Source organism: Alexandromys fortis, unplaced genomic scaffold (genome assembly GCF_014885135.2).
Source record: "Alexandromys fortis isolate MF-2015 unplaced genomic scaffold, M_Fortis_MF-2015_v1.1 scaffold_92, whole genome shotgun sequence".
Classification (NCBI taxonomy): domain Eukaryota; kingdom Metazoa; phylum Chordata; class Mammalia; order Rodentia; family Cricetidae; genus Alexandromys; species Alexandromys fortis.
The window spans coordinates 880,069-1,023,127 of NW_026067972.1; the positions used below are offsets into that span (position 1 = coordinate 880,069).

General features: G+C 41.5%; 6 protein-coding genes and 2 long non-coding RNA genes across 15 annotated transcripts in view; 4 read left to right on the plus strand and 4 right to left on the minus strand.

Moving 5' to 3' along the window:
- Positions 1 to 17,025: 17,025 nt before the first annotated feature.
- LOC126509807 (uncharacterized) lies at positions 17,026 to 24,051 on the minus strand. The gene is made up of 3 exons (XR_007594258.1): positions 23,997 to 24,051; positions 22,501 to 22,568; positions 17,026 to 18,388 (listed from the first exon to the last, which is right to left on the minus strand). It is a non-coding gene; the product is annotated as an uncharacterized lncRNA (long non-coding RNA).
- Positions 24,052 to 24,179: 128 nt separating this feature from the next.
- Aldob (aldolase, fructose-bisphosphate B) lies at positions 24,180 to 36,054 on the plus strand. The gene is made up of 9 exons (XM_050155925.1): positions 24,180 to 24,311; positions 28,040 to 28,161; positions 29,037 to 29,248; positions 30,003 to 30,057; positions 31,586 to 31,746; positions 32,834 to 32,917; positions 33,566 to 33,740; positions 34,122 to 34,321; positions 35,566 to 36,054. The coding sequence occupies exons 2-9, from the start codon at positions 28,050 to 28,052 to the stop codon at positions 35,659 to 35,661; spliced, it is 1,095 nt and encodes a 364-aa protein (XP_050011882.1). The 5' UTR covers positions 24,180 to 24,311; positions 28,040 to 28,049; the 3' UTR covers positions 35,662 to 36,054.
- A 7,004-nt stretch (positions 36,055 to 43,058) lies between these two features.
- On the minus strand, positions 43,059 to 53,716 carry Znf189 (zinc finger protein 189). 6 transcript variants are annotated; one of them, XM_050155995.1, is made up of 4 exons: positions 53,377 to 53,716; positions 52,347 to 52,522; positions 48,162 to 48,223; positions 43,059 to 45,706 (listed from the first exon to the last, which is right to left on the minus strand). In XM_050155995.1, exons 3-4 carry the CDS (start codon positions 48,211 to 48,213, stop codon positions 43,998 to 44,000), a joined length of 1,761 nt encoding a protein of 586 aa, XP_050011952.1. In that variant the 5' UTR covers positions 48,214 to 48,223; positions 52,347 to 52,522; positions 53,377 to 53,716; the 3' UTR covers positions 43,059 to 43,997. The 6 variants fall into 6 exon arrangements, with proteins under 6 accessions (XP_050011952.1, XP_050011951.1, XP_050011950.1 ...); XM_050155994.1 differs by lacking the exon at positions 48,162 to 48,223 and having other exon boundaries at positions 52,347 to 52,428; XM_050155993.1 differs by lacking the exon at positions 48,162 to 48,223 and having other exon boundaries at positions 52,347 to 52,431.
- A 116-nt stretch (positions 53,717 to 53,832) lies between these two features.
- On the plus strand, positions 53,833 to 58,558 carry Mrpl50 (mitochondrial ribosomal protein L50). Its single transcript, XM_050156000.1, has 2 exons — positions 53,833 to 53,993; positions 57,625 to 58,558. Exons 1-2 carry the CDS (start codon positions 53,902 to 53,904, stop codon positions 58,013 to 58,015), a joined length of 483 nt encoding a protein of 160 aa, XP_050011957.1. The 5' UTR covers positions 53,833 to 53,901; the 3' UTR covers positions 58,016 to 58,558.
- Positions 58,559 to 64,393: 5,835 nt separating this feature from the next.
- On the plus strand, positions 64,394 to 72,766 carry LOC126509848 (bile acid-CoA:amino acid N-acyltransferase). The gene is made up of 4 exons (XM_050156012.1): positions 64,394 to 64,566; positions 67,148 to 67,661; positions 69,284 to 69,486; positions 71,373 to 72,766. Exons 2-4 carry the CDS (start codon positions 67,199 to 67,201, stop codon positions 71,964 to 71,966), a joined length of 1,260 nt encoding a protein of 419 aa, XP_050011969.1. The 5' UTR covers positions 64,394 to 64,566; positions 67,148 to 67,198; the 3' UTR covers positions 71,967 to 72,766.
- A 4,729-nt stretch (positions 72,767 to 77,495) lies between these two features.
- On the minus strand, positions 77,496 to 89,986 carry LOC126509816 (uncharacterized). Of its 3 annotated transcripts, XR_007594259.1 has the most exons (4): positions 89,804 to 89,986; positions 88,955 to 89,192; positions 82,284 to 82,326; positions 77,496 to 78,467 (listed from the first exon to the last, which is right to left on the minus strand). It is a non-coding gene; the product is annotated as an uncharacterized lncRNA (long non-coding RNA). The 3 variants fall into 3 exon arrangements; XR_007594260.1 differs by lacking the exon at positions 82,284 to 82,326; XR_007594261.1 differs by lacking the exons at positions 77,496 to 78,467; positions 82,284 to 82,326 and adding an exon at positions 88,728 to 88,780.
- A 139-nt stretch (positions 89,987 to 90,125) lies between these two features.
- LOC126509815 (acyl-coenzyme A amino acid N-acyltransferase 2-like) lies at positions 90,126 to 101,783 on the plus strand. Its single transcript, XM_050155957.1, has 4 exons — positions 90,126 to 90,260; positions 91,567 to 92,069; positions 93,449 to 93,651; positions 97,873 to 101,783. The coding sequence occupies exons 1-4, from the start codon at positions 90,256 to 90,258 to the stop codon at positions 98,464 to 98,466; spliced, it is 1,305 nt and encodes a 434-aa protein (XP_050011914.1). The 5' UTR covers positions 90,126 to 90,255; the 3' UTR covers positions 98,467 to 101,783.
- A 5,825-nt stretch (positions 101,784 to 107,608) lies between these two features.
- Positions 107,609 to 143,059, minus strand: part of Plppr1 (phospholipid phosphatase related 1) — a 214,300-nt gene continuing 178,849 nt past the window's right edge. Inside the window, exons 4-8 of the mRNA XM_050156146.1 lie at positions 133,687 to 133,819; positions 119,918 to 120,168; positions 115,945 to 116,121; positions 112,523 to 112,654; positions 107,609 to 108,726 (exon numbers count right to left, since the gene is read on the minus strand). Of these exons, the coding sequence (XP_050012103.1) occupies positions 108,694 to 108,726; positions 112,523 to 112,654; positions 115,945 to 116,121; positions 119,918 to 120,168; positions 133,687 to 133,819 (726 nt within the window). The 3' untranslated portion in view covers positions 107,609 to 108,693. The remainder of the gene's footprint in view (positions 108,727 to 112,522; positions 112,655 to 115,944; positions 116,122 to 119,917; positions 120,169 to 133,686; positions 133,820 to 143,059) is intronic.

The following is a 143,059-nucleotide window of genomic DNA, read 5'->3' on the forward strand; positions in this document are numbered from 1 at the left end:
CCAGAGGACCCAGGTTCAATTCCCAACACCCACATGATTGCTCACAACTGTCAGTAACTCCAACATCTGACACCCTCACACAGACATACATGCGGGAATAATGCCAATGCACATAAAAAAACCTAACAATACTCAAAGGTTTCATAACTTCTACCCATTGTCTGCTTTCTCATCCTGGGTCACCTTTGTGCGTTTTCCTTCTTCATGAACTTGGTGGGATCAGCTCAAGCTGTTTGGTTTAGTTGATGCCAAGAGAGATGGCTGTACCTGTAGGCCTAGCTGTACCCCATCCAGGGTCTGGTAGACTCTTGGCCTGAAGCATGGCTGAGCTACTCCTCTTCTCTCTCCCCTAGTCATACCTGGTTTCTGTGATACCCCTAATATAGTACTTTGCAGGAATGTATAAAATGTACATGATTTACTCCGAGGGTATTGTATCCTACCCATAGGACAATCCTGATTCTTTCTACAGTCACTATTTTATCTCTGTATCCATCCATTGTTGCCCACTGTCTCCAGTGCCTTTGGAGTTTGCCATGAGAATTTTTCTTTGGGAGACAGATCACACAGAACACCTACTCAGCCCAGGAAGAGGAAAGCAATTGTGAGCCAATGACTTTTTCTCAGGGCTGCTAACAGAAGTAGGGGTGATGAGTTGCTCTCAGGAGCGAGGATGACTCAAAAGTGTCTACGTCACAAAAAGGCCTGACCCAACACCAGTGATGAAATCTGCCTCCCTGGAGCACTCTGTACTAACTCCAGGCAGCTCAACAAGCTGGGCTGACCAGAGTCCCCTCTGCCAGCAGCTGTTTACTGTCCCCCTAAAGCTGGGAAGGGATGATCCGAAATCTCATGCAGTTCACCTTTCCCAGACATGTGTAATTTGTTTACCTCCTGAGATTCATGAGTCTTCTCTTTCCCCTTCTGTATGGAATGCTCCAGTTCTGATGACATTGCTGTACCACAGCCTACAAACCACAGTACATCGTCACCACTGTGTTCTTATCTCTTAAGAACCTTTACCCTCTAGTTATATCACACTTCCAATTATCGTTGACACCACTTGAAAGGTTTTACGACTTGAAAATTATTCCCTTTAATAAGAAGTTCTCAGCAAATTTTGTGATATTGGGGATAGAGACGCCTAAATGGTTCATACAGCTTAAAATTGCCCAACTTTACAGCGTGAGGTGCTCGCTGTAATTCACAGTGCAGTCTAGTGAATAGAAAAAACAGTTATCAAATTCAATTAAAATGCCTCTCAATAAGATTATGCTACCGACTAAATAAACCTTTCTGAAGGAGGAGAACATCTAAGGTAAGTTAGATAGGCCCTGCAGAATCTGTTTCTCTGCTGCACTGTACTACTGCTCCATTGTTCAGGCAACAGTGGAGGGTTTCGAAGAGTTCTAAGAAACAGAAAAGTCAGTTATCAGTTTTTGAAGTAGACAGATGATGTACAGTTGGAGTGTGTGTGTGTGTGTGTGTGTGTAGTGTTCTGTAAGATTCAGCTTCAATTCTAATGCTCCTGGGGGCAAAATACACAAAATCAAGATTTTCCTGGTAGCACACTATTTACAGAGATGGGACCCTCTTATTCTAGTTCTACTCCAATCTGGGGAAGGAATTACTGCTAAAAAAAAAAATAGCAAGTCAGCCAGTATATGTAGATTTCTCTGTAGCTATAATTAATTCCTCTCATCTTTTCCCTTGAAATATGTCTGTGGTCCAAATATGTTGAAAATGCACAGCCATCAGACTTTGCAAAATCTTGGCTTCTTCTAGGCTTCCTCTCCTATGACCGGGTTTGATGAAAGAGCCTGACTTCTGGATCCTCCTTGCAACAAACGTGTCCTCCCTCTTTTGAACAAGAAAAGGAAAAAGCAGCATTCCATCACTGGGACAAGATACTTGACATGATAAACTTTAGAAGCCAAAATGTTTATTTGTGCTCATGGTTTCAGAGTGTCGAGTTTTTGGATGGTCGGCTGCATTGCCTTCTGCCTGTGGTATTATAGCATAAAATAGTCTGCTTACCAGATAGTAACTAGAAGAAGAGTAATAGCACCCTGGGTCCCACTACCTTTTAAAGAGCACACGCTCAGTTGCCTAAAATTTCCCCAAGGCCAGTTTCCTAAAAGTACCATAGCGCAAAAGATCTGAGCCCACTTCCAGGTTTGAAAACTCTCAGGTTTGAAAACTCACCAAAACCCACCTATCCTTGAGCTTGAAACACTACCAGTCCTTGGGCCTGGCTTGAAATCCCACCAATCCCCATCCTGGAAATCCGCCACACCTGGAAAACTCTTCCTCCTAAGAAACCCTATGTAAAGCCTGCCTCCTGCTCAGTTCTTTGCTGCTTCTCACCTGAGCAGAGGCAGCCACCCTCCTGTGTCTTCTCCAATAAATCCCTTGAGTGGTTCGTTGTGTGGTGTGACTTTGTGGCATTCCTTGGCTTCCGTCATCCAGGATACCTTTCTCGTCGGAGACGAAACACTTCCAATGGAGAAGCCTTTCCCCTCAGAACTGTAACGCTTACAGTAGCCCCAGCCCTCATGCCACAGGCTGGCAGCCAAGCTTCTAATACTTAGACTTGGGTAGACATTTAAGATCCTAACCATATCAACATTTAAAATTTTTAAAGTTATATAAAGAAAAAGAATATCATCTACACATTATATTGAAGATTATAGACTACATATTATTTTTCAAAGAAATACAGAAAACAACCACAGGTGAATTTTGGTTTAGTAGTTTATTTTCATCTTAATGAATTCTTACATAGTTTAGAACATTCATTCAGATGATTCAAGCGTCCTTGCTTCTTCTTTCCTTCTTTCCTCCTTTTCTTTCTTTCTTTCTTCCTTTCTTCCTTTCTTCCTTTCTTCCTTTCTTCCTTTCTTCCTTTCTTCCTTTATTTTATCTTGTTAAACTGTAAACCAGAATGTTCCAGTCTACAGGAATTCTTTGAAACAGAAAGGCCTTGGAAAAATTAAATGATATTAATTGTTCATTTTACCAAATAACACCACAGGAAGAGCTGTTTCAACCAAATTTCTATTACCACATTAAAAACATTTATCTTCGTACTAATGCAGCCACACATTAAAATTCAGAATTGCGTATCCTTAGCCCTTTAGGGCAGGTTTATTTCTAACCTGTGAAAGGCACTTGGTTGGTCTGGCCTCACATACATTTATGTTTACTGAATATTTATGTGGTAACAGATGCTGACGAAGACACACGTGAGTGAGTAAAGGACATGTGCTTTTCTTTCCCCCAGAGCCCTGGTGTCTGAAGAGGCCAGTTAATACAGTGAGGTACATTTTGAGACATCAGGATCTCAAGGTACAACTATAAATTGCCCCAGATTTCCAAAATATTAGGTAATTTCAAGTCTCTCAACTCTGCTACTCTTTTTTTTTAATTTGTTTGTATGCTCTGTAGATCAGGCTGGCTTTGAACTCATAGAGATCCGCCTGCCTCTGCCATCAAAGTGCTGGGATTAAAGGTGTGTGCCACCACCGTCTAGCTCTTCATTTATTTTTGAGGTTCTATTTTAATTAATCTTTTTCTTCCCTGTCCTTCCTCCAAACTTTTCCATATTCTTGGTCTATTTTTCCTCAATTGTTAATCATGCATATATTTATATTCCACATAACCTGTTGAATCCTTATAATGTTATTTGTATGTATGCTTTCAGGGCTGTTTGGCATTGGACAACCAATTGGTGTGGTCTTCTTGGGAAGGAACACCATCTGCAATTCTTTGTGTTAGGCTGAGGTCTCCTGGGCTTTTCTGGTGCAGTGTGACATGTTCATTGGCATCCTTGTTCAACTCACATTTGGGCAGTCATGTTGGTGAGCTTTACAGGTGCAACCTATGACATTACTAGGACACACAATCTAATAGAAGACTCCCTGATCCTTTGTCTCATACAGTCTTTCTGGCCCACCTTCCATAATGTTCCCTGAGCCTTAGGTGTGGGAGTGTTTTGTAGATGCATCCACTGCTACTGATTTCCACAATTCTGGGTATTAATCAGGGCTTTCTGTAGTAGTCTCCATCTATTGCGAAGAGAAGTTTCCTTGAGGAAGAGGAAAGACTACACTTACCTGTGGGTATGAGGACAAATGTCTGTGAATTGTTGTTAGGGATTATGCTGGTTTAGGAGATTAGTGGTTGTAGACTTTCCTCCCCAAACCATGGTTTCGCCAACACTAAGTAGTTAGCTTGGTTTCCAGTACCAGTCATGGTACCTCTCTTGTTGAGTGACTCTTAAAGTCCAATTAGAGAGCTGTTGGTTACCATCAAAGCATGTATGCTACTACTGCAGCTTTAAGTTGTTGCATCATGCATCGTTCTGCAACTCTTTCATTGCTAAGGGTAACATGGCTCACTGAACTCTTCCATTAACAGGGGAAAGGTTTGGCATATTTTATTTTCTAAGAAAGCCGACCACCAAAGAACTTTATTGTTTTCAAGATAACTTACTTTAGGCAGAATCCAAAGCTCCCAAAACTTAACTCAAATATTTTTAGGAGTCCAAAGGAACAAAAACACTGCATCTTTAGACTCGCAAAGAAGCTTCCTAGCTGTAATCATTACACAACAGCTAGCTTCTATATCCATATCTTGCTCTGGCTCCACTCTGCATGCCAAGCAATCCTGCAGGGCCCCTTTCTTGCTTCAGTTTATGGTTGCCACATCTTAGTACGTATATCAAGGTGATAATCCTTTCAGTTGCTCCTCAGCAACCAGATCTACGGGCCAACATAAACTACAGTGTGCCGTAGCCAGATGCCAACATCTCAGTGGTACCAGAGCAAAGCTTGTTTCTAACTTCCCTGCAAATCTAATATGAATCTGGGAGATTTTATGGCAGACATTTTCTTGTACCAGCCATTGCTTTAGGCTGAGGGATGTTGCTTCTGCTATGTTCCAACTGTCTTATTAGGAACATGAAGACGTCATGGTCAACTAATTAGGTCTAAAAGAGATAAAACAGATCTTTGTTTCAGACTGTACATGGCCAGAACTAAACACCTAGCCTTGCTTGACTGCCAGAGGGCCAGTTGCCAGAGGTTTTCTATGGTGAAGGGAACAAGCATTTCTTTTTCACAGAAGGACAGATTTAGGGTGTGGGGAGAAAGAAGAAAGGCTTTAAAACTCAATAGAGTGGTTGATCTCTGATGCACACTGGTTATCACATTTTATGGCTGCAGGATTTATTTGTTCGTATACAATCGCTTACCTGAAGTTGCTTTTTTTTCTCTTCTTCTTCTTCTTCTTCTTCTTCTTCTTCTTCTTCTTCTTCTTCTTCTTCTTCTTCTTCTTCTTCTTCTTCTTCTTTTTCTTCTTCTTCTTTTGAGATAGGTTTTCTCCATGTAGCCCTGGCTGTCCTATAACTCAGTCTGTAAATCAGGCTAGCCTCAAACTTAGAGATCTGCCTGTCTCTGCCTCCGTAGCACTGGGATTAAAGACATGTGCTACCACTGCAGAGTTTTGATGTTGTTTTCAATTATCAAAGTCTTACTATGGTCCTGGCTTTTCTTGACAGCTTTAGATGGGGACAAAAGAAACAGAAATGTGTTAAAAATACATCCATTGCAGGACACATTCCAATTAAAAATATGTTCAAAAGTTATTTTCTAGGTCATTTTCTTCTGATTCATCTATATTGGGATATTCAAATCTTGCTGTTGTAGAGCTATTAGTTTTTCTTGGTGTCGTGTTGTTCTTTGTGGCGTTGAGTGTTTTCTTACCTTGTCTACCCATCTTTTCCTCTGTTTGGTGTATTGGGACTGCCGCGCACAGTGGCCCCGTCTGCGCTCTATGCGCTAGAACCCAGTTCGTGAGCTTCGGGCAAGGGACTGGAGGTTGAGGAAACACACGCAGAGACAAACCGACATACAGACTTTCCAACACTGCTACCAAAAAGCCCCTCTTTAATAGCACCGTGGAGGCTTAAATACACTGCAGTCAATAGCCAACAGGTGAAAATCCCGTCCTCTGATCCTCTAGGCTAGGCACAGCTTCTAATAACTTCAATTAGAAGGCTCTAGACAGGGAAGAGCAGCTGAAAGCCAGGACTCAATTAGTCCCAACAGGGACTATATCTCTGGTGATCAAACTTCCAGGTGCCAGTGGATCCAAGGCTCAGATAGTTGCTCCTCATGTTGCTGTCAGGGCCATGGTTCCAGTCACCCCAGAGGTGACTACGTGTTCCCAGAGGTTGTTCTGCACTCCTGGGTGTCACTCTGTTAAACATGGAAGTCGTTCAGACCTGTTCCCATGGAGGTCACTTGCTTTGGCTGCTCCTGCTGAGGTTGCTGACTTGGACCTGCTCTGACAGAGGTCACTGGCTTGGGCCTGCTCTGGCAGAAGTTGCTGGCTGGCTCAGGCCTGCTTCAGTGGAGGTCACTGACACAAGCCTGCTCCAGTAGAGGTCGCTGGCTTGGGCCTGTTTTTGTGGAGGCCCTTGGCTCAGACCTGGTCCCACAGAGGTCTCTGACTCAGGCCTTATCCCTTGGCAGTAGCTCCCTTGTACCTGCTCCTATGAAGGTCACTTCCTGGGGCTTCTTCTGGTGAAGGGCACTGGCTCAGGCCTTCTCTGGCAGAAGTTGCTGGCTCCAGCCTGTTCCTGCAGATGTTCTTGGCTCAGGACTGTACCCACAGAGATCCCTATCTTGGACCCGGTCCCACAGACAACTCTGGCTCAGGCCTGCTCCCTCAGCAGTTGCGCCCTTGTACCTGCTCTTGTGAAGGTCACTGCCCTGGGCCTGCTTTGGCAAAGTTCACTGGCTCAGGCTTGTTTTCACAAATGTCCCTGGCTTGGGGCTGGTCCTACAGCCGTCTCTGGTTCAGACCTGTTCCCTTGGTGGTTGCTCCCTTGTCTCCCTTCCCCCCTTTATAAGAGAGAGATTGGCTTGCCATTTAACCATTTGTAATCAATTCCTTTTAAATGAAAACAAACATTTATAAGCAATCACTTTGGGAATTTGGGTGTAGTTTTCTCCAAACTGCTTCCTGCTATTTGTTGGGGGAAGTATTTTTAGGGTTTGGGGGCAGTCTTTTTTTCATCAAATTACATTAGCCTGGAAGTAGTCCACAGGTTCTCATCTTCTGTGGAAATAAAAGAAGAACTTCTTTTCCAAAGCAACATATCCTTAGACCCAAATTTTGAAGTCAAGATACCTTTATGTTGGTCTAACTTAGCAGTCCCTAGAAAAAAGTCTCTCTGCAGTCAGAAAATTCAAAGAAAACATGATAATTTATATAATACAGACTCTCTGTGTATATTACATCTACTTGGCTTATTTTCTTTACTCCTTTAATCTATGACTATCTGTACTCTTTTAAATTAGTTTGCTGTCTCTTTCAAGACTTTACTTCTTTTTATAACTGTCTATATTCTTTTTCCTCTATCTCCCAAGCCTACATACATTTTTTTCAACATACCATGTCTCATTTAGAGGTCTTTCATGTCTGAATCTGAATCTGAAATTCTTTTCTGATAGGGAACATTTTAAAATGGTAAGCAGTGTGGTTGTAGCAGCTCTGGATGCTGGCTCCATCTCTCTTGGCCTTTCAGTATGGCAGAGGTACATTTACTGCCAGCTCTGGGACTGCTGGGTGATTGATCAGCAAGCATGTTCTCAACCGCTTTCCTCCTAACCCTGAGTGGGCATACAAACACCTAGACCCAAAGTGTGTGCTTGGTCATGCAGGTTAGCCCCAAACGTATGGGATGCCATTTTGTCAGCGGAGACTGCTCATTCATTCCCAGTTGCCCAGAAACTATATTATTTAAAATGCAGTCGTGGTTTGTTACTCTTGCTTCTTGGGCAGCTGCATGGGGTCTTTCTTCTTTGGCAGTTACATGGCTTCTCCTTGACTCTCTGCCTACTCTCTGTCTATATCTCTTCCAGTCTTTCTATATTCTTACTTGCCATAGGTCAAAGCAGTTTTAGTCATTAACCAATAAAAGCTACATACATACAGAAGGACACCCACATCAAAGAAGATTAAGGTCAGGGAGACTAGAGTACAACAAAAACAGAAAGTAATCAGACAGGGTAGGTGGTGTAAGTGCTTTTAGGCCCTTTATGGAGTTGGTATTAGATTCTAAGTGTGATGGAAGGTTTTTAGGAAGGTGGAAATGTTCTGAGACCTGAGTGAGCCTTGGGAGGAAATATCCGCTGAAGTTGATACCAACATTCTCATCTAGCCCTTTCTATGCAAACATCCAGATTTTCTCAGTCACAAGCATAGAATATAGAAGTAGAGAGAAAACCACATTTCTACTAGAAATCTAGGTAAGAGGTCAATTGCTTGCTTTGGGCTCATGGAATTTCTGCAAGATATAATGTTAATTGCAAAAGCAATTAAGAAGAGACCTGAACTTCAGCATGGCCAAGCCACTTACTTAGGGGCTTGGGTGAGAATGGAGAAAGAGACGGTCTAGGAGTATATGAGATCACTATCAATTGCTCTGGGACAGTTTGTCTCATACAGCAATTCATATAAGGAAGTATTTTTTTTATCCCCATCAGTCTGATTGTCGAATATACAAGACACTAACTACCTTGTCTAGTTGTATGAATTCAGCTTGACATGACTGGAGCCATTTTAAATCATAACACTGCCCTTGCTTATGTAACCATAGTCAGTTTTTCCTACATAGTTTCCCAGAAAACTATTGTCTGTCTGTCTATCTGTCTATCTATTAGCTATCTATTTGTCATCTATCTATCTGTCTATCTATCTATCCTATTCTGACAGCATTATATATGGCCTTGCACCAGGAATGTTCCTGTCTCGTTGATATTAGCTAAGATAAAGCGGGAACATCAGGACTAGGATGAAGTTACCTCTGTACCTAACCAGTAAATAAATCTTCCTTACCCAAATTGTAGAGGTCCACCTGATCATTCTGCTTCCTCGAACTACGCCCCTGATAGTAAAACCACACTTCTCGTTCTTACTTTTTCTAAGGGGGACAGCAGCTTTGTCAAGGAGAGGGGAGTAACCAGAGTATCAGGGGCATGTACCAGTAGCAGGTGCCAGCTGCATGTACCAACCACGTGTGCCAGCTACGTGTACCGGTTGCATGTACCAGCTACATGGGAACAGAGTGGAGAGCAAGAGCAAACATCTGAAAGAAGAGATTCCCCCAAAACCAGGAGTCTCAGAGTGTCACTGAAACTACAAATTCCTTCCAGATGTTCAAAGTTGAGAAAGCCTTGAGCTCCCCCTAGAGGACAGAGCGCATCACAACCTTTGTGTGATGCTGTGCCTGTCCTTCAGAGGAGGTTCTGGATGCAGTCTCTTTACAGCCTCTGGCACACCCGGCTCACACCATTTACCACATCATGTCAGGTGTTACAACCCGTCACTCTGTTACATGTGTGAGTCCCTTGAAGTCAACAAGACTGTCTCTATGTGTCGTCACCCATTACAATGACATCGGTTACTTGAAGGGCCTTGTTTCTTGTTTTGTCTTCCAATGCTCTTGTTTCTGCTCCTATTCTTCCTCCTCATCTATATTATGGACAACAACTTATAACGTCTTAATACGCTAGTCCTAACAATTCTATAGGGTCAGATGTCTGTGCCTGCATTTCCTAGAGGAAGAACTGATGCTTAAAGAGATGAGTTTAGCTAGTTGCTCAAAGGCACGCATCCTGGAGCTAAGAGACAGCAGAAGTAAACCCAGGTTTCCCTGATCTAGACTTTCATGATCAGTTAGGCCACCTCCATCTTTCCCTTTGGATGTTTTCTTAGCGCCACCTTCAGTTTGTTTGCACCAACCTGTGTAAACTCCTGGTGCACATTGCACCATGAATTAACAAAATCAAAATTATTTTCCCTCCCTTAAATACATGAAAAAAAAACAGTGCATGTAAAATCAAGCGAAGCAACACTGATTTTCAAATTAGATGGCATATTATAAGCATCTGGGGAATTTTAAGAAGTTTTAGTATCTGAACCTCACCCAAAACAGCTCTGATTAATGATTTAAAGTGTGTGTGTGTGTGTGTGTGTGTGGTGTGTGTGCTTGTGCATGTAAGATGTCTGTGGAGATCAAAGGAATCAGTTACCCGTTTCGATGTAGAATTACTGGCAGTGGGAACTGAACTTGGGTCCTTCGCAAGAGAAGTATGTATGTATTCTTAGCCACCGGGCCATTTCTCCCACCTCAGTGCTTCATATTTTTAGTAGATTTTACACTCACCCTCTAAAGTGAGAGCCATTGCAGTATAGAAACGGTCAAGAAAAGCTTTTAAAGTCTCCAACAGCACCCCGCAGAAACAGGTATCATGGTTAAAGCTTCGGAGAACTTCTGTTTACCCACATCCAGGACAACAACATATCTCACAAATTGTCTGATCATTTAATTTTACTACCTGACACCTCCAGGCTTGTAGTTTGAAGATTTGGCTGTAAGTTGAGACCTTGGGGGAAGTGGTTGGAGCCTCAGGACTCTAACCACATCATACTAATACATCTAAATACATGCATATTGTTACAAAAGTATTTATAAGTATGTAACAATAATAACTAAAGATAGAATCCAGGAATTTAGGAGGGAGGGGTGTAGGATGAGTTTGAAGAGAAGGAAATGATATAATTATATCTTAATTAAAAATAAAATAAATAGGAGCTGGAAAGAGGCCTCAGAGGACCTGTACCCACATGATAGTTCACAACTGTCTGTAATTGACATGCACGGTATTTATAGTGCCCTCTTCTGGGCTCTGTGAGCATCAGGCACATAAGTGATAGAGAAACATACATGCGGGGGAAAACCCATGCATACAAAATAAAAATAGAATTAGCTTTCTTTCTTTTGCTCTTCTTCTTTTTTGCCGTGTGGATGACCATTAGGTGCTCGTTCCTGCAACGCCCATGTGATGCCCAGAAGACGCCGTTTCATAGCGTTCTTCCACACACCCCGGCTCGTCACAGTCTTTCCACTCCCTGCTCCGCAATGGTCACGAGCGGAGGATGCAGATGTTTCACTTAGGGCTGAACACGCAGCAGTCCTGCGTTCTCAGCACTTTGAGCAGTTACATTGATGGTCACTCACTCCCCAAAGAGCATCCTCTAAGGCTTAGAGCTGTACCAGTCTGAGTTCAAACACACATCCTCAGAAGGAGGTTTAACTGTGGGTCCACTTAGCAAAACATCACAGGAGTTTGACCAGGTATACTGTACCGGCACGAATTCTCTCCCTGAACTTGAATCCGAACCTCAGATTCAGTCAGGAAACAGTTGCTTACCCGTGTTTTTTTTTTTTTTTTTTTTTTTTTTTTTTTTTTTTTTTTTTTTTTTTTTTTTTTTTTTTTTTTGCTGTTGTTTGTCTGTTTGTTTAAGCTGGTATATGTAGTAAGCAGTACTTTCTAGTCAGGATCACCAGCTCACAAATAATAAGAGACTTATTAAATATGACAGTTCAGCCTTAGCTTAGGCTTGCTCTTAACTAGTTCTTATAACTTAAAATAACCCATATATTTATTTTATTTATTCTTTTAATTTTTAAATTTATCTTACATTACCAACCACAATTCCCTCTCTCTCCACTTCTCCCTTTCTAGCCTACCCACTACCCAGAGGGGGTAGCACCTTCCATGGGGAGTCAACAAGTCTGGCAAATCTGTTGTGGCAGGACCAAGCCCCTCACCTCCTCAAGGCTGAGCATGGTATCCCACCATATTTTTCATCTATACTCACATGTGGTTCATTACCTCATCTACACACAGTCTATCCTGATTCTTCTCCGTATGGCTTGCAACTCCACCTTTCTTCTGCCCAGTGTTCTCTCTCTGCCCAAAAGTCCCGCCTATACCTCCTGGCTTGCTTTTTATTACACCTGTGACAGCAATATGTCTTCACACCAGGTACAAATATCCTACAACAGGTGTAATCACCCTACGCAGAAAGGTTCAGTGTTTGGCCGAATGCTCTACTGTTGGCATCTTGAAAATCTAAACATTTTATATTTGAATTTGTGTTGAGAAAGGAGTAGACAGCAAGAAATAATCAAACTGAGAGCTGAACTCAACAAAACAGAAATAGATAATAATAAGATGAATCAATAAAACTAAGAGTTGGTTCTTCAAAAAAAAAAACCTAACAAAACAGACAAATCCTTATCCAAACTAACTAAAAAGCAGAGACAGAATATCCAAATTAACAAAATCAGAAATGAAAAAATAGCATAAAAACAGACACTGAGGACGTCCAAACAATCATTAGTTCATACTTAAAAAATGGAAAATCTAGCTAGGTGGAGGTAGTGCACATCTTTAATCTTAGCAATCGGGAGGCAGAGGCAGGTAAATCTCTGTGAGCCTGAGGTCAGCATGGTCTACAAAGCAAGTTCCTGGGAATCCAGGGCTGTTACACAGATAAACCCTGTCTTGAAAGATCAAAGGAGAAAAAATTGGAAAATTCAAAAATAATGAACAAATTTTTGATAGATACCATATACCAAAATTATATCAAGATTAGATAAGCAATGTAAATAGACCTATAACCCCTAAGGAAATAGAAGCAGTCATTGAAAGTCTCCCAGTCAAAACCAGCCCAGAGCCAGATGGTTTCGCCTCAGAATTCTACCACACTTTCAAAGAAGAGTTAATACCAGTACTCCTCAAGTTATTCCATGAAATAGAAACAGAAAGAACAATGTGAAATTTTTTTTTATGAAGCCACAGTTACCCAGTTACCCAGACCACACAAAGACTCAACAAAGAAGAGAATTACAGACAAACTTCCTTCATAAACATTGATGCATAAATACTCAGTACAATTCTGGCAAACTGAATTCAAGAATATACCAAGAAGAGAATCCACCAATTAAAACAATCCTGGACAATAAAAGGTCATCCAGAGGTATCACCATGCCTGATTTCAGCTTGACTGCAGAGCTATAGTAATAAAAACCTCATGGTATTCACAGAAAATAGACAGGTGGGTCAATGGAATTGAATCAAAGACCCAGATGTAAATCTACACACCTATGGACCCCTGATTTTTGACAAAAAAGCCAAAATTATACAATGGAAAAATATCTGGTTCCAGAGACTTTCTGTGTGCTGAGAGGCCCAAAGCACCTGTCTCTCTTGACAAACTGGGGCGGGATGGGGGAGGGGGGGTCGTGATAAAGGAGATCTCACCAAAGCCTCTAGAAATGTTGTGGAAATCTTTTTGGAATAAAAATCAGTAGCATGGAAGAGAGAAGTCACCCATGGACCAAAGCCCACCTAGATTCCAGCAGTCCTGAGTCCAGTTTGTATCTTCATTTTATACAGTAAAACAATGAGTCGTCGAGGTGGGCAAGCAAGCAAGATTTTATAAAAATGTTAGCAGCAGCAGAATGTTAGCGGCAACAATCCGTTGTTTCATCTGTTTCTCCAGGTCACTCTGTTTCAGGTAGCAAGCGAAGTCATGTTTGGCAAACAGACACCCCAAGCAGTACTTTAAGTAGATCACTAAATAAATCAACATCTAACAATCGGTCTTTTATACCTGCACTTCCTCCAGCAGGGTTACACTTCTGGAACTTCCCTAAGTAGCCACCAACTGTTCAAATGCAGGAGCCAATGAGGAAGATTCTCATTCAGCCCACCACGTTCCGCTCTTGAACTTACTTCTGCTTTCCAGGAAGAAAGAAACGGCACCAAGGAAGATGAACAGCAAGAAGCCCTACCACATCCTGTCTCTTTGTGCCACTTTCCGGAGTTGGCCAGCCAATCAACTTGACAACGATAGTGGGGGGAAAAGGGAGGAGGATGAAGCATCCCATAATTCCTTTTCCTCCTAGTTCTTCCTTACCCTGCAGTGAATCAGAGAGTGTAAACAGACTGTGTGCTGTCGAGAGGTGACGTGACAAGACCAAGTTCAGGTTCGAAAGTGTTTCTAACTCTTCTTAGGAGAAGGAAAAAATCACATTTATGAACTATGAAGTCAACTGCATAACTTTTATGACTCTATGCAGAAGTTAAATGTCCTTACATTTATGGTATGAAGTCAGAGTGAGCGGCGAGATTCATGCTAATAATTTAAAATTTAAGCTTTCTCTACTTAGAATAACAGTATATAACAATTTAAACACTTTGAGAAACCAATGGTATTTTATAGAAAGATTGAACTTTATATTTTAGTACATGGTATGTGCATGGGTGAGTATTTCTGTGGGTATGGAAGCACATGGAAGGTTAGAGGTCAACCCTGGGTGTCATTATTTAGACACTATCCTGCTTCATTTGTGATTGGCCTAGAGATCGTCAAGTAGGCTGGGCTGGCCGGCCAGCCTCAGGGACCTATTTGTCTCTGCTTCTCAGTGCTGCAGTTGGTTATGAGCCATGCCAACCACACCCAGCTTGTTGTTAGATTGTTTGTTTTCATTCCAAATTTGCCTTTTTTTCCATTTTTAATTGAAAATGGATTTCTTCATATAATATATTCTTATAGCAAATTTATTTCCCTCAACTGCTCCCAAATCCTTTCCTCCTACCCAAACCCATACCCTTTCTTTCTCTCTATCATTAGAAAACAAACGGGCATCTAAGAGACAATAATACACCCAACCTTTTAGATGAGTTCTGGGGACTGCGCTCAGGTTCTCATGTAGGGTAGTAGGCACTTTACAACGGAGTCATCTCCCTAGCCTTGCTTTATCGTCCTTAATGTCGCCCTTTTATTCTGTTTTGAATGAGCCCCAACTATTTTTTACAAGCCCCCACCACCACCACAATGTAGTCTCTCAGCTTCAGTTACCATTACTCTATGACGTTGGCCATGTTTAGCTCAAGAGAATGAATTTATACCATCAGAGTGCAAAGATGCTGGTCCCTTGTTGATCTGCTCTCCAGTGCTCTAACCCCGCTCCATGCCCATAGTCACAGGGGAGAGAGGGGAGCAGAGCGAGAGAAAGACTGTTCTTCATCTTATCTCAACATGTGCCCCCCTCTTCCTTCCATCACACACACACTTGCACGCATGCACGCACATTCACGCTTTACGCTTTCAACTCTGCTCACAGCACCCACGTTCTTATTCTTCCCCACTATCTCAGAAACTGATCACCTTTTACTGAGCTCACTGTCAAAGCTCTCCTTGTCTCTCTTGGGGCTCTCCTCCTGCAACTGCCGTGCAGACTAAAGCGAGAAACTAATATTTCTCTGTGCCTATGAAGGAGGCCACCCTACTGGCCACGGGAAATCCCTAGGCTTCTGAGAATGGCGTGTTGCTGGCAGAGCAGGTGGCCCTGGCCTGCAGCTCAGTAACTTGACTTGTTTGAAAGGGCAAAGTTTGTTTGAAGGTGCAAAGTGTGTGTGTGCATCACACACAGAGAGACACTCACGTGCGTGCACACTGGCAACCTCCCCAAACCTGAGGGAATGCCCTGCTCTTTCTGGAGGTTCATAGAATGGAAGTCTGAACCAGTTCTCTCTGGATCTAAACTGGACAGGAGTGCCCTGCTGAGTTTTGAGCTCCGACCTCCATCTGCATCTCTGACCTGGCTTTCCCTCCCTAGTAGACCCATGTATGAGGGACTTTTGCTGAAGCCCCGCAGGCAGCGGTCCTAGCTTCCCGAGGTGGGGTGGATGTTCACCTTGGTATCTCAGAGACAGGGCCTTTGCGGTTTGGAGGAGAGGCTGAGGGCACTGGGGAATGACTGGCATGTTTGCCTTCACACGGAATTAGCAAGAGCTCCGAGATAGCTGCTTGCTTCCTCTGACTGGGATACTCCAGAACATAATGATCTTGTCGTCTAAGTGTCTGAGTTTTTTAGTTTTCACACTTTCTAAAATGACAGCTTTAACATTCCTCCACGGGATCCAACAGACTAGATTCTCTCCTGGCGAGCGACTCCAAAACGAGCTACCTAGGAGTAGCAAAGTGGGCAGACGGGTTCCGCTCGAAGACGGAGGTGGAAAACAGATTGATTAAAAAAGGCTGACTTCGCCCCTCTCTCCCACACCAGGTGCTCCTGGAGCAAGGGCGAGGCCTCCAGTCCCACACTCACGGAGCAAGGGCATGGCTTCCAGGTCACGGTCATTCCACGTGCTTCTCCAGCTGGGTGCCGTGTGGGAAGCAAAAGCTTCCTGGCTCCCTGCCAGAGACAACTTGTTCCAACTTCCTTCGTATTACACCCCATCAGGCAGGGCAGCAGGGACACTGAGCCGGCCCGCAATAATCTGTGTCCACGCAGTCTGGCTGCGCTCTCCTGGTGACGTGGTGCAGGGCTGCGGCGGAAGTCAGTCTGCCTGCCTGGCAGGGTGGCAGGGTTCTGGGGTGGCCCTTCTGTTCCTCAGTCATCTTGTGACTCAGAAGCACACTCGAAAGGCCTTAATTCATGGTCACCTCTCCTCCCCCATTCCCTTTACACTGTCGACAGTTAGTTAATATGGCCATTTCTTCATTCACCTCAAACCTGCTTCTGCCTCTTCTGCCGCCTTCGGTTGGTTCATGTTCGTGTGTGGAGAAGAGAGGGCTACCTTTTGTTACGGTTCCTCACTACCCTTGAAGGTACATCTTTGGGGGTGTGGCTATGCAACTTTGAACTGGATTCAGACCCAGCTTAATTTTTGTACAAGGCACATGGAAAAGATCGTGGGAAGGTTGTAGTCAGATGGAGGGATTCTGAAGAAAAAGCACCAGACACAATGATGCTGGGCCCCAGAAAAAGCTCTTAGAAGTAACTCTTTCTTGGAGAGGGGACGTTGGAGTCTGTGGAAAAGGCAAAGGAGCTGTGCTGAGTGCGAGGGCCACACCTGGCGTTCTGATGCCGCTGGCTACTGTGACCTGGAATTCAAAAAAAGCTCTACCTGATGTTACTATTCAAATTCTTCTTAAAATGGGGGAAATTTGTGGTTTTAATTCTTTTTAATGATTTTTCTCCTTCCTTCTCCTCCCTCCAATCACTCCTGTGTCCCGCTGCCCCTCTCAAATTCATGGCCTCTTTTTCTTTTTTATTGTTTTATAGATATGAATAAATATATCAATGCCACCTGTCAGTCCATTTAGTACTGCATATATACACATTGGCTTGGCAAGAGAATTTGTGGCTGATTCTTAAAACGCCAGAGAAATGATTTGGTAGATAACTGGAAAAGTTATCAGAGATGGGTGGCCGTGTTCTTCACTCTGTGGGTGTGAAGGTGGCCTTGTGGTGAGCGAGTGACTGTGGGTCACCTGCCCCTGAACAGTCTGAGACTTTGGCCTTCAGGGAAGTGTATCCTGGGTCAGGTTGGAGTAACATTCATTGTTCCGAAGAGCACTGAGACAGGGCGAGGTAATCATAAAGTGAGAGGGGGAGGGGGAGAGAGAGAGGTAGAACCACCCTGCTTCTCCCACCTATGCCAGCTCTTTGAAGAGTCCCAGAAGGAGTCAATGCAGAATCCATGTCAGCAGTATTTTCTAGTCTAAGACGGCCTAAGTGGCTTATGTCATGCAGTGGTTCTCAACCTGTGGCTCACCATCCCTTTGGGGGTCACATATCAGATATCCTGAATATCAGATAGTTACATTTTGAGTCATAACAGTAGAAAATTACAGTTATGAAATAGCAACTAAAGTAATTTTATAGTTGGGGAGAGGTCAGCACAACATGAGCAATTGTATTAAAGGGTTACAGCATTAGGAAGGTTGAGAACCATTGTGTTATTGTCCTAAACCATTTCTTATGTCCTAGGACAACTGTGTATTTCAAAAACATGCAATTTGGAGTAGCATACTATAGAATACCACAGAACAAGGGAACCTTGTCCTCAAGGAGCTTTAGCATCTTGGACTTGCATTTCAGGCTTTGCTTACTACTGGATAAGCTTCCTACCCCAGTACTGATGGGTGGAACTGAATGCTGCTTTCTGTGCCGTGTTGAGAGAAGTTCTTGTAAGGAGTGTGTGCCCAACAAGGGCTCATACTCTCCTGTGGATAATGTCATCTAGCTACCAGAAACAGAGTTAAGGAGGAAGGGATGTTTTCTGATTCTTAAGCTTGTGGGTGTGTGTGTGTATGTGTGTGTGTGTGTGTGTCTGTGTGTGTGTGTGTGTGTGTGTGTCTGTGTGCGTGAGTGCCTGTGGACACCACAATGCCTGCTCTGGTGAGGGAGATTAAGGACTTGATCATTTTCAGAGTTTGCATTTAAATGACATCATTTGAGCAAGGCAACAGCCCAGTAAAGTGGATAGGGTGTGATTTCCAGGTCCATTTCACACACTGGGGAGATGGCAGCTGGGATACAGTGACCCTGCTCAGTCCTGTGGCTAGTCAGTGGCAGAGCTGGCCCCCCGCACCCCGGCTTCATGCTTCTTCATCTGGATGCCTTGCTTCTGGCACGCAGTGTCCTTCCATCTGAAGGCCAAAAGTTTTACTAAGAGATAAAGTCAGAGAAAGGAGTGTTAGGTTGGAATTCATAAATGACATCAATAGCCAACTGCCAGATTAGATAGTGAGGGAAGTGTTGGACTTTGAGATGATTGAGCAAAAGGCAAAGAGAAAACACAGGCACAGTGGTAAATAACACAGCATGAGGGGGCATGGCGACGGAGCTTGGTGGGCTCTGAGAACCAGTCTCTAATTCTCCCTCGATTTGGTTCCTTAGTAACTCTGAAGTTCTTTCCTAGCTGGTCTGTCTCTGCCACAACTTGACTGATGGGACACGTTTCCTCAGATAAGAAAAACCTCAAATTGTCAACGAACAATTACTGCTTATTTCAGTCTTAAAAACTCACCAGCACAGATTTCAATAAGAAAATCCATCTAATGAAGACTAGAGGAGGTATATTTCAATTCCAGCCACGATCCTTCCAGCTGAACCGTGTAGATGTGGCCACTTGTAGGGAAATTTCTTCGTCCCTTCAGGGCTCAGTTTTAGTCTTCAGCGTCTAGGGAAGTGGGGGTTTTGATTCCTAGACTAGACACTCTTGAACTCACTGGCCCCAGATGGTTCAGCCCACACAGGCACTCTGGTTTTCACAGAACGAACAGTTCTGATTGCTTAGCAATGGAGAATGTCAAAACATTGCCATGAAGACATGGAAGGTAAAACCCTTTTGCTCTAATGCTGGTCCCTGAGCCTCCTTATGGTACTGCAAAGCTCTTACACCTTCCCATTCTGAGCTTTTAAAAACAATCACCTGAGGGGACAGAGAAATGGCTTAGTGATTAAGACCATTAGCTGCCCTTATATAGGACCCAGATTTTGTTTCCAGCACCCCTAAGGTGGCTCATAGTTTTCTGTAACTCCAATTCCAAGAGATCTGACACTTTCTTCTGATCTCCACGAGCACTGCACATTTGGTGCACCTACATATATGCAAGCAAAACACACATATACACAAAATAAAAATAAGTAAACTATAACCTCCAGTTCCAGGGTCTCTGATGTGTGCTGGGAAACAGGCAGCACACAGTTCAGATATATACATGCCGGCAAATACTCACACATATAAAATAAAATAAACCTGTTTGATATGGTAAACTGAATAATCTATGATCTTAAGTCAATAAAGATGAAACATTAAGAAGAGAACAGAAAGGAATTGAAATTAATATGTTTAAAATTTTCAGCAATTATTAGTTGCAAAAAATAACAGTTTTTTTCTGTGACATTTTCCTCCTGGGTGTTTGTTATATACTTTGATCATATTCATCCCCATAACGTCCTCTTTTTACCCCTCCTCCAAGTCCCTTCCTCATCATTCATAGTCTGCCTTCTATTTTTATGTAGCTTATATATTTGCCTCTCCCTAGATTTCACATAGCAGAGCAAGTGTGCAAACGTATCCTTCAAAGTCTGGCTCATTTCAGAAAGCAGGTCGTATCCTAGGTCCAGGAGATCAAGCCTGGGATTTTTCCACCTATTAGCCACACAAGACATTTAAAGATTATTTCTCTAATTTTATGTGCCTTTTATGTCTGTCTACCATTTGCGTTGGTGCCCTTGGATACCAGAAGTCGTTATCAAGTTCACTAGAGCTGGAATTACAGATGGTAGTGAGCCACCCTGCTTATATACTGAGCTCCAAACCCGAATTTTCTGGAATAATAAAAAAATAATTAAATAAAATGCTCTTGCCTGCTGAGTCATCTCTCCACACACTCTGTACACTTGGGTTGATGGTAACATTATCTACAATAGCCAAAGGTCAAAAAAAAAAAACCCTCCAAGGATTCATTTACTGGTAAACGGAGGAATAAAATATGACATACTAATGCAGCAGAATATTACGCAGCCTCGAGAGGAGAGGCAATGCGTGCCAGAAGCAAAGTATCTCATGAGGCAGGATGGAGTGGGAGCTACGGTAGGAATGAAACTTCAGTATGTTGTACTGAGTGAAACACAAGCAGCTATGACAACTGTAGGATCCCATTATATGAAATAGCTGCAAAAGTCTAACTTGTAACGGAGAAAACAGAACGGCGGTTGCCAGATTCTGGGGAGAGGGTGAAACGAAGAGTCATTTAGGAGATAGAGTTTCAGTTTTGTGCAAGTTATGAAATTTGTTGCCTAACAATGATACTTAATGATACGGAACTGGGCACTTAAAAAGATTAAGACGGCAAACTTTATGTCATAGGTAGTTAATCAGCATATTGTTTTAGAAGTAAGGGGACCATGGATTCTTATATGACCTGACAGGAGAGTTGCAGCCCAGCTTCCTGTGATTCTACAAATAAATCATAAAAAAGAACTTTCAAAACCTACAGTGGTAAAGGCTATATTCTACTTGTCAGGTATTTCAGAGATCATAAGGATTAAAATGTTAAGCTGGTTGTTCTAGACATTTTGAGATTTGTCTGAGTGATTCATGCTCATATTAACATTTTATTCAACAAATATGCATTGGGTACCTCGTGTATTCCAGACACGGCGCTAGATGCTGGAGACAGTGGTGAAGCATCCCTGTCCCATGCCTTGTGGGTCTAACAAGCAGGCTGAAACTATTGGCATCAAGTACTAATTGGCCATGCATAAAATCGCAGCATTCATACCGTTCTTAGATCTCTTTCTTCATGTTACTTCACGGAGTCATTCATGGGCACTGCCGTGACAACCCTTTCTGCACCGCGATCATCCCAACTGCCATCATTACTATCACCACCATCACCACCACCCCCACCACATCACCATCACAATGTGTTAGTACATTTTTGTACTCAGTTTGATTTGATTTGTGACCTCAAACCTTTCCTACCTTTGAGGCTATGAGCTCCTTAAGATTAGATCGATGTTTCTCTTCCTGTGCTCACATAATATCCTGTCTCCAAACTGTCCACACAGCTAACAAAAGGCCAGATACAGAATCTTAGGAAAGACGGTGTAAACTGTGCTGGTAATGCTATCTCCAACTCCTCGGCTAAAACAATGACAGTCTTAAGCCATCCTAGCCTCAAAAGCAGACAGCGAAACAATAAGAAAATACCTCTGTCAATGTTCGAAATGACATTTTTAAAAGTCCATTCCTGATTCTTCCAGTCACCCCATGTGGGCGACTTCCCTTTCCCTTGAGTCCTTTCCCCTCAGCATCCCTAAGGCCGCAGTGGCCCATGCTTACAGCTGTTAGTTTCTGTGTGACTCATACCTCGTGATGTATATGAACACATCTGACTTGTTTAGCATATTCAAACCATGAGTATTCCGCGTGGGGCAGCGAGTGGATCATAAAGGGAGCATTGTTGAAGGCATTGCCGGAAAGGCACATGAGTGATATTATATTGCCTCTTGAAATAATCTGCAATTGGACACCTCTCATTCAGAGTTCGGCACATACATCAGAACGTTAGTGAGAATCCAGCTCTCTGCTAGACTTCTGCTCGTGTCATTTAATTCACGCTTGACAATCAGTTCCTGGTGTTTTGTTGTTTGGTTCATGGGTTTGTTTTTTTGTGGTAATGGAGACTGAATCTCGGGCCTTACAGCGGCCAGGCAAGCCCTTTCCCACCAAATCGCACCCTCGGTCCTCATAACTAATTTCTGCTGGAAGCCTTGCCATCTCATTGCACATGTGGTGAAAATATGCATTCGTAAGATCGGGACAGTCTCCCAGTGTTCTGCAGCCCCCACGTCCATTCGTCTTCCTACACATCCTAGCTTAACTTTGAACAGTTTACAGTTAGGAGATTTTTATAGGCAACAGCAGTTCTCCCAGCTAAAAGGGAACCAAAGGAAAAAAAGCCCTCAAAGACAACACAAAAGATAAACAAAAACCAAGCAACCAATCAGCAATAAAATAACCCTGCAGCTAATCTCTTGAGTCAGCAGCTGGGTTTTTCCTAAGGTTCGGAGAGTGGTAGCTTTGCTCTCATGAACTCTGAGTTTCAGCCACACTGCACTGCAAGCCCCAGAGGTGGGCATGCTGACGACACAGGGGCAGCATCCAGCGGTACTGCTCAGGGGCCAGGGCACTCCTGCTCCTCTGACATGCCCGGCCAGGCAGCTGTTCACGTGAAACCATGCCCAGCTTGAGCAGGAATGCCTACCTAGGTCTGCCGACGCAAGTCATTTCTCTCTGATTAATGCAGGTTTAATGTCCAAGGTCGTAAACCGCCTAGAAGGGAACAAGAATGAGCTAATCCATGCTGTCTCTGGGCCACCAAAATGTGGTTGGGTCTGCTTCAGACCATGGCTTGGAGGAACTGATTCTCCCTGTGTCTGCCTTGTGAGTCTGGACCAATTCCTTACTCTCGGAACCAGAGTTTCTTTGTGCATAAAATAGGGATAATAAACCTTTGGTCAGAAGGTGCAGCAATTACAGATCATGTAAGAAAAGATCATAGTGTATCAGAAAGTCTTGAAAAATAAATGACAGGTGATATTACTGTTATAATAACACTCATAATACTTTTGTCAGTTCTTCCTTGAGTTTCTCTTTTTGCTTGCTTGTGCATGTTGGGTATGTGCTCTACCACTGAGCTACACCTCCAGCTCCCTCCGTTCTATTTTAACAGCATCATGTATGTTGACCCGCACAGGTCATCTTGCGCTAATGAATTAAGAACCTAGTACTTAGATGAGTTCCTGGTAGAGACGTGGGAACCAGAACATGTGACATCAAAGCAACATGTTTCAAAGAACGTTTGTTTTCCTAAATCATGACAATTCCACCATGTATAGATTTATGCCTCCTCCATCATTTGCCCCAGGAAGGATGTTTATTTTTATTTATTTTTATAACATTAGATTTGGATCTAATACTCAGTAGGGAAAGCTATAAAATGAACCCACAAAGTTCCATATTTGGGATGTTCTGATGGCTCAGGTCAACAACATTAAGCTCGATGCAAATTTTTATTTTATTTTATTTTTTGGTTTTTCGACACAGAGTTTTTGTTTTGTTTTGTTTTTTAACCTGTCCTGGAACTTGCTCTAAAGACCAGGCTGGCCTTGAACTCACAGAGATCTGCCTGCCTCTGCCTCCAGAGTGCTGGAATTAAAGGCGTGCACCACCATGCCTGGCTTCAATTCAAACTTTACTGACTTTGAAGACAAAAAGTAGAAGGGTTGATATGGGCGACCTGTCCACAGCTGTCTATACTCCCCACTTTAACCACTCTTTGTTAACTACTTCCCACCACAAGATAGAAGGTCCTCTGACCAAAGTTGAGAGCCACACTAATCTATGGGCAAAGATATAAATATCTCAAAGGCAATCTGATGATAGGAAAATAATAGTAGGTTGCCCCTAGAGCCTGTGATCTTCGCAGTCATAAGCTTTTACTTGGGTTTACAGTTCCAGCATGAAATCTCTCCTGTGGATTCAACTCAGATTGGGATTCAACTCTTCTAACATCCACACCATTATATATCAATGGACGCATCTTGCCAGCAGCTCAGTGAAATGCTGAGTAAGACCTCTGCCATCTTTTCTCCCCCAGCATCCTACTAACACCCTTCTCGACCGGCCCAGCACTCGGTCTACCACTCCTTGTGTGGTCTGGGACAAGTTCCACAATCCACAGAGTTTCAATCTCCTCACCTGTATAGTGTCAGGCCTGGAGTGGGACCTGTGAGATCTAAAGACTCCCTCGTAGCTCTGACATTCTATGAGCTTGAGGTGAGGAGTGTGGGAGCCTGGTTACAAAGATTGGCTGTTCGTGCGCCAATCAGTGTTATTGAATAAACACCTCCCTACTGGGGCGCGGTAGGAGGGGGAGGGCAAAAGTTAAAAACAATCCAATAGGCTTTGCTGAGAGGGCTATAAAAACCAGCGCTCCCCGAGCTGATCCGTCCGATCGGGCAGCTGCCACCTCACAAGCTTCTGCTGTCTCAGAGGACTCTTCTGTTTCACTGTGTAAGTAAAAGGACTTCCTCTCAATACCTGGGTTTTTAAGCAGAGCACTGTGTTTGCCTGGGGGCGTCTAAAACCTTGATGGATCTGCTGTGTTTACTATTTCTCTCTCACTCTGAGCATGAATACTCATTCATATCTTTCCTGAAGGTGACAAAAATGTTCCAGACGAATGGCCAGTAACTGCTTGCCCTTACTTAGAGTGACACACCTCTAAGTCTTTTGTCTTGAAAAAAATACTGTAAACAGTTTTATTTGTAGGATTCTAATCAGGTTAGATTCCTCTGATTCTCTTCTCTTTTCCTAACAACTACTTGTTGTGACATTCTGTGTCTGTGTCTACTGCCTCGTGTCATTTTCTGGGTTCTTCTCTCATACCTACTGGTACGAGTGCTGGGGTTTTTCATCCCACAAATGGACTCTTGGGGCCTTTGCCCTTTGCTTTCTCCTGGGCTAGACACTTCAGAGTGATCATCTTCAGTCATGAATCCCACTGCCTTCCAACACACGATGTTTTCCGTATCATTTTCTACTTGAACTAGACCCTGTGAGAGCAACTTCAGACATTCGGAATGAAATCCTACTGACTTACCCTGGTATACTTTCTCTACTATCTTAGAAACAGTCGCACTGTGAGAATATGTTACCTTTTTTTTATAAACCCCTCTTCAAGCAATTACGTCAGACTCCAGAGGTCAGCTTGACTCTGCTGCTGTGGTATCGCGACTTTAGGTGACGTGTATGTGGGGAGCACACAGGTCCAGGCTAGAATTTGAGGGGATAGGATAGGAAACGGGTGTGGCTGCTGAGAACCTAACAGTCCCTGTGGTTTAGGTCTCAGATTGGGGAAAAGAGCACCAGGACTCAGGCTAAGGTAGCCCTAAGCCATCTTATCATGTGTGTCTCTATGGCAGCAGGGTGCGTAACAAAGCTACACACATCTTCATGCTCCCATACATGTGTGTGCTCTGGACGCAGCTTGGTAATCACAGACTTCCCATGAAGTACAGCCTCCCCGCTGTGTTTGCCCTGAGCATAGAGAAACCAATGGACTCTGCTCTTACGTTTCTCCACGAGTTAAATATAAAGACTATAAATAGGGTTCTAAGTCAGAAGCCGTTAAGATGTAACTCACAGCCACAGAACCTAACTTAGGTCTTTAGGGCCTCAGGTTCCTCATCTTTAAGGTGGTAGGTTTGATAGAAATATCTCTGAGGCCAATTGAGCTCTGCCTCAATTCTGACTGTCTCCTCATGTATGTTAATATATACCACCTTCTCCATGCTTTATATATGCAGCTGTTTAACATACACACATATGCGCTCACACACACACACACACACACACACACACACGCACTCAAACAAACATTGTAAGGAATGAATGCAACAAAATACAAGGTCTCCCCACCCTTTTCCACTCTGCAGAATGAATGCAACAAAATACAAGGTCTCCCCATTCTTTTCCACTCTGCAGAGGTAACGTAGAGTTACTCTGTTTAGAAAGACTAACATAGTATATTGCTATCATTTCTTTTGTTGTTTTTAACATAGTACAGTAGTATGCATTGCATATTTTTCTGGAATTTTTAACTTAATAATTAAGGTAAATTATTTGCTATTATTACACTTTTAAAAATAAAACAATTTGGGATCTCAGAAATCAGAAGTCAGGGGTATAAAATTCTTTATCTGTCTTTATCAACTCTGGGCTGGCATTCTGTCTCCCAGTTGTGAACATTGACCAGTGACCGTTTTATGATTAACTGGGGGGCAAAATTTGTGCTGATGTGGTACAGACCTTTAGTCTCTTTGTAGAAGTTTAACTTGCTGTAAACAGGATGAGGTGTACTTGACTTTCCCCCATAATATTTGTTGAGTAAGCAGACTCTGAACGGAGACAATAGCCTGATAGCAACAGAAACAGGAGTGCCCTTTGGATGAGTACTTTTCTTTCAAACATTAAAAAAAAAATTCTTGTGTTTTCCTATTATCTATAAATATCTTCATATCACAACACACACATATACCAAGCACACACACACACGCATGCACACCACACACAAACACACACATACACACACCACAAAAGAGAAAAAAGTGTTTTCATACTTATTATACAGTTAGCAACTTACATTTTGAGCAACCACAGTTGTCAGAGGTTGCATGAGTCACCTGTGGTCAGATAACCAGAGCGGGTGTTAGTGTCAATTAATTAATATTAAAATAAAACCCAGAGACTTTTGATAACCTGTCCACAGTTCTAACTAGGGAGGCAGAGCTGGTCCTTGAGAAAGCTCTCAGCAAATCTCCATGTGACTCAGATGTTTGTGAACTGGCAATGTCATGGTGGACTAACTCTTAGCCCAAGCTATACTAGGCTGTCATTAGGGCTTTAGGAATCATCTCTGATCAGTTCCTTCCACCAAACCTACACTCCCCTTTGAATAAAGGGGAGCACCAAACTTCCCCCTAAATGTGTACATTATTGTGTAATAACAAATAATTTAGATTACCATCTACTCCTTCCTAATCTAATGATAGGAGGGTGTTTTAGCAACTTATCTATGGTCATGACAAAGCTTCATAACCAAGGAAATTTATAAAAGGAAACATTGAATCTGGGGCTCACAGTTCCAGAGAGTTTAGAGTCCATGACCATCACAGCAAGGAGTATGGCAGCTGGCAGGCAAACGTGATTCTCCCCATCAGTACTTGAGAGCTTACATCTTGAGACACAACCGTGAGGCAGAGAGAACTAACTGGGAATGACAAGGGCTTCTGAAGCCCCTAAGCCAGTCCCCAGTGAGACGTCTCCAACAAGGCCACACCTCCTAATCTTTCCTAAATAGTTCCAACAACTGAGGCCTGAGTACTCAAATATATGAGCCTACGGGGGCCATTCTCATTCAAAGCACCATAGAGAGAAACAGACTTGAGCTGCTTTCCAGCATTATTGCAAGGAATAAATTGCATGGTCAATGCATGTCAAGCCATTGGCAGCAGGCTTGACAATAGACAATAATGTGTTGTTATTACTGGGTCAGTTTTCCCTTTTGTTTTATTAAGGGCATGTGTTTTTGGTAACTGTCGTCTTATTTGTGCCAATACCTAAACTGAGAAAGGTATTTTTGTACCTTTTGTTCCACTCTGGTTGGCCTTTGCCAATCTGAAGACAGCAACAGCGAGACTGGCAGTTACGCCTTCTTATGAATTAGTTCAGCAAGCATTGATTCCTTATACCAAGGGACAGAGTACCAAGAGCTTCCCTTAAAGGTTTCAGGGAAAGGACTGGGAAGAATGGCTAAAAGATAAAGCTGGGTTATAAGTTAGGCTTTTTGCAGTTTGGAGCTTGGACTACTCCTGAGAAGGCTACTTGGTGTGTAGAGATATCTCTCTGTGCTTAGCAGTGAAGCTAGGATCGGCTGTAGCAAGGACCACCATGGGACTTCAGCAAAAGCCAGAACCTCTAGTCCAGAGGCTCTTGGGAAGTTTTCTCAGTGGTGTAACCCAAGTTATCTACCGTCATCCTGAACATCTGACATCTTATCCTCATCCATTGTGAATGACTACACCTACTCAGGCAAAGGGGACCCATCAGGGCTCATTGGAAATGGACCAGAAGTGTCAATGGAACCCACATAGGATATCTGCACATCTTAACCATTCTGATCACTAATCCATTGGAATCACCCACAGTTCTGTGAACAGTTGTCCTATCTTCTTTCCTAGACCTGTCACCATGGCCCACCGATTTCCAGCCCTCACCATGGAGCAGAAGAAGGAGCTCTCAGACATTGCCCAGCGGATTGTTGCCAATGGGAAGGGCATCCTGGCTGCGGATGAATCTGTAGGTGAGTGTAAGAAGTCATACCACGTGACAGCATACCCGTGCTTCTGCACCCAGAACAGGCAACATGATAATCACTGTACTTCCTCTCAGAGAAAGTAAAGGTTTATGTACTCATAGTCAGTGAGTATAGATCTTTAGAGCCCTAAAGTCTTAATAAGAAGATTCTAGATTACCAACAGAAGAAACTCGAGCCCTCCATATTAGGAATTAGTCTGTAGGAAGTCAGAAATTCAATAGTCAAGGAGAAGTCAGTAGCCATCAATTCTTTATAACTGTACATCATGGAGAAGGTGTTGAGAACTGCCCAGAAGGGAAACAGAAAATAAGATAGATTTGGCTTGCAAAACAGAACTGGGTAGTGATATCTGCCTTACCCCAGCTTGAACTTGCTACTAATGGGAAGTCTGTTTCAACTAAGCCAGCCTAGTCAGGGAGTAACCTGGACTAGAGCAAGGTTTGTGACTGAAGAAATCACAGGATGGCACAGGGCAGAGCTAGAACAGTCTTGCATAGTCTCCCCTAAAATAATAAAAAGCTAAAGTTAAGAGCTTGTCCCATCCCTCCTTCCATTGCATAGCTATCCAATGAGATGTAGAACTGGAAAGGAGAGGGTTAAAGGGCCTTCCATGTCCCAAAGATCTTGCATATCCACCGGACCCTGAGTGGTAGCCTGTGAATTTCTCGTCAGTCTTAGAGCAACTAATGTGTCCTTCTTTGAAGATCAAAACCCAGGCAGGAACTTTGAAGATCTGGGTTTAAAGGGAAGGAGAAGGGATCCTTGCTGCTTTTCAGCCTGAGGAGGAATATTGAGCATGGGAAAGACAACCGGACAGCACTGGCTTCTTTCTCCTCATGCTGCCTTTGGTCCATCTCTAGGCACCATGGGAAACCGCCTCCAGAGGATAAAGGTGGAAAACACCGAAGAGAACCGCAGGCAGTTCCGAGAAATCCTCTTTTCTGTTGACAATTCCATCAACCAGAGCATCGGGGGAGTGATCCTTTTCCACGAGACGCTCTACCAGAAGGACAGCCAGGGCAAGCTGTTCAGAAACATCCTCAAGGAGAAGGGGATTGTGGTGGGCATCAAGGTGAATATTCTCATCCCTGTTTCGCCCTGCTTTCTCCTATGCACAGCTCCAGCATGCTGTGCAGCACACGGCCTTAACTCAACCCTTTCCCATTCTCCTTCCCTGAGGGAGACTATATCCTCTCCCAGACTGCTATTCCAGGGTTCTCTTCAGGAATTTGGTGTCTCTGCATCCCTATTTCCACATTTCTTGAGACTATCAGTACCCACTTCGTGCCTGATATAAGGATGAAACGAAGTTTTTTTTTTTTTTAAAGCAGATCTTGTCCTGTAGCTTTTCAGTCAAGAGCAGTTATTGGTATTAAAGTGCCTGTTCTCCAGTGAGAAGCAGCATTCATTGAGTGCACACAAATGCAAGCACTACTTAATCCTCCAGACAAAATTCCAAGGAATTTAGTTCCTCTCCTTATTTTACAGAGCAGGAATGAAACCGACGCCCCTGAGGTGCTGTAACTTGTTTGCACACAGGCTACCTGCCTCTCTGTTACTTTGAGCGGAGTAGCATCCTTAATCTCTTTACCTCCTATCTGAACACAGTGCCTAGAGGAGCAGATGCTCAGTAAATGTCAGGACTGACACTGTGTTCCCAGCAGGTTAGAGCCCTTCTGTGAGCTGAACTATGCCCCCTGGCGACTCATATGCCTTCCTGATTTGCTTGCTTGTGAAAGATGAGAAGGGCACCAGGAGCTTTGCTGTCTCAGTCCTGTTTGATATTTGCCAACCTGTGCCAACCTGTTCACTGTTCTTATCCACAGCTGGACCAAGGAGGTGCTCCCCTGGCAGGAACAAACAAAGAAACCACCATTCAAGGTAAGACGCTTGCCTACTGGTGAGACAAAGAATGTCACGTGGGCTAGAACTGAAGACAAGGGAAGGAAGAAAAGGGAAGACATGTGACTATTAGACCTAACGCCAGTGAATACCCTGCATGACTGCTTTCTTGTTTGTTTGTTTTTTTTTTTTCCTTACCCCAACACTCCCTGCTGCTGGAGATGGAACCCAGGGGTTTTCAAACATCACTAGGCCAAAGCTCTGCCACTGAGCTATATAACCAGTCCAAGCTGCCTTCTTTCTTCCCTCCCTTCCTTCTTCCCTTTCTTTTTCTCTCCCTCACTTCCTCCTCTCCTTCCTCCTTCCCTCCCTTCCTCCTTTCTATCCTTCCTTCTTTTCTTTCTTTCTTGCCTTCTCCCCTGCACCCACTACAGTTTGAAACTGGGACCGTAAGTATACTAGGCAATCACTCCACAACTAAATTATAACCCTATAACCCAAATAACTTTTTTTATTGTGTGTGTGAGTGTGTGCATGTGCACACAAGTACCTGTACCTACTGTATGTGTGGAGGTCAGAAGAAAACGTAGGGGAATCAGTTCTTCTCTTCCAGTATATAAGTTCTGGAGCTCAAACGCAGGTCACCATTGGCAGCAAGCACCTTTATTTAACTGAACCATGTGGTCAATCTTGTTTTGGGGTTTTGAGATAAGGATCTCACTCTATAGTCCAGACTGACCTGGAACTCATATCACCACCACCACCACCACTACCCCTGTCTCGCTCTACAGAGGGCTGCATTATGGGAATAAGCTAGAATGCCCAGCTTTGTGCAGTGCGGGATATTGAACCCAAGACTTCACACTTGCAGGGCAAGCACCCAACCCCTGAGCTGCATCTCCAACACATCAGTCCCACTTCTACTTAATAACTATGTGGCCTTGGGCCAGTCTTTAGTTCTGGCCCAATTAAATGGGTGGCAGCACCCACTTTGCAGAATAGTTAGAGGGACTATGTTAGACAATGGACGCATAGTGTTCACCTCAGTATGTTGCCTAGAGCTGACACACTGCACCTGGAACCATGATTTTTGCAGAAAATTCCAGAAGCAGTAGAAAGGAAAGGCCTCTAGTTTGGGGGCCAGTTTGGATTCTTGTTCCATAACATGCTATACAGATCTTTGTGAAAGTCATTCACTATCGAAGAAGTTAGCCGCACCATCAGGTTAGCTCAGCAGAATTTGAATCTCAGCCGTCACTTTTCACATGTTCAAAATTTATGGTCAAGACATTTAAACACCACCAGCATCAATTTCTACATTTATGAGGATTGTTTCTGACTATGACTGTCCTAGCTTTTTCTTAGAGTATATCAAATATGTATATCAAAACTGAGGTTATTAAATCTAGGCCTTCTGACTCCATACTCTGGGCAATGTTTATTTGCTTGGGTAGTCTTAGTTCTCAAAGATAAACCCCTGGGAAATTCCTTCACTTTTTCAGGAGCCTCGAAAACCAGGTACAGGGTACAAAGCCTTTTTTTTGTTGTTCCCTATTGTGACTTGCAGGGCTTGATGGCCTCTCTGAACGCTGTGCTCAGTACAAGAAAGATGGTGTTGACTTTGGGAAGTGGCGTGCTGTGCTGAGGATTGCTGACCAGTGTCCATCCAGCCTTGCTATCCAAGAAAATGCCAATGCTCTGGCTCGCTATGCCAGCATCTGCCAGCAGGTGCCCTCCTCTCACCTGAGCTGAAAAGCGGGCTGATACTTCCTTTCCTCAGAGCCGCGCTTCCTATTTCATTATAATCAACCCAAATCGCTCTTCTTCCCTTCCTAAGATATAAATATATTAGTATATTGTACATGTTATATTTTATTACTTTAACCATAGTCACATGTATAGGAGGAACTCTGGTTCCACAAGCCAGGAGGAGTCCTATTAAACTATGACTTCAGGAACAATGCCTTCTATGGTTGCCCTCTGCTATTGGTCCAGAAGCTAAATCTTAAAAATAATCAGGCTCTAGAGCAGTGGCTCTTGGCCTTCTTAGTGCTGTGACCCTTTAATCACCTCAGGTCGTTGTGATCCCCAACCATAAAATTATTTCACCGATACTTCCTAATTGTCATTTTGCTACTGTTACAAGTTGTAATGTAAATATAGGATATGAATCCCCACAGGTTGACCCACTGTTCTAGAGGCAGGGACTCTGCCTGTTTATACTCCCATAATGCCCAAGCAATGATCATCTTAAATCCCTAGCTAGAAAGTAGTAGCTTGGACAGAGTCTCAATTCAACTTGTCTCTTATATGCTGATGACTGGCTGCTAACATTTCCAACCACATGTGCTGAAGGATCTCTGCTTAGAGACCCATCTGATTTGTAACTGTGGGTATTTTGTTAAGATTACTGGAGCTGTGTGTACCTGGAAATTCCCAGTAAGGACTGGAAACTCTCCTTGAATTCCTTAAATAGTACTAGAGGGTATCTCTTACTATTAAACTTAAAAGGATGGCCTCTGGTTTCTTAGTCAGCTAAAATGGTCTGTAGTTGAAATAACATAGAAATGAAAGGTTTACATTTTAAAAACCCATGCCAGAAAAGCTTCTCTTTGCCTTCACTGTTGTGTGGCTGTGCCTAAGCCATAAGTGCTTGCTAGAACTCCATGTTCCTTTCAACTGCCTTCAACTAAATTGCATAGCATTTCTCCCTGATACCTTCCTTCTCTTTCAGCCACGTCTGCTGGCTGCTTCCTAGCAGAGGGCCACAGTGAGCATCACGTCATCTTTGTGCCCCTTCCATTTTCTATTTCAGAACGGGCTGGTACCCATTGTTGAGCCAGAAGTGATCCCCGATGGAGACCATGACTTGGAACACTGCCAGTATGTCTCGGAGAAGGTAGGTTTGAAACAGAAAGTTCTTTATTCCAGTTGAAAGTTTTTTTTTACTTTAAGATAAAGCTTTTACTGAAACGCAGCTGAATTTCAGAAACAGCCTTTAGTTTAGTATCATTTTATAGCATGGGAAAGGCAAAGAGGTGCTTGTATCAGCCCCTCACATTCTAGTGTATAGATCTTGTGGTAACATAATTTGAAATCTACAATCCTTTTGCCTGAATTTCTCCACTTAGAAAAATAATTATGTAGTCTGAAAGAACATGTGAGAGAACTGTTTCTAAAATATAATGATAATATAATTATCATTAGGATTCCACAGAAAAGTGGGGGAATAGTTTAGGTATCCCAAACTACGGAATCGAGGCAGTCTCAGATGGCGTTGACCAAGGAGAGGGGAAGAGAACAATGAGGATTCTCTAGGAAACAGAGCCATGACGGTAGTTCATGCAGAGGAACAGCTAGTGGTAGAGGTGGTCCACTGTGGTTAGGTTCAATGACACAGTATGGAAATCCATGACCCAGAGGAGACCTGCAGGCGACCAAGAGACACACGGAGATAACTTTCTCTTGCACCCTTGTAGAAGTGCCAGGCTCATGTGGTTCTAGAACTTATTCTAAAGTTCACCTATTTGGTCTCCTTGCTTTTCAGGTCCTGGCTGCTGTCTACAAGGCCCTCAATGATCATCATGTTTACCTAGAGGGCACCCTGCTAAAACCAAACATGGTGACTGCTGGCCATGCCTGCACCAAGAAGTATACACCAGAGCAAGTGGCCCTGGCCACCGTCACCGCTCTCCACCGCACTGTTCCTGCGGCTGTTCCTGGTAATGCCTTCTTTCTCCTCAGACTGACGGTCTTAGCTCTTGTTCTTTGCAAGGGAGCCACAAACGTGTATTTGTGTGGTACCTGTTTGTATCCTTGGAACAAGAGATCATCTTCCTCGCAGGCATCCGATACTTCATCTCCTACTGTGTGATGATGGATGACAAGTATCTTCAGTCTATCTAAAGGCTCACACGTGTATTTCCTCAACATTTCTCTGCCCTCCTTATTTGAAGCCCTTCCCCCCTTGTCTAACTAGCCTCGCCCCAGTCCCATGCAAATCCAGTAGAAGATGAAGACATTATATTTCTTTTTGGTCTATTGCTTCTTTTTTTTTTCTTCCAGCTGGAACTAATATAGTAGAATGATTTCTCTCGTTCCAGGTATCTGCTTTTTGTCCGGAGGCATGAGTGAGGAGGATGCTACACTCAACCTGAATGCTATCAACCGTTGCCCTCTGCCAAAGCCCTGGAAACTAAGTTTCTCATATGGAAGAGCCCTGCAGGCTAGTGCACTGGCCGCCTGGGGTGGCAAGGCTGAAAACAAGAAGGCAACCCAGGAAGCTTTCATGAAGCGGGCCCTGGTAAGAAGCCGCTCACTTTTATCTTCTTCATGGAGCTGACATGGGGGGCCCAATAGTCTTGTTTGGAGAAGCATTATTCCCTACAGTCCATGGACACCCCTACAGCTAATGTATTAGGTATTCAAAATATGATATAACAGCTAAGTAGGAAGATTAGGGTTAGAAAGGGTTTTGAATTTTCTATCCTAGCCAGACAGTTGATTATAGAAGATAGAAAGGCATTCTCAATCAAGGCACTTCGGAGGGAAGATTAGAGGATCGAGACCTGAACTTGAGATGTCTTTCATTTGGAAACAAGAACAAGAAAGGATATGGTGAAACCAGTAATGATATAGTAGGATGAGTTAAGGATTCTAGGAACAAGTAGAAGAGTTCCGAGGAGTCGATCTCACATACTACTGAGAAATTAAAAGCAAAGGCCCTGAGATTAGCACTGAGGAGCATACCCATGATCCTCAGCAAAGTTCCAACAAAGAAAGGTATCCATTTAAGAATTTTGTTAGGAATTTTAACATGCAGCACTAATTGGACTCAGTGGGTCACTAACAAAAACTAAAAGGGACAGGACATGAAGTACAGAGGCGAACTGTTGGGGATTCCTGGAGGAAATGGGAAAGAGGAGTTGAGATGTTACATATATGTGTTACATATATATGCATTGTTTATGTGTATGAAATTATCAAAACATAAATAAAATATATTCTATTTAAAAAAAGAATATTGTTGGGGAAAGAACCAAGAAGGGTGTTCAGGAGAAACAAGAACCAAATACAATTTTAGTCTACTAGTAAATATTAGGTTTTATTTATGCTCGATGATAAGTGCTGGGGTGATCAAAGCAGACACAGGCACTGTCCTCAGGGAGTTTGGAGTTTAAAGAACTAGGGGACAGGATGGATGGAATAAATATAAAGTAAGAGGAGCTTGAGACAACAGTGAGATTAGGGAATGAGGGTCACTGAAGGTAGAAGGACAAAGAGAGAACACCGATTGTGAGAGACTGTTAATGGTCTTGGAAAAACACAAAGGAGGGAAGCGATGGGCAATAAGTGATAAGAACCTCAAAGGATAACAAGGAATAAAACATAGAATGAGGTGGTACCAACGGCAATATTCAGCAGCATTATTATAAAGAGTTAAAATAATCAAGTGGAAGTGTGGGTGGTTTCAAATGAGCAGTAGAGAGTATCAAGTCAAAGCCTGGGTTCCTTAATTCAGTATCTTCTCTTCTGTTTGTTTTTTAGGCCAACTGCCAGGCAGCCCAAGGACAGTACGTTCACTCGGGCTCTTCCGGAGCTGCTGCCACCCAGTCGCTCTTCACCGCCGCCTACACCTACTAGATCCTCTCACTCACCAGCCAGGCCCCAGTTCTCCTAAATATTAGGCTGGAGAACTGAAAGGCTTCAGTCAACCCTGGGGACTAGATAAAATTTGATTGAACTGCTTAAAACACAATAGATGTGAATCACAGACATAGGCGAAAGCTCAATCAGCTGTTGAAACACGTGTGAGCATGCCACACTAGAGTCTCTGAATACCGCCAGTCCTGGCGTTCCAGAACACACACCCAAGAAAGAACAGGCATTCAAGGAAAGCCAGTCTTCCAAATGCTGAGGAAAGCTCCTCAGAGCTTGGGGGATGGAGAAGGGCATTTTAATAAACATACTTACCCAGGGTTGCTTATGAAGGATGCACAGCAACAGAAAAAGAAATAAAGTGTGTATAAACCTTCAGTTGGTACTGTTCGCCTTCTACTCTTGTTGATACACTCTGCGTTTTACCATCTTTGACTATGCTACACATGCTCGGGATTGACAGTTCGGATCCTCAGCTCTGGATAGTCACTGAAGACAAACGGCTCACGTTTCCTGTTTGCTGAATGACACTAGAAACTCTAAGCGGTCAAATAGAAATTCTTTTAGTGGTCCCAGTGTGCAGCCATGGGTGAGAACAGCCAGTCCAGACTTCTGGTTTGAGGATATTTGAAAGGACTAAGCTGCCGCAGAGAATCATCTCTGTGGTGTGCAAGACACGACTCAACGCACCTTCTGGCTTGGTGCGTTCCTCTTCAAGGACCTAGGCTTCGTGGACACAGAACTGTATTTTCCTCTCCAAGTCACGCTTGTTCGCTGGGTGCACAATAAACAATAGTCACACAATTTTAGCTTTTGGCTGCCAATGTTCAGACCTAATTTTCAAAAAAAAAAAGTTTAAAGAAATCACAATCACAAGATAATTTGAATACTGAAACTTTAAAAGATACAGAAAGAAGGGTTCTCCTGATGGGAGTTGGGATATGATGAGTGAGGAAGGGAAAAAGCAGAGGGAATTAGAAATACTGCCTACCACAAACGTGTTGAGAAGTAATGTCTTAGATGGTGAAGAAACTAGACACAGTATACCTATAAATTATAGGAGGTGGCTAACTAAATTCCTTGAATAATATAAAGACAAATGGTGTTACCATAAGTGAATTAAGAAACAAAGACATAAATATATGATTCTGAGGATTAAGAGAATTCATCCCAGAGGAGTTCTGAGAAGTCCTGGAAATGAGGCATAGGAAAGTGACCTTTACTTATTATGTGTCATCCACATTTGAATATTTGCTCCCATGTACTTGTTAGTACCTCCCTAGAAACTACTCTATTCATCAAAGTAATTCAAAACTTACCTTAATTATAAATCTAGATCATTTAGCAAAGGACTTCTGTTTTGCAGATAAAGCCTAGAGCATTTATATTACTTGCCAACGGTTGACCAGGTGATACAATGCTGAGAAGTTAGGCATCAGATCTGTATGAATATAGAGCCAGGAAGGGAGGTCACTGGAAAATTGCTGTCAGTGTTCAATAACTCTTCCATCAGTGTAGACTCTTCCATTGGTGTAGATCAGCTTTTCTTATTGCATTCATTTTAGGCAGCAAGCAAAGCCTTATGCTCTGTATCATGAAGATTTGAGACAAAGACTACAGTTTCTTCAGCCCTGGCCTTGAATAAACTTCTCTTTCAGTTTATCTCAGTAGAGCAGGTGAGGAGCACAGACCTCAGGGTCTAGACTTTATTCCAATCTGGGAAAACACAGTAGGTTCCTAGTGTCATTCTTGGCGTGCAGAGGTATGGCTCACTGGAGGATATCAGGACGTCACACTGACAAACGACACTACAGTGGTATCCAGATAAAGATCCAGAGAATAAAGAGGCAGGAAGAAAATTCAAACAAGTAGCTGAGGTGTTATAAATCTGTGACAAAGCATGACAAAGAGGGATTAAATGGTAGAGGAGGGGGTGGAAGTCACATTGGTAGACGGTTTGAATTTGGATTTACATTCCAGGAACTAGGTATTTTTTTTTTTTTTTTAGAAGGGACTGCTTTCCATTCAACTTCTTTGCATTAGAATTTTCAAATATTTCCGTTGTTCTTCTCAAGTTAGAAATTGCCACTTGGAACATTACAATAGTGCTGGTTTTAATGAAATAAGAAGGAACTTTAGTACTCCCATATGCCACTGCCCTCAAAGCTTGTAAGTAGCACCTTGTGCGGACAGATCTCTTCTTGCCTAAAAACTGCCTGGATCCATGCTAGAAACAAACCTTTTAGATGCTGTTAATGGCTAAGGATGGACTTATTATAATCAGGCTTTTATCTTTGGTCAAGATCAGTTTACATTTTCCTGGGAGAGAGGATTTTTTATACAGTACTTTCCCTAGCTGCTGTCTGATACACCTTTGTATTAAAGGGCTATACTTCTCATTGAAATCTTATTTGCATTCATTTCCTGAATTCTGAAGGGAACTATTTATTACATGACTTTCACTTCAGTTCCTACTGTCTTCCTGATCACCAAATATTAGTAGATACTGAAATAAAATCTGACAATAAACAGAAAGAAACTAAAAGAAAGTATGTGTTAAAGGAAAATGATACCCTCAGGTCAAACAAGCCTATGCAGTAAAGAAAGCTCAGAAGCTACTTACTGGGGCATAGTCAGTGGGGAGGAGAGGCCAGCTAGGTGCTTGGTATAATACAGGAGGTGGTAGCATTTAAGTGAGGTACAGAAGCTGTAATTATGGGAAAGAAACTGAAAGACCTTCAACCATTAGCAATCTAAGGACCCTTTTCTTCTTGTGAGAGAAAACTGTTTCAAATATGAGCCTACAGTATGCTTTTCAAAAACAAGATACTGAGACTATTTCTAACAAGCATACTGTGTGTGACAAAGAGAATAAGTTTTCAAAACTTACAGATATCAAGGGGGAAGGCATTAAGCCAGGCCAAAAATGGACTGCAGGTTCACCTGATTTAGCCTTGAGGGGTCTCACAGCAAGAGGAGCAAGCTGAGTTCCAGTGCCCTAATAAACCATCCAAGGTCTCAAATCCAGCTAGGGAGACTTAGGCTACTATAGTTTGAAAACTCCTCTTTGAAGGGAGCACAGATTTTGAATTTAGTGCACAGGCTATTTTATGTCAACTTGGCCTGAACTAGAATCATTTGAGAAGAGGGAACCTCAATTGAGAAAAACGACTCCATTAGATTGGCCTGTAGGCAAGCCTGTGGGGCATTTTCTTAATTAGTGATTGATGTGGGAGGCCCCAACTCACTATGGGCGGTACCACCCCCTGGGCAGGTGGTCCTAGGTGCTAAAAACAGGCTGAGCAAGCTATGGGGGAGCAAATCCACATGCTGGATTCCTCCATGGTGCCTGTTTCAGTTCCTGCTTCCAGGTCCCTGCTTGAGTTCTTGTCCTGACTTCCTGTCATGATGGTGTGTAAGTTGTAAGATGAAAGGAACCTTTTCCTCCCCAAGTTGTTTATGGTCACTCTGTTTTAGCACAGCAACAGACACCCTCACATTCAAAGGCTGGCTTTACCACTAACTATGGGCCCATGGACATGGCTTGTTTTCGTGTGTGTGTGTGTGTGTGTGTGTGTGTGTGTGCGTGTGTGTATGTGATGTTTTCATCTATGATATGTGTGTGTATTGTTGAGAGAATAAACATGTCAACAGGTCTGAGGCTGTCTGTGATGATTGGTGCAATAAAGATATTAATGTGTCTGAGCATGGTCAAGGCCCTGAGCAGTTATGTAATAAATGGTGCTAACATTACATTTTCTCCATAAAATCTGAAAAGATCTGACTTTGTAAACACATGGTCTCAAGGAATTAGGATAAAGAATTGTTGTCCCCAGAACAGATTATCTTATCTAAGCTTTAGTGAAACCATACTTGGTTAAGAGCTAGTTCCAGGACAGGCTCCAAAGTTACAGAGAAACCCCCGTCTCAAAATAAATAAATAAATAAGTATTAAAAAATTAAGGTGTTCTAAGGAGCCTCATCATTAGTTGAGATCTTGCCCTAGGAACCATTGGTATAAAATAGACTGAAAAGATGTAGGGCAGGTGTAGCTTTGTAGAACTTTAAGCTGAGGCCTTTCAGCAGTAGTGTCCCCCCTCCCCTGGGAACCAAGGACCTAACAACTACACATGCACATACTAAAAATGTTGGGAACTTTCCATCTCCCTGAGTCCTTGTGAGTGTTCTCCAAACAGAGCTCTGTTCCTGAAATTGGGACAAGATAACTCACAGATGTCCACAGATGTTTTGACTCAGTCCCTGGGAAAGGGGCAAGTGACCCTCAAATGTTTCCTCTTACATCATCTGACAATCACTCTCCAGCCAATTATTGGTAATAGTCCTTTGAATAAGCCAATCATAATAGTTGAAGAACTCCCCAGACTCCCCCCATTGTTTCTGTGGCTTTTTACTTTAAAAGCAGCCTGTACCAGCCATTCGGGGTCTTTCTGGATTCTCAAATGCTGAAAGACCTTGTCATGACAGAATTAATAAAATCTTCATGCTTTTACATTAACTGTGGTGTGAGAGATGGTCTCTTGGGGCGACTCCTCCTGGTAGTTGGACTTCAGGGTTCACAGCTTAATGAGTAGGGTGGTTTTAAAAATTACTTTGTGTTTGAGATTGTGTGGCTGCCATGTGGAAATGTGGAAGTCAGAGGACAAAACGCAGTCATTCTTTCTGTACATCAGGAAAATCGTGTCTTGGGAGCAAAGACCTTTATCTGCTAAAGCATCTGACATGCTGAATTAGTTTTACAAAAATAGTTTCAAAATTTATAACTGTATCATCACTGAAGAAAGTCAGGACAAAAAAAAATTTATAACTGTAGAGTGACAATATAACAACAGAATGTACAGAAAATATAACAGAATGTACAGACATATTACCACATATATACAGTCTCAACACTTATGTAAACACAATATTTGTATATATAAGTCTCAACATGAACATACACAGAGTTTGAGGCTAGAAGGATGCTTGAGAATAAATTTTTGAACGTGTGGTTTTGATGGCTATTTTTGGTTGTCAATTTGACAATATCTGTAATAAACTGCAATCCAGAAATGGAGGGCACAGTTGTTATCTGGCTCTTAAAGCAGCAAGACAACAAGCCTTTGACTCAATCTTGAGGCTGGAAGACATGGGCCTTTGATCCTGATATCGAGGTGGAAGGCACATGTCTTTAATCTGGTTCTTGAGGTGGGGAGGCACACCTTTAATCTGGGCCATACCTTCTGCAGGAAGCCTATCTAAAGACGATGGCAGGAAGCCTTTGTGCGTTCTTCACCTGCTTGTTCTCACCTTGTCGGCCTATCCATTCCTTCACTGGCATTGGAGCCTCTTTCCTTGGGATTCCAGCATTTACAGAGAACCAGCTGAGACACCCAACCTCATGGGACTGAGAAAGTACTAGATTGTAGAACTTTCCAGGCACAGCTAGCCATTGGACTGCAGCCTGTAAGTCATATATATACTCTCCATGTAGAGAGAATTCTTCCATAATTTCTGTGACTCCAGAGAATCCTAATAGAGATTTTGGTACCAAATGTGGGGTTATTTATCTGTGAGAGACCTGACCACTTTAGGGAGTAATGTGGAAAGATTTTAGAACGTTAGGCTAGAAGAACCATTGAGTGTGAAGTGGGATGTTCTTTAGGAGCTTGGAAGATAAAGAATGTTGAGAGCAGTGTAGAGGATGGAGGCCTGGCTTGCAAAGTTTCAGTGGGAAGTTTAAAGACTCTATCAGGGCCATTTGCTATTTTGAATTAAAATTCTATGGTTCTGGTTAGCTGGGGCTGAAGAATCAGCTGTGATACCAGAACTACTGAAGCAAAACTTGGCTTTGCTGGAATACTCGATGTTGGCCAGCTGGAGCGGAGAAATTAGCAGTAATTAGGAAGAGACAAACATCAAGGTGGAATCTTCTGGGAAGTGTTTCCTGAGAATGCAGAGAAGCCGTGTTCCAGAAGCAGCCAAGCTTGTACCTTGTGTTGGCAGCAGCACTTGGTAATGTACAAGCATCACCCAGGTGGTGCTGGTTTTGAAGGCATGAAGGGGTCATGAGGAGCAGCTGAGGCTTGGCACTGTGAGAGGACAGGAAAGGTCACTGGTGAAGGTGCAGCTTCAGTAGCAGTTGAAGGCCCAGGACTGAAGGGCTCAGGCAAAAGAAATTGAGGGCTGGCCCCACGAAAAGAGCATATGAGAGGCTACTGGTGAAAGTGCAGCCCAGCTGCAGCAAGGAACCCCAGTATTTGGGAGAGCCAGTACCAAGGAAAGACCAGTAAGAACAGCAGCAGTGTGTGGGGGGTCAGCAGGAGCCTAGAAGACAAGCTGTGTGTGCTGCAAAGGGCAGAGCCCGAGAAGTGACCCAAGACCTGTGAAGGAGTCTAGATCAGGAGTGAATCCCAGATAACTGGACATTGAACTATTTATACCACTGGAGCTTGGTTTTGCTTAGTTCAGATTGTGACTGTGCCCTGATTTTTCCCTCTTGCATGAACATATTTTACTGGAGCCCACAGTTGAGAGACTTTGAATTTTAAAAGACTCTGAAGTTTTAAAAAAGATTGGATATTTTAAAGGGATGAAATTTTAATGTATTTGAATTTGTAAAGACTGTGGGACTTTGAAAGTTATTTGTCTTGTTTATGTGAGACCTTGGGGGTGAATAAGAAAGGAAGGGTTGTTGCTTAATAGTGATGTGCTTGTGTGTCAAGTCTGACAAGGGATCAGTTGTACTGGCTGGCTTTGTGTGTCAACTCCACACAAGCTTGAGTCATCAAAGAGGAAGAAGCTTCAATTCAAGAAGTGCCGTCAATGAGTAAGGCACGTCTCACTTAGTGATCAGTGGGGGAGGGCCCAGCCCCTGTGGGTGGTGCTATCCCTGGGCTGGTGGCCCTGGGTTCTATATAAAAGCAGGCTGAGCAAGCCATAGGCAGCAAGTCAGTATGGAGGACACTTCCATGGCCTCTGCATCCAGCTCCTGCCTGCAGGATCCTGCTCTGTTTGAGTTCTTGTCCTGACTTCCTTCAGTGATAAACAGCAATGTGGAAATGCAGACCAAATAAACCCTTTCTTCCCCATCTTGCTTTCTGGTCATGGTGTTTTATGGCAGCAATAGAAACCCTAATTAAGACAATGGTATGTAGAAAAACATTTGCTTAAATTACCAGCGTTAGGGTCAGGGTTCTGATGATTTAGAACTCTATACTCAGGTATTGAAGTACCCAGATTTAATCTTATGTTAAAGTACTCCAGAAAAATGCTAATGCGTCACAGAGAGAATAGGAATTTCCTTCAAACCTTCCACTCTGATTTTCAAAACATGGAAATCTATTAGGGCTGATATTACCCTAAAGCAACTGAAAACACAAAGCTAAAACCCAAATAGGTTTTAATGATTAAGATACATAAATTAATAAGCATATAAGTTTTAACTAAAAAAAGACCTAGAATCAAGAATGAAGATTTAAAACTTGGATGCAAATCTACCATAAAACCTAAAAAACTACCAAAATATCTAAATTTTTTAGCATATACTTTAGGTCTTTTTTATGTCCAATTCTTGGTAATCAAAATATGTACACTTTCACATGTTCCCGATTATGCAGGAATAAATTTATATTGATATAGTATTACAAACAGGTTTCACAGATGGCACAGCACAAAATAAACCAGTGATCTATCTTTTGGGGCCCTTTTTGGGGATCAGGGGAAGACTCCCAAAGACTCCTTGGTAACAACTTTATTGGTTTAATTGCCTACAAAGACCTTCATAACTTGATTCACTCACTCATTTTATCACCCAGGGAAGCAAGGGAGTTTCCACTTTTCACAACTAATTTTCCACACAACTTTTTTAGACAACGATAAAGAGTGTATAGTGACTTTGAACATACCTGGACTTTCCCAAATTACATTTGCTTACTCACTGAGGTTTGACTTGTAGAACTGAAGGGTAACTCTAGGAGATGGGGACACAAGACTTTCTGAATTATTTAAAGCTTTCTATCAGTTGTTCCTAGTTCCCTTGCATTAATTCACTTGGTCCTTCAGAACATTTATGATTTGTCCAGTCAACTCACCTAAAAGGTTAGGTTTAGACAGACCAACAAATCTCTGAGGGTACAAAACCAAGAGTAATTGTTAAGTCAGTTTTCCACAGGCACTGTCCACTATTCATAGGATCTTTAGAAACTATTTGCACAAGGCCAAGGAAAAATTGTTTTCTCACTATATCTGACCCACACTGGAGCCATACTAAAACTGCACTTCGGTAGCTAGTCTCAGGTTTGGGCATCCAAGTGTCTCTAATTTTACTGCATCCACAGAATATGCAACTTTTGATGCTGAATTAGAGACAGCTGACAATGAAAGGCTTCACCACAAGCATCACACTCGTAGACTTCCTGGGCTCTCACCTCTCTGTGGATCTTCTGGTGGTTGGCGAGGCTGCGCTGTTGACTAAAGCTTTTGTCACACTGCTCACACCTGTAAGGTTTCTCTCCTGTGTGGATTCTCTGGTGCTGAATGAGACCCGAGTTCCTGCTGAAGGCTTTCCCACATTCCTCACATTTGTGGGGTTTATTACCGGTGTGAACACCCTGATGTCGGATAAGATTACAAAGCTGACTGAAACTTTTGCCACACTGCCTGCACAAGTAAGGCCTCTCACCAGTGTGGATTCTCTGATGCTCGATGAGGAACGAGCTCCGGCTAAAGCTTTTCCCACAGACAGTGCACAGGTAGGGCTTCTCACCCGTGTGGATCCTCTGATGCTGTACCAGATGTGCGCTGACACTGAAGGTTTTCCCACACTCCTCACATTTGTAAGACTTTTCCTTGGGGTAGGCGTCCTGCTGTGCATCAAGACTGCCGGTTGGATCAAAACTTTCCTTAGCCTCACTGTATGGAGAAGTCTTTTCCCTGATATGTATTCTCTGATGCTGAATTAGTCCTGAGCTTCTGCTGAAGGCTTTTCCACATTCCGCACACTTGTGGGGTTTATCTCCTGTGTGGATTCTCTGATGACGAGTAAGGTTGCAAAGCTGACTGAAGCTCTTCCCGCACTCTTTGCATTGGTAAGGACGCTCACCAGTATGGATTCTCTGATGTTCAATAAGAAATGAGCTCCGACTGAAACTTTTCCCACATTCAATACAAAGAAAAGGCTTCTCCCCAGTGTGTATTTTTTGGTGTTGTATAAGGTATGTACTTAATCTAAAAGCTTTCCCGCAGTCAGCACACTTATGAGGCCGTTCTCCAGTATGGATTCTCTGGTGTTCCACGAGCAGTGAGTTCCGGCTGAAACTTTTTTTGCATTTGGTACAGTGATAGGGTTTCTCACCAGTGTGTGTTCGCTGGTGCTCAATAAGGTGTGATTTCCAACTGAAAGCTTTTCCACAGTCATTGCATTTATGGGGTTTCTCGCCTGTGTGGATCCTCTGATGTTTAACAAGGCTCCTTCTCTGGCTGAAGCTCTGTTTACACTGACTACACTGGTAAGGCCTCTCTCCGGTGTGGATTCTCTGGTGTCTGATAAGAGTGGAGCTGACGCTAAAGGTTTTCCCACAGTAACTGCATTCATAGGGCCTTTCCCCCGTGTGGATTCTCTGGTGTTCGATAACAAAGGAACTCCGGCTGAAGCTCTTCCCACACTCGGTGCACTGGAAAGGCTTCTCACCAGTATGGACCCTCTGATGCTGAATGAAATGCGCCTTGCGGACAAAACCCTTTCCACACTCTTCACATTTATGACACTTCTCTTCCGAGTTTGGTCTCTTTCGAACATTAGCGTGTCCTCTGCACTTTTTCTGTTCCTGGGTCAGAGATTCACGTGGTATTTCCCATAAGAAGATCCCTCTTTGTTTATCTAGCTTACCAACAAGTTCAAACGTTTCTCTACCTATAGGATCCTGGTCAATTTCACTTTTGATTCTTGTTACTATTACACCTGGTGGTTCTATGCCTTCCTCAATTTCTTCTTTCACAGTTGGCTCTTCACCTTTATTTCTGTTTAAAACATCTGAAATATTTATAAATAAAAAATATAATTATCAGGCAAGCTCTTTCATGGCAAAGAGAAATTATTAGAAAAACAAGGTCACAAAGATAAACCAACCTACTAATTAGTAAACATACTAATTAATGTGTGTTTTCTTTTATCTTTTACTATTTCCATTTTTGTTTTTTTGTTTGTTTGTTTTTCATCTGTTTGTTTTTTGAAACAGGTTTCTCTGTGTAACAGCCCTAGCTGTCCTAGAACTAGCTCTGTATACCAGGCTGACCTCAAACTCACAGAAATCCACCTGCCTTTGTTTCCCACTTGATTAAAGGCTTGCCACTACCCAGTCCACTACTTCAGTTTTAAAATTAATTCATAATACATATTTATCAGATAATCTTACAAAGAGGCAAGATATATTGTCTAGACTGGCCTTGAAATCCTGGGCACATGAGATTCTATTTCAGCATTCTTTGTAGATGGGAGTAGAGATGTGTGTCACTATTCTTGGTTTAGTATTAGTTAACATTAGTTATCTGATTTATTTACTGTTGTTTAGTTTTTAAAGCAGTGTGACTATCAAAGAAAGAATACCATGGCAAGAAAATAGTAAGTTCAGGAAACTTAGGATGGGAAAGCATTATTGGGATATGAGTAGACAAATAGTTGAGAGAAAAGAACACATAAGAGGAACCTAGGAGGATGAAAGACAAAGAGCCTGAGATTCTACAGTTTATTAACCAGAATTTCCCGACTATCTAAAGCACACTAAATATTAAGTTCTGAGCTAGGATTCAAAGGTCAGACACAAAATACTGCCAAATGAAATGACGTTAAGTGAAACTGGAGAGAAAATACTAATAATGATTACAAGTTAAGTAAATAGCAGCACCTAGAATAAAGAATTGGGATATCTATTCATAAGAATGAAATAAACTATATTCATAGTTGGTGGAAAAAAATGAAAAATGTAGTCTATTTACTAGGTGCTAGTAAATACTATAGAAAAGTGAAAGATGGATCTTTAGAGTAGTAGCAAAAAATAAACTTAGGAAAAAATGTAATTAAAAAGGTACAAGATTAGAAAAAGGGATAGCAGCATACTCCTATAATCCTAACACCCAAAGACACTGAAGCAGGAAAACTACTGTAGTTTGAGGCTACCTGTACTGATGAGATTATATGTCATGCCTCTATGTCTTCCCATCCTGTGCTCACAATTAAATTATCTCCCACAGGCAAGCTGACTCAAAGTGGGCCTCTCTAGAAACCCAGAAACGGAAAAGCTAGTTAAAATGAATGCAACTAGAATTGCAACCTGCGAAAACAGCGGTTAAAAAGAACAGAAACACGTGGACAGAGGAAGAAAGACTAGTTGGCCAAGGAAAAGATACAGAAAAAAGTTATATGGACTGAATGTTGTACCCTCTCTGTTGCAATCCTAAACCCCACTGTGTTAATGTGTTAAGATTGGGAAGAGGGGGGCTGGAGAGATGGCTCAGTGGTTAAGAGCACTGTCTGCTCTTCCAGAGGTCCTGAGTTCAATTCCCAGCAACCACATGGTGGCTCCAAACCATCTGTAAAGAGATCTGGCGCCCTCCTCTGGTGTGTGGGTATAAATGGAGGCAGAAAGTTGTATACATAATAAATAAATCTTAAAAAAAAAAGATTTGGAAGAGGGTTTTCTCTCTCTCTCATATGAAAATATAATCTTTATTTATAGAAATAAAAGTGAATGTAATCTTAGTACCAAGGTACACACACAAAGACAAAAAAATTACTGTGATGATTTTGGAATCTGCCCACAATGTAAACACCAAAACCATTATTAGAACATATACTAATGTAAATGTGGCCTATAAACAATATTATGCACTTTGAAGTCTTAAATTTTTATGTATTTATTTTTTAATTTCATTTATATTCCACCACAGTTCTCCTTCCCATCTCCACCACTCCTGCCCCCTACACATCCCTGCCAGCTCACCTCCTGTCCACTCCTCCCAGAGGGTAAGGCCTCTCATGGGGAGGCAACAAAGCCTGGCAGATTAAGTTGAGGTAGAACCAAACCCCTCTCCCTGCATTAAGGCAGAGTATGGCATCCTACCATAGGGAATTGGCTCTGAAAAGCTAGTTCATGCACCAGGGATAGATCTTGGTCCCACTGCCAGCGACCAGAAGGGGGTTCTCGTAAAAAAGACAGGTTTAGATGAGATCAGGGAGTGGGGTCTTCAGAACAGAATACAGGGTCCTTGTGAGAACAAAGACACACATCCTCCTCCCCATGTCACATGAGGACAAAGAAGGCAGTCATTTTCGCTGAAGAGGATCTCTATAAAGAATTCAGTTTATCAGCACCTTGAGCTTGGATTTCCTAGTCTATAGAACTAGATAAATAGAGGCTGGAGAGATGGCTCAGTGGTTAAGAGCACTGACATCTCTTCCAGAGGACCCAGGTTCAAATCCCATCACTCACATGGTAGCTCACAACTGTCTGTAGCTCTAGTTCCAGGGAATCTGACACTCATGGCAAAACACCTATACACATGAAAATAAAAAACAAAAATTAAGAAGAGAAAAATTGCTTAGGTTGTGTGTGATGAAGGGCATACAGATTAGCATGAAACAGCTCTCATTAAAAAGAGAGAAACCCTGTCTCGAAAACAAAAAACAAAAAACAAAAAAGAGAAAAGAAAGAAAAAAGATAGATAAATAACAGTGTTTATACTATCCAGGCTACAATTCCTTAACTTTTTGAGACTGAGTCAACTTCTCTTTTCAGTATTATTCTGATCAGCTATAATGATGCCTATATATTCTATCATAGATGTGGCCCTGTTGAAAGAAGTTTCTTCCTGGATTGGACTAGCATTAAATAAGGCTAATGATATGATAGCTGCGAAGATATCTGCTGAGCGTAACATGAAAGTACATCAACTTTAGACCTGTAGTTGTGACAGTATTTTAGTAAAGGACCAGACACTCCAGCTAAATGGTTCCTGCCACTGCAGCTCAGAAGTATTATAGATATTACATCAAGGAATGGTTCGTCTCTTTAAATAAAAATTGCTTTATGAAAACAGGCTGTGGGACAGATTTGATCTGTTGGCCACAGTTGATAACTTTACTATCTAAAGAAATTATAAAATGGTCAGTTTTCTCGGTTAACAAAATGGGAGAATGGGGAAGGACTGGAATTCGTAGGCGTAGTGCAGCATTTAGTAACTGTTAACTGAATGAATACATTAACTGGGGAGAGAACAGGGCCAGAGGGGGAAAACACGGTCAGAGTTCAAGGTTTTGTAGGCTCAATGCTTCTCAGTTCTGACAAGATCCACTGAGTCAATAGCTATCAGCTGTATCATCAATGTAGTTACTAAGATTTTAAAGAAAAACCAACGTGAAAAAGTTGATGTAAAAGGGGGAAAGCGCTGTTTGGGAAGACAGATGGGACGGAGGAGAACACTGCATTGGACCAGCAGCATCACAGCGGTCTCTGGGTAAGGGAGCACTGGTCAAGGGAACGGAAGTGGGGTCTGTTGAAGAGCATGAACAGACAGTGGCAGGAGAAACTATGAACAGTGAAATATTTAAGATTAAATAAAGAAGAAAGCCTGCAAGCATAAGATCACCAAAGGACTCGCTGCTCTACCTTTGCCAGTGTGTGTATTTCCATATATGAGAACAGAGCACTGCCCTGTTCTGTCAGCCAGGTACCCTTCTGATACCCTCCATGGAGCTCAGCTAGCAGTGAGCCAGGCACACCATGGCATACGGCGGCGGGTGCCATCTAGAGGCTGAATTTGTGAAGCTCTAGTGTGGCAGAACCATTAGCAGTTTTAAACATACAAAATCACCTTGGCGGTCAGCACCTACTTTAGCACGAGGCAATAATTACCTAAGAGAGAGAGTTTTTAAATTAACATGTAACTTACTCAGAAACATGACCATTCACGCTCGGCTTTATAGTAGGCACTGAAGGCATCCATTGAGAAAGAGAGTGCTGTCCTCAATGCTGGCCAGTGTAATGAGAACTGACATAGAGAAAGATTTGCAGATGGACAGAGGTGGAAGGCAAGGCAGTAAAGAGGGGTACTAAACTGGGCAGAGAAGATCCCCCAGATCTCAACGGATTGTCTGAAACATGTCAGACATAACCTACATTGTTTCCAAAAGAAGAAAACTGTCGATCTGGAGTTCAACAGAGGTGACAAAAAAAAAAAAAAAAAAAAAAAAAATCAATCAATACTTTCACTATTTTTATTAGCTGCTAGTCAGCATTTGAAGTACTTTACCAATATACTAGCCCAGTAATAGAAACATGTCATTACCATTTCTGTTTTGTGAAGAAAAATAAAATGATTTCCCCCACAGTCAAATCTGGCAATGGAAGAGCTAGGATTTCCATACGAGGTAGTCAGATGCCACACAACATTTCTTAGGTGAGATTTAGCATCCCATATCAGCAGCTAATGGCCTAGCACAGGTTAGGTCCTCCGAGCAAAGGGCGGAGTTAGGAAGGAACACAAGCAAACAAGGAGAAGCACTAAAGAGTTTCAAGCAAACCATGTGTAGTGTGGTAAGCCTGAAATCCCAGCAATTTGGGTGGTCGAAGCAGGAAGATTGAGAATTTGAAGCCAGCCTGCGCTATGAAGCAAAACCTGTCTCAAAACAAAACAATAAAGAAGTCATAAAGACTCAAAAAGGGCTAAAATAAGGTACAAAGAATCTCCTGTATCTGGCAATGAGGTTGTTAATAAATCCCTGGAGAACAACTTAAGGGGACTGAGGAGCCAAGACAAAATTCAGATATCAAAAGATAAAAATGTGCAATATATACATGAATTTATAAAACCCTGGTGGGAAAAGACACATTAAATCACTGGGAACAACAAGAAGAAACCACTGGTTCACTTAAACTTCTTTTTCCCCAAACTGGGCAGACCATGATGTAAGCCTATCATAAGAACAGAGGTTACGAAGGGCAACATGCTGGGGATGCACCTCACTGGCAGAAAGGCTGCTTAGCATAATCAAGGCCCTAGGCTTGACCCCCAGAAACATCCTCCCAATTTCTTTAAGTAGCAACGAACCAAGAACTGAGACTACCGCTCAGTTTCTAGTGAAAAGATGGAAGCTGTTTTAAGGGTGTGTAGACGAGGGGCACAGGAGCTAAGAATTCATGTCACTGAACTCTATTTTGCCTGTGAAATAGAAGGTGAAGCCCACAGAGTGATGGGGAAATTTTAGGTTTTGAAATTGCAACTAAAATTAATAGGAAAAGAAGCTTATCACATACAAAAAAAGTTGTTGCGATATAAACCCAATGTAAATTAGGAGACACACATACACACTATGGTGGGTGTGATGTTGCATGCCTTTAATCCCTTAGAAATTCCCAGCACATAGGAAGCAGAGGTGGGTGGAGCTCCGTGACCTCCAGGCCAGCCTTGTCTATAAAGTGAGTTCCAGATCAACAGAGCTACACAGTGAGGTCCTGTCTCAAAACAAACACGCCCCCTCACTAGATACTTATAGGACACGGATTCTTTAGTGAGAGAAATTTTCCTGCGGTGCTTGGGTATTAGGTAGAAGGGGGCGAAAGGGACAGATCTTCTAATATATATAAGATTTGAAATTTGCATAATAAATATAGCATAATATCAAAGTGGCCAGACAACATGCTGCTGATTAGAAGAGACCTTCCCAAGTCAGGAAGGGGCCAAAACCACAGGGAAGATACAAACACACCCAGAGGCAGGAAGGACATCAAGAATGAATAGGTGTAGGTGGAAAGGGGAAGGAGAGATGGCAAGACAAGCTACCGTTAAGCTCCACCGGGGCAGGAAGCAAGCCTGCTTCACCTCTTTATTTAGTTATCGTCCACAACTGTTACTGATATAAGGAGTCAGAGAACAGAAAAGTGTGTTTTCAGACACACTATTACATAATTGTTATAACAGTTATGACCAGGATCAATGCTGTGAACACTTCCTAAGCATGAAAAGCAGGATGCCTGGACTCTATGTGACTGAGATCCACGGGGGCTCACTTACTGACTGGGTTAAGCAAAGACTAAAAGCCTCCTCTCCCCACCAACCCCGCCAAGAAACACAAGTTAACAGATGATGATAGTAAGGAACAGAATGGGCAGCGCAAGACTGGTGACACAGGGGACGTGACTGGGAGGCCGAAGACGCTTCGGGAGCGAGCGGCACTGAAGAGCTGGGAGAACAATTAACTTTGGTCTTCCAGCCTTGAGACAAAGCAACAGGGAGGAGGAACGAGCAGCCCCCACTCGAGGCCTGCCGGAGAAGTGGTGTCCTTGGGGCTGTGCCAGGTTTCAGTGTAGGCCAGGAGGGGTAAGGAACACTATGTGAAGAAACCCAGGCTCCAGAAGGCGGTGAAAAGGGGCGGGAGGAGACAGACCAGGAAGAAATGCACACAGCAACACCGGAGTGAGATCAGGAAGCTAGGAAACCTTGCATTTGGGTTACAAAGAAGCTAGGGATAAGAGAGTCATGGAAATCATTAAGGGCTGAGAAAGCTGAATCAGAATTCTGGAAGGAAACAGTATTGACATTAGTAATACCGGCTGAAGCGTTCTGACCATGAGTGTTAGCGACTTGTTAGATGTGTTAGAGAAACAACACAGTCTTACCGAGCGAGAGCAGGTTTCCATAACTGTCCATCACGACATCTCTATACAGGTTCCTCCGTGCTGGATCCCGATAATCCCACTCCTCCTGGGTGAAGAAACATAGCCACGCCCTCAAATGTCAGCAACTGCCGAAACAGTGATTTCGGTGGTCAGTTCCGGTTGTCTCAAGGCCAATTCTACCAATGCAAGTGGGAGAAGCTATCACTTACCATGGTCCCATTCACTAGGAAGACAAAGCAAGCAAGAGCATCAAAAGGTGACAATTCTTAGAACTGACAGGTACAGCCAGGCACCCTCAGACTGGAAAGGAACTGATCTGAACCCGAGCCTTCCAAACTGAAGGCCCTTCCGGGTTTAGATCTTACACAGTAATGGCACTACTATTTTAATTTTAGTTAACAGCCTCCAGACCTCTCCAAACTTCTCTCACCTCACTGTCCCTCTCTAATGGTCTACCCACACCAGCTTGTGACCCAATTCAACTCAAGTCCATTAGGTCCCTAAGCATCCACCTTGAGTTCGGACATCATGCCAGCTGCACAAGACAGAGGAGAGGGAAAAAAAAAAAAAAAAAGGGCCTCGCCTGGGAAATTCACAAATGAGAACTAACTTGGGGCAGTCTTAATTTTCTCCAGCCGACTTATCACATTGCTCTTGGAAGAAAAATAAAAAAGAGCCCGTGGGGCCGGGCGGTGGTGGCGCACGCCTTTAATCCCAGCACTTGGGAGGCGGAGGCAGGCGGATCTCTGTGAGTTCGAGACCAGCCTGGTCTACAAGAGCTAGTACCAGGACAGGCTCCAAAACCACAGGGAAACCCTGTCTCGGAAAAAAAAAAAAAAAAAAAAAAGAGCCCGTGGACAGTTTGCAAGTGAACTAACTGCACCCTGAAGGAAGGGGTACACGGGCGGTTGGCTGGGGTCCTCCCTTAGAGCTGGCTGCCAGCAGATGGGGACTGGGGACGAGGTGATGCGCGGCCTGGTCATCTTCGGGAGCGGCGAAATAACGGAGAGCTCTGGAAGGCGCAGCTCACCTTTGGCTCCAGCAGTGGGCTCGGGGTCGCCATCTCCTCGTTCCAGAATAGCAGCCACAGCAATGGGGCTCCGGTGAGGCCTAGCCGACCGCTGGAAATTAGGCCCCGCCAAGACGAGGCTCACTCGATGTGTCCGGTGAGGTCCTGCATCGGTCTCGGAGCGGTCACGTTCCTAGTGGCTTATCAGACATTGCGCCTGGCTGCAACTCCGAGCCACGTCTCCTGCCCGACTGTACAGTCTTTCAGGCCTCGCTGTAGTCTCCTTGTTGCCAATTTCTCCACCTCACAGTCTACAGTGCTACAACAGACCACCCCCTGAACCAGAAGGCGTCACCCGGAACGGTCACGGAACCTCTCCAACTACAACTCCCAATATGCACCGACAGCGCGCCACCGCCTTCTTCCGCAAATGGCAACTGGACTACGTTTCCCGGTGTGCACCGGAATAGGTCACCACGGGGACCGCTGCAGTAAGCTCGCATCTGATTGGCTGATCGGGTGTGTCAGGGAGGACGCCTGTCGAAGATGGCGGCGCTGTGTGTGTATCGGTTTGCTAGCAGAGGCTGGCTGTGGAACGGTGCCTTGGCTGCACGTAGGGACTTTTGGTCTCGATCCAGGTAAAGCTGAGGGTTTCTCAATGGGTTCCGTCCCACGAAAGTCGCCAGAAGCTGAGGGACGAGCTCAGAGGGTTAAGATGGGACGCTGGTCCTTAGCCTGCAGAAGTCAGCGTGGAGGAGGGGTCCGAGCGCAAAGCTTCGGCCCGCGTTTCCGCGACAGGCAGAGCCTCTCCTAATGGGAACACTTTTTCCTCGCTCCTTCCTTTCCTTAGTAAGCAGCAGCAGCAGCAACCACGTGTCAAAGGCACACTGGACGGATCAACCTAACATGTGAACCTAGGTCCTCAGTAAGCCACGCTCCTTGGCGGGGGTGTATGTGTTTAGCAAAATCAGAAATAAAGGCTCCCGCACAACGTTGTGCGTCTCTCCCCCACCACCGTGCTCGCTAGCGGTCCCTCCCCCTGCGCTCTTCCGCCCGCCTCTCCTATTTCATCGATACATACAACAAATAGTTTGTAAACGCCTTCCATTTCTCCAAGTCTCTTTTCCACGCCGCAGCACTGTGACTCGCGAGGGACCTGAGGACCACCGAAGAGGTGCACGCGCACGGTGGCTGTAGACTCCCTGCTTACCTATAGTTTTCCCCCACTGCATCATGTAGGGTCCATCTCTGATCTAGGTAACATTTAGGGCATGGAAACTTAACCGCTGGGACCTCAGGGACAACAAATATCGTAGGTTCGGATTTTGAGTCATCACCTCGTGGCTTTAATAGCTCTCATTTGGTTCGTGTCAAATGTCCCCAGTTCATGTTTCTGTTATTCACTCAGCAAATATTTTAGTGTCTGCTATATGGTAGATATTAAAGGTACAGTGGTTAATTAGATCAAATCTTTGATCTTGTAAGAGGGGAGCCGTTGATGTTCATTTTCAGTTACCTGTTCTGTAAGGTGTAAATAGATGTACTGATGTAAATATACATAGAGAAGAGATTTCTGCAGTCAGGCTAATTCCATCAAATGAAAACACAAAGATCACTGCTGTTTATTTATTGTCAAGCACCATAGTTCTGGGTAGAATTTTAAACCGTAAGGTATGATTTCTTCCAGGTTATTCATACTCAAGATTGCTACAGCTATTCATGATTTAAGGTTGCTCAATATAGCTTTGAAAAATGTCATTTGATTCTTTTTTTTTTTTTTTAGAAATTGGGTTAAATATGTTAAGTAGTGCAGACATATTAACAATATTGATAAAATAGTATAAAAAAACTGATTCTTCAGTCCACAAACATGGGATGTCTTTTCATTTATGTGTGTTTTCTGTTTCTTTCATCAGTGTTTTACAGTTTCCGGTGTGCAGATGATCTTTAACCAATTTGGTTATTTTTTTTCCTGAATATTTTCTTTTATTCCCTGCTATTGTAAACGAACTTGATTTCTTGATTTTCTTTTGAAATAATTTATTATTTCTCTAAAGAAACTATTGATTTTATTGAGGGTTTATTTTATTTATGTACATATGTGTATGTATGAATCATTCCCTTTGAGGCCAGAAGAGGGCATCAGATCCCCTGGGATTGGAGTTACAGGTAGCTGTGAGCTAGCAAGCTGGTGTGGATGCTGGGCTGCAGCAGCAAGTTCTCATAACACTGAGTCATCTCTCCAGCCCCAAAGTACTAACTTTTTTTTAAATGTTAATTTTGTATCCTGCAACTTTACTGGGTTGGTTTATTAGTTTTAGCAATTTCTTGTATGTGTTGCACAATCTGAGGTTTTCTTCTAAGAGACTTTTGTCGTCTGCAGAGACAAATTTATTTCTTTGTAACTTGGTTGCTTTATATTTCTTTTTCTTTTCTCGAGGCTCTTAGGTCTTCTAGTATGATGTTATAGTGTTTGCAGAGGTTGAGGCAGGAGAATGATGAGTTCATGGCCAGTGTACATAGGAAGGACTCCCCCCAAAAATGTCTGAGACTGAGCACCCTTGCTTGTGCCTCAGAAAACTGTATTGTTAATAGTTCTCCCTCTCCCCATTATGATTTTATCTATGGGCTTCTAAATTATATTTATCAGCTTGTGGTAGATTCTACCTATTTTGTTTAGAGCTTTGATCGTGGATGGAGGTTAGGCTTTGTGTCAGACACCTTTTCTGCTTTGGAGATGATTATTTGATTTTGTTACTGTGGCATATATTATTGATTTGTGTATATTGAACAGACTTTGCAGTACAAGCAAGTGTCCTATTTAGTCGGTATAGTCTTCTTTTAGGTGTTACTGAATATGGTTTGCTTCTATTTTATTGAAGATTATTACATCTCTGTTCATCAGAGAGATTGACTTGTAGTTTTCTTGTGCTGTCTTTGTCTGGCTTTACTATCCTGGTTTTATAAAATGAATTTGAAAGTATTTCTTCTTCCCATTTTAGGGAGACCTAATGTCAGAGGGCTGACATGAGTTCTTTTTTGAATGTTTTATCACATGGAGATACTGGATTCCAATCTTTATTTGGGATTTTTTGCTGTTTTGTTTTTCTTCAGTCCCTTATTTGCTGTTGACTGGCTTTAGCTTTCTACTCTTACTTGATTAGAGCTACATGTCCCTAGGATTGTAACTGCTTAGTAGAATGGCCCCCTCACACACGGCAAGGAACTGTCCAATAAAAAAATGAGAAGATATTTGGGACTGAGAAGTTCAGATCTTGTAAGTGAGGTAGTGTATAATCAAAATTGAAACTTGTATAGGATGGGATACAGTGGGCAGTGTAGACTGCTGTGAAGATCAAGGGGACTTAACATTTGATTAGGGTGTCAGGTTAAAGTTCTTAGGACTTACAGGGTAAGCATAATTTCCATAAGTAAAGATATATCAAAAGGATATATAACCTGAGCTAACAAGTGTCAGGAAAGTGGAAGTGTGTTTGGAAAACAGAATATAGTTTAGTTTGTATAGGCCTGTAATGTATATAAGAAATTGGTGGGAGGTAAATTTAGGGATAGCTCTTGGAGGCTATGTTGACTAGTTTTATGTCAGATTGATACAAGTTTTAGAGTCATTTGAAAGAAGGAGCCTCAAGTGAGAAAATGTCCCTACCAGATTAGCCTCTGGTACATTTTCTTGATGGAAAATTGTGGGAGGATCCATCTCACAGTGGGTGGTGCCACCCGTGGGCAGGTAGTTCTGGGTGAACCATGGAAGCAATGCAGTGAGCAGCAGCCCTTCGGGGCCTCTGTATCAGTTCTTGCCTCCAGGTTCCTACTTCCTACTTTGAGTTCCTGCTCTGACATCCCTCAGTGATGAACTGTGATACGGAACTATAAGATAAAATAGACCCTTCCCTCTGCAAGTTGCTTTTCGTCATGGTGTTTTATCACAGCAATAGAAACCAAACTGAGACAGAAGATTAAGGCTCCTAGATAGAACAGTTTGCTTTATCTTTGTTCTTTACTTATTTTTAGAATTCTTACAAGTATGTAAAATATATGCTAAACTTTCGTTTTCTTTTCTAAAAATTGATTCAACTGTATGTGTCTGATGGTAGGTGACCATTCTATCTTTTCTGCTCTCCACTTGCTCAGAAAGTCTCAAGTACAGAATATTTGATTTTGATTGCAAGGCAAGATTCAGTCCAATGTTTATTAGCTTCATTAAGATCACCAGCCAAAGATTCACATGTTTGCTTTTGATCATTCCAGAAAGGAGAAGGAGCCAGTGGTGGCTGAGGCGGTGGAAGAAGTGAAGACAGAACCTGTTTTGGTGTGTCCGCCCTTACGAAGCCGAGTGTATACACCTCCCGATGATCTCCAGAGTCGCTTGGAATCCTGTCTTAAAGAAGTTCTTGGTTCATCTCTTCCTAGTAATTGGCAAGACATCTCCCTGGATGATGGTCATGTGAAGTTCAGACTCTTGGCACGTTTAGCTGATGACTTGGGCCATGCAGTGCCTAACTCCAGGCTTCACCAGATGTGCAGGGTCGGAGACGTTCTTGACTTCTATAATGTTCCATCAGTTCAAGACAGATCTAAATTTGATGAACTCGTTGCTGGTAATTTGCCTCCCAATTTGAAAATCAGTTGGGGTTACTGAGCAGGTCAGCAGTTGACTGCATTGAGATGTTGTACTCTCCTCACTGAGGTGGCCGACAAACCTTGTGAAGTGTTACCCTTCAGAACTCTTCTCAAACCTCCCTTTACTTTTTTGTTTTTTCCTATAGAAGAATACATCTTTTTTCTTCATGGAGAATCAACAAAGAAAACATTTTCACATTTGCTAAGGCTATTCCCCCAGCCCCCAATAAAATCAAGTTTTGGTAATTTATGTAATGTTTCTATTCTGATGTTTAAGATAGGAGGGCATCTCAAGTTCAGATGTTTCTTTGTCCGCTATATGGATAAAGTAGTAGTTGCAATAAAATATTCTAATCTTACTAAAGCTCATAGGTGTGGGATTGTTATGGATATGCAAATGAGGAAGTGTGTTAGATAGTTAACGGAACGTCTGCTATATATAGGATGTTTCACTGTGCTTAGTCCATGATTAAAGATGAAAGAAAGTACACTGTATTCTGGGTTCACCTCTTGGATTAAAGCAGATTCATTAAAGTCTGTTGTCTTTACTTCTTGAAATTTACTTCATTGTATCTATTATTTTCTTAAAATGAGTAATAGAACTGAAAAAAAAGACCATCTCACAACTATTAAGTTTTAAAGTTATTACCAGATTCTATATTGCATATTCTCAAAATGAAGCATATCTCAAACCATCTTTTCTATAACCTTAAAGGTGGCCTTAGGGTATCTATAACTAGTTATTAGATTGGCAGATCTTTGTACTTTGATGTACTTAGTTTGTAGAGATTGTTTAAATAGATTGCCAGATAGATCTGAATGTAAATATTATATAAAATATTGTTATAGGAAGATTTTAAGCATAGGAAATTGCTTGTTCTCTTTTATTTGGGAACTTCCTTGAAGAAGAAATAATCATCATCATTAATTGCAAATATAAATTTCAGCAGATTCACTGGGAAAAAATAGTTGAGGTGGAGGAGATGGCTTGACCTGTAAGCCTGAAGAGCTAGGTTTAAATCCTGGTACCTATACAAAAGCTGAACATGGTTACATGTGCCTGTACTTCCCGATTAGAGAGTGGAGACAGGTGAATACCTAGAGCTGGGTGGCCCACTAGTCAAAAAAGTGAGGTTCCCATTCAGTAAGACACCTTACCTCAAGGCAATTAGGTGGAGAACAGTAGAGAGAGGCAGGTCCTGCTCTGGCCTGCTCTGTGCACACGGGTGCATACCCTGCCACAGGACAGTGTCTAAAAATGTCACAGCCTTTAATAATTACTAAGTACACAGCAAGGGCATTATGTTGTGAATTGCTTTCAAAGTATTGGTGACTGGAGCCCTGAAGTTTAGACATAACAGCTCCTGTTTTCTGAGAATGAGATTCAGCATGGAAACATTTGGGTTTGACGTACAGAATTTGATTATCATGGTTCCCATACAGTAATCCTGGAAGAGGTGTGAAGTCAGTATGGAAACCCTCATGGCTACGACTGCAACATACACTTCATGTTACTGTTAAGAAAGAAGCTGCTCCTCCACACCCCAGAGCACTGCTGGTCATAGTACCTAAGTGAATGGGTCACTTGGGGATCATGTTGCTGTCTGGAGTGATTGAAAGCTTCCTCATCTCTGCAGTGCTTAGAAGTAGCATGGTCTCAGGGTCATGAAATGACATTAAGCTGGCAGTGATGCACCTTTCTGGAGAACAGTTCTGCATATCTGTCAGTAGCTCTGGAGGGTGTCATTGGTTTACACGTACCTCATTACAGGGTTTCAAGAATAGTGACCTTAAGGTTCCAAAGGGAACAGGTTGGTTTGTTTACTGAGATAGCCAGACATACACGAAAGCTTTCTATTTTAAAAAACTTAGGATATGCAAAGGGTATAAGGTAACCAGTTTTACTTAGTTGAATGTATGGGCTCAGTGTGTTTGCATAAAACCTAATAAAATCATTAGCAATTCAACGTAAGTGGTCTTACATAAACTACATGTTTAAAGTTTCAAGTGACATGAGACTCCTCTTGCTGAGTTTTGTTTTAACATGGAAACTGCTTTCTGCAGTAATCACACTTTAGAAAATAAAAAATACATCAAAAACGAGAAGAAAAAAAACTCACCAGTATACAGATAATGTAATATTCTAATATACTACCAATAGAAAAATTGTATTTTCTGTATTTTTGTGTTATTCTATGGGTATGTGTTTGTGTGTGTGGGTGTACTTACACACATATATATATCTAGGAATCCAAACCACAGTCTTCCTGGTTGCACAGCAAACACTCTATCCCATAATTGACTTACTACTTTAGTTTTGTAGTATTGAACTCAGGCCTGGAAAGAAATGTTTCACGAGATCACAGTTCTGCAGTAGCTGCATTGACTTTTTGTTTTTAAAGTAGTGGTCAGATAAGATCAAATAGTGGCAGAGGAGTTTTAAACAAACAAGAGGTCAGGAAGATGGTTCAGCAGGTAACAGCACTTGTCACCAAGCCTGAGAACCTTAGGTCATTGTCCTCTGAACTTTTACAAACCCTGGTGCATGTGCAGCTGTCGTGTACAACCATATATGTATAGACATAAATATATTGTGTATAATATGTTTTACACGAAACATACCATCTAAAAACAAAACAAAACTCCCAAACAAAGCAGAAAGGAAGGAGGGAAAGGGGGCTAGGTTCCCTACAACTGCATTAATAGGTAACCAGATCAGGACCGGGAGCAGCGGTTAAGCTGATGCCCTTTGCTCTCTCTGACCCAATGTAAACTGTAATGTCAAAAACATTTGGGGCTCTGGTCTTGGGCAACTGGGATTGTGCCCTTTTCTTTACTCCTAGAAGTGAGAAAAGGAACATTGGTTGATTTGTAATCAAAGCTGTTTTGAGTTGTTTGTAAATATGTTAAAAATCTCAACTCAGATTTTTTTTCCCCTCCAGTGTTTGGCATTTAGTGGTTTCTAAGATCAAATCCTCATTTTGCTCCTTCCATAATCTTGAAGAGCTCCGAAGTTCCCAGAGATGCTGGTAGTGCAGTGCTTTTTCAGATTTGCTTAGAAAGGTGTCATCTGGGACCCGTGATCTCTGGATATTTTTGAGGGACATGAAAGACTATCAGCAGACATTTCTCTCCCCTTTATGCTATCTGAATCTCCACGAGTAATTCTCCCTCTTTTTAACACTTTTCTAGTGTGTGTGTGTGTGTGTGTGTATAATTTTTTTCTAGAAAAAATTCCAGTCTGGAACACTAAACTATGCTATTAATGTTTTATTTAATCTCTGTGAGTTCAGAACCAGACTGGTTTACAAAACAAGTCCCAGGACAGCTAGGGCTACACAGAGAAAACCTGTCTCAAGAAACCGAGAAGAGAGGGTGGAGGAGGAGGGATTTTTTCTTTTAAGATTAAGATGATAATGTGTTAGAATTATAATGAAAATACTTGAAGTGGAAACCTCATGAATGACTATGCAACTTGGGAACGCTTCCTGGTAGTGGATTATAGTCAGCCATCATTAGAATAAGAATAAATATTAAAAAAAAAACAAGTAAAAACTGAATTAAAATGAACCAGTTTCTCCTGCTTGGATACGATGGCCAACAAGTGAAATCTAAGAGAAGAATAGTGGATGGTGCTCATGCAGAGAAGTAATTCCACATTAGGACTGTACCTAATATTCCAGCCACTCACTGGGAAATGTCTTATTGATCAGTCTGGCAGGGTTGGAGGTATGGATTCTCTTCCTGACAACATTCTTCATTCCTGCATGATCTTATGTATTTAAATTCTGGGATACTGTAAGGAGACATTTATTCACACCTCTCTGCCTCACTGCTGTGCATGAGTAAAGGAATCACCCTTAGTGAACCTTTCATTGTAGACAGACATTTCTCTCCCACCAGCCAGTTCCCTGATAGTCACTACTATTAACTAGCTCTTAAATTAGCCCACATTTCTTATTTACACTCTGCCACATGGCAGTAGCTTTATTAGCATGGCACGTTCATCTCCTGCTCCCTCTGCTCCCTCTCCATCTGGCTCACACCTCTCTGACCCCACCCTTATTCCTCCCAGAATTCTGTGTCAGGATGTCTCGCTCAATCTCTTCTTGACCAGCTACCAGCTGATCAACTTTTTATTAGCAATGAAAGCAATGCATATTTATAGTGTACAAAGATCCTTCCACAGCAGTTCATCCCTGAAGCCCTCAAAATAAATGAATTACTCTTGAGTTGTGTTGTTAAATCAAAATGAGCTTTTGGAGAATGCCCAGGTAAGGCACAAATCAAACTCCCCTCCAATTTTAGGCAGAGTAATATGGAATTCATTGGAATGACTTACAGCTGCAGTCCAGCTAATTCAACAATGAATGGCTGTGAATGGAAAGTCTGTGAATCCTGTAGTTTCTTAGTCCACAGGCTGGAACGTCTCAGCTGGTCTTCAATATGAGCTGGGATCCTGAAGAAGTGAGCTCTAACGCCAGTGAAGGAACGGATGTTTTATCAAGGTTAAGAGCTAGCAGGCAAAGAGCAAAAACTTCCTTCTATGTCGTTACATAGACTTCCAGTAGAAGTATGACCCAGAGTAAAGGTGTGTCTTCCCACCTCAAAATTTGAATTATAGGTGTGTATCTTTCTGCCTCAAGATCCCAATTAAAGGTATGTGACTCCTATCTCAAAGGTCCTGAGTAGAAGTGGATTTAACCACTTCAAACCAAGCCAAAAAAATATTTCACAGGTGTACCCTCTATTTCTGGATTATAGTTTATTCCAGATGTAGTCAAGATGACAACCAAGAAGAGCCATCACACATACCCTCAACCACCCTATTTTTCTCATTTTGTTTTTATTTTATGTGTATGGGTGTTTGCCTGCATGTGCGCCTGTGCACCACCTGTGTACCTGGTGCTGCAGATGCCAGAAAGGGCATCAGATTCTCTGGAACTGGAACTACAGATAGTTGGGAGTCATCACGTGAGTACTTAGACTCTTTCCCTGGAAGAACAGCCAATGTTCCTGACCATGGACCCATCTCTTCAGCCCCATAATGCAATTTTAAATATGATTGTGTTGAAATTTCCCATCTTGGTCACTGTTTTCCATTCGTCTGATTTATCATTTGCTCCCTTGCTCCTCTGTTCCTGCTGTGGCAAATTTTATTCCCAAAGGATTGCAGAAGTGTTATGGAATCTTACTTTAACTATGTAAAAGTGTGCTGCGTTTGTTTGTCCTGCATTTGTTTACCTCTGCAAAGATTGTTGCTATTTCATCTTGCTTGCCGAAGGCACCTGATTGCTCTAATTATAAGCTGAACAGCCAATAGCTAAGGAGAGGAGGGATAGGCGGGGCTGGCAGCCAGAGAGAAGAAGAAGGAGGAGGAATCTAGGCTTGAGAGAAGAGAATGAGAGAGAAAGAGAGGGAGATGCCCAGGGCCAGCTAGCCAGGCACCTGCTAGCCAGACAAGGAGGAAGCAGGAAAGTAGGGCATATAGAATGAAAGAAAGGTAAAAAGCTCTGAGGCAAAACAGGTGAAGAGCCGGGCAGTGGCGGCACACGCTTTTAATCTCAGCACTCGGGAGGCAGAGGCAGGTGGATCTCTGTGAGTTCGAGGCCAGCCTGGTCTACAAGAGTTAGTTCTAGGACAGGCTCCAAAGCTACAGAGAAACCCTGTCTCGAAAAACAAAACAGGCGAAGAGGAACAGGCTAAAATGAGTTACAAGAGCTAGTAGGAGAAGCCTAAACTAAGGCCGAGCATTACCGACAGTCTAAGAAAGCTCGCTACACAAAAGTGCATACGCATATTCCATCCCTTCCTCCTTTCTCCCATTGATATTTACTTTACTCTCAAAAAAGTCTCTCTCCTCCCCACTTGAATTCTAATGGAGGCGTATGCCTTCTCTGACACATATGAAACGACTGAAATAATAGCTTCCAGCTGCTTCTGTCTCTTGCCCTTCCAACTGTGATTTGAGGAAACACAAACAGGCTCCGGAAGCGGTGTCTCCAGCTCTGTATTGACTCCAGGACACATGCACGAGTGAATCTCAGATGATTATATTCCCTTGCCTTCGAGACTTCCATTTGAAATAACACACCGTCCTACACAGACCATCTCCTTTTGTTGTTGTTTTTCTGAGACAGGATCTCCCTATGTAGCCCAGGCTGCCTTTAACTTCACTCCTGCCTCAGTCTCCCTAGTGCTTGCTGCCCGCGAGCTCACCACCACATCCCAGCAAAGGAGATGGTTTCAGAGGACAGGTGCTGTGCAAGACAAGCTTGGGGCCTTTCCACAGTAGCGGCCCCGCCGCTTTTATTTTTAGGCGTCTTTATCTCAGGCATCTATCCAAAGTTCAAGTTCCAAGGTCTTCTTAGGCACCTCTCTCTTTTCAGCCAACTTAGGCCAGGTTGAGGAGTGAGCTATAAAGACACATTCCCCAGCTCTGACTGGATGGGCTGCATTAGTTAAACTCCTAAGTTGTTGGAGCTTTGGATTGAGAGCCGGCGGGAAGGCCTGTGCATCTGTGCTGACCCTGAACGCCTCTCCCTTTCAGCTCATTGCTGCTCCACCACTGTAAGTGATTTACTGCCTGTACCTTTTCTATGTCACTGTTCTTTAAGGAAATCCCTCTGGTGTCTGGCAGCTCTCATATCTATTCTCTTCTAGCTCCTGGGCTCTTGATAGATACTATAAATTATCATTATCTTTCTGCAGAAAACCCTATATTATTTGAAGCCCAGTGATATAAGAAACATACTTATCATATTTCTACCTATTTGCCATATTTTTATATAAACTTCATAAAACAGTTACTTTTATTTTTGAACAGTTAATAAACTTTAAACTACTTTAAGCTCTCTTTCTCTCTCTCTCTTTCTCTCTCCCTCTCTCTCTCTCTCACACACACACACACAGATAAAATTAAGGGATGACATTTTGAAAAGGGCTTTTATAATTACCCAGATAATAAAGCATTCTTGCTCCTCATTTCTCAGAGGCATTAAGTTGTCTGTGTGGAATAACATCCCTTACATAGTGTATTTCTTGAAATATAATTTACTACAGGTACATTTTCTCCTTTTCACTCTGGAAATGTCTGTCTTTTGCCTTTTGATGTGTATATTTGTTAGGTGAGGGGTTTCAGACATTTCGCTTTATTTATTTATTTATTTATTTATTTCTCTTTCCTTTTGAGCACCGAGGGTGTGTTGTCTCCTGATTGTTAGTCTGTGTTTGTTCCTTTCCTCTGTAACATTGCCACTTTTCTCTGGCTATATTAACACTTGCTGTGTGTGTTACCAGTTTGACTACAATGACAGCTGGGCTTTTGCTGGTTTCATCCCTGTGTTTATTACATTTCTTGTGACTGCGGCACGGTGCTTTTCAATGAACTGAGGGAATTTCAGCCCTAGTCGTTGTGAGCATTCCTCCCTGTGCCTATCTCTAATATGTCTTTCTAAGGTGCCAATTGTTAGAGAATTTATACTGTATAGTAAGCCATATATATTAAAACGTATCCATGTCTCAAGTGCTCTAATCTTTCATCTTGATTTTTCTCTGCATAGTTTAGTTTGAGCTGTTCTTATGTCTGTGGGCTCCTTTCTATTTGCTGTCTGATGAGTCCAACATCTGACTACTTCTCTTTCTATAATAGTGGTTCTTACCTCTTGTAATCATGAGTTTTTAAACTTTTATGTATAATAATAAAAAAGGGTCCTGGATGTATTGTATAAAAATAATATCTAAAAAAAAAAGAGAGAGGGCCAGTGATATTGCTCAGTGGGGAAAATCACTTGCTGCCAAAACTGACAAGCTGAGCTTTGTCTCTGAAAGAAGAAAGTTGACTCCCGTCAGTTCTCTCTCTCTCTCTCTCTCTCTCTCTCTCTCTCTCTCTCTCTCTCTCTCACACACACACACACACACACACACACTCACACTCACACACACAATAAATATAATAAAAGAGCTTGGCCGTGTTCTGTTGGGATTTGGGACTGATCACTCTGATCTGAGCCAAGTGTGTGTTGGCTCTGGGACCTGTGGCACACTTACTGAGTCAAGCGCACACACTGACTTCACCAATTTTCGATGGTGGGTTGAAGCCTTTTCTCATCAGAAGAGCCTGGATTCTCAGTGCTCATGAACTCCTTGCGAGGATCTTTGACTTTAACAGTCATTTGGTCGCCTTTTAAAACGAAACCTTCTGATTAGAGGTCTGGGAAAAGGGTCACTAGGACTTGCTTGGCTCTGCGGTAATACTCCTGGCTTCCTCGGCATAGGGACCTTTGCTTCTCTGTAGACATGGATGAGTGGAGGCATGCTCTGAAAGGGGAGTTCCTCAGAGTTCCATCATCAAAAGGACACCCCCTTTTCTCTTATTCTCATTTCTCTCTGCGGGGTTCCTCTTTGTCATTTTATCCTAAATGAATAGCAGAGTAGGAGGGACATTTTCTCGCCTCCTAAGAGTAGCTATTTTTGTCACATGCTGGATTTGATTCATTCAGATCGGTGGCATTCTCAGCAAAATGAGTTCAAATGAAGACAGCAGAACAACCAAGGGAATAGATAAAAATCTGATGAGAGTTTCGGTTCTTGGGAGGAGTGGTCACTCTTGTGTCAACACTTAAGGGCAAGCAGATACACATTTCAGCAAGACTTCTGGACACTTGAAGGTCTTATATGCTTCTAATTTTGTTTTAGGACTGTCTAAGTCCCCAAATCAAAGTGACAGTTGTTATCTTTTTTTCTCTTAGACAGAACACACATGTTCCCATGGAAGAGATTAGGAATAGATTACCTATTCTACACAGGAAGCTGTTCAGTCAATCAGTGTGTTTTCGACCTCACTTCTCAATCCTGGTTTTCCCAGACTTGTGTACAATGAGATTGAGTTATCCTCCTTCATGTCCCGATATTCATACAAAGTTGGAGTGCCGCTTGAACTTCTAGCCCCTACCCACATGCTCTCTAGCTTCTAGAAATCTGTCGAAATCTCTCTTCCAGAAAGCTGTTGATTACAAAATGATCACAGTGTATTTGCCACAAATCAATGCTGGGGTAAAACTGAATCCGAAGAGATCTGCCTCTTGTTCCTTTCTGTCATCCACTAACCTGATTACCACTGTGTTTCATTTCTGTCTCTTTCTGTTTTGAGGTTTTTGGTGAAGATACTCCTGAAGAATTGTTCGAGGTTGTCACTGCAAAAATGGCCAAGTTGATGGCCGCTCCTCTTAGCGCACTTGTTGATGAGCCTGTGCACATCCAAGTCACAGGCCTGGCACCTTTTCAGGTGGTGTGCCTCCAGGCATCCCTGAAAGACGAGAAGGAGAATATGTTTGTTTCAAAGGCCTACTACAAGGCCAGTGAAACGGGGCAGGTGGACCTGGAGCGTGATCCCTCACTTGGAGGAGACTATATGGGTGTCCACCCCATGGGTCTGTTTTGGTCCCTGAAACCAGAAAAGCTGTTGAGTCGCCTGGCGAAAAAAGATGTGAATATCCCCTACCAGGTCCACATAGAACTTTCCGAGCCACACTTTCCAATAAAAGGTATTGTTGTCAGTCCGCCGATGGATAGCCTGACTTTGGAAAGATGGTACGTGGCACCTGGTGTCACAAGGATCCCGGTGAAGGAAGGCCGCCTCCGGGGAGCCCTCTTTCTGCCCCCAGGTGAGTAGAGTCACTCTGACAGTCGTCAGATGCCTCGTGCGGCTAGAAATTTAGCTGGGAGAAGGGTATTATACAGCTCTCACTGTCCTACCTGAGAATCCGGGTTAATTTAGGCTCAGAATAGAATTGGGTGGTATTCTGCTCTAATTCAAGTTTCATTTCCACCATTCTGAAGCTTGTTTGAGATTATGACTGTATATTGTGGAGTTCTAGCATTGGGAGGTTTCTGATTGGCTGAATGTAGGTTAAGTGTAGTTCATTAGAGCCTGGCTGACTAACGATTCCCACACAGCAGGTTTTAGGGGCTATATCACGCTAACATTCGGTTTTAGTATTGATGTTTTACTACTTATTTACCATATTGGATATGTAGAGTCTCTTGCATCACATGATCTGCTGGGTCACAAAGGAGCGATGAGATATGTTTGATCACAAAGAGCTTGAATTAGGTGTGGAAAGATTTCAGGTCCTTCATTGTTCCCTTCCTCCCCACTCATCAGAAGACGCAACTTGATCTTTATTAATGAACTTGCATGCTCATTTCTAAACCAAGATATATTGTGTCTTCTCATTTCTCACACTAAAGGAAGCACAGCCATTTAAAAACTCACCAGTGCCCCTTCACGTGATGCCAGCTTTTAAATGGACATGGCCAGTCTTCCTTTTCTGAAGCCAATTTTCACGGCAGGGACAGTTTGTGACAACCACTGTGGGTGGGCTCTGGTTCACTGTAGAAGCGCGCTGTCAACACAGAGTGACCGTGGACTGACGCCCTGACATCCCTCTTCTTTCTCTGTACGCTAGGCTACACGCAGTAGAAATTAATATAAAAAGAAAGAGCTCCTCATGTCCCTCTGATGTCATGGGAGGTTTGATCAACTCTTTCGTCAGTTAGTGGTTAGCAGATTGTAACAGAGTAGGGTGTTTACCATCTTTTGTTTCCTAGTGCCTGGGATGAGCCCTGAGACTTAGACATGTTAGAGGCAAGTGCCTAGGGACTGAGCTACTGAGCTGCAGCTCTTACAAGACGTGTCAGCCAGAGCAACCAATAAAGGCATCTTCGAGCTTTGTAATCCACTTACAAAGAGAGAATCTTTGTCTAGCTAGACCTTGTGAGGGCTCACCCTCAAGGACATGAAGCTTTCCAACTGGATCCCCTTCTTAAAGGTTCTACGTCTCCCAGGTAGCCTTTGGATAGCCTTCACCAACCAGGAGCATTTCTCACAGGAAAACACATATAAACAGAGTATTTTTCATCTAATTTTAGAACCTTCATAGATTTCCTAAAGCTTGTTTGTGAACCCTTGTTTGGTTAAGAAGTCCTGGCAATTTTTTTCCCCTGATTTTCTTTACTCAAAAACGATGGGAATAGCCCCTCCTCTAGGCTTCAGGAATTAAAGATGTCAGTGCTCATAGTTTATAATAAAATACTTAGAAGTTATGTTTCATTATATATTAAGAAGACCTTATTTTTGCTTCAGATACAAGGCTGAACATTTGGATGTTTCATTAGAGAATTTGTGTATTAATCCCAAGATTTAGTTCTGCCTGTTGGCTTTATATTCACGTTGTCTTTCCCCCTTATTTTCATATGTGACCTGTTTTACGTTGTTCTTTTCCAGGCGAAGGCCCTTTCCCAGGGATTATTGACTTGTTTGGGAGCACTGGTGGACTGATCGAATTCCGGGCCAGTCTTCTGGCCAGTCACGGCTTTGCGGCCTTGGCTCTGGCTTACTGGGGCTATGATGACCTGCCCTCTTACCTGGATAAGGTAGATCTAGAGTATTTTGAAGAAGGTGCAGAGTTTCTCCTGAGACATCCTAAGGTAATTTTAGGCTCATTGTGTGAATACATCCCAGTGTTAGGTTAACTGCAATGCTGAATGACTTGCCTTGATTTCGAAACTTGAGTCCTCCGAGGCTGTCTTCTTTGCTACAAAGAACAGTTGTCTTTTACTCTTTCTGGTTTGTACGTTCCATTTGTAACTAGTGGCTAAGATTCCCCTCCCACCCTCTGTGTGTGTATAAATGTATATTTACATATGTGTATATACATGTATATATACATGCATATACTAGAGAGGGATATTTGTGTACAGGTTTCTGTATGGGGAGGATGTGATGGCTCATGTGTGTGTGCATTGGTGTGTGTGTGTGTGTGTCTGTACATGTTTGTGGTGGACAAAGGTCAGCCTTAGGCATTGTTCTTCAGGAGCCATTCACCTTGGTTTGGAAACAGGACTCTCACAGAGGCTCGCAGATTCCCTATCAGGATAAGCTGTCTGACTCGTGAGCCTAGGGTCCTCTTGTGTACATCACCATAGGACTCAGAGTACAAGCAAGCGAGCATGTCTGACAATTTTCCACAGGTTCTGGGAGCATAGCTAATGTCCGCCCTCATCCTTCCAGGGCAAGCCCTCTCCTGACTGAGCTACCTCCACAGTCCCAGAAATTGTATGTATTTACATCTATGAACAACTTGTGAATGTGTTTTCCAGAACCAAAGTCTAAGTCATCTATCCCCAGAGTTCTAGACCACGAGAAAAAAACAAACCGACAGCTGACATTTAGTCCACCACCAGTCACTTCTCTGGAACACACAGAGTTCCTGATCAGCAATTCTCTGGTCCTGTCCTCCAGGGCACAAGATAGCTGTGTTTTAGGCATTGATCAGCATCGGTGTCTTAAGATCGGAAAAATTGTCAAGAACACAGACTTTGATCTCTTGATTCTGTGTTATTTTTCATGAGAAGAAAATAAATCCACAAGGAGACCATACTGGCCTTACAACAAAGACTAAGTAGATATGTAGCAAAAGACAATGAGCTCAGACTCATCAAAATGCATCCTCTGAGAGTGGATACATTGCTTTGCCACACAAAAATCAAGGTCATGTTAGCTTTAAAATTGTGAAGAGATGTCTTTTATGGTTAGCTAGCACGCTTCAATCACTCAGCATATTACTCTTTATTGCCTCCGTTTTTAATGTGTGAACATTCAATTTACAGCCCATTTCTTCCGAGACTCTTTGATCCTGCTGGTCTGTCTGTATACATTGTGAGAGAATGTGTGATATTCTAATAATCTAGGTCTCTCCACGGACCTCGTCTCCTGCCTTTTCATTGCCTTATAAAACATTACTCCTTTGCTGGGCGTGTTTGATGAGTGACAATAGAAAGTGTATTGTGACAAGCTTTTCTGAAATCTCCTTCTGAGATCAACGCTTTCCAGTCAAGCTCCATGTGCTGCCCTAGCTTCTTTTCACTCTTTCCTCTTTCTGGAGGAAACTCAACTCCTCCGTAAGGCAACTCACTCATTGCCTGTTCCCTGACCAATGCTATTTACAATAACACATTCACTTTGTTTGTTTTCCTGACTACACCCGTCTTGTTATTCTTGTTTGTTTGTCCTGTGGAGACTACTGCATGCTAGGGAAGGGCTCGGCCACAGACCTGTATTTCTAGTCCTGGCATAATATTTCTTGAAGATATTTTAAACTCAGAACCAGGCATAATGTTGAATCCAATATATCTATAGTAACGCTCAGTTAAATAAACAAACCGTGTTCCAGAACTCCAACTACTAGATATGTACTCATCTGGGTGGGTTCTTTAACTTTTATTTTTTTTTAAACTAGCCCGTTACTATTCTTTGTTGAAGTTCTTGATTATTTCCTAATGAAAGAATAACATCTCATTATTATTGTTTTTAGGTCTTGGGCCCAGGTGTTGGCGTCGTCTCTGTATGCAGAGGAGCAGAAATTGGACTCTCGATGGCTATTAACCTAAAACAAATAAAAGCCACTGTACTTATCAATGGGCCCAACTTTGTTACTAGTGATCCACATGTATATCACGGTCAGGTCAACCATCCCGTACCATGCAATATAGAATATGTCATCACCAATGCCTTCGGATTCGCAGAGTTTTATCGAGCCTATGAGGAAACTGCAGATAAGGATAGCAAATATTGTTTTCCCATTGAAAAGGCGCAGGGACATTTCCTTTTTGTGGTGGGAGAAGACGATAAAAACCTCAACAGCAAAGTCCATGCCCATCAAGCCACAGCCCAGCTGATAAGGAGTGGGAAGAAGAACTGGACCCTGCTGTCCTACCCGGGGGCGGGTCACCTGATTGAGCCTCCCTACGCCCCCTTGTGCTCTGCCTCAAGGATCCCCTATGTGATTCCAAGCATCTACTGGGGGGGAGAGGCTGTCCAACACGCGGCCGCACAGGAGCATTCTTGGAAGGAGATACAGAAATTTCTCAGGGAACATCTCCTCCCAGATGTGAGCAGCCAGCTCTGAGTGGACTCGATGGGATTCCTGGGAAGTAGAGCTGTTTATCTCCTGACCAGCACTTCTCGGTTTCCCTAGGATCTCTCCCTAGATGACAAAGGAAGGTATCACAAGAAAATGCAGGAGGGCTGAGAGTGATATTATCTTGACTTTGGACGGGAAAAAAATATTTCCCATGTAATGAAATGCCATGAAGTGAGAGTCCTACATCTGTATAAATGAAGTCTTAGACCCAACTCTCCTAAAGTTTTCATCACGATAGCAATTTTCTGTAATAATAATTAGCAAGGATAAGCCGCAGAATACTATGCTTTACAAAAAGAACCATTAAAAGAATTATTGTTATTCAGTAATTTCTTAAAACTCACACTATAGATACTTAGATCATCCTTATTGATACTGGAAATCAAGAGACAGGTGTTTTAATGCATTGTGAACGATTGACTGTATACAGGCGCAATGAATCGATTTACAAACAATTTTAACGAATATTAATGCATCACTGTTACCTCCAAACCTTTGCAACGTTTCCGCACCCCCTGTAACAAGAAGGGAGCAATCTGAGATCTACTTCTATGCCGATAAGAGAAGCAAGCGTGATGAGGACTTCAGCCTCTAGAGTACGGGGTCAACATCTTTGTTTTGTTTCTGTAAAGGACTATGCTGTGAATAATCTCAACTTTTTCATCTATGTCTTCTGTCTGTCAGTATGTGCATTCTCCTGTGATAATAAGGAACATGTGTAATGAAGATGATGTCTGAATGCCAATTAAACTTTTAATCCTGCACATTAAAATTTACGTTTAATAGTTTTGTGTCGAAAATAGTAATTTTATCTAAAGCTTTTCAAGTATTGCACATAGAAATCACTGTTCATCCATGGGCAGAGAAGAAAATAGCTGCAGGCTCACGGGGCATAATTTCTAGAGTATTCCAAATGACCATTAGGCGTCTCTAGAAGACAAACCATGGCACAAATATTCCTGAGCTACTAAATTGCAATGGAGGGGAGTGGAAGGTTATTAACTGGTGGTTCATAGGGTGAAGATAACTATGTACGATTACACTTCGGATCATTTTTTGAAGCATGGTGGGGAACCAGTGAAGAATTAGAATAGCAGAAAGATGAGGACACTTCTCGTGTATCTGCCTGAATTCTTTTATTTTTGTCTGCCTTGGGATGCTTTCTCCTGTTTAGATAAAGCAAACAAACAAACAAAAAATATATTATCTGTGTCAGGTGGAACACCCTCTCACTTTTCACACATGTGGTTAATCAGAATACCTCAACTTGATTCTAATAACCCGGTAATTGCAATGATGGATACTTCCAACAGCGTGGTGTGTAAGACCACCATGGCAGGTGAAGTTTTCTTACTCCCAGTTTGGGGCTATACTGATGAAGTCTCTGCTTATAATGTATAATGTTGGCATTTTTATTTTCTGGTGTGTATACCCCTAAGTTATATTCTAAGGGATTTCTCTTAAATAAATTATCATTAGTTTTCTCCTTTCATAATTACTAGAATGTAATCTAGTAGCCCTCTGGATAACAAGATATGGTCACCACTAGTATCAATTGTTCATTTTTATTTTCTCTCCTTGTTCAGGTTTGTACTTAATGTTGGTCAGATGAACTCAAATGTGACAGGATAACTCAACAAACAAGCGATAGAGAACAGATATATTTGGCTGACAATTTCAGAGATTTTAATTTATGGTCACTGGTCACTGTGTCATTGGGTCATTTGGTGGCTCAATAGAATATGATGCCCGGGAACATGTGATGGAGGCAGCTGGCTCATGCCCTTGCAGACATGAGAGGCCAGGAACTCAATGTCCCTTTGAAATTCAAAGGCATGACCCGGGACCTACTTTCTTCAAAGAGACTGTTTCTCTTAATAGCTCGTTGAGTATAAACTCATCACTGGATTAATTTTTTTTTGATGAGGTTCACATTCCCATGATCAAGTCACCTGTTAGCAGTGCTGACAGTTGGGGCCCAAGCTTTCAACACATGAGTTTTTGATGCACGCCTGTCTTAGTTAGGGTTTCTACTGCATTCGAACAACCACCTTCCACTCCCTGACCCCTGTGAGCTTGTAACAACATCATAATGCGAAATTCAATCTCTGTAAGCCACTATAAAATAAAAATTAAGAAACAGATCACATACTTTCAAGATACAATGGCACAGAATATACATTACCATTCTGGCTTGGCAAACCCTAGATTCTGCGTCTCCGTGTCTGATGTCAAAACCCTCTTCAGATCTCCAACTCCTTTCAGCTTTGTTGACAGCAACACACTTCTTTGTTTTGGGCTAGTTCCACTTCCTGATAGCAGCTCTCCTAAGCAGGTATCTTACAACTCTAGCGTCTCTAACACGGGGTCTAAAAGGCAACCCTGTCTTCAGTCACACAGCTTCATACAATGATTTCTCTGGGCCTCCATTCAGGGACCCCTGACACATGCTTTACCTCAGCAGCTTTCGTTAGTCATGGAGGAATATTCTTTAAGTCCTTTCTTCTATCCTGGACTCCAAAGCCAGAACTATGTTGCCGAAGCTGCGAAGTTCTGCTGCTTGCTGGGGGTGGAACATGGTCTCTTCATTCAATTACGTCTTCTCCAGCTTTCTGTTTTCAATGGTTTCCGTCACTGCCTAAGCTTGGCTGTTCTGGAACTTGGTCTGTAGACAAAGTTGGCACTTGCCTGTCCAGTACTGGGATTAAAGGCGGGCACCACTACGCCCCGCTCTAAACTTCCTTTAGTTCCTTTTCACAAGTTGGAAATTTAGCTGGGTGGAATCTTGCCCTGAGGCCACTACTCCCTTTATTCCATTTCTTAATGGAATCTCCTTGAATATAGGATTTAGCTCAATTCCACTTTCTGGTGTTACTTTTCTCCTCAGATATTTTTCCTTGCTCAACCTGTTCCTTTTCATTATAAATCTTCATTAGAGTTGCCCCTAATAACCACGTGATAGAGTCTATACTAGGCTGTTTCAAGATTGCCTCTGCTGGTAACCCAGACCAGAAAGGCAAAACGTGACATGTACTCACTCATAAGTGGATATTAGATATAAAACAAAGAATAACCAGCCTGTGGTCCACGGCCCCAGAGAAGCTAGATAACAAGGAGAACCCTAGGAGACATAATTGGATCCCCCTGGGAAGGGGAAATAGATAAGATCTCCTGGGAAAATTGGGAGCATGTGGGAGGAAGGGAGGCCAGAAGATGAGGGGGGGAGAATATGAGGGAATGGAATGGTTGAGATGGGCGAAAGACAGAGAAGGAGAGCAAGGAAAGCGATATCTTGATTGAGGGAGCCATTATGAGGCTAGTGAAAAACCTGGCACTAGGGAAATTTCCAGGAATCCACAAGGATGACCCCAGCTAAGACCCTAAGCAACAGTGGAGAGGGTGCCTGAATTGGCCTTCCCCTGTGATCAGGTTAATGACTATCTTAACTGTCATCATAGAACCAACATCCAGCACCTCATGGAAGCAGATGCAGAGATCCACAGCTAAGCTCTGGGTTGAGCTCCCAGAGTCCAGTCCAAGAGAGGAAGGAGCGATAATATAAGCAAAGGGGTCAAGCCCATGATGGAGATACCCACAGAAACAGCTGACCTGAGCCAGTGGGAACTCAATGACTCTGGACTGACAGCTGGGGAACCTGCATAGGACCAAACTAGACCCTCTGAATGTGGGTGACAGTTGTGTGCCTGGGGCAGACTGTGGGGCCACTGGCAGTGGGACCAGGATTTAACTAGTGCTTGAACTGGCGTTTTTGAGCCCATTCTCTTTGGATGGATACCTTGCTCAGCCTAGATATGAGAGGAGGGCTTTAGTCCTTCCTCAAAGTGATGTGCGAGCCTTACCCTTTTCTGAGGAGTGATTGGGGGTGGTAGTGGAGGGAAGATGTGGGAAGCTGGAGGAGGCTAGGGAGTAGGAACAGGGATTGGTACATAAAATGAGAAAGATTAAGAAAATGATTTTTAAAAAATCTCAAAATGCCTAATTAAAAAAAAATTCCTCTGCCAATGTAATTAATCTAACACTTTTCACTTTAACTACGGGCAGACTTTTTGAACAACGACAAAAAGCAGCCACATTCTTCACCAAAATATCACAAGGATGATGTCTAGGCTACACATTAATGTTCTTCTCCTCTGAAACCTCTTGAGCAAGGCCCCCATAGCTCATCAAATCACACTCAGCACCATGCCTTCCCTGGTCCTACTAGGGTGGCCCATTAAGCAGCACTTAAAGCATTCAACTGCTTTCTTTTCCACACTCCCAAGGTCTGTATTCCTTCAGGCGCAGGCATGGTCAGACATATTACAGCAATAGCCCAGTCCCTGGTACCAGCTTCTGTCTTAGGTTTCTATCGCTATAAAGAGACACCGTGACTAAGCATTTAGTCGGGTGACTTAAAGCTTCAAAGGTTTAGTCTATTGTTACTATGTTCAGGCAGACATGGGACGGAGAGTGGAGAAGGAGCTCCATCTTTATCCCCGTAGGCAACAGGAAGTGACCTGATTAGCACACCGAGGGAAGCTAGAGCAAAGGAGACCTCAAAGCCCATCCCCACAGTGACACACTTCTTCCAACAAGGCTACACATGCTTTAACAAAGCCACACCTCAGAGCAATGGCACTCCCTATGAACTCACGAGGGCCAATTACATTCAGACTACCACAATCCAAACCACATCTTTTCTGAAATGTCACGGGCAAGACTTCCATAGTATGCAGTGTCAACCTGGCCTTCCAAAACCCCACCAGACAGTCCAGTGAGCTCTGGGTAAAGCATTCTAGGGATTTCTAAGCCACAGTTCTAAACTCTACTGCATTCCTCCTGCTAGTGAGTTCCAAAAGCCACGCGGTCATACTACAAGGTCATTTTGTTAGAGTAGTGGCCCCACTACTCAACACCAATTTTTGTATGGGCTACCTTTTTTTACCGTGACAAAATACTTGACAAAGCAACTTAATTTTGATTTGATCTTGACTCATGGTTTAAGGATGCGGTCCACCAAGGTAGGAGTCACAGGCTCAGGAGCTGGAAGAACAGGTCATGCTATGTCTATAGTCAGGAAGCAGAGGGAGATTATTGCTGGTAATCTGCTTGTTTTCTGGTTTTCATCCGGGCCCCAAGTCCAGTCCATAGAAGGGGCCACCCCCAGTAGGGTGGCTCTGTCTGTCTCAACTCAGTCTATGAACTCTATCTATCACAGACATGGCTGGGGGTTGTTTTCTAGATAATTTTAGTTCCTATCAAGTTGATAATATTAACATTACAGCTGGCAACCAAGCCTCCAGCACATGAAGCTTCAGGAAGCATTTCAGCTTCAAGCTTCACACTGACCAGGTAAAAGCACATACAGTTATATGGTACGATAATACCAATAAGTTATTCTTACATTTGCTGACTTCTAGGGCTTAGAAATATTTTAATTTTATGAATATACTTTTCTCTTATAAAGGTATATTTCAAGTAGCATTATAAAATGTATTTTATTGAATTGCTCATTCTCTTGGTTTATTAATTTTACATTTATAATATTGTGCACTAATCTTAATTTACACTTTTATCCAAGGTCCCAAAGCTTAGACATTAAATATGCAAGTGCGTAAATATTGGTGTCTCCCTAAAATTCTGATGTTGAAACCTAGCCACCACATTAATGGTTAAGAGATTGGGCCATGATACTTGTCTTATTTAGACTAAGGAGCTGCCCTCTCTGTGAAGTGCATTCTGGGTTATGGGGGTTGAGTTCAGGTCTACAGCCTGAGAGGACCAAGGAGAGGCTGCAGCTTGGCAGAAAAATCCCCAGTTACCGTCTCTACAGAAGAAAAATCTGCTCCCCTGCCACCACAGCACAGTGTCCTGCCCACACGCATCCACCTGCCTCATTCACCGTGCAAAGTGGCAGAATTGAAGGCACTATGTGTTTACTGGATTTTGCCCTTAAGACAGTAAAGATACTAATGTAAATTTTTAAAAATCTAAACTTAGTTTCAGTGTTCTTGAAGAAGTGATCATTTTAAGTATTTAAATAAAGTTGATCTTTTTCACTGTACTGCTCCAAATGATTTCAAGGCTAAAAGAACAGTAATATCAATTTTATGTGGGAATCAGGCTAATGAGAGAAAACAACCAATACACTATTCTGGTAAGCTGTTGGAAGCAAGAGTGGGCTTTTCAGTAAGTGATTAAATCACGAAGACTCTGTGGACACGGTACAATTAATGTCCGGACAAATAACGACGAAAGGAGCCGCTTTGCCTGAGCGGCAGACAAGGTGCTATCTGTGTCGGTAGCAGAGAGGCTTCCTCACCAGCTACTGGGTCTGCCAGCACCGCGATCTTGGACTTCTTAGTCTTCACAACCAGGAGCTGTACGTTTGCATTGTTGATAAATGCTCTTTTCCAGGGCATTGCATTCCAGGAGCCAAACCAGGGATAGAAACTGGAACCTCTTCAGTCGGAAAGAATACTGGAACTAAACCGGAAGAAGAGAAAGTAGCTGGAACTGCACAAAGTTTATAGACTGGAAGAATTTTCGAAATAAGCTGTCATAACAAAGACATTCAAAATGATTCTAGTGAAGGGTGACAAAAGAGCGCTGTGGGGACAACTTTAAGAAAGGACCTTTCTCTGTGGCCAGAATGCTGGTAGAATGATGCCTCTGAACGTCATTTTGATGAGGATACAGTGATAAGATGCCACTTATGGAGCAGAGAGCCTGCCTCCATCAGATGCCTCATGAGCCCTTACAGGTCTTGGACTTCTGAGATTCCAGAATGGTGAGAAATAATTTTCTATTATTTACACATTACCCATGCAAAGGTATTTTGTTAGACCTTTGGGGTCTGGTAGCCCCAAAGGACCAAGGCACCTTTGACACAGGTTCTTGGTTACCTTGCTCTATACAGCTGCAAGGCAGTCTGGGAAATGTAATGTTGCCTCAGAGAAACATAAAATGAACATATTTGTGGGAAACTCCATGGCTATTATATAATCCTAATACAGAAGAAACTTAACTTTCAAAGCACCATGTTCTTTAAAGCAGTTGCTATTGGAAACTATGCAAGTTACTTTCCTAGATCTGTAAGTTGTGAACTTGGAGGAATTTGTCATGCTCTGCTATAGTGTATTGTAAATTTTCCAGGGCCTTAGCCCAGACCAGCCAAGTCATAGCTTGCAGGTGTGGGCCCTAGCAGTGATTTTAAGAAACACACTCCTCATATAAACCTTTTTTTTCTCTGACTCGTACCACTGCAAAGATGGAAAGGGGAAATCCTGCTTACGAGATTATTGCCATAGAAGAGAAAAATCAAAAACAAAAGCAAAAAGGCCAGGGCCAGGAGATGAGAGGAGGAGCCAAGAAAAAAAGGTTTGAAATATCAACCTCCATTTTGGAACACCTCAGTTGAAAGGTAGCCAAGAAGAGAGCTCGCTCAGCTTTGACTCTGGGGACCTGATCAACAGGAGCTGCTGATGTCTTCCCTGGAGGCATCTGTGACCTTCACTAACAGGTTGCAGTGCTCTGAATGATAGACATTTGCAGCTCCAGGTATCTCTGCCGGGCTCCTTGGTTGTTCCTGAAGGACAAGCCATCCTGCCCAACGCTGTGCCTCTGAACTCACTGGGCCTGCTGGGAGGACAGGTTTGTATGTTTGTTTGTTTGTTTTCTAGTAGGAGACATTTTTATGCAGGGAGCTAGAAAAGCTGGCTGATGTTCTGCTAAGTGTGTTTCTCTAATTACACCTGGCAGCAGATTCTCTGAGGATCTAGATAGAAATCACCATAGTAGGTGGTTTGTTAGTCAGAAATGCAGATTTAAGTTTTTAGTAATGTCTATGAGGCAAAATGCACAATTTGAAGGCAAGAATTAGAATGTAATAAATATAAATGCATGAAGAGATTGTTAATTGGCTTTTTGAGAGATTGTTTTTTTATCCTGGAATTTAGTGCGTGAGTGCTTGGAAAAAACGTACCTGGAGTGAAGGATGGCGTGCAGTCAGAGATGCTTTGTTTTCTTTCATTGTTTGTTAAATCTTGGCTGTATTTCCTATCGAGTAACAGTGACTCCAATAGTGGAGGGGGTGCCTTAATTGCCCTTCCCCCTGCTATCAGATTGATGACTTCCTTAATTGTCATCATAAAACCTTCATTCAGTAACTGATGGAAGCAGATGCAGAGATCCACAGCTAAGGACTGGGCTGAGCTCCTGGAATCAAGTCCAAGAGAGAGGGAGAAGCAATCATATGAGCAAAAGGGTTAAGACCATGATGGGGAAACCCACAGAAATAGTTGACTTGAGCTACTGGGAGCTCACTAACTCTGGACTGACAACTGGGGAGCCTGCATAGGACCAAACTAGGACTTCTGTGGTGGGTGGCAGTTGTGTGGCTTGGGTAGTTTGTGGGATCACTGGCAGTGGAACCAGTATTTATCCCTACTGCAAGAACTGACTTTGTGGATCCTATTCCCTATGGAGAGATACCTTGCTCAGTCTAGATACAGGGAAGAGGGCTTTGGTCCTGCCTCAAGTGATGTGACAGACTTTGTTGACTCCCCATGGGGGGGTCTCACCCTCTCTGAGAAGTTGAGGGGTGAAGTGAGGGAAAGGTGGGGGAAACAGGAGGAGGGGAGGGAGAGAGAGAACTGGGATTGGTATGTAAGTAAAAAATGGTCTTCCTTCCTTCCTTCCTTCCTTCCTTCCTTCCTTCCTTCCTTCCTTCCTTCCTTCCTTCCTTCCTTCCTTCCTTTCCTTTCCTTCTTTCTTAAAGCAACAGTGGTCCCAAATTACAGACTTTAGCCTCTTAACCTTGGGAGCCTGGGCTTTCATTTTGAGATCGGGGATCAGCTCCACACGCAGGCTTTCATGTTCGGCTTCAAATTCTTCTGCGTCCATGCAGTGGAAGGCTTTTCCCCAGCCACAAGGCAGGGGAGGTTATCACTGCATGTCCTTTAACCTCTCTGTCCATATTTCGTTGCTACAATGAAAGACCCATGTCTGCCTTCTGGGGCAAATGATTCAGAACACTTAGAAAATTGATCCCATCTTCAAAAGCATCTTATAAAAATTCTGTTTGGCTCTTTATAAAGCCAGATTCTCTTTGAGAAATGTTCCTCCTTTTTAATATTCATTTTTCAATGTGATCCATTAAACATTTATTAACAGCTTTGTTCCAGGCACTGGGCTAGGAATGGATGCAATGCTAAATAAGGCATAATTTCTGCACTTGAGGCATTTATAAACTCTGGAGCAGTGCTGTCCAAAGGAGAAGTCATGATGACGGAAGTGTCTTTGTTTACATTGTCTAATATAGTAGCCACTAAACTATATTTGTTATTGAGCAGTTAAAATGGGCAACTGTAAGTGAGGAACTAAGTTTTAATTTCATATGTTTTTAATGAATTAATATTGTACTTAGAACATAAAGGGTAGAAACAGATAAATATATATATTTTTACTTTATTATTAATAGATAAGGATTTATATTTATTCTATTGCATGGTTAAGTCTGTAATGAGATGGTTGGTTAAACTGTTAAGTACACTAAGTTAGTTGTAAATTTCAAGGTTTTAATATAGATAATTCATATTTACATACATATATAAATTAGGCAGGATCTCATTGAAAATCAGATTATGAAAATAGAATATAAGAAAATTCATACAGATTAATCAAAGATGTCAGAAGGAGAAAGTTTTGAGGCTTTTTATTTGAAAGAGTAACGTCAACTTCCACGTAACACTAATGCTATTAATTAAAGGTCTTGATTGTCCACCCTCAAATTTTAGCATTTGCAATTTTCTTTCTTGCCCAGGGAAGCTAAACTATGTCTGTTGCCTCAGACAAATACGACACACCAGAAATAGGAAGGCGAAACTTTTCCCCAGCTTTTGAGTTGCAGGAAACTTCGTGGGGGAATATGCACTGTTGAAGACACATGTGGGCGTATATTGTTGGTTGATACTCGGCTGTTATTTGATGCTGAGCCTTACTAGCTGTTTGAGCTAGCTACCCACAAACTCTTGGGTTAGTGTGATCCTTCTCTTTCGTCTCCAGAGCTGCTGAAACTACAGGTGTGCACCCGCATGCTTAGCGGCGTTTTTGTTGTTCGTTTACTTTTGTAATGCAGTGTATGTAAACGCCATTATACTGGACAGGCAGCTTTTAGTTCACACAGTTCTTGTATTCCATCCAGTCCTGGACTCTATTTACAGACTTATATTACATGCATGTCTTCCTGGTAGGTATCTCAACTCAGCATATTTGCAAATCAGGCTTAGAAGAAAGCATTACCTGGGTACAAGGTTTAGCACTGGAGAAGTCAGAGGAAACTTCCCTAGGGTCCAAGAAAAAACAAAAGTACTTTAAATTCTGCAGTTACATTTTTTGCCACCCAGAGGAACAAAGGCATCAAAGGGAAATCATTTTAATCTAGAAAAGTAGAAAAGGCATGGCATTTTGTGTGTGTATAAGTCTGTGAACTATAATTTAATTATCACACATTTTCTATTCTGCCCAATGCCACCAGGGAGTATACTGAACTAAACACATTATAATAAGATAAAGAAAATCATACATTAAACATCAGAAAGCATAGAAAAAGGAAAAGGAGAGGAGGAATGAACTATCATGTCTCTATTCCTTTAGTAATCTTGAAGTTACAGGTTTTTTTGTGTATGTATACTTGTATGAGTCAAATTGCACGCATATATGTATGTGCTGTAGTGATTGTATACATGTAGGTGCCATAGTTCTCTCCTTTGGCCACATGGGTCTGGGGACGGAACTCAGTTAGCTTCGGCTGGAGGCAGGTGTCTTTACCTACTGAGCCATATCACTGGCCTCAAATTTCTTTTCCTGTTTGGGGAAAATGAAGTTTATGCATCGGGTCAAATGGCACGAGGTAAGATGTCAGTTTTCGAGTTCATAAAACCATGCTTTCTTTGAAAATTTGTTATAGCGCTTAGAACTGTTTAATGGACCTATCCAAAATGGGATAGGACAAATTACATGACAGCTACTGCAATGCCAAGAAGTGGGTTCTTTGTAAGGACAGAATTTTAGAAGTGTGGCATTATGAGAAGTATCTAAGATTGTAGTAATTCCTCATCAATAATTTTAAGAGAATTGACCCTGATTTCTACACTTCTCTTCCACATTAAATTCATCTTCAATATTACCTTATTGATCAGTTTAAAAAATACAAATACCACAAGATATGATATTAAAAAGCTCAATAAATACTAGTCAAAACATCCTGACCTTTTGTTAGGCTAGTGACAGCCTGTCTGAAAGTTGACGTGACCCTTCTCAGGTGTGGCCTATGTCTTGATAGCTTGGTTGTCACACCATGTAGAAATATGGGCCCACACTCATCTGCATACAACTGTACATAAAAGCACAATGTTCAATTGATTGAGTCCATTCTTATTTTGCACGCAAGATAGAGGCTTTTGATGGTTAGTGAACACTAGATGTACAAAGAGACACTAGGTTGGAAAATTTTGCCTTTCCCTCTCTATTCACTTCCAGTAAATTCTTCTTAACTCTGTGGACTGAACTAAGGGACTGAACCAACTTTATTTGTATAATTGAAAATTAGGGAGAAATTTGCATTCTTGAAATGATTTTTTTATGCACTGTCAATTAGCTGTACGCTGGCACTTTCTATTGCTATAAATATTGAAATTTTAAATCACGTTTTAAAAAAGCATTGTATTAAGAAATTACCACTGAGATTGAGGAGCCACACGTGCACAGAAGCTAGCTGAATCTAACCCAACCGCAGGTAAAAGGCAACCAGGAGACAGAGTAAGTTTAGACAACAAATTTAACCTCACACAGTCAGTAGCTCAGAGTCAGTTAGTAGAACAGAGGAGAGGATTCAGGAATTCTCTGAATTTTATATTTACAAGTTAAAATAAAATAGATCGTTAAAAATCTGCCCGCCAGAGATTAAAATGGCTGGCTGGGAGACAGAGACTGTGCCCTACCCCCTGCCGTGTGGCGCAGCTTCAACTGGAAGCTGAAAGACAGGTCTAAAGTAAGGTAGCCTCTGAGACCTGCAGCTTCAGGTCAATTAAAAGTAAATAAAAAGGTTAAATATGTTTCTTTTCCACTTCACAATTTTGCTTCTTTGTCAAAAATCTGCTGTTTGTAGGCATGTGAATTTGTAGCCAAGGTGAATTGATTTCAGTACTGTGGTTCTGTAGTAAAGTTTTAAAGTTGGAGATTGTGATGCGGTCAGAAGTTCCTTGATTGTTTAGGCTATCTTGAGTTTTTAATTTTTTCTTATAAAGTTGTGGATTGTTCTTTCAAGGTCTGTAAAGAATTTTGTTATAATTTTAATGGGCATTTACATTGAATCTATTGATTGCTTTCAGTGAGACTTGCTATTTTGGCTTTATAGAAGATCTTTCCATTTTCTGATGGCTTAAATTTCTTTCTTCAAAGATTTAAAGTTCTTATCATACAGGTTTTTCCATTTGTGTGATTAGAGTTATTCAAAGATATTTTATGGTACTTATGGCTATTGTATAGAATGATATATCTCATTTATCATATGTGTAGAAGAGGTGTATTTTGGGTTGTTTTCAGATTCTGGCTATGATAAAGTAATTCTGCTGTGAACATGATTGAGCACGTGTCCTTATGGTATGGTTGAGTATCTGTTGTATATAGGCCCAAAAGAGGTATTGCTGAGTTTTAAAGTAGTTTGTTGCCTGATTCTGAGAATTCACCATACTAGTGTTCAAAGTAGCTGTGACAGTTTACACTTCCACCAGCAGTGATGGATTTTTTTTTTTTACTTTTTCCCACATTCTCTTAAGCATGAATTGTACGCAGTGTTTTTAATCTTGGTTATTCTTACAGGGATAAGGTAGAATCTCAGAGTTCTTTTGATTTGCATTTCTCTAGTGGCTAAGAAGGTTATATTAGAGCATTTTTGAGTCTCTTTCAGTCATTTTAAGTTCATCTATTGAGAGTTTTCAGTTTAGGTCTGTAACATATATTTTTATTGGATTAATTGTTCTTTTGATGACTAACTTCCTGAGTTTTTTGTATGTTTTTGGAGTGGATTAATGGTTAGCAAAGATATATTCCCATCCTATAGGCTGATATTATGTCTTGTTGATTATTTCCTTTGCTATACAGAAGCTTCTCAGTTCAGGAGATCTCATTTACTGTTTCTCTTAATGTCTGTGCCACTGAGGCTGTGTTTGAGATGTGTCAATGCATTCAAGTGTTTACTTCTAAATTTTTCTTCTGTGACATTCAATGCGGTTAGCTTTATGTTGAGGTCTTTGATTAAATGGGATTTCAGTTAATAGAATAAACTATATATAGAGAGAGATAAATATGGATCTATTTTCATTTTTCTACATGTTGATGTCTAATTAGGCCAGGATCATTAGTTGAATGTGTTTTCTTTTTCCATTTTCCTATCAGCTAGGCACACTTTCAACTTACGAGGAGGATAGTTACAAACTTTTAATTATGTATTTAATGGTTAAAGCCTTAGTTATAATATCCTTATTAGAAGATATTGAGCTACAAAATAAGATTCTTAAAGGGAGCAATGAGCCAATTTCCAATAGAGATCTTATAGAAGCTGACAGACAGGTACTCAAGCAGATAAAGTATAGACCGATGGGTAGAGTATACAATAATCTGCAAGTACAGTATATTAATTATGATTCTGCTATAACAAATGTGTGTATTAAGTACAAAACTTATTCTATTGCAGTTTTATGAAAAACAGAATGCTTTTTACAGCTGCATCTTCTCATTTTTGCCAGTTAGGATATTAAACTCTTAATTTAAAACAGTAGCTTGTCTAATACAAAAGAGCAGGATGGGATCTAAGAGATAGTTTAACAGAATAGTAACTGTGATCAATGTTTCTTATACTAATCAATAGATTAATTAATAATTTTAAGATAGTGATTCTTGGGCAATTGTATTTGCTCAATTCAAAGGTCAAAAAAAAAAAAAAAACCTTTCCCAGAAGATTGTCGCTGCAATTTGCACAACTATATTTTGCTAATGTTATAGCTAAAGATCCCTTAAAGGATGTTATGTAAAATTTTTACAAATGGCTTTTCCAATGGAAGAACTGCATATATGGTTAATAATAAAAAGAACTGTGGAGTGTGAAATGGCTCCTTAAAAGCAACTTATAAACGTTGCAGACAGATGTGCTACAGACATATCTGACATGATGACACCAAGGTGACCTTTGCTAAGGCAAGATAAAAAAGCCCTCGCAGTGAATTATAAAAAGACCCGGCCTATGTGTGGGGTCGAAGATGTGTTTATGTTCTTTTTTCACAGAAAGAAAATAAAAGCTGAATAATATGACTATATATACAGTAAAGAAGTGGCAGACCTGATGACATCACAGCTGCAAATGCCCCATAGAGGAGTTGGAGAAAGGAGTTGGAGAAGAATTCGTAATCCAGTCTTCCTCGCCCCAACAGAGAGGAGTGCCTGATCACTGGACCTGCTACCACCACTCCACACTGCAGGGTGCCACCCTGCACTGAGGAACAGATGCTGAGCTGCTTCCAGACACTTGGGAAACACACAGACCGCAATGATGACAATTTTCTGCAGCTTGAATCCTGTTTGTTTTGGAACTAAGATGCAGGCTGAATATTTGAGTGTTTTTAATTACTGGGACACAGAATTCATTTTGGTTAAATAATGAACCTAAGAACTAAGACCTAAGTTTTCCCCTCAGGGGAAAGAAAGACTCAAAATAAGAAGTGACTAAAACCCCTCTTCACTTAAGAAGGGTAAAAGTTTAACTGCTGCTCAGAGACAGAAACTGGTATTTAATAATAACAATATCATTGTTCTCTTACCTATCAGAAAAGCTTTTTTTTTTGTCTTTTGGTTAATGTGGATTTAAGAAAATTATGACATGTTTAATTATTGATTCATTGTTGTGGTGACCTAATAATGATAATATTTCTAACTGTATATAAGATGTTGAGAAAAGTTGGTAGTGACCAACAACCCTGAGAATCATGGTACTGACCTAAAGAGATTTGGAAATGTTGGTATTGACAACAATGCTGAGAATTATGGTATTGGCCTGTCAACTGCTGAAAAAAGTTTGACACACCCTATAAATGTTGGGAGTTAATACATATGTTAAGAATTTTAGATTTTGATACAACGTAAAAGATTTAAGAGCTGCGCTAAACTAACTGAAGAAGCATTGTCAACCCAGGTGATTCTCTTCTCCTGTAAATAGGAGACTGTAGCCTTTGGGAGCGTAATTATTCATAAAGCATTATAATTTATCCTGACAAGAAAGTATGGCTCTGAGATACAGGGCCCAAGAGTATCTTTCTCCATTAATATCTTTTCTTCACAAAGATCAGCAGTCAATGATGGGTTTGAAGCTTCTCCTCAGATGCCTAAGATAGGAGCTTGCATATATGAATGCCTGTTCCAAAGATGGGAAAATTTGGGTAAATGAAGAGGTCTTTGCCCAAGCCAGGCATGATAGTTCTGTCCTATTGCAGAAGCACAGTCTTTATTAAAATTAATAAGAGAGAGTGGATTGCAGGCCCGTATCTCCACATGGTATGGCAGCCAGGCTATCAAGCCATAGGCCACACCTGAGAAGGATCTCGTAAACTTCCAGACAGGCTCTCACTAACCTAACAACAAGTCAGAATGTTTGCTCCTTCCATTGTCATTTGGAGGACGCCTGATAGAGATGCTGATTCAAACCTACGTGACAGCTAGCGTACACAACAGACAGGTAGTTGTGGATGGGACTGAAAGCCATACACTTGGTTACCTAGGAGACAGAATGCTAATGTATGTCCCCTAAGTTAAGTTTTGGTATAAAGATTGTTTGGGGAATAAACGAGAGAAAATTTTCAGGGTGTGAACTCAGGATATCATAAGCTATCTCTGAGAATCTCCCTCCCGATGAAACCATGTGTTTATTTCCATACCTCCATGCCAGTCCAGAGAGATAGTTTATGTTGGGGTATGGTCGGGAGAAATAATTGAGGCTCTGTGCTAGCATCGGACCCCGACAGATGAGAGACCTATAGAGAAATCACTAACAGGGCTACTTAGACACTGTCCATCATTGTGAATGCCAGCATCACAATCAGATGAATATGTGTCCCTGCCTCCCTACACTCATATTAAAAGCCCCTGCAGAAACCCTAGTGATATTTTTGAAAGACTAACATTCTTCAGACCCTTAGTTGAATCTGAAGTGTATAAAGTATTAGTGTGTGTGTGTGTGTGTGTGTGTGTATTTGCATTTTAATCCCGGATGTTTTTGTGTGCCTGTTGAATCTCTAAGAGGGTGTTAAGTAATGAAAGAACAATAAATAGACCTGGATTATATGTTAGGTCTGCCAAACTGATAATCGTTTTCAGAAAGACAAACCCTAGAACATTGGCTTGAATTCCTACCACATCTTTACCGACATACACTATGCCTTACCCACTGTGAAGGTGCCTTTGTTTAGCTCGCGTTCCAGGTGTTATGATTATAGGGTTACCAGTCACATGAACCTTTGCATTCTTTGCTGGTGGGAAAACCTGAGACACCATTCATCTGCATACTCAGTTGGCTGATCGACAAGCCCTTCTCTGTTTATTTCACACGTTTGCTTATTTCAAAGCCACGTAGTTCTTCTTAGGACAACGTCTACATATAACGTTTCACTATAATTTAAGTCCTCCCACTTACCTCAGTGTAAAAGGTAGAAATGTGGTCTTAGGAGAACACTGGCCATTATATGTAATTCCTGGTAAGTCAGAATCAGTAAATTAAAGTATTAAAGTGTCTCCAGAAAAAAATTAAAAGAAAAAATATCAACACTCAATAGCTGAGACACAACAGCTATATCTCTAAGATAGACATCAACAGACTATAGCCTTCTGAGACCCATCTCCTTGCGTCTCTTTCCTTTTATATTTACCTGTACAAATTTCTAAATGAGAACCATTTCTCCAGGGCTTTATCGGAAGAGGAATTATTCCATTTCAAAATAGCAAAGAATAGGCATTGAGCAAAAATAAAGGGAGCTTTGCTTTTCTTCCAGTAAATTTGCTTGCTTATTATTGAGGGATGTGATCAGAGCAGTTTGAAATATAAACTTTCCAGTAGATATACTGTGCACTATGTTTAGCATGCCACTTGATATTTTTCAGGGCATCCTAAAAAAAAAAAAAAAACAATGAAATTAGAAAACTCTATGTTTTGTGGCTCTGTAGGTAAAATAGTCAGCTCTCAGAATCAAAGTAAAATATTAAATCAACAACCAGTCAAACCTCTCCTGTTCTCTAGTTAGAAAGACGTAAATCCGGGCTGATACTATTAGGAGGTGTGGCTTTGTTGCAGTAGGTATGGCCTTGGAGGAAATGTGTCATTGTGGGGTGGGCTTTAAGGTTCCCTTCACTCAAGTTATGTTCAGTATGGTACACAGTTCACTTCCTGTTGCCTGAGGATCAAGATGTAGAACTCTCAGTTCCTTCTCTAGTACCATGTCTGCCTGCATGTCACTATGTACCACCATGATGATAATGGACTAAAATTCTGAAACTGTCTACCGGCCCCAGCTAAATGTTTTCTTTTATAAGAGTTGCCATGGTCACGATGTCTCTTCACAGCATAGAAACCCTAAGACAACCAAATTATGTGTATATACATATACACATATACATTTGTGTGTGTGTGTGTGTGTATTAGAGAGAGAGACAGACAGACAGACAGAAAGACAGACAGACAGAGACAGAGACACAGAGAGAAAAACCAAGGTCTTACTTACTATGTGACCACTCAACCTAGCCTGGAACTTGCTATGTAGCCCAGGCTGATCTCAAACTTGTGTCGATCCTCCTGCCTCTACCTCTCAAAGAGTGGGACTGCAGGTATGCTTCATTATGTTTGACTATAAACCAAACAATACTGAGGTAAATATTTTCTCTCTTAGTTAGTCCTAAGGGGTGGAACACTGGTTTCATGCCCAAGGTCTGGGTCATTTTTGGAAAGAGGACAATTTCATACTTTTCCAATTAAACCTGCAAGAACTAATCATTATGGAATAATCATTAAACTGCATGAATATGTCACTCTGATTGGTTTAATAAAGAAGTTGCTTGGCAAATAGCTGAACAGAATAAAGTTGGGCAGGAGAGCCAGACTAGGAGAATGCTGGCAGGAAGAAGGGCAGACTGAGGAGTTGCCATCGTGACGCTCAGGAAGCACGACGTGTAGAAAATGAGGTAACAAGCCATGAGCCCTGTGGCAGAGAGTAGATAAGAAATGCGGGTTAGCCGGGTGGTGGTGGCGCACGCCTTTAATCCTAGCACTCGGGAGGTAGAGGCAGGTGAATCTCTGTGAGTTCGAGACTAGCCTGGTCTACGAGAGCTAGTTCCAGGACAGGCTCCAAAACTACAGAGAAACCCTGTCTCGAAAAACCAAAAAAAAAAAAAAAAAAAAAAAAAAAAAAAAAAAAAAAAAAAAAGAAACGCGGGTTAATTTAAATTTAAGAGTTAGCTAGTAACAAGCCTGGGTTATTAGCCGAGCATTTATAGTCAATATTAAGACACTGAGTGATTACTTGGGAACTGGCAATTGTGGGAAAGAAACGTTCACCTAGCAGGGACAGATCTCTGAAGAGACCTCTTCCTCTTTTTCCTTTAGTCTTGCCAAGATGTTTTTAATTTTATTTTATTGGAAAGTGTAACTTCCCAGGCAGCAAGATGACTCAGTAGGTTAAGAGTGCTTGCCTTCAAGTCTGATAATCTGAGTATGGTCCCTGAGATGGAAGGAGAAAACTGGCTCCCATGGTTTGTCCTCTGACCACATATGCACCCAGGCATGCACGTGCAAGCACACACACACACACACACACACACACACACACACACACACACAGAGTAAATAAGTGTGATTTTAAAAGTCTAATTTTCTATCTTGCTATATTCAGTCTCCTTTCAAAGACGCTCTTCCTCCTTCTGACTCCAATTCTGTGTTCATTTAAAATTCTTTTACCAGGAAAACCAGGGACCTTTAAAGGGGACTCGGTGGCCCTAGTTACATCACCACTGTGATAGATTACTTATTATTTGATTAATTTAGACTGGAATGGGCTGGAGAGATGTACTGTTTTGGAGCTGTATCCCATGTGCCACCTCCCTTAACACCTCACAAACACGCCACGGTAGGAACACTTTCACAGTATTAATGTCCAGTGTTTTCCAAACCACAAAACTACAGTGTTGTAATAGCCAAGATATGAATCTCAGGGGTCATATCTCGTTTGAATCACTGTTTTGCTCCCCATTACTTACCAGATTTCACCAGGCCATTTAGCTCAATCCACCAATGTAACATACAACCAGTGTTTCCTCTCTGTTCCTCTCCTCCCCTTTCTTCCTCTCCTCCCCTCTTTTCCTCTCCCCTTTCCTCCCAGTTCTACACATTTTATACTAAAGTTCTTCGAAGTTTTATTTGATCAGACTCAGACAGCCTTGCGTCGGTCTTTCCTTGGTCTTTAAGTCTCCAACCCAGTTTCGTCTCTCACAGCAGTGACAAAGCACCGCGTGGTCCACTCACCAGCTTGCCAATGATCCAGCTCATCGTCACTCCCTCAAATGCGCTTGCAGATGAGCCCGTGTCCATCCTAGCAACTGGTCTGCCTCCACTGCAGTTAGTGACCATCAAGGCAACACTGAAGGATGAGAAGGGGAATCTGTTCCAATCCAGAGCCTTCTACAGGGCCAATGAGGCTGGCGAGGTGGACCTGGAGCGGGCAGCGGCCTTGGGGGGTGACTATGTAGGAGTTCATCCAATGGGCCTCTTTTGGTCTCTGAAGCCCAAACGGCCTTTCCAGCGACTGATGAAGAAAGAGGTGATGAACAGCCCATTTTGTATCACTCTGGACCTGTATGACTCTGTTGCCTTGGAAGATTCAGCCACAATTAGACCCAAGGCCAGTCAGATAGTGCAGCGCTGGTTTGTAGGCACTGGGGTTCAGCGGAAGGAGATCCGAGAAGGTCGCATACGCGGAGCCCTTTTTCTCCCTCCAGGTAAGAATAATCTTCATTGTTATAGAAGATATATTTTTTTTCTACTTGTGACCTCTTTTTTTGCTGTAGTGAATTTCATTTTATTTTTTTATTTTACATACCAATCCCAGTTCCCCCTCGCTCCCCTCCTCCCACTCCCTTCACCTTTCCCCCATATTACTCACCATGCTCTCAGGAGGCAGCAAAGTCTGTCAGATCACACTGAGGCAGAAACAGGCCCCCCTCCCCGCCCCCCTGCATCTAGGCTGAGCAAGGTATCCTTCCATAGGGAATGGGCTCCAAAAATCCTTACTGTAGTAATTTTAGCATGACCCTGGGTATATAAATATATGAAATAGGTGTAGAAAACAGACAGTTACCAATAATAAAGCATAGAAAATGATTTTGAAAACAGTTCTTTGGTGTACACATGATTTTATCATCTATTAAACAAGAAAGCAAATTTGCGCATTGATGGGATGAATGGGCTTACCTAGAATTAAACTTTGGTTGAATATATGAGAATATAGAGCATGGTTAGATTATCTTCATTGTTTTCCAGGACTACCTAATATTTTTGTTTTCATAGTTGTCAATGCTAAGAAATCTGCTTCACATAAATATGCAGAATGGCATAGGTATGGTATGCTTAATGCATTTAAAAACTTGTCATAATTTATCCTCATTCTAAATCAAAGTTCATTTAATAAGTTTTTATGAAACTCAAGATAGTAAGTCAAAGAGCAATTTTCAAAATTAGACATTCCAACAATATACAATCGGAATATTGTAATTTGACACAAGCTGAAGAATGGCAAGAGGGACACATTAAAAGTCCTTGTTTTCTGTCACTAAGCCACTAGGCATCTATATGAACAAAACCCTGCGTGTGTCGTAAAAACACCGTGGTTCCTAACACACAGCAAATCAACTTGACTCTGAGTCCCGACGTTTGAGGCCGCAGCTATCTGGGATCAGTGCTATTCCAGCACACGTAGAGAGGTGTGCCTGCTGTTCCTTCAGAACCAGGGAAAAGTGAAGTCTGGCAGGCATCAGCAGAAATGCCTTGGGACCACTTCTCATTTTTTATTTTGAGTTAAATTTTGGCCACTGAATGTTCAAATCATTTCCTATTGTCAAATTTCTCCCACACTCACTTATATGGATCCATACGGATCTGCAACCCCAGTTTCAGAAGCTGCACTAGAAATAACAATTCAGATGAATTAAACATGCACTCTCATGTGGATGTGTGTGTGTGTGTGTGTGTGTGCATGTATCAGCTTGTATGAGAGTGTGTACCAGCACCAATGTGTGCCTGTATGCAGCTCATGTCTTTGTTTTCCCTGCCGTACTTAACTCTCTTTTGATCCCATTTTCTTGTTCCTTTTTTCTCCCAGGAGAAGGTCCTTTCCCAGGAATTATTGACTTGTTCGGGATTATTGGAGGTCTAATTGAATTCCGCGCCAGTCTTTTGGCTTCCCGTGGCTTTGCAGTGCTGGCTTTAGCGTACTTTGCCTATGAAGGCCTGCCTGACAAACTGCTGGAGACCGACTTGGAGTATTTTGAAGAAGCTGCTGATTTCCTACTAGCTCATCCCAAGGTAGTTAAAATACTTTTTGATTCATCTCATAAAATCATAGGATTAGACAAACCCACAAGTGTCTGGTCTAATCAGTACAGCCTTGGGCAGCGCACAGATTACATTTTAAGAATGATAGGAGAGTCGGGCTGATTAGTAATTCCTGTTTACTGGCACACAGAAGACAATAGATACACAGAGCCCATATTGTGATTCTCTTCAGTGGAAAAAGCCAAGACGTGTTACATTTAAAGCTCTTGTAATACGTTCGTAAGTGGCTCTTCAGTGTTCTATCTGCCACCGATGCTGAACCCTGAAGTTGACGTTTTCACACATCAGTGATGGTCTCTACGTGATATGATGCTGGCAGGGGTTACACGAAAGGATCTGAGACTCAGACTAATGCAGGAGTTCAGTACGGGAGTTGAAGCCCAAGAAGAGAACAACGTAATTAAGCAGCAGAACTGACTTGGTGCAATAACCCGATTTCCTGACCCAGCTCTTCAGTTATTTTAAGAGCTGGGAGTGGGTGGACAAAAGTAACTAACCAATGACAGGAGCTAGGCTCAGGAGAGAAATTTGGAAAGGAGGGGGTCCTTTTAGAAGACATGGTTAAATATCTCTGCAGCAATGAAATGGGGGCCATGGTCCAGTGGCCTCAGCATCACCCGAGAGCTGATAGAAAGGCAAAATTCCATTCCCTAATTAATAGTCAGCATTTTGTGTTTCTTATACACATTCAAATTTGAAGACAGACGAGTACACCTCATAACCTACCTTTTCTTAGGAAATAAATACCAATGGAATTGTGACTTAGTTCACTTGGAAAGGTGCCAAAGTATTGATATTTGTGCTAGTGACTGAAGAGACACAGAAATGTCTCTTCATTTGGTATGGACCATATGGTATCCACAGAATTGAGATTTGAGATACTACCTAATTTAATATTATCTATCATTTTGTAGATAAACAATGTTCACTCAAATATTAGATACATCTGTCCAAGCGAATAAAGGTAAAATAATAAAGGCACAGCTCTTACCCTTGCGTTTGTTCAGTGACTATTAATCACTACACTCACTAGTAATATTGGATATGCACCATCCCATCTAACATTCCATAGACGCTTCATAGCCTATATACCAAGGTTGAGCATTCTTAACTTAAGAATCAAATATGAAATTTAAAACATTTGAACATCAACACAAACCTCAAAAAGTTATTTTGGACTACTGTGTGGATTTTAGATTTCAACAGTGAAGCTTATCTGCCAATAGAGTCTGTGCAAATATTTCAAAGTCTGAAAACTCCAGACCTGAAACACTATGGCTCCATACTTTTCAGATTAGGACATCTCAACATCTGTAACAGCAGTGCTGCTCTTTCCTCTTCTTCTTCTTCTTCTTCTTCTTCTTCTTCTTCTTCTTCTTCTTCTTCTTCTTCTTCTTCTTCTTCTTCTTCTTCTTCTTTCTTGTTTCTCTTCCTCCTCCTCCTCCTCCTCCTCCTCCTCCTCCTCCTCCTCCTCCTCCTCCTCCTCCTCCTCCTCCTCCTCCTTCTTCTCTTGGAGTTTTTGTTCTAGAATTTTCAGGTATCCTGTTGAATCACTAGTGTGAGAGTTCTCCAGTTCTTTATGTAGGCACTTAGTGTTATGAACCTCCTTTTACCACTGCTTTCAAAGTGTTCCATAAGTTTGAGTATGTTATGCATTCATTTTAGTTGAATTTTAGGAATTCTTTAATTTCTTTCCTTATTTCTTCCTTGACCCAGGGATAATTCATTTGAGTATTGTTCAATTTCCACGAGTTTGTGGACTTTCTGCAATTAGTGTTGTTGTTGAATTCTAACTTTAAGCCATGGTGATCCAATAAAATACAGGGGGTTATTCCAATTTTTTTTTTGTATCTGTTGGTATTTGCTTTGTTACTGAGCATGTGGTCAATTTTAGAGAAGGTTCCATGAGTTGCTGAGAAGAAGGCATATTCTTTTGTTGTTGGGGGGGATGTTCTATAGATGTCTGTTAAACCCATTTGAGTTATAACTTCTGTTAGTTCCTTTATTTCCAGTGGTGAGAGAGAGTTATTGAGGTCTCTCAATACTAGTGTGTGGGGTTTAATGTGTGATTTAAGCTTTAGTAATGCTTCTTTTACAAATGTGGGTGACATTATATTCACGGCATAAATATTAAGAACTGAGACTACATCTTGATGGAGTTTTCCCTGTGATGTTTATAAGTTGTCCTTCTTTATCTCTTTTGATTAATTTTATTTTGAAGTATATTTTGTTGTATATTAGGATAGTTATACCAGCTTGTTTCTTAGGTCCATTTGATTATAAAATTTTTTCCCAACCCTTTACTCTGAGGTAATATCTGACTTTGAAGTTGAGGTGTGTTTCTTTCATGCAGCAGAAGGATGGATCTTGTTTTTGTATCCATTCTGTCAGCCTTTTTTTCTATAGATGAATTGAGACCGTTGATATTAAGAGATATTAATGGGCAGTGATTGTTAGTTTCTGTTATTCTGAGTTTTATTGTTGTTATTGGTATTGTGCATGTGTTTCCCTTCTTTGGGTTTTGCTCCTGTAGGATTATCTATTGCTTGTGTTTTTAAAGTTGTAGCTAACTTCCTTGGGTTGGAGGTTTTTTTTCTAGCACTTTCTGTAAGGCTAAATTTGTGGATAGATATTGTTTAAATCTGGTTTTGTCATAGAATATCTTGTTTTCTCTGTCTCTTCTGATTGAAAGTTTTTCTGGATATAGATATAGTAGTCTGGGCTGGCATCTGTGGTCTTTTAGTGTCTGCAGAACATCTATCTAGGACCTTCTGGCTTTCAGAGTTTCTATTGAGAAGTCAGACACAATTCTGATATGTCTGCCTTTATATGTTAATTGATTTTTTTCCTTTGCAGCTGTCAATATTCTTTCTTTATTCTGTATGTTTTGTGTTTTGATTATTATGTGGTGAGGAGACTTTTTTGGTCCAGTGTATTTTCTGTAAGCTTCTTGGACTTCCATAGGTGTGTCCTTCTTTAGGTTGAGAAAATTTTCTTCTATGATTTTGTTGAATATATTTTCTGTGTCTTTGAGCTGGACTTCTTATTCTTCTATCCCTGTTATTCTTAAGTTTGGTCTTTTTATGGTGTCCCAGTTTTCTTGGATATTTTGTGTTAAGAATTTGTTGGATTTAACATTTTCTTTGACAGGTGAATATATTTCCTCTACACCTAAAATATTTCTTCAACACCTAAAATTCTCTCTTCCATCTCTTGTATTCTGTTGGGTATACTTGCATCTGTAGTTCCTGATTGTTTACCCAGATTTTACATTTCCAGAATTCTCACACCTTGTGTGGTTTTTTTTTTTTTCAATTGCCTCTATTTCAGTTTTCAAGTCTTAAACCATTTTCTTTGTTGTTTTTTTTTTCTTTGCTTCCTTTGCAGGATTTCTTGATTTCTTCTAATTTTTTGCTTTTCTTTTCCTCCACTTCTTTAAGGGAATTTTTCATTTCCTTTTAAAGAGCCTCTATCATCTTCATAAAATTATTTTTAAGGTCACTTTCTTCTGCTTCACCTTTGTTGGGATATTTGGGTCTTGCTACTGTAGAACCACTAGTTCCTGTTGGCGCAATATTGCTCTTTATGTTATTGAATGTCTTCTATCCATTTCCCCCTTCAGTGGGTGCAGGTGGGCTTCTGAATGTCACTGATGTAACTCTGGGACTCCTTCAGGTGTAGGTGGGGTCAAGGCTCTGGTGGTCACAGATATCATGGGAGTGGTTGGGGTGTGGGGAGGCTGCTTCCAGGTCTTTGAGGCTTCAGTGGGTAGGGGTGGGGCACTGGGGCTAGGGCCTAGAGAGCAAGGGACCCAGACTCTTACTTTTCCAGGTGTGAAAATGTTTATTTATCTTATGTCAAAGTCTCCCCATGTAGCCTAGGCAGGATTGGAACTCAAAAATCTCTTATTTCAGTTTCCCTGTTATTGAGATTATAGGACTGTGCCACAACCCCCTATCTCTAGAACTCTGATGAGGTTTTATTTTGATTATTCCAAGGTAAGTGATACAATTGCTTCCACAAAATGATAAGCTCTGAATAGATGTTATTATAGGTAGTAGTCTCTGGATCTCACTAGTTAAAAAACCCAAGTGCCAGAATTTTATTGTTTTGACTGGCCGGCCTTCCTTCAGGAGAGCTTCTTTCGAGAGGACAACATGTAACCTGATTTCTTTTTGCTTTGTGTTCAAGATCCAACAACCAGGAATTGGTGTGATCTCCGTGTGCAAAGGTGCAGAGATCGGGCTGGCCATGGCCTGCTATCTGAAACAGGTGGTTGCCACTGTCTGTATCAATGGGCCCAATGCCATCTTACACATTCCCCTAAGGTATCGGGATCTTGTTATGCCACCCAGCCAATGGGTTCTGGAGCACATCCAAATTCATGCTTCAGGGGCTATGCAATTACGTTCCTTTATAGATTACTCCATAAATAGGTTGAACCCACAGAGTATACTTCCTGTGGAAAAAGCCCGAGGGTGGATCCTCTTCATTGTAGGAGAGAATGACGAATGTTTGGATAGCAAGGCATATGCACAAGGGGCTATGGACCAGCTGCAGAGCCATGGGAGAAGCAATGGAAGAATGCTGGCATACCCTGGAGCAGGTCACCTCATAGAGCCACCCTATTCTCCCTGTTGCTTTGCATCCTGGACCCTTGAGTCGGCTAACCCATTTCTTTGGGGAGGAGATACCATTGCTCATGCAGCAGCCCAGGAACACTCATGGAGGGAGATCCAGAAGTTCTTCAGGCAACACCTTTCTCCATCTGGAAGCAAACTCTAAGCAAAGGGTGTGACCATGCCCAGGTAGGGGTCAGGAAGTGAGTCGGAGAAGAGGGTGGAATTTGTGTGAGGATAATAGCATCAGTTAGGGATTGGAGGGTAGGGATGGGGAACAGTATTCCTTACATCACATTTATTCCCATTCAACTGGAAGAAAATGAGAGAAAAGACCAGGACACGTGTGCATCTGAGGTGTTTCTGATAGGTTTGCATGTCGTTTGAAATTTTATAGATTAAATTGGAATATATTGGTATTCAGAAATTATGATATTTTTGCAAGCTGATAAACACTGTTCATATATATCCAGTTAAGAATTCATTTGATCTAGGCATTTCCAATCCAAAATGAAGTCTCTAAAACTGCCAACTTCTTTCTACTACATTCTAACTTAAGCTGTTTTAAGTTGGATTTCTGTTGCTTGTAATGAACATTCTAGCATGTCAAGCATAATGCTTGCTGTAGATATCAAGTAGATAGCTTTTTTTTAAAAAAAAAGTAGGATGCTTCTCTTTATTCTAGGTATATATTACTACTTTAAATTAAGAATACAATTAAATTTAATCAAGAGCCATTGCAAAACTTATTGAAGCTGAGTGAGTTAACGCAAACAAGGCCTTTCGAGCAGTGTGCTATGGGATCTTCTTGTGCACTGCATAGATTTGTCACTCAAGTTGGTTTAATAACATTTTGATTGTCCTGCAGACAGGCAGGAAGTATAGGCAGGGCAAGCAACTTAAGGATGATGGGAAGGAGTAGGGTGGAGTCAGGAGTCGCCTGCCAGGTACAAAGGAAGCAGGAGATGAGTGTGTCATGCTAATAAAGGTACCACTAAGTGGAAGAGCATAAAGAAGAATATGGGGGGGGGTAACTTAAAATGAAGGAGTTAGCTAGTAATAAGCCTGAGCTATCAACCGAGCATTTATAAGTAATGTCTCCAAGTCAATTATTCGGGAAGCTGTCACCAGGTATTTCGGAACAGGTGGGGCGGGAGAGAAACGTCTGATTACAACAGCGTCTGGCAGATAGCTCTCAGCTATCAGTGTCAGCTCTTCTGGTTCTCATAGTGAGTTTTTCTATAGTTTCATGATGCTTTCCTCTTCCGTTCTCCTGGTCTGGTGAGTCTCGTTCATCAGTCACTACTTCTGTATGTTCATTTAGTTTGAATAGATAAAATTCTTGCCTTGATTAACAAGGATGCTCAGGTTTCTTTTGGAGCCAATGCCACTATTTATATTTCTACAGAATTTCATTTATTCTCTAGAACATTCTTTCTTCATATTTCATTTTTACATAGGCTACTATTTATCTGTTTTCTTTTTCCTCCCAGTCAGACTTACATAGACATTTCCCTATCTTACTTATCTTTTCAAATGGTGACTCTGATTCACTTATTGGTCAAATCTTTTAAAATGTATTTGTTAGTTTATTATGTTTTAAGTTAAATTAGTTCATGTTCCTATCTTCCTTCCTTCCTTCCTTCCTTCCTTCCTTCCTTCCTTCCTCTCTCTCTCTCTCTCTCTCTCTCTCTCTCTCTCTCTCTATCTTTCTTTCTTTCTTTCTTTCTTTCTTCCTCGTTGTTGTTTGTTGCTTCTGATATGTGTTGTTCTCTTTATTTTTATTTCTACTTTCTGTTCCTTTGTGACACAAAGGCAGTTTTACCAAAGTACAAAAGGCCACAGTGTGGAAGGGGCAGGAGAGGAGGAATGTCACTTTGCCATGGAAGGATTAAATAGGCCCTACCCAGACCCACCACTCACATTGGTCAGTAAAAAGGGACAGTTTGACAGGATGGACTTCATGGAAGAAGTCATGGGCATTGATGGTACTGCTATCATGGTCTTTACATGGTCTTTACAGTATGTTGAACTCTAGCCTAATCAAGCCTTTGATCATTTGCCAGCATTGCGGCAGGAGAGCAAGTTAATCATCACCATGAGTAAGCAAGTCCAAACTGCAAGTTATTATGTGGGTCGACTGTTCTAGAACTTCAGCAATTAATTTCATGGGTACCACTAAGTTAGGCTAGGAAAAGTAAGTCCAGGACTATAGAAGACTTTAAAAAATGCTCCAAAAGGCCTTTACCTAAGCAGAGTGACTGCAAAAAGAAATCGGGGGGCGGGGAGGGGGGATATAAGTTAAACATTTGTTTAACAGCTAACAGTGACATTAGTGCGATGTTTTGTTGTATATGTTTACATCATGGCCTGCCACTTTAAGTCTCTGTTCACGCAAAGAGACCAAGTCCCAGCCTGGAAAAATTAGGCCCCTACTCACTGAAGCCTTCACACTCCTTGCCTCTATCCTCCCGACCTCTGTAACAGATAGTTAAAAAAGACTATGTGGCCTCAGGCCTGCCCACTGCTCCTCTCTCTCCCTGCTCCTACACCCCCCCCCTCTGTAACAGACAATTAAGAAGACTGAAGCCTCACAGTCCCTCACCCCCAAAACTGCAGGAGAGGTATATGGCTCTACTGGGTACTAAGCATATAGGCTATGATGAAATGTTACATGAATTAAATCACATGGAATTAAAGTTCCCACCTGTCCCTCACAACTTAGGAAAACCGGGGTGGCTCTTTGTTTGGGGGATTTATATGGAACCTTGCCCATCGATAACAAGGTACCTCTCTGTTAGCATGAGCTGGCCCTCTCTAGTAAAGTGCCTCTTCAGGTTTGAACTAAAAAGCAAGCCTCCCTTGTCCTCTCTGCTAGTGTAGTTCATTTCTGAAGGGTAATTTTATTTCTGCTCTCTTTGTAAACCTGCCACTCCTTGAGTTCCAATAATATGTATTTATTCAGGAATTATCACACCAGGCTAATTTAAATATCACCTCACATACTGATGATGCTTTTGTACTGAATCTGTTCTCTTTGTGATTTTGATATACAAGAATGTTATTATTAACTATGGTCATTATGTTGTTGAAAATATCTCTTTTTTGTCTAATTCATATATTTAAGTCATTATTTTTCATTACTCCATAGAATAACTTGAATATGACCCATGTCTTCCTAGAGTAATTTGAATATAAATTAATATTAAATGATATCAAGAAATGACACTAAGAAATTGTTATGACATTGTTTTACGTGATGATGGTTATTATGGTTACATAAAAATTTAGAGACTTATATTGAAGTAATCAGCAGTGGCCAGTTTTGGTATGTGGGTATTATTATAGGAGTCAGAAATATTGAAAAAAATCAAAATTACTGCAAAAGACTTTGGATGGTGTCTTGAATAAGCTCTGTTATAATATTCTATTTGCCTTTATGTATGCCTGCACATTTTTCATAATAAAGAGCTGAAAATTGTATCTTGCATTTGTTTTTCTGCCTCCAAAGCAAAGTTATATTCTCCATGACACTCCTTCATTTACAGATCATTACTGTACTTTAAGAGTAAATAGTTATTTAACCATAGCTGTGACACTTATCCACTGCTACAGCCTTAAAAAAAATCTGGACCTTTGCACATCTTAAAATGTTTATATTTTGATCTCTTTAATAGCAGCTTTTATAGGTTTCGAATTTGATGCTAGCAACTACCCCCCCCCCCGCCCCAGTGAATTAGTCTGTTTTAGCACTTTATTTACCATGGGGAGCTCTGGAGGAAATGTGCTCCCCCCTCATCTTTCTGCCATGGTTTTAGTCAGCTTCCTGGGAAGGCTGTACATGTAGCATGCTATAGATGTCAACATATCAAACCTTGAGGTGAGGAAGCCATGTTGAGCACTGAGGAGCCATCTTGCGAGGGTAATGCTTATTCTCTTGGCGTTTCTCCACAGTGAGGAGCACGTGTGGCGTTTCTCAGCTTCCAGGGGAAGCAGAACTGTTTGGGGCTAATGTCCTGTCAGTATATCCAAATCTGACTTGCTTTTCTTTGCAGCTTTTCACTCATCACCAGGCTTCTGTGAGCCAGGGAAGTTAGATTTGGAAGCACTCTCCAGGGAGAAAAGTTTATTGATAACTGTCATCTGCAATACCCAATGGCCTTGGGCTCTATTGAGTCCATCTCCAATGGTGCTACTCAGTCCATATCCAATGGGCCTCAGGCTCTCTTGAGTCCATATCCAATGGGCCTTTGGCTCTCTTGAGTCCATATCCAATGGGCCTCAGGCTCTCTTGAGTCTATATCCAATAGGCCTTAAGCTCTATTGAATCCATATCCAATGGGCCTCAGGCTCTATTGAGTCCATATCTACTGGCCTTCAGGCTTTCTATTGAGTCTATATTCAATGGCCTCCTCAGCAATTTTTCATACTCTTCTGAGCTGCCTTTTTTTTTATGGTTATTGCCACCCTACTTCAAGTCACGGCACGCACGTTGCTCAAGAAGGGTAGCATCCTGTGGCTGGAGAGATGGCTCAGCAGTGAAGAGCAGGCACTGCTCTAACAGAGGGTCAAGTTTGATTCCTAGCACACATGCCAGGTATATCAAAACCACAGGTACCTGCAACCACCTGCAGATACCCCCACCCTCTACCTGCACACATACACATAATTCACAAATGAACCTCAGAAAGAAAGCAGTATCTTACTTGGCCATTACACCTCTGTTTTCTGACTCCTTTCGGTCATCCTATATACCAATGCAAATGGACACTTTAAAAACACAAGCCTGAAAAAAGTTTAAAAAACACAAGTCTGATGGTGGCATTCGTTTGCTTACTAATGACTTCTTATTACAGCAGGATATATTTCAAAGTTTGGAACAATAAGAAGACCTCCATGCTCTCTGACATAACAAATGTCTCTTACAACCAGTTAACAAATTCCATAATCATTAATTTTCCTTTAAGTCTTCATGTGTATAAAGTTGCTTCGTGCTTATATGCTTTCTCTTGGTTTCATGTTCTTGGATTCACTTATGTACTTTTTAACTTATGTGTTTCTCTGTGTGTCTGTGGGTATAGTCACATGAGTGCTCGTCTTCATGGAGGAAGGAGGCATCAGATCCTTCTGGAGCTAGGGCTACAAGTAGATGTGAACCATCTCTCTGACCCCTTGATATTCTTTTATATATGCACTCTATCTAATCATCCCTTATTTATTTTAAGTAGCTGCATATATGTGTCACTGCAGCCTCTTCTATCTTTCATTCACGCCCCAGTGTTCCCATCCAACTTAAATATCCCTTCAAGTCACTTTATATTAAAGGCATTGGGATGTTGGAGAAGAGCTAGAGGGACACAGGTAGACAAGAGGAATGTAACTGGGCTGCCCGGGATGACAGCTTTTTGTTCCTAGAAGTCCTTGTAAGAAAAGCATGGCAAGAAGGCTCATGGGTAGGTATCCAAAGAGGACCAACAGAGAAAAGAGGGGAACCCTGGGGCCTTATAAAATACTCAAGCCAGCATCTTTTTTATTAGACTCCCAGCTGTAGAGCCTCTTCAATCCTGAAGACATAAAGTGGTTGCTTTTGCATTTCTCACATAGCTCGGTTCTCTGTTTCCTAAAGTTCCGCTCTTTGTCCAAGGAAACACGCTTGGAAATGCCCTAGATGACCCCCAGCACCCCTGCCTGTTACATGTATCTTCTTTTTCCTTTCATTGACTCAAACCCATGAAAAAAAGCAGCTGGTCTACTTATTTTGCTGCATATCCCTAGTTATTAGCACAATTCTAAGTGTATAATAGATGTTCATTAAATATGTCTGAAGGCACAGATCAAAGCTGGCCCAGCCTGGATCAAGAAGCAGGATATCAGTAAAAGTTTTGGTGTTCATTACAAAATAGTCACGGAGTCTAGAGCATGACAGTAAGTAGCAGAATAGTTTTGTATTTACTAGGGCAAGAATAGTAATGTCAGCATGATGGCTGTTAGGCTGGCCTAAGATGGAGTCACCAGGGCATCAAGATGTGGGACCCAGCCCCTTCAGGAAAATAGAAACTGATCATTCTACACTTCTCAGAAGTCTGCTGCCCTCTAGTTTGAGCAGAATAGCTTGACCACAGCCTCCTGCTGTCTTAACAGCAAGAGCAATCCCCCCACACCCATAAAATGTTGCTTACTGCAGTCGCTTTTGCCTGTTAAAGTTTCCTTTTCCTCCTTAACTCTCTACCACCACACTCCCATCTGAAAGCACCCTATAAAAACTCAGACTCCTTTTGGCAGGACTGATTTCCTTTCTCTTGGGCACAGCCCGACAGTTGGTACCCTGCAGCCATAGAGACCTTGAATAAACCTCTGCTTTTTGACTCTCGTGGTCCAGTTCTCTCGTTAATCCAGACAGTGACCACAGGAAGTACACTGAGGACTTCCTTTATCTTTTAGGAAACTCCACTCAAGTGAAACCGGATGCTTGGCTCAGGGTGAGCCAGTATGAAGCAGAAATGAGGGGGTATTAAAAATCTCTTAAAAATGTATTATGTGTGTGTTTACAAGTGAAGATAGACGTGCAGAGGTGTCCCCTTGGGAATCAATTCTCTTTTACCATGTGGTTCCCAGAATTGAACTCTGATCATCTGACTTGACAGCAAGCCCATTTGACCATGGTTCCATTTCATCAGCTTTTGGAAGACATTTGAAATCAATTTTAGAACAGGTTCAAAAAGAGAGGTACCTTGGGAAGAAAGTAAGACATACTTAAGATCGTGGACTTCCCAAAGAGAATCACGTTATGTCTCTGTACAGTAGCTACATACGCTAGTATTGGTGGCTTCTGAAGTTACCTCTCAAGGGGCTACTAAAAAAATCTTTTTTCATGAATGAGCTCATAGGGTGGTTCTCCATATGTGCTGGATGGGATTGCAGATGCCGAGGGAAAGCCCAAGGCCTCTAGGGCTGCAGGGAAAGTTAAGATGTATTTACTGTAAACAAAGGTTTAATTTTATTCTAGATTCTCAAAAAGTATCTGAAAAAGGAGTCAGGCCAAATTTGGTCATAGAACTTCATTTTTCTTATTTTATTATTTATTTATTTATTTATTTATTTATTTATTTATTTTTAGTCTTTCTGTACTTCCTCACTATTGCAGCATTAGTGGGACCCAGTTCTTGAGATAAATTTGGAGAACTGGGTATTGGATGGGTCTGCCTTTAAGATATCACTTTTTGCAGGTGGTTATAGGGAATAAAGTCAATTTTTAAAGCCTAAATACCAATTATAGTTCTTACTAACTCATTCCAATGACACCTACCCCTTCTTTCAAGGGCAGATTAAGGATATTTGTTTTCTCCAAATGCTGGAGCTGCCAAGCCTTCCTGCCCATCATAGCCTAGTGAAAGGATCTTCAGAGCTCACCAAGGGGACACTCGCAAGTCATAACTGCTTGGGGCACATTCTTTGCCATTATTACCTCTGTATCTAAGCATGTCAATTTTTTAAAGCTATTTTTGGCCCCATTAAATGTCCCCTTATTTCCAAATAAACCACAGTCTCTCTTCAGCCAAGTCAGTGAAAAATCTGGTATCTATTTGTTGGGTAAACTTTAACAAAATGTTTTCTGTGTCAATTACTGTAATGGGCATGTCATCAAAGCATGGATGTCCATGAGGTTAAGTGTAGGGATACATTATTTATATTTTAACAAATAAAGTTTGCCTGAAGATGAGAGCGAAGGGCAGCCAGCAACTAGAGAGTTCTTTTACCTCTACCATTGTACAGACCTAAGGGAAGACTTTGTCCTCAGACTGCTTCAGACTGCCTGTGTCTCCACCAAACCTCAGACTGCACTGAGCTTCTGTCTCTTCTGCCTTATGTTCCTCTCTGCACCCAACCATATCACTCCTGTCTCCACTTCTCTCATGCTCAGATTAAAGGCATGTGACTCCCAAATACTGGGATTAAAGGTGTATGCCACCACTGCCTGACCTCCAGTGGCTTACTTCTGTGCTCTGATCTACAGGCAAACTTTGTTTAAAATACAAATAAAATATCACTACGGTTAAGAGTTTCATTGTTGTACAACATCAAACACTTTATTAGTCTTGTTTCTTTCCAATCCTCTTCTACAGTGAGCCTGACTTTCTCAGCCATTTTTACATCATAAAAAGAGGAAGAAAAATTCACCGCAGAATTTGTGTTTCTCTTAGCCCATAGTCACTGCTTGTTGTATTTGCACAGAGAGCTTTGTCCTTGGCAGCAAATGCAAATAGAGAAGTTTAAACCTGAGCACTGAAATCTCACAAGCTAGATGGAGGATAATGATCAATGTGAGGCCGCTGAAGCAGCGTAAGTGTAGTCAGAAGCACTACTAAAGTAATAAAATGAGTCATCCTGACACTGGATGGCACTACATTTAGCTCATAGGAGAGGAGAGATGTTGGCGGAGGTTTCCGTGCTGCCCGGTCCTGTAATAAACACACAGAAACTATACTATTTGCAATAGTATTTGGCCTATTAGCTTATGCATAGTTCTAGCTCACTCTAATACCTTCTTAAATTAACCCATTGCTATTATTCATGGGTCATCTAAGTGGACATATCACACCAAAAAGAACTCAACTTGGTTCAGAGGCATCTTCCTATAACAGAAATAATAGCAATAAGAACTAGGCAGGGCTGGACCACAGTGCTTGGACTGATGTATATCACAGTGTTTTAGCTTTGTGTATCGTCCCTGGGTGTGTTGCACTGAAAACAACCGATTGCATTATAGATGTGGGGCAGGTAGTTTAGCATAAGGGATGAACAGAGCCCAACTACTCACTCTTTTTTCCAACTTTAGTAAGACATTTCTTAGAAGATAGAAGATACATTCATATATATATATATGAATGTATCTAAGAGAGTTTGGGGAAACTGTTGAGGAAATGGAACCAAGGAAAGTTTTAGCAGAGGTAACTTCCATTTCTCAAAGAAGAGTAAGTGTTTATTGAAAACTCAGAAGTTCCACGGCATGCCTGAAGACTAAGGTATCACACTGGGCATCCAGGAAGTACATTTGAATATATTAATAAATTAAAGACTTCTTTCATTTCATCTAAACACATATGCATGCACACACTGCATACCCATCCCCATCCACTCTCTCTCCCTACTTCTCTTCTCTCTCCGAATGACCATTCAGTCACGCTCCTATTAGGGTTCATTTTAATCACAGCCAATGAAATGAAAAGCAAACCCTTGCGGGTCACTCCATGGTTCCTCAAAGGTCAAACAAAGGACATGAGTCAGAATATATTTTATGATAACTTTTTCTTCTATTTAGAAAAAAAATATGTACAAAAAAAAAGCTAAGAAGAGTTGACATGGATGTCTCAAGAAAACATTTTGATAGATACAGATAGGGAACTCCTTCTCAAAGGAGGGACACGTTATCACCATGCTAGAAAACGGGATGCAGTTAAAGCCCAGGAACAGTTAGAAGCTCCCAAGTAAAGATGTTGATCTGGGCACTACGCTGTGGATGCTCTGATATCCTTTCTGTAAAATAATACTGTGCAAACTGTAAAATATTCTTTTTCATAAAAAGTCCATACAGTAAGAATACAAAACTGTTGAGTTGGCAGGGAAGGCTGGTGTTAGCTGCTCTTTTGGATCGAAGGCTACAGGGTCACCTGCCCGCCCAAGCACAGAACTCCAGACCGACCTTGACCTTGAGTTCCTTTGGTGGGCAAAGGGCATTAACTAAGAAAGAGTCATATAACCAAAACAACCCCTGGCAATATTGGCATCTGTGTCATTAGTTTGTAAACTAGGAATCTTCACTAGTCTACCACTGTCACTTTAACTTGAAACGCAAATAACTATTAGCAGAACAGAACATGCTGTTCTCTCCAAATATTCCCCCCCACCCCCATGATTGATTTTGAAATTTATAATTAACCACCATGGTCCTTCCTGTCACTCAAAAGTTTAACTCTCATTTAAATTCAGAGGTTCTGGAGGAGGCGGCAACTGTGATAATAAAAGTTAAAAGTGGGTCGCTCACTTTATTTCTGTCTATAAAACTGAGAAAAGATTTGTGTACAAATATCACAAAACAACACCACCCATTGAATATATGTGATTCTTCAATGCACACTTGAACGAGAGGAAAACTTTGTTGGTTTTAAAATTCTGGCATAAATATATTAAAGCTGACAAAAAAAAAAAGATCAGGGCAAGCTACATCACTTTTTAATACAAAAAAAATGTACAAAAACATCAGCCTCTAACTAGATAAACATAATACTTGTCTTCACAGTTGGACCGAGTCACTGTGTGTTCTGAAGTATTGAACTGGAAGGTTGTTGAGAAAAAAAAGAAAGAAACCAAAGACAGCCGCTTCTCTTCATTCATCTCAGGTTACTTCGGTCATGGAGGCCGAGTGATTCTGTAGAGCAAGCAACAGGTAGAACGTCAGAGCTGAGCTGACTTGACTTCCACAAACTCTCACCATTCCTGAAGTGTCTTTCAAACAAGCTTGTCGATCTCTTGATTTTTAAAATTTTTTTTAATATTTTAAGCTTTCCTTATAATGTATTTAGACCATATTTTCCCCTCTCCCCAGTTCTTCCTAGACCCTTTCCCTCACTACCCACTGACTTCATGTTGCCTGTCAGACAAATAATGACACCCACCTAAACAAAAAAAAAAAACACCAAAGTATTATTTCTCCTTAGTGTATTCTTCTAAGACCCCTCAACTTCCGTTACCTCTTCCTTCAGCATTTCCAACCAAAATAGAATCATTTCTTCATGAAAACACTTCTACTGTTTCAACATAAGTATTTCAAGATTTCAAAGTGACAGCTATATTCCATACCTTTGAAAAATTTTAAATACTGAATACCAACTAAACTTTCCCTTATGACCTATTCTTTGAGTTATGAGTTCTGTGGGAAAAAATAATATTTCCCAGTGGATACAGGGGTTAACTTCAGTTAACTTATAGAGAATGTGATCTACATGATGAAGAACCATTAAAATACCTTTTTCCATATTTTTAAATTGAATTTTATTTATGTGTATGTGTGTGTGTGTGTCCCCATGTATACAAATGTGTGAGCACACACATGTGAAAGTCAGAGGACAGCTTTTAGGAAATAGTTCTCTCCTTCCACCATGTGAGTCCAGAGAACTCAGTCATCCTCCTAAGTCATCTCACTGACCTTCAAATTTCTTAAGACTTGCTTTTTGATCTTATACATGATTATTTTATGTATTTATATGAAAACATTTTAAGTGTTTTCAAGAAAATTTTATGTATGATGAAATGAATATTATTAAACATCTATATTCTTATTGCATTTTGTTGCTTATTCCTGAAACTGGAGTAGCTGTAGTATATGACTCCAGATGTGTGTATTTTTCCTTGTAATTCTGTCACATCTTGTTCACAAAACTTGCTTTTGTGGTTTTCAAAGTCTTGTCATTTGTTTAGACTCAAATACCTAAGCTATGGTCCCATGGAATTGGTAAATACTTAAGGAAATTGTGGTTTTCACTTCATTATTAGAGGATTTTTGGATCTTTGTTTTAGGACAGTGGAGACATAGTCTTGGGAGATCAGTCATACACACAGCCTCATATTTCATTCAGGCAAACTTCCCTTTCAAAATCTACCTCTCTCAGGCTTGGGTTTGAAAAGGTGCTGCAGGAATTGTACTCTCAACCTGAACTAGTCTTCCAAAATCAGTGTCTTCAGGGTTCTATCCAGGCAAGAGACTCCTGTACAACACCTGAGGCCAGAGTTTACAGAAGAAGCTGCTGCTTTGTAGCGTAATGTGAGAACAAGAGAAAAGGACTCTGTCTGCTACTTCTCTTCCTTGAACAACAACAAAAGGATATTATCTCCCCGTCTCTGTGGAAATATTTTCTAGTAAAAGCAATGCTTGCCTTCTCCAATTTCCCAGCCTTGGCATGGACCATGCCGCACGTCCAGCATCTCCCACAGTTTCCTCTAGCCTAACTGTGATTCACCTGTGGAAGTTCTGCTCATTGCTTCGCTCACATCTGTATTTGTCGTGGAAATAACAATCGCAGAGCTAGTGGCTCTGGTCTGACTTGAGGCTGTTGGTTGTTTGGCTGAGGGATTTAGTTGATGTTTTGGTTTTGGCTTGCTTCCATCCAGCCAGCATTTGTATTACACTTAGTAAATGTCAGGAAACAGGGCACATAAGACACGGGCCATAGAATCCACATCCTTACAGGTTTCCAATTCCACAAGGCACACACATACAAAAGAGCACTGTCTGATTGTAAGGGGCCATCATGTAATGGACCCAGAAAGACCTTCTTCCCAAGCTTGTTATTCATGAGGCCTCAGATGCTGTTTAGACAAGGAGGCACATACATAGACACATAGAGGCAGGCTTGGGGGAAGTTCTGCTCCAACCTGCAGGACACAATGGATTTATTTATAATCTTACTGTTATTCTTGGTGTAGATACTAAAGTATCTTTTATTTCTATGGAGAAGAATCATATCTGAAAGGGTCTGGTACTTCACTTTTCAGTGTGAAACCTTAATATGTCCTAGGAATTTGTTGTTCTAGTCAAATACAAATAGTCATGAAGGAAAAGAGAAAAGCCACAGACAGAAGCTGAAACCTGACTGGGATGGGCAGATGGAGGACAATGTTCTTAGACCAGAATATTCAGGAGACACTAGGCACACTCAGACTGATCTGTCTGTGCAACCAGGCAAATATTTCTCTTTAAGTCTACTTTTTTATGTGTACGAATGTTTATCTATATATTTGTATGTGCACCTGGTGCCTGCAGAGGTCTGAAGAGAGCATCAGATATTTTCCCCATATGTTAATTTCTAATTAGACTATTAAAATGGGAGATAAGGAAATAGAAGGCAAACATGCTTGGTGCTGGGTTTAATGGTAAAATACATAATTTCTCAAAATGGGAAAGAGTTTTATTGCTTCCTCCACCTCCCAGCTTACTAATGAAATTAGACTTCATTAAAGCTCAAAAGACAGAGAAGAGCTTGTGATAGTCAATATCTAACTGGTGAGAAATAGCTGATAATTCCAACAGGAAGTACAGCGCTACCCCTTATATTTCAAGACGAGCAGAATATTACAGAAACGTTTTGTTTAGTAGGATTCCAGATGCCTAAAAAGAAGGGTGTTCGAATGAAATGTTTTAGAAAGACTTTAAAAGATGCTGTTCTCTTGTTCATTTAAGAATATTTGTTCATTGCCACACACACACACACACACACACACACACACACACCAGCTGGGTAGCCTGGGGTAAGTAGTTTAACAGTGCTGACTCCAGTATTTCAGTTCTTATCAAGGACATGGGCACTGGCTAATGCCTGTTCTATATGCTGTTGTTCACATAAGAATACCTTTTGATGTTCCTGGGACTGCCATGGCAAAAGCCCTGAGTGCTGTCTGTCTAGGCTTCTTTAATGGCTCTTTCCACGGCTTTCCTTGTCTTCTCAGAATAGGCATTTATCGTAACGTGTTTTCCCAGGGTGCACCTCATTCAGCACAGCACACCGTGACAGCTTTATTCCACTTTTCCCAGTCATCACAGTTCTTGAGAGCTAAGGCCATGTGTCTAATGACTGCTTAGACTTCACACATGGATGAAGGGCTTGCTGGAGAACACCTAACCAAAAAGTGCTATTGTGTTGACTCTGTGATTGCTGTCAGGACAGCTTCTGGACCTCTAGCTTGTCACTAGTCACCGGATGGAACACAATCTTTGTCCTTCCAAACACAGCTGCCCTTCCATCTATCTGTGGGCATTCCCTCAACAGTCCTGCTTGCCAGTAAACACTATTTACTTAGCGTTGGCATGGCCATAGGCCTCGCAAGTGAAGTGAGATAAATGCACATGTGAATTCTGCACATGCTCCATGCAAACATTATGTCACGCTACAAGAGGAATTTGTGAACCCGGAACTTCTGTATTCCCCCCAAATTTGGACCCCTATACTCTGTCCCAAAGGGAAATGGAACTGCACAAGAAACAACTCAGTTCTTAATCACACTGACTTCCCATGAATAATTCAAATCTCATGAATGTTGATTGTACATGACAGGCCAAAGTACCCGAAAGCTGCTTGGGTTTAATTTGAACAACACTAAGCACATCCTCAGGATTAAACAGACAACCTGCCAAGGTCATGGGTTTGCTCGCTCAAGTCACTTTACTATACCTGTGCACTTAGGGTTTCCAGAGGGCTCTCTATCCTTGGGAAAGCCATCAAGGGCACGCCACGGGGATCCTCAGGCTTGGGTTTGGAAGGCGAGCCTTGTGTTCCTTTAAAGTTATGAACCACACACATTCCCTGTAAGATGGGGAAGAAGAGAAATTGGAGTCACACTCCAGTGGGACGTTGTGAACCACATTACCTGTAGGATGAGGGGGCGGGGCAGAGATTACGGTCAGACTCCAGCAGGTGGTGTCTTGTCATCTCTGAGTGTGGCAGGCCACTGTTCTTGATATCATCATGAAGGTGGCGTATTTTCTTGGAACTATGGGAGACCAAGAGTAAGGGAGGTTTGAAGTGTGTGCTGAGCACATTGCATGTCCTGATGAGGCGAATTCACCGGGTGGCTGGGGACAACCAGCCCACTCCACAGAGCTCACCCCTTCAGCTGCCAAATGGGACTGGGAACTTTAATTATACAGATTTGACAGTGTGATAAATGTAAGGCACTTCATAATCACAGCAAACATAGGACAAGGGTTTCTGTGTGTCTGGCAGTATCCTGGGGGTTGTGTCTAACTTTTGTTTATCCAGTCAACCATTTCCAACAGTAAGAAGTGAGTTGCTACTAGTCTCTCCAGCTTGGACAGGTAGAGTTTAAATCCCTCAAAATCCCATCACGTAGACTATTTTGCTCCTTGAGTATCAAACACAGTAAGCACTAAGCCCATAGTGGCTGATGTTTAACTTCTGCCTAAAATGATCATAGTCAAATTATGTCGTTATTATTTATTTGGCTTAAGCAGCTCACAAGCAATGTCTGTCTGTCTGTCTGTCTATCTATCTATCTATCTCTCCATTAAAAACTTTCCTGTGAAAGATTGTCTACTTTTCTTACTTCCTACCTGAGTCATAAATTTTTTACTATTTTCTCTGCCTATGTTGAATTAATCTTCATCTTTCTATAATTTCTCTTGTTATTCTGCACCTTTGTTTATATGTCTAATGTTAAATCTTTCCTGTAATTTTTCAAACCATACAGAACATTTACATAAACATTTTTACCTGGCTCGCCTCCACCTCACACTACAGCCAGGCTTAAAACTTTGGCCTCTTAGGAAATGGTAGAAGGTGAAGGTGTCAGAGCCTTATATATTTTGAGGCTCAATTTCCTGAGCAATGAAATGAAGACAAACTATTGCTGGGTGCCGTAGGAATATGCAATTTGAGGTGTTTGTAGTATAGGGTGTGCAGTAATTGCTCAGGTAACAGTTTCCTTCCTCTTTCCCTGTGTTATTCCTCATGGGAAACAGACCCTGGCAGCAGTATGGAAGGTGTACAAAGATTATGCCGACATCCTCCATTTTGGCTTCTCTCTGTCTTCTCCCCAGATATCTGTTCTGGTTACTTCCACCCTCCCTCTGGCTCCACTCTCCTTCCTGTTACCAGATTGATGTGTGTCTCTGAGGTGTGCGTAGAGATATGCATGCAAGTGAGCAGGCAGCAATTCAGAAGCAGATCTGGATTTTTAAGTAAAATCCAACAGATGGATGCAAAACTGACAACAGTTGTCAAACCACTGGAAGCAAAACCAGACTAAACAATAACCGAGGGGTAGGGAGAAACTGCAACCCACTAAGAAAAAGCAAGTCTAATCTTAAGGCAGAATCTGCACATGGCACCCAGCAGCCCACAGGCTTTCATGGACATCATCCCTCAAAGACTCCATGCAACTGTGTGGGCAGTCTACAAGGCCATTTCTTCTCGGCTGGGGATAGTGCGCTCTAGTGTTGCTGGATGTTAAGACGTTCGACCCTTCTTCCGAGCCTGCCTTTGTTTATGTGCCAGCGAGCTCCCTCGGGAAACATGCTGTTCTCTTGAGGTTACATGTAATTCCTGCTTTCTTTCAAAATCTTTCCCAGGGCTTCTCTCTAATGAGCTACCAGCGTCATGGAGCTCTCCAGTGCTTCCTCTGACTTCACCTAGAGAATTTGCCCTCCAGCCTCTCCTCTTCTCCCAGTATAAAAAAGAAGGTGGGAGCTGATGGAGGGAATGCTGAGGGACAATGGATCGTGTTCTAAAAAAGTGTGTGAACATTCTCAGGAAAAACAGCTGGTCATCTGAGACAGAGGCTGGGATAGTCACACGTGTATTTCTTTGTTAGTGAGAGTAGAAAGAAAAAAAAGAGCTAAGTCACAGGAATAGATGGGTATAAAATGAGTGTACGTGTGATGCTAGTCTTAAAGGGCCTTGGACTAGAGAGGGCAGGATAGGATGGGTGGAAGGTCCCTGGGGATTTTAGTGACCTCTCTTCTTTGGGAAGGGTCTTAGTATTGACAGTGGTTTTATTTTATGTGGAGTATGTGAGTTTATCTGTCTGGTGACCCGTTGTTAAAACAACCAACCCAAGAACAAAACTGCACCCTTCTGGTATGTCCTAGAAATATAATATTACAGAGCCATAGAAAGAAATGAACTGTTGCATTCTACAACATGAATGTGTCTCTGTATAAAAATTATTTTGGAAGTAAAATGTCAGAAGATACATATTATGTGATTTTATTTATGTGAAATCCAAAAGTAGAAAAACAAATTAAACCTCTATAGTTGCCCGAGATGAAGGGGAAAGAAAAAGCAACAGAGATGTCAAGGTCATCAAATCGGACAGTGTGTACCACCATATCCTACCACACTTCAGTGAAACTGGATAAAATAAGATAAAAATGAGCACAGATTCTTGTTTTCCAGGCCAAGACAGATTAAGGGATTTTCCAGATGAGCATGTAGATAGGTGTCCATCTCTTCGAAGAACTAAAACATCCTCAGGGCTGTGAAGACACGGAGGCAGCAGCTATGTTTGCTAACATTCTTCAGGGAGGTCAAATGCAAATGCCACTTAGCTGAAATAAAATGCCAAGAGGCCTCTAAAAGCTGCAGGCTTTCCGTATTTCCGTATTTGTGAGAGGAGATACATGTACACGAAGACAGTTCTGGGTCCATGTCCACTTTTTTTTCAGTGCTGTTGGAGAGAGCCTGACCTACTAGTGGCCTTCACCCTCTGTCCTTTGCCTAGAAACAAGTGGCTCCTGAGCCCTGGACTCTGCCTGTCAATACTAGAACACTCATTTGAGCGTGTACCGTGTTATTTCTCTTCCTGGCCAAGCTGAGAGCTTGAAGAAAAACACGGACCTCTTTCTTGGGGCTAGTATTCTCCTTCACTCAATACACATGGTCAGTCAGACCTCTCAAAGGAAGGTACTTTGATTCTGTTCTTGCAGAAATGCATGCATATTCCCTGGACAGTTGCAGCTCTGAAGACAGGGACATGAGGAGCAATGACTCAGACTAGAATCTTGGAAACTCAATGCACTGTGGCTATACCTAGAGGACATAAAAGGGATGGAAGGGAGAGAAGGAGGCCCACCTACCAGGAACAGGGCTACTGCGGTGCCCAGGATGAAGCCAGCGATCACATCGGAACAGTGGTTCCGGTACTCTGAGACCCGGTTGAGACCCGTCAGGAAGGCTGTACAGAGGGTCCCCAAACACAGCACTGGCTTGGCCAGCCGACTGCTCTTGGTCTTGATTGTGCTTGTGATGTACATCTGCAGCAGGAGAGAGACCAGTGAGGTGCAGGCAGTCCTTGTCCTGCTGCATCCACACGAATGAAGGCACTCAGGTGCCAGGTCAGAAACAGGGCATTGACAAAGGGAACCTTAGCAGCTACGTCTCCTTGGACAGCTTCATGAAGCTAGTTAATTAGACAGGAAACGGTTCAGCAGCGACAGTGAACATGTGGTCGTTAGTCACTTTCACATCGTAGTGAGTGTGTGAACAGAAGCTGTATTGGCAGGAGGCATTGCCGAAGAACAATGGCTGGTGTCAGAACACACAACTTTTACGTAAAAAGAACCAGAGAATTGTGTGATTGCTGTTTAAAAATCCATTTAAAATCCTGGGTATCCATTAAACCTTTTCACTGAACGAGATTGTAGCAGAGGGTATCAGGGAGATGAGAGCCTTCACACCATACACTTTGCTGTTCCTCACAGTACTAGTGGTGTCTGCAGACTTTGGGACCATGCCATGAAATTGTTCACCTGCTGACCGATGGACCTACTTTGAATGGCCCAATCCTGAGTACCGGTCACTGCTGTTCTGGAAGCTGGCTCTCACATCAGGGACAACTGTGATCTGTTCTATCCATCTGTTTTCTTCAGAGCGTTTTAAAACAGTCAACTCTCCTGTGTGCCACAATATGTGAGAGAGGGAGGGGGCCTGAACCAGATAAAAGATGTGCTCACTGCCACTTGAAATGTGGGCTGCTGTTGTCAAATGCCATTATCACCCCTGATGTCCGGAATGAAGAAACCTGCTTCCGGCAAATGACATCATCATTCCGGTAACTGCTGGAATGCACCAGCAGAGGACACTAGTGACCCACCATGTCTCTGTTTTCCTTTTGGATGTTTGGATGGACTTCTACACAGCCCAGCCTGGTCTGAAACTTGCTACAACCCTGCCTCAGCTTCCCATGTGGGTCTGGGGGCTATAGACTACTCTCATTTCTTATCAAATACGGTGAGTTCAGTGACTCTAAAAAGGCACAAGGAAAGGCTGATATTTAAGATTGTAGTCTATAGGCTGTTGGTTATCTTGAGCACACATACATTCACATAGATGCAACTGACAATGTTACATGAGAAGATAATTTATAGGAAGATGCTTCAATACTAGCATGAATCCTGGTGGGATAAAGGAGCGTGAGCCACACAAAAATCAGGTAGATCAAAATAACACAGATTATAAAATACTGTAGTATCCTGCCATGGGGGGAATTGTTACTTAAAATGCTGAATGCAAATATATTTGTTCAATTTGATTTTTAATGCTTAAATATTGCTTTCTAAGTATATCTTTTATGGATCTTTCCCATAAAAATATTAACCATTAAGAACACAGACCCCTGCCTGGTATCCTTTGCCATATTAACTGGTACCTAGGAAGCAACTGTTGAATAATGTTTTCATTGGCATTTTCTTCCTATTTGGCACATAACAATAGCAGATATTTGATGTGAGATTCCCCTCTGTATGCTATGAATATCATTGGTTAATAAAGGAACTACTTTGAACCTAAAACAGAGCTATAGGGGAACAGAGCTAGGTGGGGGAAAACTAAACTGAATGCTGGGAGAAAGGAGGCAGATTTAGAGAGAAGCCATGTAGTCTTGCTGGAGCCAGATGGAACTTTACCTGGTAAGCCACAGCCATGTGGCAATACACAGATGACTAGAAATGGGTTAAATGAATATGTAAGAGCTAGCCAATAAGAAGCTAGAGCTAATGGGCCAAGCAGTGATTTAAATAATACAGTTTCTGTGTGATTATTTTGGAGCTTCCTCCAACAGATATTTATGTGCACAGTGTAGTGTTTCAGTACCTCTATGCAGCATGGAAAGGTCAAGCCCTGGCAATTAGCATATCCCTCAGTCTTGAGTAATCCTGAAAGCCTGATTTAGCACACAACAGAAATTGTTGACCCGGTTGGAATGTTGTATCCGGGTTTATCTAACTGAGTGTGAAACCTGATTTGAACGGGTTGATAACTGAATCTTCGGATGATGCCTGCATTGCATGTGCCGTGCGTCCTGCCGTATTTGGTTCTTCCTGCTGCCACCGATGTTTGGGTCTCATTTGAAGATGACACACTGGCTTAAGCCACCGGCTTATTTGTATAATGGCATTATCAAGATTAATTTCACACAGCGGTGACTTGAATCTGATCAAAAGATGAAAGCGGGTGGCAGAAGCACATGGCTTTATATAAATGATGCTCTAGCTCATTTAAAAACAAATCCATATTCTGAAAATGAAAAAACACACTAAGTGCCCCAGAGGATTCCTGGCTTATTTCCCTCCTTTGTTTTGGAAAGAAAGCAAGAAAGAAAGAAAGCAAGAAAGAAAGCAAGAAAGAAAGCAAGCAAGCAAGAAAGAAAGAAAGAAAGAAAGAAAGAAAGAAAGAAAGAAAGAAAGAAAGACGTTTAAGCTGGAGACAGCAGATTTGTATTCTCTGTATTTGTGCTTCCTTAACGTGCGGGTAGCTGGATTTATTTTGACATGTAGTTACTATAGAGAAGATCCCAAAGGATTAACTAGGAAACCAGAGGTGAGCTGTGGTCCAGCAGCACCACCTATCTCGAGCCTCGAGGAAGAGGACCTCAAGGTGGTCCAGATGTGCAGTGCGATTCCAGAGCAGGACACTAGTCTCATGTCTGCCTGCACATCTGCAGCTGAGGCCCAGGTGATGACAGGACTGGACTCAACGGCACAGAGCCAGAATGCGCCTCCCATAGTGGCTGGCTGGAGAATGAATGCTGCCCCCTGCAGATGGGGCTGAGGGAGTAAGATGAGGTCACCCCAGAATATCTGGGTGGTTTGAAAGGAGACAGCTCTGTCTTCTTTCTCCATGCTCCACCGGGACTCACTAAGGGATTCTCTGAGCAATGACTACTTCCACTGGTAAAACACACCAGTGATCTGTGGAATCGGCTTGTGTGTGTGTTCAAGCCAACAGTCGTGCTTCTGAGTTCTGGGTTCAAAGGAAGCTAGATCAAAGATAAAATATAACATTTCCAACATGGACTTTAATTAAAACATAGAAAAATAAGAAAAAAAAACCCATCACTTTTCCTCTGATGAGAGCTAATTAATTAATTACAACAATTTTAATAATTAGTAATATTATTTATAATACTATACTCAATAATAATATTAATAACTACTACTGTTATTATTATTGATAATTAAAAATAAATTTTGTCCTGCTAGGTCACGACCCTAGATGGTCAAAGGTCATGTTATCTGGGCAGAAGTGAGAAGTGAAGTTTGGGGTCTTTTTTTTTTTTTTTTTTTTTTTTTTTGGTTTTTCGAGATAGGGTTTCTCTGTGGCTTTGGAGCCTGTCCTGGAGCCAGGCTGGTCTCGAACTCACAGAGATCCGCCTGCCTCTGCCTCCCAAGTGCTGGGATTAAAGGCGTGCACCACCATCGCCTGGCAAAGTTTGGGGTCTTAAATTCTAGAATTTTCCAGCTCCTAACAAAGCAGTAAAGAAAGTTATAAGAGGGCAGGATACATATGTTTAATCCTGGCCCGTGCACTGTGATGCCAGCCACGCACCCAAGTCCACACTCGAAAACCTACAGGTAGCCACAAGGAAGGAATGCTGCTGGGGAACCAGCTAAAACTGTGGCAGTGGTGGCAGAATCCCACACCCTGCCAGGAGCTTGGCCACAGCTCTTCGGCACTCACGAGGCCGTAGTTGTCCCACCTAGAAACTGGGAGGGTGTAAGTGCGGGATTATCAAGTCTCAACTTGGGGAGACAGTCAGACCCCCGTACTCACCGTGGCATATAAAGCGGAGTAGATGCTCAGAGCAGCGTGCTTGGAGGGGAAGGACCTCCGCGCCTGTTCAATCACTTCCAGGTCCCCGGTGCAGATGTTGCCGTTGCTGATGAACTGTTGGTGTGCCCGGCAGTCTGTACTGGTATAGTTTGGCTGGCACACTGTCAGGAAGTAGGGTGTGAGGTGACCAGTGACCACTTGCCCGGCGTTTACAAAAATGTCAGTAGCAAAAAGTCCAAAAGCAAACACCCCTACAAGGAGAGTCGAAAGAAATCAGAGTGGAGACATGCACTGTCGGTTGGTTTTTGCCCCAGAGAAGAAGCAGTTGGGAGGGTTCATGATGACACCTTCAAAAAGGTTTCAAAAGTCAAGTTGTCCCTTCACCTTTATCCTTTCAGGGTATGAAGCCTGCCTCCTAAACGACCATTTCTTCCAAATCTTGACCGATTATACCGTTGGTGTTTTTATTACTTTGTGTGAGCACTTTAGCAGTAACATAGTCTTAGAGGGAGGAGTTGAAAGTTTGAGTCCCATGCCCTGGGCTCCAGCTTTGGTGCTCAGTTCACATGAGTAATGTAGCTTCTTTGACCCTCAGGACCCTTGACTGAGAACTCGAGGCAGGGTCATATGTACAAACTCCCCAGAATGCTATCTGGGTTTTGTTTTGCTTTTGAGACAGGATCTCATGGAGCCCCAGAATGGTCCTGAACTCCCTATGCAGCCCAGGATGATCTCGAACTCCTGGCATTCCTGCTGCCACCTCCTAAGTACAGAGATTATGGGAATTACTGGCCCATCTGGTTAATGCAGCGCTGGGAACTGAACCTGGGCCTTTGTGCATGCTAGACAAGCACTCTACCAACTGAGCTACATCGCCAGCCTCATAGTATCGTAAGTGATTCCCCTTTCTATAGAAAACATATCCATTCTATTCTATTTAGAAATTCAAAGAAGCAATTATCTATAACATGACGGCAAGTGAGAATGAGCGAGATTTCACAGAGCTCCCCACCAGAAGAGAAAATAAAAATATTATTTCAAAAATGTCACTGCATTGTTTTCTTTGATGGGGGAAATAGTAAAGGAGAAAATAGAAAAGAGATTAAAGTCAGGGGTTGTCAATGGTGTCAAGTGTTGTCAATGGTACTAGCTTCTTGCTGATGCTCCAACAAACTGCTATAAACAGCATGGCTTAAAACCGTGCAGATCTGAATTTTCCCCAAGTTCTGCAAGTTGAAAGTTCAAAGAAGGTTTTTATCAGATGAAGCTTTCTTTGGAAAGTCCAAGCTAGAGCTCATTCTTTATCTTTTCTGGCACTTAGGAGTTGCCTGCTCTCAGGCACTTACCTTATTCCATTGCTCCACCAACTCTGACTTTCTCGCCTATCTAATAAAAACACTTGTGATTGTATTTAATCCACCTGAATAAATCAGGGTAACCTCCTGATCTCGAGATCATAAATGTAAGCACAACTTCAGATTCCCTATTTCTTCTCTATGGAAACCATGAAAGCCAGAAGGTCCTGGTTAGAGGTACTGCAGAAACTTAGAGACCATGAATGCAAACCCAAACTACTATACCCAGCCAAGCTATCGTTCACTATCAATGGAGAAAGCAAGACATTCCAAAATAAGAACAAATTTAAACAATACGTAGCCACAAATCCAGCACTACAGAAAGTAATAGAAGGAAAATCACAACCCAAGGAATCCAATATAGCCAACACTGCCTACAATAACTCAGGCATCTAGCGACCCTTCACCAGCACAACTCAAAGAAGGGAGACACACAAACTCTACTATCAAAAACAATAAGAATAACAGGAGTAAACAACCACTGGTCATTAATATCACTTAATATTAATGGTCTCAATTCACCTATAAAAAAGCACAGGCTAAGAGATTGGATACGAAAACAGGATCCAACATTCTGCTGTTTACGAGAAACACATCTCAACCACAAAGACAGGCATCTACTCAGAGTAAAGGGTTGGGAAAAGGTTTTTCAAGCAAATGGTCCTAAGAAAAAAGCAGGTGTGGCCATACTAATTTCTAACAAAACTGACTACAAACTAAAATCAATCAGAAGAGATAGAGATGGACACTTTATACTCCTAACAGGAACATTTCATCAGGTTGAAGTCTCAATCCTGAATATCTACGCCCCTAATACAAAAGCACCCACTTATGTAAAAGAAATATTACTAAAACTCAAGGCAGACATCAAACCACACACACTAGTAGTAGGAGACTTCAACACACCTCTCTCACCAATGGACAGGTCAATCAGACAGAAACCTAATAGAGAATTAAGAGAATTGTTGGAGGTAATGAAGCAAATGGACTTAACAGACATCTATAGATCACTCCAACCCAAATAGGAAAGAATATACCTTCTTCTCTGCAGCTCATGGAACCTTCTCGAAAATTGACCACATACTCAGAAACAAAGGAAACCTCCACAGATACAAAAAATTATCAGTGTCCACCTGTGTCTTATCAGATCCCTATTTCTCATAAAATAACAAGTTCACTGTTTTCAGGGACATATTTTTTGGTGTGTGTGTGCATTCTGGTGTGTGTGTTTGTCAATGTGTGTGAGTACACATGTGAGCATGTGTATATGCATGTGTGTTTGTGTATGTATGATGTGGGATTACCCTCTGTATGCTGTAAATGTGTTTTATTACCATTGTCAATAAAGAAGCTATTTTGGCTTATGGCAGGATAGACTATAGCCAGGTTGGAAGAGATATCAAGAGAGTAGGCAGAGTCAAAGAGATACCATGTAGCTGCCGAAGGAGGCAGATGCCTGGAACCTTTCTGGTAAGCCACAGCCTCATGGGCAATACACAGATTAATAGAAATGGGTTAATTTAAGATGTAAGAGTTAGTTAATAAGAAGCCCGAACTAATAGGCCAAGCAGTGTTGTAATTAATACAGTATCAGTGTGATTATTCAGATCTGGCTGGCAGGGAAATGCATGTACAGTCTCTATTTACATATGTATGCATGAATGTATTGTGCATGCATGCGCACATGTGCGTGTGTGCATGCGTACGTGCGTGCTTGTGTGTGTTTATCTGGTTATTGTTTAGCTGAGAAGCTTGTTGCATATGCTACCTCTAATTTTTTAATCTGCTCTCTGGAGTCCTTGATGGAGTTGAAGTTGAAATTTCACAGTTTTAGCTTTAGCAAGCTTGACCACTGATAAACAGGATTCCTTTTGTTGTTGTTAAAAACAATTTTTTAACTGACATATAAAAGGATAAAATTACTCATACTTAAGGGGTACCCTGTGATATTTGACAAGTGTATGTTGTAGAACATTTGAATCATCTGCATCATGACTTCATCATGACATCAGTCACCAAAGAATCATTTATGTGTTTTTTCTTCAAACATTTGTCATTCGTGTTGAAAACAATCAAACCCCTTTTTCCTAGCATTTTTAAATCTACAGTAAATTGGGTGGAGAGATACCACAACGCTTAGGAGCACGGGCTCCTCTTACAGAGGATCTGGGTTCAGTTCCCCTCATCCACTTGGTAGCCTACAACTATCTGCAACTCTAGTTTTGAGGGATTTGATGCCTTCTGAACTCCGGAATACTGCCTGGATGTAGTCCACTAACATTTATACAGCTAAAACACAATAAGTTAAATCAGTCTTTAAAAAGCTGATCCTTACCCTATTGTTAGAGCTACCTTTATCTTTAGTACTCATTGAACAACATTCTCCATCCTATCCTCCACTGCCATTCAGCTTGCTGAAGTCGTATTGGATTTCCATCCATGAGTGAGTTTATATAGTACTTGGTCTTTCTGTGGCTCTGTATGGTTTCATTTTGATCTGTATTGTTTACTATACTTTTCCTTCCCGTGGCTTTTTGAGAACGTGTTTTATCACAATGAGAACTGGCATCTTTAATAGTCAGCCTTAAGGAATGTGACCCGAGAGAGCAAGCATCCATTGATAATGCCTGACAGTTTTCCCCCCAGGTTCTAAAAGTCTGAGTGGTTAGGCATTTCTTACATCTTCAAGTAAGGTTCTTAAAGGCCAGGTCTGTGGCTTGTTCTAGGGATAATAGCTCTGTCTAGACAATCTTTTCCAGGAAACGAGGGTTATTTATGGTTTGAAAATAGAAACGAGACAAGTTTCCTCTGGCATTTTATTTGTCAGATAGGCCTTCAACAAGGGCAGCAGTAGGTTTGTGGAAAAGGAGGATTCCTAGGCTCCCAGGGTCCGTGTCTGAAGAGCCGGCTTCACTTATTCTCACAGTGATTCTGGGACGGTGGGCTCTGCACACACTGTCTTGCTATCACGTTTTGCCCTGCTTCCCCATTTCTCTCTGCCTAAGTCAGCTTTGCCTGCAGTCTCAACAGCATCCACGCTCCTCACATTTCACTCTGATCTGAAGGGTGATGCCCACCTGAGGGATGCCCTGCCAACGAAGGGCTGTAGAACCCACAGCGGTGACTTACAGGCAATGTCAGCTCACACCGTGTTTGGTAAAAAGACTCTAGCCATTCCTTTCCTCAACCCTGAACTTCTTGAGATTATTTTTATAATTCTCAGAAACTAAAAATAACAGTTTTGTTCTTAGAGTTTAGTGAAATAACCTGTATGGTCTCTTCTATTGAAAGGGATGATGTTAAGAAGAGAGCTTGAAAATGTCTCTGCAATATAACATAATTCCTACATTATTTGAGATCATAGTTTTGAAAATTTAGAAATGCTTTCCTTAACTTTTCTATTACCACATACTAATTATATATAATAATGGGGTTCAGTATATTTTCATACATATAGATAATGTATTCTGATCATATTCATTTTTTCATTACCTCTTTTGAGGCCCTGATTCGCCCACTCACTCTCCTCTCTTATCCACTAGTCTCCTTTCTACTTCATTGACTGTTTTGGTGTGTGATCCCTTGGCTCTATCACTAAGGCTTTTTACAGAGCACAGGAGATTTCTTTACAGGACCATGGCCAGCTACCAGAAACTATACCATTGAAGAAAATGTCTTTCCCTTTCTCATCAACCATTATCTGCTTACAAATCTTCAGTGGTGGCGGGGACTCTGAGCCCATTTCAGCCCCCATAACAGAATTTTGATGGGCCCCCATGCTGTGTGGGTAATCGCACCCACCATGAGTTCAGGACTGAAGCAGCTAAGTCATGGTGAGAAGCCATCATTCTTCCCCATTCCTCCCACCTTCAGCTTCCCTCCATTTCTTACATTCTTCTGTGTTAGTCTCTGCATCTCAGAGGGATGATATAGATGTCTCATTTTTGGCTGAGAATTCAGCAATTATTCTAATCACTTTGCTTACTTATGTATCTCTACTGCTGGGCGGTGGTGGTCCACGTCTTTAATCCCAGCACTTGGGAGGCAGAGGCAGGCAGATCTCTGTGAGTTCGAGACCAGCCTGTTCTACAAGAGCTAGTTCCAGGACAGGCTCCAAAACCACAGAGAAACCCTGTCTCGAAAAACCAAAAAAAAAAAAAAATACAGTTACCATTGAATCCTAAAAAGAAGCTTCTATGCCTCAAAATAAAAGCAGTACCAATATAAAGAATAAACACAGTTATTTAGAAGACAATTTGGCTGACCCATCATGTTCACTTAGCAAAATAATGATAATAATAATAATGACAATAGCAGTATTTATTTCCCATGATAGAAGCTCTTCAGCCATGGGCTTTTGACATTTCTGTATCAGACTAACCCCAGAGAAAGATTCACTACAAATAACCTAGACAGGAAGTAGGTTAAATCTTTTCCTGTTTCCTTTCCTTCATGTATTGCTCCCTCTTTCTCTGTTTCACCTCGTGTGTGTGTGTGTGTGTGTGTGTGTGTGTGTTGTGTGGTGTGTACAGTTTTATGCCGCGCACCGCGCCCCCATGTCTGTGCTCTGTGCACTGGCACCCAGTTTGCGAGCTTCGGGAAAGGGGGCTGGAGGTTAAAATACACAGACACACACAGACAGAGAGACAGCGACACGGGTCATCCTTGAATTCCCCAAGAATGCCCCTTTGTTGTGTTCAGGGGCAGATTATATAGAGATAGCCACGTCCCAGCCAAACCCACCAGAAACCACTCTCCTGCCATCAGGAACTCCTGAAGGTCTCATGCTCAGAGCAGCTGTAGGTACTCAGATCAGGGGATTAGAAGAAATTCAGGACCTGGGGTCTCACTACTCCCAAGAGTTTTACTTGACCATGTACATGAAGTCTCACTTTATAGAAAACTCAAGTTCTCCTCCAAGGTGAGAGGCCAGTAGAAAAAAATCTAGAGCTATACTTCCTCTCTTCTTTATTGCCTTGACTGAGATCATGTTTAGACTGCTCAGAAAATGCATCTCCTCTCATCCCATCAGGAGAGATTAGCTTTCAGTTCACCAGTAAACTAACTCCTGCCCTCTCAAAATGTATTTAGAGGCCTACTGGTATCAACCAGGTAGGGAGGTAGGGAGTGGTGAGGGCTCAGGGTGATGGCAACTCCCATCTGAGAGAAACAGAGCTGAATGCATTTCTGGAGCACAGAGAGAGCATGGCGGGAAGGTAAGAAAGCATGGCAGGCCTCTGTGGCTGAGGGGATCTAACAGGGGGCCTGCCACCTAGGGCTGGGACTCAGAGATACACGCAACAATCTGCCCTCCAGCTGTGTCTGAGATAAAGGTGCATGAGCAAATCCCACTGTTATTTATTGCTGGATGCTCACTGTCTGTATAGACTTTACTCCATCTAAGGAGTGAGTAGGTGTAGACTCATGGCTCACAAACAAAGCTGGGTGCCCAGGTGCCACACATTAGTTTTAGGCTTCTTGGACAAGTCAGTTTTAAGCAGGTAGCACAGAAAGCTAACCTTGATTCCTGGCACCCTGTTCACTGGAATTGTCCTTGTATTGAATGTTTTGTCTTTCTATCAATCAATAGCAAATCTAGACAATTCTTATTGAGCGACAGCCTTCTCTCTCTGTAGAAATTTGCATATCTTTTGGCACAAACACCCTATTTAAATTTCCCCATCCATTTTTCTCTGTAACAGATATCTTCCAAAAAACATACTTTATTTATTTATTTTATTTTATTTTTTTGATTTTTCGAGACAGGGTTTCTCCGTAGCTTTTTTTTTTATAAATATTTATTTATTTATTTATTATGTATACAACATTCTGTCTGTGTGTATGCCTACAGGCCAGAAGAGGGCACTAGACCCCATTACAGATGGTTGTTAGCCACCATGTGGTTGCTGGGAATTGAACTCAGGACCTTTGGAAAAGCAGGCAATGCTCTTAACCTCTGAGCCATCTCTCCAGCCCCTCTCCGTAGCTTTTGGTTCCTGTCCTAGAACTAGCTCTTGTAGACCAGGCTGGCCTCGAACTCACAGAGATCCGCCTGCCTCTGCTATGATGTTCAATGCCTGACTTTAAGTTAGAATAGAAAATCAACCAGAGTAAATTTTATTCAATTTTCTTGATAAGAATGTCCCCCTCAACACTATTAGAACCTAGCACAAAATCTGTTCTCAAGAAACTAATAGTTGAAAGTTGAGTGAACATGACTGACCCCAGTGTCTAAATTATAAATAATTAAGTAGAAATAAAATGATTAGATGAAGTCTCTTTCTAGAATAAGTACATTTAAATGGCTTTCAAAATTGTGACCAATTTCTAGTTCTCAAAAGGCTGACATTAATCTTGGCTTTGAATATCAATAATTACAACCATAAAACACAACGACCTCTGAAAGTGCATTTAAAATATTCATGCTTCATTCAGATCACAATTTACGTCAATTAATTAGTGTCATTCATTAACAGTTTACCATGGCCTTTTCTATTCTGTCCACTGTTTCTAATCCTTGGACTTGACCTAAATTGCAAAAGACTTGCTTAGTATTTAATTACATTTTGATTAGAAGTAATAATAGAACAGCTATGTGGTCACCAATGAAAGACCCATAATAGTTTCTGAATGGCAGGTTGTTTTAGGTGCTAACAGAGAGTCTTCTGTTGGCATGTGTGTAATGCTTTTCCATCAATGCTACAGAAAGTAGCTATTCAGGAAGAGAAAATTAATTTATTCTTCTTTCTATATGGAAGCCCCAAGCCTTGTTAAGTCTTCTAGTTTCTACTTGCCAGTGTTGGACCAAAAAGTCATCATTTAAGAACTTATGTTTACAAGAATAGTTTTTTTTATAAGTATGTTTATCTCCATATATTTTGGGGAAATGTGTGGCTACCTTACTCAAGTCTTCGCTGCTGGAAAGATGGCCCGTGTTCCATCTTTCCTGAGAACCTAAGGTTGTGGGTTATTATTCCTGTAATGTGGTGGAGTGAGAGGGAAAAAGAGAGAAGTCACGTATCCTTTTATCTATACTATTTCAAGTATTTAGTTAATGTTTGATTTTAGAATCACACTTATCCAAAATTCAATGAGTTGCAATTACAGAGCAGTGGACAACAAAATAATCCATTCTCTTCTTTTAATTTTGAGAATATAATGTAGTTTCACCATTTCTCTCTTCCCTTTCCACACTCCAAACCCTCCCCTATGTCGTTTTTTTCTCTCTTTCAAATTCACGGTCTCTATTTTTGTTCTCACTTTAAGGAGTACATGAGCATAATGTATACTTGCATAATGTATCTTTTTTTTTATTTAGGACAGGGTCTGACGAGGTAGCCCAGGCTGGATTTAGATTTTCACCTCATACTCCTCCACTTGCTTCAGTGCTTGAATTCCAAGTGTTTGCTATCTTACCACGCATAGATCCATTGTACATTTAGAAACAGAGAATACTTTTAATATTTTGCATAGCATTATATCATGAATAGGTCCTTCTATTTTTGAGGCTATAATCCAGCACTATTATATTTTTTAAAAAATATTTATTTTTAATTATATGTATGTGTGAAGGGGTGTGAATGTGAGTCCAGATGCTTGTGGAAGCCAGAGGTGTTGGGTCCCTAGGTTGAAGTTAGAGGCTGTCGCGAGCTGGGAAACAAACTTGGGTCCTCTGCAAGAGCAGTATGTGTTCTTAGTTGTTGAGCCATTTTTCCAGTCCCAGTGTTATATATAGCTTTGGTATTTTAATTTATATTTTGGAAAATTAGTTTAGTTCATAAAATCCACCTATATTTCTGCTTTTTTAAAAACATGATTCAACATGAACTAAGGGATTTAAAAGGACATTTATTTTGAAGACTTTTGCTATACACCAGACAAATGTAATACAGAAAGCACATATTCACTTACTCCTACCAGAGCACTGCCTTTTCTGATCCTCCTTGTATGAAGCACATTTCATTAAAATAATTTGATAAACCATTGGTCTTTTATTTATTTATCTATTTTTGGCAACACAAAGCTGATTGATTCTGTTTGCTAGGAAATACTCTTTATAATGGCTTTGAAAACAATTACATAAACTGCAAGGGGAAATCATGCCATTTAGGCTTAATTAGAACAGTCATTTAAAATAGTTGTCATTTCCCAATGCCAATGGCAGAGTATGTATTTTGATGACTACTGGCTTAGAAAGAAGACTATTAAGCTCCTTACAGTAATGTTTCTTAACGGAGTTTGGTAACTACCTTATTTTACTTTAATCTTTGTCAACAGAAATATTTTCATTTAGGGGGTTTTTATTTCAATGAATATATTTTCTCTCTTTTATAAATAAAATAACATAGATACTCAGAAATTAACTTTTCCTGGATAATTAGACTTTGGCACTCTCCTTGTCCAACACTGCTCTAAAGTCAGACTGGACTTTCCTTGCTCTCTTACAAATCATCTTGTGTGTGCACAGTAAAGCTCTAGAACCAAGCTGGACTGGATATCATGGTCACTAAAGAGTAGGCCAATGAAGATGTAAAAATCAGCCTTTGTGAAGTTAGTTTTAGAAAAATGTATTACTTAACAAATTTTATCTTTGCTTTATCACAACAAACAAATAAACAAAATTTAAAAAGTTCTCCCAAACTCTACATTTATTCAAAGTCTATGTCTGAGGCACATTGCCTGCAATATAAAGTCCCCATAAATTCATATAAAATCCCCACTCTCCTAGGATCAGAAATTACTAGAAGCAACAGGCTTAAGCAACTGTACCAGTATGGTAAATGCCCAGAAAAGATGAAAGTACAAGCCCAGTGGGAAGTCTGGAAGACAGGGTAGCTGGTTGGTTGGCTATACACAGAAACCTGAAGAATATGGCTAAATGCTATGGTAAAGGGATACTCTAGACAGTAGGAATACAACACGAACAGAAACCAAGATAGGGATTCTGTAGTCCTTCTGTCAGGCAGTACAGCAGTTTAGAATAGTGAGTCATGAGAGTGAGGCATGAGTCATGAGAAAGAAGAGGGTCTCAGATCATGAAGGGCTCTGTAGAACACATAAAGAACATGAGAAAATGGTTTGGAGTGGTGGCTCAATGACTAAGAGTGCTTGTATTGTAAGCATGAGCACTTGAGCTTGACTCCCCGGCACCCACATCAAAAACTGGGTATGGCCACATGTACCTGTAACACCAGTGCTGTAGGGTGTGGATACAAGAGGATCACCGGGGTTTTCAGGCTGTCAGTATAGCTCTAGGTTCAAAGAAACCAGTCACAAGGGAGTAAGGTGGAGAATTATAGGGCAGGACACCCTACGTCCTTCTGCAGTATTCACAAGTATACATGTGTATGGGTATGTGTAGGTACACCAAACATGTGCACATGCACACACACACACACAGAAGCACACATGCACACACATATATGCATCAGTGGCTGCAAAATGATAAATAGATGGTATCTTCGTAGAGTTGGGAGGATGAATTCTGAGGCAACATCTGAGGAAATCCCTTAAAGGGGCAAAAGAATTTTAATTGCCAAAGTCAGAGGTCTTCAAATTTTGACACCTATCCTCAAGCTAAGTCTTCAGTGTTTCTGAATGAGTAGGTATGGGGTGGGTTTTGCAGTTCTGCATGGCTAACAAGTTTCCAGATGGTTAGAGTCTCCCAGGTTTTCAACTTGAGCAACTGAGTGGATCCTCATATCATAAAACAAGGAACACATGAAGCAAATTCTCCTGTGACCCTATAATCCTCTGCCTTCTATTGCTGCTTCTACTAATGTCTCAGGCTTTGCATGTTACCCACTGACCATATGATGTTGGACTCAAGCTGATTTATTTGAACATCTGGTGTGGGAGAATGGTCTGTATTCTGTCAATTAAAATTTTAAATAAACGCTGATTGGCCAGCAGCCAGGCAGGAAGTATAGCTGGGACAACCGGACAGGGAGTAGAGGTGGGTCAATGAGAACAGGAGAATTCTGGGAAGAAGGAAGTCCATTTCTCTGCAGTCCTGACCCAACCACAGAAGAAGCAAGATGTGACTGCCCTACTGAATAAGGTACTGAGCCATATGGTTAACATAGACAAGAATAATGGGCTAATATAAGTTATAAGAGTTAATAAGAAGTCTGAGCTATCTGTGTGATTTCTTTGGGACTTAATGACTGTGGGGACCAGGAGGGACAAAAGATCCTCAGTCAACAGAATGGTGTCCAACGTGTGGACGAATGCACCCACATAAAGCGTCAGCATCCAGATCTCTACTAGCTTAAGCTAAACTTGTCAAGTCTAAAGTAAACTTCAATTCCCCAAACTCCAAAAGGCAGTCCAAATATCCAGAAATGACTCAACCTGCACTAGAGGAGGATTTCTGGTGGTTAGACAAAACCCATCATTTATCAGGAACTTGTGAAAGCAGCTCCTATCTGCCAAAAGGAGTCATTTTCTTTATTTTTTTTTTTTGGCAGAAGGAACATATTGGTCTCCAATTTCATGTACCTCTGGTTGCATATCAAAGGCTATGCTGGCCTCCAAGCTCCCTCAGTATTACAAATACTTGTTATAGATTTGTCCAAATGGCAAATGTGTCATCACTTATTAGTGGGATCCTGATGATCCTCCATTGATCTTGAAACCATGCTGTAGCCCAGTGTTGTGTCTCAAGTGGCAATTCCATGGCCCACATCATGTTGAGGGTTCCTGCAGGGAGTTGGGGATTTCCTGGCTTTCTCCACAAGCACTTATCTAAGCCACAGAGCGCTACATAAGGGACAAACACCAGTTAAAATTGCTGTTCTTTGGCCTTGCCCCAGGTAGGGTTAGCCACAGATAGATAAGGCTTCTCTCTACAAAGGGACAGTACCAGTGACCTTTAAAGATGTTTACAGTTAATTGTACTATAACAATGTTTGTCATTGAATAACTTGTTTAATTATATGCATAGAAAGCAGAGCAAATGGAGGGGCCATACAATTTTGGAATCAAATTATATCTCGATTCTGTCTTCTATTAGAGTCTTCATCTGTATATTTCAAACAATAAAACACTTTATGTAATGGTGGGTGGATTAAATGAAGTAATGAAATAAACTACCTAGTCCAGTGTTCAGTGTGATAAATATTCTCTTATCTCCTCTTTTCCCATGATTTGGTAGCCAGCCACTCTGGTGGTAACTGATCTAACTCTATATGTGTTTGAAAAGAATCATTGTTCAGAACAGTTGAATTGGACAGCAATAACATTGTATGGATCAGGCTATACCCAGATGAGCCAACCACGTCTCCTGCAATAAACAAAACCTTTAATTTTGCGGACATTCATGATCTTAAGAGTATTTAAGTGTTAAATTTTAATTTGCTACATTTACAAAAGTTTTTCTTAGGCTTCCTGCTCTAGTATATTTCTCATTCCCAATCAACTAGAAATGTTATCGCATTAGACTTTGATAAGGTCATTTGTTCATAACTTGAACTCTTTACTATAACAGGAAAAAAGTATTAATTATCTATCAAAAGAAATGAGAGCATGATAAAGCTGGTTCTCTGTCTTCTAGATAGTGCCACAGCTTGTTTTAGAAACAGCCATGTCCGTAATCAGAATTTTATTGGGGCTCCTACGAAGATCTTGTCAGCAGACCTTTGCAAGATCTTGTTACACTACTGACATAATGATCATCTATCGAATGCTTATAATGTAGGAATTCTGAAAGATTTATGTTTTTATAAATAAAAACATAATTTATAAATTTATAATTTATAATGCACACATTCTCATACAACCATCGTCATCTACAGTATTCAAAGCATTTTTAGGAAGGACATAGATCATGCCTTCATTATTCCTTGTCAAGAACATTAAAGAAGGCATTTCTTTTCCAAGTTGGGAAAGACATTTGTTTTTCAAGAACCTGATGGATTAGATGTCCCATACTTTGTTAAATTTCATGAATGGACAGATCTAAAGGCCAGGAAAACTTTGCAAAAAAATTATCTATTTCATTTGATCGATGTTCCCATTTACCCCCCAATCCTTACCTGACCCCTTACCCTTTGTATGTCTGTGCCTAATCAGTAGTAAAACCCATGGTCAGGGAGAATCTCAAGAAAATGCTAAGCAGGGGGAAATTAGTTGAAATATTTTCTCTATAAGAATTTAATAAACATCACATTATTGCAAGGATCAAATATTTGAATCTTTACAACAATTTAATAAACAACGTCTTACTTCAAGGATCAAATACTTGACACGGCACCAGGATTAGGCTTAGCTTTGCCCTTCGTGGAAAATCCCCAAGGAGCCCTTGTTTTGAATGCTGGTATTGTGTATCTTAGCTTATTTGACCAAGCATAGCCACCAAATTCAGAACACTCTACCTACCCATTGGAGCTCAGGTCAACGGGCTATAGCACTTACCTATGAATCTGATGATCCTTCGGAGTAAGGGGTTCAGATAACAGCATTCCCCTGTAAGGATTGTTTTCTCCTCAGCAATCAGGGATTCCCTTGTTGACTTTATGAAATACATGGATATTTCACCAATAAATATCTGGGGAAGGAATGTTAAAGAAATGTCAAGCAGGAGAATTGCTTGCTTATAGATAGAGCAGGGGTCCACAAAATAACTTCCAAGGAAATTGCATTTCTTTTAAGAGATACCATGTCAGTTGGGGAGATGGTGGGATAGATACTATATTGCATTTAACCCCTTTTTTTTTGTATTTTTGAGACAGGGTTTCTCTGTGCAACAGACCTAGCTGTCCTGGAACTAGCTCTTGTAGACCAGACTGATCTCAAACTTAGAGATCCGCCTGCCTCTGCCAGATTAAAGGTGTGCGCCACCATAGACCAGCTGGTTAAAATTGGAGAAACCAATATTTGACCATTTAAGATACAACTCTGGGAAAAATATTAAACTCTAAGGTCATATGAAATATAAACAGTGTGTAGTGCAATTTATGATACAGCTTGTGGCAGGATTAAATGTTTAACTGACTTTGAAAATTGCAACAATGAAGAATGATTCAGAGAGCTAATAATTCAAGAAAGCATAATTTTACATCTCACAATACATTATTATTTGCATTATAAATACTTATTTGATCGTCTTTTGCCTGAGGTGTGTTTCTACTACACGGAAGTGGTTTGGCTGTTACTTCTTTATTACTGAATCCCTCTCTTGCTTCTTGAATAAAAACCTTTTAAATCATTATACACTGAGTGGTAGTTTGAATATAACTAGCCCCCATAAGCTCATAGGGAATGACACTATTGGGGGTGTGCCTTGTTGGAATAGATGTGGCCTTGTTGGAAGAAGTGCGTCACTGTGCGAATGGGCTTTGAGGTCTCCTATGCTCACAGTATCTCAGTTCACCTCCTGCTGTTTGTGGACCAAAATGTAGAACTTTCAGCTTCTCCAGCATCATGTCTGCCTGCATGCTACCATGTCATAGCATGATGATAATGAACTAAACCTCTGAACTGTAAGCCACCCCAACTAAATGCTTCCTTTTATAAGAGTTGCCATGATTGTGGCATTTCTTCACAGCAATAGAAACCCTAACTAGAACATATGGGTTGTAAGTTATGTAATATCAGTCTCTATACTGACATTTAAAAATTATCCTGCTAGCACAAAGAGCAGTAGACTGGCATATAAAATATGGAATAAGCATGGAAAAAATTTAATAAACTCTGGCACAGCTACAACTAAAGATAGAAGGTAACAACAAAGAGTAAAAGTTCACAATCACCACCATCCATTAAATACTAGGCGCAGGGCACTTCAGCGTGTTGACATGCTCACATCCCTAGTCTAGATATAAATACACTTTTCTCCCTGGAGAGCCATGAATGTTCTCTAAAGCATACAAGTGACATGTGTGGGCACCGAATCCCACAATAAAGCAATAGCAATAAAATTGCTATTGTTGTTTGATAACAGTTAGACAGCATCTGCACTGAAGTCATTATTGCTATAACTACACTATTACAATAAAGCACTTAGCCAAGTCACTGGAGAAGCAGATTCCAGGATAAGCATAGTCTACTGGGAAAGTACTAAGAAATGGAGAACCCAAGATGGAAGAAAGGACTTCCCTCCTCGAGATAACCCAGGTTTGAGACTTTAGTGTAAAATGTACTTCCTAGCTAAGAGACTCTGCTAATTCTTATATCTACAACATTTATTAATAAATAAGTGAAATATATATCATATGTATGTATTTGTGCATAATCTTAGAGTAAATGAGAGTAAAACCTGAACTATATATTTCTGAGTCTGACTCATTTTGCTTAAAATAATTATCACTAGTTTCAACCCTCATGCCTAATGACCCGAGTTCAGTCATCAATGACCTGGGACCTACATGATAGAAGGAAAAAATAGATTCTCACACATTGTCTTCAAACTTTTTCATACATGTATTGTGGCATGTGCATGTGTGCTTGCAAACACACACACACATACACACACACTAAATAAATAGAATTGAAAAAATTGAAGAATGTGAAACTGATACAAAAATAACATTGCTACCAACATTCAAATCACAAAGGAGGTATGGACCATAAGAGAGAAATAAATGAAACAATGGTATATTTTATCTATATATTTGTAATGAAGCCCATTATTTTGTATGCTCAATAGAAATAGAATATGCAAATTTGGATATTTATTTCCAGATAATACTGGCAATGCCTGGAATATACTAAGTGCATGTCTAAGTACTAAAAGAGAGAAGAAGGGGTCAAGGGGTCATTTTATAGTCAAAATGGAGTGACATATACTTGGCTTTTTTTGTAAAACTTTGATGGGCATCAAGTTGTTGATGAGCAATCCAGTTCCTTCAACAATGAATGGACTTTATGGACAGTCATCTCCCTCACCACATATGCCTTTTACTGTTTCTCCACTCACTGGGTCTTCCATTCCTGTGGGTGTTTGTGGAGGGTGGGTGAATCTGCCTGGAGGATGCAGGGCTGTGAAGGAAAAGGATGGCTCTGCTTTCTGCCAAGCTTGCAGCTCACCATTGATGCCATTTGCTCATAATGGCAGATTTACGGCTCTGGCTTTGGCAGTGCATTGGCCCCTCCATCTGTACTTCTGCTGGACCACCCTGTCTCAATCCATCATCTCTACAAAGAGCATCTGGAGCACGTGGGAGTCTCCATGTGTTCAGTGTTGGCTGTCTTACTTGTTTAGACCTCTCTGATTGTTGGCTAACAAAATACACATCAATCAAGGCAAATTAAGAGTGTCCTCCAGTGAGAAGTGGTCAAGGCCAAACTGGCTCTGGCAAGAATGAAGTGTAGATAAATTCCATTAGTGATTTTCATCTTCTAGTTCTGCTAGCCACAATCCTAAGTGACTAAGGCCTTTGGTACAGTAGTAAGTGTACTTTAAGTCATGACAGCAGCTGCAATACATGATTAGACATCTTCCACATACAAAACTCAAATGCAAATATGTAAACCATATTGAAACATGGTGATCATTTTTTTGTATTTTATCTTTCTTGATGCATTATTCAACAGACTGAAGCTACTTTTTTTTTTTTTTTGATTTTCGAGACAGGGTTTCTCCAAGGCTTTTGGTTCCTATCCTAGAACTAGCTCTTGTAAACCAGGCTGGCCTCGAACTCCCAGAGATCCGCCTGCCTCTGCCTCCCAAGTGCTGGGATTAAAGGCGTGCGCCACCACCGCCCGGCGTGAAGCTACTTTTGACACATAAAATTATATGCATTTATCATGTCAAACAAAAATTTCTAAAGCACATTTATATTGTGCAACGTGTGACTCTAGCTAGGTAATTAACATATGTCTTACCACACATAGTCACAACTTTGGAGGTGTAAGTATTTAGCATCCACTCAGCATGTCTCAAGATCACAACATGTTTGTAGTCATGTTGTACCCTGCTCTGGTTTTATGGAATGTACCTAGTTAACTGAAATTTTTAATCATTTGAACAATACATCCTCAAGCCCTTCTCTCTAACCGCCCTGACAATCACTCTGTTCTGTGTTTTGGTGAGGTCAACGTTTAGATTCCATACATGAGTGAGATCGTGTGATGTTTATTTCTGTATTTGGTGAATGCCACATAACAAACTCCTCCAGTCTCAACCATGAGATTGTGAGTTCCTCTAGTGGTCTCTGTGTACAGCAAAGAAAAGCTATTGGATGGGAATTGAAAGCCGCACTTATGTGGGGATAAGGATAAGTTTTAAAAGCAGTTAGGAATTATTCTGTAAAGTGGTGGTAGTAGGTTCTTCCCTAAAATCTACAACCTCACTAGCTCCAGGTAGTTGTCTATGTTTTTAGTACCAGGTATGATTTTCCTTGTGTAGAGTTGTACTTAAGTCCAATTAGACACCTGTGGTTATAACCTGTGGTTATTGCCAAGATGTAAATGCCACTCTTGCACCTTTAGAAATATTTTGGTTATTGTGGTTCTTGGGTGTCACAGCTAGCAGGGTTACTGACTGCTCTCCTCCCTTGGCAGCTTGCACAGCGTCTTCTGGTACTTTCAAAGCAAGAACTCAGGAAGGAGACTTTCATGTTCTATCAAGCTTGAATCTTTCAATTCTTATCCAAAATGTGTGCAATCTTCAGCAGTAGAGTTTTACCTTTAACCTTTAAGGGGCAACCAAGGGAAACAGCAACATCCTATGTTTTGTTGGGAGTTTCTTGGACTACCCTGACCAACAACTTGAAAGGGGGTTTCTCATGCTTGGTTCTGAGGATTTTCAAAGAGAGCCTATGGTTTAGGTGGGGAGCATTGTCAGCCCAAACACCACATTGCCACATTTCTATGTATTATATGTAGTTTTATGCAAATATAAAATAATAATGATTCCCTAAGACATTTTCAAACATACTTAGTGTTATCTGCCTTCTTCCCTCCCTCTCCTTCTGCATTTGCCTCCCCCACCCCCGCCACTACCCAGTTAAAGCTCCCAGTTTTTCCCATTTCCCTTTTCCTATCTCTCCTATCCTGCTACTCAGCTCCCTAGCCCCCACCATGGTCCCTTTGACTTTCCTGGCATCTGTGGTTACTTCAGGTTATCTGAACATCTGGAGCTATGTGTCACTCAACTCAAGCTGATAAGATCTTGATGAGGATTTTCACACCTTTGTTCATCAGCAGCAATGGCCTAGAGAGCTCTCTTCTGAGTACTGGGTTTGCTGGGTTTCACACTAAGATAATTCTGGCCTCAGACAAAAAGGATTGCAAGTTCTCTTTCTTGGAATAGTCTCAACAGTTGACATTCATTCTTCTTTTCACATTTGGGGGAAATCAGCAGAGAAAGTATTCAATGCTTGATTGTTTACTGATGGACTTTTTGTTTTTGACTCAATCTCCTTTTGTATTAGTTGTTTATCTATGTTTCCTGTTTCTTCATGATTCTATTTTGAAGGGTTGTCGTGTTAACAAATACAGCCATTCCTTTTAGGCTATATAATTTGTTGGCTTACAGCTGTTCAGGATAGTCTCTTAATTGTCTTTGTCTTTCTATTATAGCATTTTTAGTATATCCTTTTCTGATTTTTGGGGTCTTCTCCCTTTTTTCCTTTTTAAAAACAGAACCAAAGCCTTATGAATCTTCTTTATATTTGCATACAAAACTAATCTTAAGCTTTATTGATTTTTCTATTATTTTCTAATGCTGCTTTCATTTATTTCTTATTATGTCCTTTATATGTAGTTTCCTAATTTCTTGAGCCATAACATAATGTTTTATTTGGTATCTTTCCTCTCTGCTGTGTAAGGTGCGGAGAGCTATAAAATTCACTCAGAATTGCAATGGTTTCATTCCGTGTGCTCTGGCAGGTTGTTTTCCAGCATCTCTGGCTTTTTTTTTTTTTTTTGTATGTTTGTGTACAAGCAGATGCCAGAGCTCATCTTCCTGTGTCCTCCTCAATCACTATCTACCTTATTTTTCTTTCTTTTTTTTTTCAATTTTTTTTATAACATCAGGCAGGGGTATCCAATTCTAAGGAGATTATTTCCATTTTCAATGATAATTATAACATTTCACAGCTGAATGCCTCAGACGGCAACATTCAGCTACAAATATCTCCTTCCTTACTGCAACCAAGTTAACACTATGTCCTCTCGGGTGTTTACAATTTACCATCTACAAGAATGCAGTTGAGTCTTTTTCTTTTCAAAATTCTTTTTTTTTTTCTATGAACAGTGCCTTAGTTATAGTCCATCAGCAAATGGGGACCAGGGCTGGGATGCTTTGGTTTGAATGGGAAACAGTCACCGAGGGGTCCTCGGTTTGAATCTTTGGACCCAGCTGCTGTTATTTGAAAAGGACTTTTTGGATATGCAGAACTTGCTGGAAGAAGTTGCTCACTGGCAAGAGACTCTTGAGACTTTCTAGCCTGGCCCTACTCTCTGTTATTACTCTATTTCCTGACTGTGGGTGCATTTGTGCCTGCTGCTTCAAACTCCTCTGCTTTGTTCTTCCTGCCATGAAGGACTGCATCCTTATGGAACTGGGAACCCCAAAGCATCCTTTCTCTGTTAGGCTGAGAGTCTAGTGTATTCTGTTATACCTTATTTTTCAAACAGTGTTTTTCCACTGACCCTGGAGCTTCCGGATTGGCTGGACTGGCTAGCCAGTGACCTCCAGTGATCCCCTATCTCTGCCTGCCTCCCGAGTAGGGCTTACAGATAGAAGCACACAAAGTTTTGACACAGGCGCTGGTGGTTCAAAGTTAGGTTGTCATTTTGCCCACTAAACAGTTCCTCAAGGCCTCAGGAAATAAAACCATATTCTCTAATTTCTTCATTAGCCAAGTTGTTGTTTTGGAACATGTTGCTTAGTTCATATGTACTTGTGAATTTTCTGATTTTTCTCATGCAGATGTATATGACTGTGTTAATAAAAAAGACTAGCTATGATTTCAGTCTTAAATACTATGAATTGTTTTGTGGCCTAGACGATGTTCCATGCACGTTAGAGAATGTGTATTCTGAGGCTATAAAATAGAACCTCCTCTATGGGCCTGTCAGGTTAATTTGGGTTGGATCAAAGTCATATGCTTTCTTACTGGTCTTATTTCTCAGTATCTGTCTACAACATGAGGCGGAGGTGATAAAATCGCCTGCTATTTATACCATCGAAATCTTTCTCTCTTCAGATCTGTTAATATTTGCTTTACGTATTTACGTGCTGCAGTGCTCAATATTTGTAAATGTGTCCTCTTGCTGAATGAGCCCTCTTGCTATTGTATAATGATCTCCTTTGTATTTTTTTTTACGTATTATGGTTTAAAGATAATTTTTGCTTCAATATGGCTACAGACTGAGTATCCAAAAATTCAAACACTGATATGTTTCCAAACTTGAAGTCTTTAAAAGCACTGGTTCTCAAAAGATTTGGGGGAGATTTCAAACTTTTTAGATTAGGGATGCACAGTTGTTATCAAGTGTGTGAAAATATTCTCGAGCCCCCAATTTGGGATATAATGTGTACCTGGTACACCTGTTCCATTTTAATTTTCATTTGCATGTGGCATCTTTTTTTTCCCCTCTCACTTCCTGCTACATCTGCACTTCCTATGAAATGGGTCTCCTGAGTCTTTTTCGTTTTGCTTATCAGTATAAATACTTAGGGATGACCACTTAGTATTAGATAACCAATTAAGGTGCTTCTCTCTAAGGAAGACTAATTCTCTCTCTTATATCAATCGTCAAATTGTTTGTAGCTCCTCATTAGGGATGCGGCTTTGTGAAATTTCCCCCACCCACACAGGCATGTCAGCATGTATCGTCTTTATTCAGGTCTTGTGTAAGCAGTCACATTGTTGGAATTTCCTTGGTGCACTTTGCCTATCATGTAGGGAAGATGCTATCAGGTAGCAGACATCCCGGTCCTCTGACTCTCACAATCTCTCTGTCTCTTTCTGCATGTTGTTCTCTGTGCTTTAGATGTACAGTTAGTGTTGCAGTTGTATCTGCTGGGTCTGGGCACCCCGCAGTTAGCTGTTCATTGCCTTTGACCAGTGTTGGATTTTTGTGTGGGTTTCTATCTGCTACCAAAAAGATGAGGGGTGAGAACTACATTTGTCTGTGGGTATGACGATACTTATTCAGAATGTAATTAGAGATTACACTGGTTTAGAAGATCGGCAGATGTTCTCTCTTAGAGTCTATGACCTTATCAGCTAAGGTAAGTTTGCTAAGTATACTTATTAGGCATGATTTTCCCTCTAGAGCAGGCCTTACGTCCAATGAAATGGCTGTTGATTGTCTGCTAGATGTTAGTGCCACTGTTTGACTTGAGTCCGCCTTTCACGCAGCTTATTGTTGTGGTTCCTAGGCTTTACACCTGGGTGTGATGACTACAGATGTCTCTTCCCCCATGTCAGGTCACACAGCACCTTCAGTTACTATCGGAGCTAATAGTTGATATTCTGTCTGGAAGACTTCCACAATCACGAGCATCCAAACTATTGTAGATTTTAAAAGTGACCCAAGAAATGAGAAGAAAATAGATTCTGCTGCCTGCACTATGAGAGCCTCCTTTATTCTGGGCTTTTATCTTTCATGGCGAGTGCTATCGAAGAACTCTACATCTGCCAAGAGGTTCTGCTTCCTTTACTAGCAGAACTCTAGTTTTCTCAAGAATTATTGACTTTTGCTTTATCATACATAGATATAAATAATAGATACCACCACTGGACGCTCCCAATGTCCTTTAGCAGCATACATAGGAAAGGCCATATGTATGACAGCGTTTGGAAAACCATCTTGTGCCTGTGATAACACTAGAGATTGCCTTCTGGTCTCATCCAGCAGCCAGCTCCACCCACTCCGAAAGCTATCTTAGCTGAGACTATAGTTGTAGAAAGGTGGGACCATATATTCCTAAAAACATAGAACTCACTAATACCTTTTGTTTTGCTGAACAAGATCAATGGAAACCTAAAATAATTTTATCAAAATATCATTCTCAATAAAAAAGTAAACCCAACTGTAATCTTCAAGTAACTTAAGCAGCCCCTATTTTTAGGAAAACAATATTCTTTAAACAAAAAATGCTGAAAGTGGTGGTGTCCACCTTTAATTTCAGCATTTGGGAGTCAAGGGCAGGCAGATCTCTGTGAGTTCGAGGTCAGCCTGGTCTTCTACACTAGTTCCAGGACAGCCAGAGCTGTTACACAAAGAAACACTGTCTCTAAAGAAGAAACAAAACAAACAAACAAAAGACCCTCACAGACAACAATAATATACCTTTAAGCTTAGAATAACTGGAAGTAGTGCGATGAGCAAACACTACAAAGGGAAATCCGGATCACTACTATGTGGTCTGAACAAAAATGTGGAAATTAATTTTTAAATTTTTTCCAATTCATAAATTTAATTGGGTCATCCATATGTTCACCCCAGAAGAAAGTGTAGATTGTAAAGATAGAGTATAATAGTTTGGCAAAAGGACTTTCTGTCTGAAGAAGTCATGTGATGAGGTACAGAGGGACAGAATGTAACTTAGAAAATGTCCAAGAGTTTCAATGGAGGAGACAGTGCAGACCCCGGAAGAGGAGGATTCTGAGGGAGTGCAAGGCAGACAATGTCTCCTTTGCTTCTTCAGCAGCTGGGGCCCTGTCAGGCAGCCAACAGGCTCTGCACTGAGAGACCACTCTGTGGCCTGCAATGTCCTTTTACACTGGATGCAAAGAGCTCGCACAAATGCTCAAATGAAAATCTGCAAGTCCAGCCTTTCTTTCGAACTGCACTGGCCTTTCCTTTCCGAGGAAACTGCGCCTGAGTC

What these genes read in the sequence shown, in the direction of transcription:
- Aldob (XM_050155925.1), top strand. Translation starts at nt 28,050, where the DNA reads ATGGCCCACCGATTTCCAGCCCTCACCATGGAGCAGAAGAAGGAGCTC. An exon ending in GGCTGCGGATGAATCTGTAG is followed by an intron (nt 28,162 to 29,036) that starts GTGAGTGTAAGA and finishes GTCCATCTCTAG; the next exon opens with GCACCATGGGAAACCGCCTC. An exon ending in CTTTCATGAAGCGGGCCCTG is followed by an intron (nt 34,322 to 35,565) that starts GTAAGAAGCCGC and finishes TTTGTTTTTTAG; the next exon opens with GCCAACTGCCAGGCAGCCCA.
- Znf189 (XM_050155993.1), bottom strand. Translation starts at nt 53,409, where the DNA reads ATGGCGACCCCGAGCCCACTGCTGGAGCCAAAG. An exon ending in GCCCACTGCTGGAGCCAAAG is followed by an intron (nt 52,432 to 53,376) that starts GTGAGCTGCGCC and finishes TTCTTCACCCAG; the next exon opens with GAGGAGTGGGATTATCGGGA. An exon ending in TGGAAACCTGCTCTCGCTCG is followed by an intron (nt 45,707 to 52,346) that starts GTAAGACTGTGT and finishes TAAATATTTCAG; the next exon opens with ATGTTTTAAACAGAAATAAA.
- Mrpl50 (XM_050156000.1), top strand. Translation starts at nt 53,902, where the DNA reads ATGGCGGCGCTGTGTGTGTATCGGTTTGCTAGCAGAGGCTGGCTGTGG. An exon ending in GACTTTTGGTCTCGATCCAG is followed by an intron (nt 53,994 to 57,624) that starts GTAAAGCTGAGG and finishes TGATCATTCCAG; the next exon opens with AAAGGAGAAGGAGCCAGTGG.
- LOC126509848 (XM_050156012.1), top strand. Translation starts at nt 67,199, where the DNA reads ATGGCCAAGTTGATGGCCGCTCCTCTTAGCGCACTTGTTGATGAGCCT. An exon ending in AGCCCTCTTTCTGCCCCCAG is followed by an intron (nt 67,662 to 69,283) that starts GTGAGTAGAGTC and finishes GTTCTTTTCCAG; the next exon opens with GCGAAGGCCCTTTCCCAGGG. An exon ending in TTCTCCTGAGACATCCTAAG is followed by an intron (nt 69,487 to 71,372) that starts GTAATTTTAGGC and finishes TATTGTTTTTAG; the next exon opens with GTCTTGGGCCCAGGTGTTGG.
- LOC126509815 (XM_050155957.1), top strand. An exon ending in AGCCCTTTTTCTCCCTCCAG is followed by an intron (nt 92,070 to 93,448) that starts GTAAGAATAATC and finishes TTTTTCTCCCAG; the next exon opens with GAGAAGGTCCTTTCCCAGGA. An exon ending in TCCTACTAGCTCATCCCAAG is followed by an intron (nt 93,652 to 97,872) that starts GTAGTTAAAATA and finishes TTTGTGTTCAAG; the next exon opens with ATCCAACAACCAGGAATTGG.